General features: G+C 35.7%; 2 protein-coding genes and 1 long non-coding RNA gene across 4 annotated transcripts; 1 reads left to right on the forward strand and 2 right to left on the reverse strand.

The window, feature by feature from the left end:
* The first annotated feature begins 282 nt into the window (after positions 1–282).
* Positions 283–32,430, forward strand: LOC145688037 (uncharacterized). The gene is made up of 6 exons (XM_081761735.1): positions 283–497; positions 8,259–8,491; positions 9,518–9,736; positions 11,069–11,254; positions 14,336–14,708; positions 19,217–32,430. Exons 1-6 carry the CDS (start codon positions 469–471, stop codon positions 19,341–19,343), a joined length of 1,167 nt encoding a protein of 388 aa, XP_081617861.1. The 5' UTR covers positions 283–468; the 3' UTR covers positions 19,344–32,430.
* An 8,532-nt stretch (positions 32,431–40,962) lies between these two features.
* Atg101 (autophagy-related protein 101) lies at positions 40,963–111,345 on the reverse strand. Its single transcript, XM_081761736.1, has 5 exons — positions 111,145–111,345; positions 80,689–80,850; positions 53,360–53,573; positions 49,491–49,657; positions 40,963–41,955 (listed from the first exon to the last, which is right to left on the reverse strand). Exons 1-5 carry the CDS (start codon positions 111,172–111,174, stop codon positions 41,872–41,874), a joined length of 657 nt encoding a protein of 218 aa, XP_081617862.1. The 5' UTR covers positions 111,175–111,345; the 3' UTR covers positions 40,963–41,871.
* Positions 101,351–105,349, reverse strand: LOC145688039 (uncharacterized). 2 transcript variants are annotated; one of them, XR_014131834.1, is made up of 2 exons: positions 105,153–105,349; positions 101,351–102,245 (listed from the first exon to the last, which is right to left on the reverse strand). It is a non-coding gene; the product is annotated as an uncharacterized LOC145688039 (long non-coding RNA). The 2 variants fall into 2 exon arrangements; XR_014131833.1 differs by lacking the exon at positions 105,153–105,349 and adding an exon at positions 103,342–104,090.
* Positions 111,346–144,179: the final 32,834 nt, after the last annotated feature.

Below are 144,179 nucleotides of genomic sequence, written 5' to 3' on the forward strand. Positions count from 1 at the left end.
AATTGACGAAAAAAAAAATAATGTTGGCACATATTTTGAGGAGACAAACGTAAGATCATTGCATGCTTTCATGGGGTGGATGAGCTTATTGTGCTCTCCAAATCATTTCCGTGAAATTTTCCAAATATTTCCTGGCGTCGCTTACATCAGCCAAGGCGCATAGCATGGGAAAGTTTGGTTAACCCCAATAACGAATTTTTTGTTAAGCACGAAATTATAGTGTAATTTCCACTCCAGAATCGCGTATGAGTTTCTGCTGGTTGCTCAAGCTGAACACACTCAAACAGTATAGCAGACTTAACAACAGATGACGAGTGATCTAAACGCTTTGCTCTCCATCTGGTGTTTGCAGGAAGTACTATCTGCGATGAAGCTAATGGTTGTGGGTTCAGTGTGTTAGATTGTAGAGGTGAACTGTAAACTGTTTCCTGTTCGATAAATGTGAGCTGACAGAAAGAAGAGATAATTATGGACAAAGCCAGTAAAGCTATAAGGAGGTAATGTTACTTATATGTATATATTTGAACTTCCTTTATGGTTGAGTTACGTATATATTTCCGTGTCGTTTATATGTGGTTTTGTATATATGTGTATGCAATAAGTAAGTGGTTTATTTACTCTACAACTCGATCTTATCAGGCAGTATGTATTATTGTTAAAGAACATTTTTCTCATGCAATGCAATTACTTGGTGCATGCAACATGAATAAAGAAGTGATTTGTTTTGTAGAAGTACATTGGCTGAGAGCTAAAATTATACGATTACGTATGACAACAAACCGCACTTTTCAATTAACATGATGCAACTATATCAATGTGTGTATGTTTAAAGTAAATTATTAATTGGTTTTAGCAGCAGACCATGAAAAAATAAAACTCCCACATAATTTAACAGAGAATTCAGTTATGAAAATTTGTGGCAGTTTAATTAGCAGTGACAACGACAGTGCTTGGGTGCATCAACCTTACTAAGAGATAAGATTTATTAAATGTAGTGTGAAATTATATTTTCAATTACTTTTACCAAGTAAATCATTCGGAAACTTCTAGCATAAGGTAGTGCTTTCTTTTTATGTTAACTCCAGTACTTTCGGTCATGTTCTGACATGAAAAACATGGTAAAACTTGACTTAAAATTTATTACCCGTTTGTACAGTTAGGAAAAAAGAGAACCTTCACACCACAGCAAGTGTATAGTGCAATTTGGTGAAAATTACCAAAAATTTGGTGCTGCAAATGTCCGACCAGTTTTGTTACATCGTTATATGTGAATTATGTAGAGGATGCATCTATGCATGAGTGTTGAAGATGTTGGTTCACGAAGACATTATTGTTATTTCGAATGGCATTTAGTATCTCCCCCAATTCGTTTCATGGCTACAGAACCGAGTACCTTGTTTTTGCCTAAATTGTGATTTAAAGGTAGAAAATAACGAGCCCTGCAGGGCTTCTAACCGCCTTCGCTCGCTAAGCTATTTTGTGAAGTAACACTGGAGATTTTACATGTACAACATTGAAGGAGATATTCAATATCAGCCCATTATTTCTAACACTACAGTGATACACATATAGAGCTGAATGTTAACACAGGACCATGTGCGATGTAAGGTGATTTGGTATACAAACCACTAAGGCTCAAATAAATGCTTTCCGGTACTCTTTAAATTTACCAGAAGTACTAGAAGTGATAGTGACTATGAATAGCATCCGCTTGTACACCACAATCCTTTGTGCTATTAACTTAGTTATGTTCACTCTGGTGCTCAATGCTTTCTGATGGGTTACAAAAGCAATCTCTGTGTGTTTCCCCGAAAATGAGACCGGGTCATATATTGCCTTTTTGCCCAAGAAGCACATTTGAGATTTTATTTACGCGAATTCAAAATACTTGTATGCATTTATGTGTAAAGCAACCCGTTTGAGTCCTGAACGATTGAAACTTATTTTGGGGGTAGGGCTTATTTTTAGAGAAACTCGGTATGTTCAAACATATCGTCGCATATACAAGTTAATGAGGCATTAACTGACATAATTTGCAAGGTACGTTTATAAGCCATAATGGATAAGGTTCTAGAATGCTGGTACGCATAATAGGTGAAGGTGGGTTAGTAGCCAGGTAGGTTTCTTTCTTAATCAAGGATCAATACTCAATTCACATAGTAATGCCGAGTGAGTGATAGCGAGTGAATGCGGGTTAGTAGCCAGGTTGGTTACTTTCTTTATTACAACTCACTTGATGTGGATTAGTGTTCTAGAACTCTGCCGCCCTTTTGCATTATTGGCGCGGTCAAACTGTGCTCAAGTGGTTTCAAAGGAAGTGGATCACTGTTGAAAACTACAGGTTTGTTACATGAGGGGGATATTGCAACGAGTCTCTCCATTGAAGGTTGTCTTTCGGTTTATCTGAAAACTGTGTTGCAATTTTCACTCTCTTGCTTACTGATTCTTCATTGTAGTCTAGGCCGAAAGACAGTGCGTATGTGCTTTTTCGATTTATGTTATAACTAGCAGCGTTCACCCCGCTTCGCTGCGGTCACCCCGGAACGCAATAAACTTTGTTACTTAGATAATTTTTACTTTTTCGCTTTCAAGTGATATGATAAAAACCATAGAAGATTGCACTAATGTTAACATTATATCGCCTGTCATTTATGTTAACCCGCCCCGCTTCGCTGCGGTCACCCCAACCCGCCCCGCTTCGCTGCGGTCATCCCGGAACGCAATAAACTTTGTTACTTAGATAATTTTTACTTTTTCGCTTTCAAGTGATTTATAGCGCCTGTCATTTATGTTAACCCGCCGAGTCACAGGGTCATGCGGGTTGCATATAAGTACGTTTATTTTTATATGATGAACTAATAACAAAGGATTTGTACGTATGGACACCTGAATGGTCAATTATCTCAAGACACTGGTAATTGAAAATTAAAGTGATATGATAAAAACCATCTAGGGTCCAAATCCTAACAACCCCCCAAAAATGAAAGAAATCGGTTCAACCGTATTAGCGTGATGAGCGAACAAAGGATTTTTTCTACGTATGAACACCTGATTGGTCAATTATCTCAAGACACTGCTAATTGAAAATTAAAGTGATATGATAAAAACCATCTAGGGTCCAAATCCTAACAACCCCCCAAAAATGAAAGAAATCGGTTCAGCCGTATTAACGTGATGAGCGGACAAAGGATTTTGTGCGTTCTCTTTTATATATATAGATTTAGTTTTCTCGTTCCTTTTGTTGCCTTTTTTTTTCATTATTTTTGTTGATAGTTGAACGCTACTTCAGAAAACATGTAGAGACCTTGAGATACAAAGGAAATAATTCCTCCCGCAAATTTTGCTGGGCTCCCGAACAGCCCAGCACCAACATTTCCGGAGAGTCGAACAAAAGAATAACATGAACTTTAAATAAACAGTCAGGCATTTGTGTGTAATTTACATAATTACTTAAGAAAAATGATTCGAGAAGTGGACCAATTTCAGAAACAGTTTAAGTTCTGAAATTAGACAGAAAAACTGTGCGTGAAATAATAGAGAGGTCTAGTCACGCCAAAACAGAAGGGGAACAAATTAGTGAAATATAATTAAGGTTGACTATTTTTCGTGTAATTTAATTAGGAGACAGATTAATCGATTTTATATCAATGGAGAATCATCTGCTGTGGGTGAACTGTTGAAGCATTTGAAAGTAGTATCTAGCTGTCCCTATAAGTAAACAACGATCCGAGATCTCCAAAGGCTAGGATTTTGTTTCCGCCGCCGTAAACAGAGGAATCTGGTAATGGAGTCGGCTAGTATGGTTGCTTGATATTGTTTTCCTCGATGAGACCTGATGTGACACCCATGACGTCGTTCGGAACGGCTGGGACGACGGAACTTGTAATAGTAGGCTATTTTGAAACTTCCGTCGGCGCGAGGGTAACGCATCATGATGCTCCATGCAGAAACTAGTGAGAGGTGGATCCCAAATTGGCTTTATCTATCGGCTAAAAACATTAGTGATTACAAAGCCGATAGCCATGACGAAATGACAGCATAGGTTTTCGAAAATTGTTTATTACAATATCTAAATAAGAATTGTGCTATTGTCATTGGCAACGCCAGCTATCGTTCGTATCTGCTGGTGAAAACTATCAGTTGAGGGCTAATTACAGGATTTCCTTCGTGGAACAAGACAAAATGTCGGTACCGAACCCTGTCCTCACAAAAGCTGTACTATTAGAAGCAATAAAATTGGAAAATAGATTCAAAAGAACTTGCAGCCTCATATGGACATTAAGTGTGACGCCTCCCTCCGCACCACTGTACGTTGAACCCTATTGGACATGTATGGGATTACCTGGACTCTTTTGTGAGAAAGAACAATATGTTCCCTACCTTGAGTCACACTGTGTGTTAATAATTGCGGGACAGAACATAAGTAATGACTCAGCTTTGGTCCTCGCTCGTTACTCATTCAATGAAAATCGAAGAGAAATACGTGAACCAGGATAGAGACAGTAGTCAGGAGAGATTTGTAATTCATGTAGGGAACATTGATGACGTTGAGTAAAGGTACGTCAGTTTATTTCTATGCATATTAGTAGAAGTTTTAAATATACTGCCAGTATTCTTTGAAAATGCATACGTTTCAATTTGCACATAAAATCATGAAAAAAGAAATCAGTCATGATGTGTGCTTATTTTACTCTTAACTATAGCGTATTGTTAATATTGCGTAACTTCCATAAAGATAACGTTGCTACGAACAAAAGTGGTCCTCCCCCCCCCCTAATCCCAGCAGTACAAAAACCAGTATTGCAGGAACCGGATGAGAGAAAAATTGAGCATCTTTTATTTTCACCCCCATCTGAAAGTCTGTCCTTCATTCGTCCCTGTCCATAATACTATATGGAATGCTTTAATGCTTGCTATTATTATTGTTATTGATATATATAAACATAATATATGAGTTTAGTTAATACCAGGTATAAGTTTAGCGATGGCAACAACGCATCTTCTCGACATTACACGCGTGTCGTTTATGGCTTGTTTGTAGTATTATTTATGAGAGCAGTTAAAGAAATTTTCTGCTTGAGTACAAAAGAAGCCGGTTGGGAACCAATTGATTCAGGTTTATTAAGTTCCTGATTTAGTTTACTAAACTATGTTGCACGGCTAATCGATTTTCTTTAGTTGCTGTTAAATCGAATCTGCTTAGTTGCCACAGATGGGAGCCACACAATAGGTTAAAATCAAATGTTTAAGTTTTGCGTTCCATGATTTTGCTGGCTACGCTAAAGGAGACGGTGATGATGACTAATGAATGAAATAGAGGAATGAAGAAAGTAGGAGGAAACGGGAAAACCCCAGGAAAACCCACGAACACGTGTTTCACACTAGCTTAGAAGTACATTATATTAGGTTACTTGTAGGAGAATATTAGGTTAGAAATTCGCCGTAGGGTAGGTTATGGTATGTTAGGTGACCTCAGAATGGCGAGCGGGCACATTTTTTATTCTTACACTTGCCTTTCGTGGTGTCTGGATTTATTTCGTTAGATTTTATTTTTTTATTTATTTATTTATTTATTTATTTTTTGCCTCCATTTTCGGAATCGAACCCATTGAATTCACTAGATCGGATTCAGTTATTGGATTCTACTCAGTTACTTCAACCGAAATTGTTGCCTGTGTAATAGCTCATCTCTGTTTGATTCAAAATCGATCGACAATCTCAGCTATATTCAAGAAGAGAACAAATGCAGAAGTTGTGCGGTATTATAATAAAAATATTTATTTTAGCAACTTTAGGATTATATATTGTCCCGATAGCTTTCAAGTCCATAGTTTGACAATTGACGTTTTTAACTTAATTTGATGTATGATCACTTCTAGTGTGGCTTCTCTATCCGCGATGTTAAGTGTGTTCCATACACAGTTATTTTTCTCATAGCTACAATTCTTGAAATAATATATATCATTTCTTCTAAAGCACTTGTAATCGAAAGTCTCGCTCTACTTTGCACTGCCTCTCCCATCGTAGCATCATAACTTTTCCGGCACATGTATTTTCTCTAGGCGACTTAAGCCGACTGTGCTGGGCTATTAGATTGAATCGACCTAGAAAATAGAACCTTTTCAATTCAGTTGACAGTTGATTCGTCGCGACAGCTGAGCACATATCGACTAAGTGAAAACCCCATTAGTGAGTGGTGTATGAAGTGTAAAGGTGCTAAGTTTTGATGGCATGAACAGTAGACTTCCTGGAGAAAACTTTGTAGTCCTCGTATGTTGGCATTTACTAATTTTTGAATATATTTATTTCACTTTTGGTCAGCTGTCAAAAGTGCAAAATAAGCAATGGTCTCTTACACAGATTAAGTGCAAGGAAATATGGCAGCTGTGAAAGGATTTTTGTTTAGAATTAAAACTTGGAAACTATGCCTTACTATCTACCTACGAATTGACATACAGTCGCAGCATTAGTAAGGAATAATATAGGTATTCACTATTCTATGCTCTATCTTAAATTTTACATGCAAATAACTGGTACCGATAGTCTAATTATCACAATTAAGCTTTATGAACGATATAATATTTTAAACACAAAGATCGTAAAGCATTATTGAAGATATTATTTGAGTTACTTTTCTACATTATTTTAAATTTCTACACTATTTTTGCAATGATTTCGAAGTTTCACTTAAAGAATCACTAGTTAAACACTTTTTAATATTTTATTAGGAAGTCATTTTGACAGTATTATTGCTCCTACTATGAGGAACCACCATTTTAAGTACACAAGTGTACTAACGTAGTGTACATTTTCTCACACTAGGTGACGTCAGTTCGGGAAATAAGCGTACTTCGAATGTGCACATGTAACTTTTGAGCATGCCCTGAGTTTCGAGATTAAATTTATGATGCTACGATGTTAAAATCCACTTTTCAGATTTCCATATTGCCGTATTTCGCTTTCTTTTCTCATTATTGCTCTGTATTCTGGTAGTATTCTCAGGTTAGTGCGTAAAGAGCCATTTAATTTACCAGGAATGCTCTGTATTGAGACTGGAATAATTGAATGTTGAGATTTGACAATATTCAATACCTTTTAGCTGAGATTAAAGTAAATTTCACTTTTTACTTTGTAACAGTGAGACTAAATTCAAGCTGAGCATAATAATAATAATGTGCAATTTTTGTATAATATAAACAGGTAGTGAGTGACTAGATGGAACATGCAAAGTCAAAATATTTTTGTTACTGTGTGGATTTTACGTGTCTTCATGAACGTGGGAAAAAGGGCCCTCTTGACATTTTTGCAAGAGAGCCCATCAATCCATTATCTTTCGTAGGTATATATGGCGATGGAGAATTGAATATACACCATGAGACGATACACAAGTCTCTATTTATGATTTTCTTTAAGAATGGCGTAACATTTTGACAAAAAACACACAAAATAAAGAATCCTATTTGTAGCAAGTATGGATTATTATTTCGCAATTGCAAGTCTGTTCATTAACTTCAAGATTGCGAGTCACAATACACAGAAACTTCAAATTTTCATGAGAAACATATGTGATTGTATTTGGAATTTGCTGTTGCATTTGAACACCAAGTCTATACGAGGCAAGAACTTGCAGCTTCATGTGGAATCCGAACTACATGTACTTTATCGAAGTTTAAAACCTTGCATCTCCCGCATCAAAGGCAAAGTTGTAACCATTAAAGGACTAGCCTGTAACCTCATGGCCAGATCACTTCTCTCATGCACATGTTCGCAGGTTCAATGCTATAAGTTCAACGCTCCACATAGAACCCGAGTAGCGGTTCGAATCTGACTTTGTTACTTCTTTCTTTTTTAATCTCCGTATTGCGTAAGGGAAAACTTTAACACATTTTTGATTATGTAACCACCTATAAGTTACGAAATATGAGGAGCGTGTCGACGTATGCAATTTTTAGCAAATTGACGTACTGAGAATTATTAACTTTGGTGAGAAATAGCAGGATATGAAAGACGATCGGATAATTTTATTTCTGTTAGTACTATTGTTATCTATATCGATTTCTTTTGCTAATAATTTCAGCTGTTTATAGAAACCATTTAAAGTAGTCCACAATGAAATATTGACATGTCGAATTATATATAGTCTTTTCGATATATATTGTCCTCTTTTTAACAAAAATGTACTTTCTGAAACATAGCGAACTAGTTTATATAATCCTAAGTTCTTTTCCTCTTTTCACTCTAAATGTGTTATGTTGCAGGAGTAGCGTTCGATTAAAATCCATGGGAAGTGGTCATGGTGACTTGAATATGGTGATCTCAGAATTGAAAGATGTACGTTCCAGTGCCAAAGCTTTCATGTTGGCCCAAAACACTGCGGCTCAAGACATGCTAAAGTGGTCAGTAAACGATGAAAACCGAGCAATTCAGGATACTTTTACCCAGCTAGCTGAACTGAATTCTCTTTGGACGGAGGTACAGAAGGAGTTTACAGGTAAACAAATTTAGAAGAAAGAAAACAGCTACTGATTTTAATGACTGTTAATAAATCGACTTTGGGATTTTCGTAGTATGTAGGTTTGAGTTTTAGGCGCGATTGATCGTGGAATGACAGTAAATAAGTTCACTATTTTCTCATTTGCTAGTTTGTACAATCCGCAGCAAAGAACCTGCAACATGAGCATGTAAGTTTATGGTGAAACTACGACTAACAGCACAGGGAATCAACATAACGTCTAAGTGGCATGAATGACGCCAGGAGGAACCTCGGCGTCCTCCCCTGCACACTTATTTTGGAGCAAAAGACTTCGTCGTTTCACAATAAACATATATGCTCATGTTGCAGGTTTTTGCTGCGGACTGTACCATTATCATTAGAACAGGGATCGGTCAGTATAAATATAGAAACATGCAATGTAGTGTTGGTTGAATATATCACACTGTGGAAGTCTAGTATTAATAATATAATTCAATAGATTGTACAGTCATGTAACAAATAATATTCCTCTACTACGCGCGTATGCTTGAAAGGAATGAAAAGTATATATATATAAAATATACACCAATGATTTTCAATCCTATTAATTTATGGGTATAGAACTTCTGATTTTTTTTTTTTTTTTTTTTTTTAACGTGACAATAATTAACGATATAGCAGCTCTTTGTAATATTATAGGAAATGTTAAACAACTTGGGAGTAATTTGAGTTGTTGTGTATGGTAATTGGTTTGCTTTCGTTTAATATTCCATGAGACTTAGCTGAGAAACTACTCACATTTGGAGATTTTGAACGTTAATAGTAAATGTTGCTTTTGATTCTAGCTTATTTATTCCCATCATTTAAAGCTGGATACCTTTATGAGATGTAGATGTAATAGTTTTTTACAATTTATTTCATTTTGTATTTATTGAAGACATTTTACGTGGCGGAATAAACAACGCTCTTGCAGCCTTCTCTGAGCACAAGGTCTCTAATTGTTCGTACATATTATGCAAACGATACCTTTTTTATTTATTGTAGAGCACCTGAAAGAATTTAAATATCAATTCGACATGATACTCGAAGGAGAGCGCCACGTCGATCAAGCAAGGAATCATCTTGCTGCATGTGAACAACGTGAAACCAAGATTAAAAAGGAACTGAAAAAGGCTGCGAAGAAGGCAACTGCAGAAGAAGTTCGACAGTTAGAAATACGACTAGCACAAGCAGAAAGATCACGGGATCTAGCGCAATTAGAAGGTACGGATGAATTTACTCTATTTATATGTTGGTGGAACATTTTCTAAATCTTAAAGTTGAGCTGCTTCTCAAATCTAATGTCAATTTTATAGTTTGTTGTTTCATAGGCTTTTTATACAGTGTTAGCAAACAGAGGTAATATTTCTTACTAGCTAATTATATATATATAATTATTATTAAGATATGAATTGATTACTAAAACAGAAAAAACACGACGACTCGTTTATGCTTGCAGAAGTTGTAAATTTGCGAAGAACTTTTGTTTAGTGCATGATCCACCAAACTAGCGGGCTCCTCATTTTGTTTTGCATCATATTTCTTAGATCGTTGATTTAGTATGATTCACTTTATTAGGGCATTCGTTAGAACAGTTTGTTAAGCAACTTCTTATTGTAACATGTGTGGTTATTTTACGAACTTTTAGTTTATTTTATCTGTTTATTGACAAATTTCTTTTACTTTTACTAAAAGCATTTTATATTTTAAACATTATCATTAGAGACCGGGTGTTTACGCATTAAAAACTTGGAAAATAGGCAGGCAAATAGCCACTTAAAATTTAAAAAATAGACACTAAAATGTAACTAGAAATAATGAAGATAAATACTTAATACAATTAAAACAATAGATTAAAGTCATAGATAATGTTCAAAAAACATAGAAATATACATGTTCGTTAATTTCTTCTTTTACTATATATAAAATGTGTGTGTGTGTGTGTGTTATTATATTATATAAATTATATATTTTTCCAATGTATTCTTATTTTGAAGAAAATGCATAGCATACTAAACACTATGCACTAGGCAACATTAGGCACTAAAGCAATTATTTAGGCAGTAAGGGACGAAATAGGCAAAATAAAATTGGCTTAAATTGAAACTATAACCCCTTAATATAAACTTTAAAACGTTGTTTTTGATTGTGTCTTTAATATTAAAGAATAGGCATTTTGTCTAACATCCGGTCTCTAATTATCAGTAAAAGGGTAATTTCTTGGATGGATGTCGAACAGGGATTGTATATTGTAAAGAAACCACCACAGATTCATCTGGTACGACTGTGAAAAACATGGAAAATTCGTTATCATAGGCAGTAGAGGAATCTTAACCTGGAACATCCCAGTTATGAAGTGAGAATCCCAACTATTCATCTCCGCTCACTGCTTTCATTTTAATATTTGTGGCATAGTGAATTACGTGTTAATTATACTGACATTCCAAAATAAGTTTCTTGTTGATGCAAGAGATTATTATTAATGCATACATATTTGAATTTTCTGTTATCTTGTTGTTCTTACGATAGTGACATATACTGTTTCTTGTATTGCAGTTGTAGATCGAATACGTGAAAACGAGGCAGTGAAGCTTATACGTGTAAAGGAAGGTCTTCTGAAACTATCCGAGTCATACTTAGAATTGGCACATAAATGCCACGTCATATATGAAGCCCATAGAGATATCGCATATGAACTTCCCGATGTGCAAGATAAGGACATTCATGAGATCAAATACACAGGTATATGCTTAATAGAAATAAGAGCATACGGATTACTAAATGGTAGACCGCTCATCACTGGTTTGCATCTTCGATTCAAGGTGGCCTATCTCTTAAAAGTACTAGTGTATTTGTCCTATTGTAATAGGTATATGCTATAAAATCATGGCAAATTATAGGTATCAGCATAGGAGTTTAGAAACGACTTTTACTATTTTTCTAGTATTTCTACGTCACAGTATTTTACTGCTTGTAAAAAAAAAAAAAAAAAAAAGTAATTTCGAGAAATAGGCCCAGGCGTTGTGGACTTTGTAGTGAATAAACAGTTCTGCATAGGTAGGGTCTTCCGCGGGTGTTCTAACACATATGGCTTAATGAATTAAGTAGAATGTACTAGGGGTAAATTTCTCTGATGGCTTTCCCACAATTATTAAATCGGCTTTTGAACCCTGGAAATGTAGATTCACTATTAGAAATAATTATAAACTGTTGAACTTATCCCTTACTTGGACCGATGTGAATCCAAAGCAGCACGAATGACTCTTCACCCTCAAAGAAATTAGCTGTCCCGCAGAAATTTGTACTCAAGTTATAGTGTTTTATAAAGAATGGGTTCGTAAGTGTGAAGTTTCCGCAAATTTTGAATCCACCAAATGAGGAAAACAAACTAAGTTTTTTTCTGTTTTGTTTGTTTGTTTATTAAAGTTTAACGTCCCGTTGTAGCACTGAGGCTATAGGAGACGTGAACCTGCAATGTAAGTGAAGTCCCACCCGCCGTAATGTGTTCAGTGCTTACACACCGGAAATCAAGCACGGAACTCCGTGCACGCGTGCTAGCCACTGGAGGGAGGACTTCAAATTTTTCGTAAAATATTGAGAAATTTGAGGGGACAGGTTAATTTATTTTATTTATTCGTATAAGCTTTCTCGCAATGCGTGTTATTTTTAATGAAAGGAAGTTAATTGCGGAGTGCTTTAAATTCTATGTAATCATAATGGGACTTACTGCTCCTAGTCAATAATAATGTAATCTAATGAAGAAAGAGAAATCTTGACTCTTATCAGAATACATACTTAGTATTTTAGACATTCAGTTTACAGCTTATACTGTCCTTAATTGATTTCAAAAGATCTATGACCCGTACATTTTGTTTAATGTGTATCTTAACTAATATAATGGATAAATGTATTAGACACATTAATTTACAGATTAATGTGCAAAGTTGAATGTATATATTTTTGAGGTGCAAGTAAGTACACGTAGAATATATTTTAATGAAGGAATTTGTTTTCTTTCTCTCTTTCTTTCTTGAAACTTGTGCAGCTTTGCTGTGAAATGGACCATCGGAGGGGTCAGAATTTGTTTCCGAGCCTGGCCCCTCCAGGCCATTGTGTATTTTACATTTACCGTAATAAAGATGTGTGTTTGATGTGAACATTGATTCATATAAAACGCCGAAATCCGTGACATTCTGAAAACAAAGAATCCTTTGGTCAATACTGTACGGATGGTGATTAGGATCTTTGTGCTTTTTATGGAGATCTAAACCTAATATTTATTTTTGTTGCAAGTAGATTATTTTTACTCTCTCCTGTATCCTTCCAGATGCAGGTGTTCCATACAATAACAGAAATGTAGATTGTTGCGATATGCTTTACTAGAAGAATAGCAAGAAGACAGATTAAAAAAAAAAAAAAAATAGTTCGTTTTTTATTATTACTACACCGTATGGACTGTAAACCAATTTCTTTCTATAAAAATATATTTCCTCAGGCGGAGTTAAATATAGTAAATACCATAAATCACAATTGAGCGACCTTTTTTAACCGTGAAACAATTTGCTATTAAGACAAAGAACATGCTTTTATCACAAACTGGAGAATTCACATGTGTATTACAATGATCAATATTGTGCGTTCTTTATGAACTGAAAATGCCCTTGTGAATATATTGCGTCTTCCAATCTCCTACCCCCTCCGTGCAGTTTTCTGTGTTATACATATGAAATTAGTGTTCGTGAGAAAAAGATTTGTATTGTCTGTAACAGAATCTCCAAAATATCGAGTTTCGTGCCGTTAGTTCTGGCGGTACCAAAGTTACACCATGCGGTTTGACCTTCCTTTTTCAGCCTTTTGAAAAGGGAACGAATAACCAAGCACCTGCGGGTTAAGATTACAACCTTGTCAAATTTAATATTAGTCTAGTAACGGAATCCAAAGATACAATGATTCAGTGTTCCTGGATTGGTTGGTGCACATGTAATATTGACAATATATATAAATGCAGAACATATAGTTATTAGGAAAAAATACGAAATTTTCAGTACAGAATGTTAAATCAATTAAAGGTTGAATTTTTCATTTCTCATAGACTTTGATAAAAACTTCAGGAAGTATTTTTTTTTCCCCTGAAACTTCACTTTTCGGCGAGCCTTTACAATATTAAAAGAGGGATATTTACCGCCTTATCCCTGACGAATTTCAACCCAAGCAGTAGAGATTATTTGTAAGCGTAAAAGGTAATGCGATGTTTCATGATATTTTATTTCTTCAGTGACAGTTACGGAACAATCAGAGCCGCACAGAAGTACATTTTTCTTGTCTCTCTTCCAGATATTGGCTCCTAATAGACCGACTTTTCTGGAAGCATAAAATGCAATGTCAAATAGAATTGACTTTGTAAATAAGTAAAATGTGTATTATCTGTAGACATGTAGAATGGCGTGGGTGGATTTGTACAAATACAATTCCAATCATATGATGCTCATAGCAAGTGACTGCATCTAATCGAGCTTCTCTGATCATAAGTAAATGGCTATAGCTTTAAAACTGTAAGATTAGATTTATTGTGCTGCACTTCTGATGATTTACACGAAAATGTCGTTTGGTACACGAAGTAATGGGTTTATTGACTCTGTTTTGCAACATCTCAGGTTCTTTTAAGTTGGTGATTTCTCTGAATAGCTTGCAGTAAATATTGAGATTTTACTGTAGGTGAGATTTAAAGTGTTCATTATTAAGATATTTTTTGGAATTTTACCTGGTGTCTAGACTGTGATCATTTAACGAAATTTATAATACATTATTTTTCTTCATTTGTAGGTTCCGGTGCAGCAAAACAAGCAGTCACGAAGGCTAAGGAACGAGTTCGTCAATATCGCCGACGTACACACAACCTAATACCGTGTGCCCCTATTCATGAGGATCCTCCTCCTCCATATTCACCAGGAAGTTACAGCGATAATTCACCCTATAATCCTAATTACTGTGTCCATGATAGTTCTCCATATACACCCCGATATACATCCAACAGTCACCCTTCGAGCAATAATACAAACCCATTCCGCTCAAACTCCTCACGATCCATTAACAGAACCATCAGCCCTGCCAATGGTGGTCTCAGTAATTCTCCACAATATAGGGATCGCAACAGCAGCTATAACTTGAATCCATTCGAAGATGAGCTTGATAATAGGTGAGTGCAAAGGAATTGCTATTGTTGTGTATTCTTACTGGATAATTCTTATTCTGAAACTCAAAATGCTTCCGGTTTTTTTAAGTTTTTATATTGTTGAGCGAAATTAGGAGTGGAGAATTCTGATCGTAAATAATAATAATTTGGGATTTATTGGATTTACAAGTTTCTCGGCATAGAAGCCAATAGCGTCTGCCAATAAATTTAGTATCAATGCTAAATTTTAAATTTAAGGTTTTCAGGGGCTTTCCCAGTGACAATTTCGTAGTTTCGTATCCACCTCATCTTCCCCCCAGGCAACGAGAAGAAGCGTACTACTATTTGTAAGAAAGCAGCTCTAGTAATTTTCTTCATATTTACTTCATTTTTATTGATAATATTTTAACATGTTGTGTTATCGGGAATCAGGTAGTGTTGTATTACAAGAATGAAGCTGATAACTGTATTTGTACCAGAAACATGTGTACAGATTGGAGAACATGATTCTATTTTAGAGGTTATCATTGCTTTATGAGACATGACCAAAGGAGCAAAATATCAAATTTTCATGCATCTGCATGGAAGTCTCAGCATACTCAGTAGAATGTTTTGTACTGATATGTGTAAGATCTGAAAAGGTGAGTTTAGAATCAAAGAAATAACATTGATCCATTTTTGTCAGTTGACCTTTCTTGTTGGAGTGCCTGAAGTGTGAATTGGATTCAAAAAACAAAAAAGGTAGAGTTATTGTGCTATACTTCCGATATTTTACATTTAAATGTTGTTCAGAGCTCAGTGGCTAAGCGGTTAGCGTGCGCGCCTTTGGCGTGGGAGACCCGGGTTCGATTCCCGGCGGGAGCTCATGTGGCTCGGATTCCACGTTAATCAGCAGGTCTACGTCTCATATAGCCTCGCTGCTGAAAGGGACGTTAAACCCAAAATCAACTCAACTCATTAAATGTTGTTTAGTACACTAGGTAATGAGTTTAATGATATCGTTTTGCAACATCTCAGATTCCTGTCAGTTGGCGGCTTCTTTGAATAGTTTGCAGCAGATAATAAGATTCAGCCAGTCATGTTGCTTATAACATCTACGATTTCGGTAATAGTTTATCGATGCGAAAACTTGTCTTACTACGTGGATATTGCTTTAAAAAGATGTGAGTAATAGGCGAACAAAAGGAAATTATTGTCATTTATTAAAGATATCAGAGTTTAGTTAATAGTGACTTATACTCATTTCTTAGGAAAAAAGGACGAGGCAAATTTATGGAAGAATTGGTGAGACTTCTAAATAGTGCAAGAGGAGAAAGACGTGCAAATTAAGAATCGTCCAGATAACAACGAATAGTCATGTTCCTTGGTAAAAAAAACAGTCTGCAAATGCATTCCAAGCTCTACTTATTTCTCCTGTCCACCAAGTGCTTACACATTTGCAATGTGGCTGCAAACATAAAATGAAATAAAAATGATTCCAATTACTTCTGTTCACTTTTAGTAGATGTGCTTGCACAAAGGGGTTTGCTTTGTGACCCACCGGAGAGAGCAGGCAGGGATAAGACGCCAAAGGTCGCAGATACAATCCCACAATCACTCTATAAGTAAGGTTTTCTTCTTCAATTTATTTGCGCACATTTTTACGATCTCCATTCATATTACCATTTCTTGCTGTTAGTGACATGTAGTTGTCGCATATACTCTGTTCGCGCTTTCCTTACTGAGAAGTACATGGACGGAGAATCATTTTCTGATATTGTTTGTAAGTTAATACGTCACTTACATGTTTGAAGTCTACATAAAAAAAAAAAAAAAAATCCTAAATAGGTCTAAATTAAGAACAGGTGTACTAACAGAATATTGTTCCTTTTATATAAAATCAGCACCTAGTACTTTAAAAAATATTATTTATAAGCAATGTCGCGTTCCTCACTGCATGTTTACTTTAGAAGAATATAATTATTACGGCTATAAATTGAGCTTTTTTAACATTTGACTCAAACTGCCTATAAAGCACTAGTTAAATCAATTTGGCGACTCGGTTTACTAGGTCGCCGCAAAGAGTATTGGTCTTTTTATTATATTATTTTCAATTTAATTAATTAAAAGGCAGGCAATAAGAATAGAATTGTGCATCCTTTTGTGGCTTACGAGTTGCAATCTCTTTTGTAGCTCAGCTGTCGACTTGAATGAAGTAGTTTCTCCTTACTTAGCTCCCCAAAAAGTCATTAGCAATGGTTAGAGAATTAAGACACGTAGCTCCTTCAAATTACTTATCTTACATTTCGATAGCCAGCTCATGTAATGACATGCAGAATAAACCGGGTGCTCGCCTTTAGTGATAAGAATATTCCATGAATGTTATTAACTTGTTAAGAGTTACACAGTAGATGAGTATGGGCGATAGCATGGAAAGCTTTTACTATATCTAAATACATTACGTGTAATTGTGTGTTATTGGAGATGATTTGAATGCCTCAGTATGTTGCTGAGTCATGTGACAGGAACTGTTCCATACAAAACTGTTGATAACGAGAGAACTAATTTAAATAGGTTATCCCTGACGATCTTTTCACAGACAAGCGACAAGATAAATAGTAGCGATGTCAGTTTGTATAGAGACCATTTAATCCTTCAGTTCGACTTTGTAAATAGGACCGTGTTGTCTTGAAGAAAATCATCAAAAGAATGAACCCTTTTATTTTCCTTGGCACGTAAATTTGTGTCGCATATTATTGCAGGGTTCCCACCAATGTAGAAAACCTGAAAATATCAGGAAACTTGACTTGCTCATAAAAGACCCTGGAATAATCAGGGAATTTTTCGAAAAACTTTAAAAAAAATTGGAAATTTTCAGTACGGACTTGTATTTCTCAAAACCGATTGTTGAGTTGGGTTGATTGTGAATTTAACGTCCCTTTCAGCAGCGAGGCTATGTGAGACGGGACCTACTGATTAACGTGGAATTCGAACCACATGAACTCCCGCTGGGAATCAAACCCGGGTCCAGACCCATCCCCACGAAATTCTGAGTTTTCTGTAAATTTAGTCTTAATTTTGAGTGGTGTACAAGTTTTAATATAATTCTCGTATTGAACTTAGACACTTCACGAAATAAATTCCTGTGGATGTGCCTTGTGGTGAATGTTGAGCAACTTGATATATGGTTCGAATGAAATAAAAAAAAATCAAGAGGAGTAGTAATGACTACGCTTTATAACCGAATGCAATAGTTTCCCACGGATTTGCTGTTTATCTCCGTGATGTCGTTAATAAGGTAAAATTGAAAATCGATGTATTTGTAAATGTACATCCATAATGAATATGAGATGAAAACCAAAATATAATATATATTTTCGCAAGCATTGTTTATCTAGACAAAACAACAAATTAACGGACCAGCAGCCAGCGAACCTAAGGGACGCTGACCGTAAAATTTACCCCTGCCAGCACTAGTTCAGCTTGCCTTTATACGCATACAGGTGCAGTCACTTTTGTAAGATTTTGTATACTGTGAACTGCGGAATTCTAAGTACAGTCGAAGAAAGACAGGAAGAATTCAAATAACCGATTAATACATTTTTCGACTATTGATCACTGAATTATTTGAATTTTGACAATATTAATATACAGAAGATACAAGCATTTTTCTTTCTTCAAGTAAGACGAGACAAATGTCGGACACCAATATACTTTGTTTATACAGTAGTATCTTTGTGTCACCTTTTATCACTTTTATAAAGCCGACCACGGATGGGGAAAACTTTTCACCACGTTAATATTTATATAGAAAGATAACGACATTTAAGGTAAATGATAATATACTTTTCTGACACCACTATCCATACGTTAAACCATTTGATATAAGCCCAAAATTAACCCACAAATCCCCAGTGTATCACAGTTGTCACATTGATTTCCTGTTGACCTTATAAAGTTAGTTTCAAACGTTTTACACAAATACCCATTGTACTTTATAAGCCACACATAAACCTTTGTAGCGAGCTTTGTTTTGTTCCTTTTCTTCAGGTTTTAGCAATTTTATTCAACTTTTCTTGTTAGTAGCTGCATGTGGCTCATGGAGTTCTCGAGCGCCTTTCAGCTTCCGGATATATGTTATTTATTCCTATGGTCAGCAAGAATTTAAATCCCTAATAATTTATTTTTCCTGTATCTAAAAGGGTCAGTAATTACTCTGGTAAAATAGTAATTGTTCATGTACTAAATTAAAATTGTAAACTACGTCTGTTTCTCGCTGAGTCACATGTGTAACATTGGGTTTCCAATTCATTCAAAACATTTATTTTATTTATTTATTTTTTTATTTTTTTTTTTTTTTTTTTTTTTTTTTTTGGACATTTCTGTTATCTAAGACCCTCATTTAGTGAACCATGAAAGTTTTGTTCAAAAATTCTTACTTGAATAATGTTTGGGTTTTTGTGGGTTAAAGGAAAAATCATGTCAAACATTTCGTTGAATGTAGTATACATTTAGTTTTAATTAATCTTTATTTTTGCGTTCTTTTTCAATAGGTTATTATACAGCAGTGAACAGCGACTCTCTGGAGTAATGAATGATTTCAGGCCAGGAGATGATGTTAGATGGAATCAGGATTATGAAGATGATCTAGCTGGTGCAATGGGAGGTGCAAAAATTTGATTTTGGCCCAGTGTGTAAGGATTTAGTGTTTTCTTTTCCTCAGTCATGTGATTAATGTACTTTAATGTATTGTAAAGAGAGGAAATGTTATGTTGAGTGATTAAATTATAGTTGTATTGTGATTTAAAGAACAGAGGACATGATGTATGTAGAATGTAAAAAGGGACATTTTATATGGGCCCAGCTGTTGCTTTCTTTTTCCTCAACTGCTAATGTGTGTGTGTGCCTTGTACAATCGGAAGCTAAATTGCATACCCACTGCGTACATGTTCATTTGTTAACAATTTCGAAACAAATAAACCAATTTTAATATAGCTTACAATAATATACAGAGAATCATGTTCTCTTCACGTAAAAGAACTGTACTGATCCGTTCGTCGTGAAGATATTGGTTAAAAGAACGTGTATAAAGGTGAATATGCACTTCCGCTGACTACTGTACACACAATGAAATCCCATCATACACCTAACATATGATCTCTAGGCTCTGTTGTTACTGCTAGTCTTCTTTGAGGAGTACGTATACATATATTTCCATCGTCATATTTGATGTCGGAAAGTTGGATTTACGTATGCAGAAGTTCTGTAACCTCAAAAGTAACATTCATTTTAAGAATATAATTTATTTTGAGAATGCACAATCATTTGAGTTTGCTATCACTATGTATTCAAAAATCAATATTATGTGGTATATATATATATATGTATATACGATATGAAAGGATAGGACTGAAAGCAATGAACTGGTGAATAAATTCCATGAATATTCATTCACATCACAGAATACTTGATTTAGCAGCAAAAGAGAAAACGTCGAATAAGTTTACTGTTAATTTTAGAAACTATGTGAATCATGTTCTTCCAGTATTTAGAGAAATACATGTTAGCATAATGGTCATATTGTTTTAATTTTTCATCACACATTTATGCCGAAAGGGGACGATTTCAGCTCTCTTGTTGATCACAGTTTACGAAAGTATGTGTATAGATGTATACATGCAATATTTATTTCAACAATGACCTCGTGCTATGTTTTATAATGATTCAGTTTTTTTTATTTTTTTTTATTTTATTTATTTATTTATTTATTTTTTTTTAACCAACTCGAAAACATCGCTTTTCTTGTCTTCCTCAACTCCAGTACCTGACCTAACGTAATTTTGTGTACTCTTCTCCTATTAGAAGGGCATAACTGAAAATACTGTTGCTATGGTACAGAGATCATTCGTTTAAAGCGTCATGTTTTTCAGACATACTATATAAGTTAATTATATCTTGACATTTCTTAGTTAAGCATGACAATGGTATTAATTCATCTTCCTTATTAGGTTTTCGTATTGGTTTTTGGTTAAGATGTGTCAGTTTGAATCAAGAGTGAAGTGTATGTAAAGTACACATAAAAAATTTACATAGAGAATTTATGTAAATATTTGATAGTATACTTGTGAAATAATATGTTAAAGGGAGTTTCCATTTAGGTTTTCTGTAAACTAAAACCTAATACTGTTTTATATGATCCCAGTGTGTTATACAGAGTGCTTTAAAGGGTTACGGACAAACTATAATAGCTGATTCCCAGTATGGCATTAAAGCTTTTTGAGGCAGGGTAGCCAAAAATTAGATTACAGGGAGTTCCAAAAGTCTGGACAGGCCCATTTAATTGGAAAACTGTAAACACTAGAGATGGTTATATTGTAGAAATCACAGATGTAGATGAGGGAAAATGTTGTTAGAGCATACTGTACACAGTTTGCCAATTTGAAATTAGGGAACAGGCTTGTGATACATGCTTTAGGACTAGAATTTTCAGAGAAAACCATTCATAAAATCAGTTTTGCGAAATATGCTACAAATAACACGTTCTATTTTATATAGCTGTTACTTGTAACTCTTGATTTTTTTATTTTTTAAGAAAAAAGGGAGGGATTCGAAAATAGAGGACGGTGTTGTGTATCCATATTATTTTTCTCCACCCATATCCTACGTCCATTTTTATCGGTTACAGTTTTTAGCAGTTACAAGTGGTTACAGTTACACTTGATCCAGACTTCTGGAACACTTTGTACATTTCATTGCTGTAGCTTTGCCGATCCTAAGTGGCCCGTCTCAATATCTGCAACACAATATATGAATTCTCTCACAAGATTTGTAACTTTTTTTAAAACACCTAGTGTAAGTTTATATACATAATATAATATAAAACTATCTTAGCTTTGGCCAGGAAAACTAATTAATCATCGCAATTTCTCACTCTTATCGCTTAGAAAATAGCCTCCTGAACATTGCATACATTCACCCCACGAGTCCTGCCGTTATTGGAAACTTTCTGAAAGACTTGAATTGAAACAGAGCACAATTTGGCTGTTGTTGCGTTCCGCCGTATGTTTTTTCAGAGCAGTCAAGAATCAGGAGCCTCCTAGCCAAGAGGAATGTTAAGAAAGCCTGAATCAGATACTAAAGATGGAAAGATGCGTTGCCTTTATGTAGCTACCAGGTTTTTAGTTTCCATATACTAGATCGTGTGCATCGCACAGCGTTTCGAAATGAAATTAAATCTTTACGTTTTACGCCCCACAGTTATGCCGGCTAGGCTAAAGAAGACGTTGATGATGAGAAATAAATGAAATGGTGGAATGAAGAAAGTGGAAGGAAACGGGAGAAGCCCGAGAAAACCCACGCACACGGCGTTTGTCCATCACAAAGGTCACTTGGCGCGAGCTGGGATCGAACTATTGACCCCATGCACCAGAGGTGAACGCTCTACCTCCGAGCCAGCACGGCGTTTCGAAAGCGATGTGGGATCTTCAGGTAAAGTTCTGGACTTGTGGTATGTACTTATGATGCAGTATTCCACGTGAGTCAAGGAAAACGATCGTTTTACTCTGGACTTTTTTACTGGAATGTTGAATGTTTCCACAGTAACGACTGCACATTGGTTTCCAGTCTAGTATAAACATGTTCGTTAAAAAAAAAAAAAAAAGCAACGCCTGTGCTCAAATTGTTTCATGTTAATGAAGATCTACCGGATATTTACTCATAGGCTGAATGTGAGCTAATGACGCTAACTGCGGGCGGGTAAAAGTTCATACATGCATACGAAGGGACATCGTCATTTCATTTGTTTCCGAGGAAAAAATAAGAGATAGAAAGATCGGATATTTTTTAAATAGACCGCGTGTAAGATGTGACAGAAGAGAACTCCGGTGCAAGTACACGGAAAATAAAATGCAAGATATTTCGTTGCATTAATATGTTTCGTTAAGATATGTTCTTGGTGGTTTCCCACGTAAGAAACATTTATAAATTGTTATGTTAGGCTTTTCAGTCTTAAAGAGTCCTTAGAAACAAAACAAAACGAAAGAAAGAAAAAAAAGTAAAAATATCGAGGAAACCGTCATGGAGCTTCAGGTTCATGCTTTTGTGCACGTAACAATCAGAAAAACTAACAGGTAAGAGTACATTATGTGTGCATTTCGATGCAGCTGAGAGAGATTTTCTTGCTGATTGATGTAGACCATTGAGGAAGTTCAGTGGTTTGCAGTCTCTCACAGGGGCACCTTCTTTTGTAACGAAAGAGCAAAAGACACGATATCAAAATAATGTCCTTTGATATTAAGAAGCTATACTACCCATAAAAACACAGTAGTTAATACAAATGTTTTTGTAAATTTCAGCACGAGGTCATTTTTATGCATGTGTAAACGACTTTTATTGGTTATAGTGTGTTTTTTTTGTCACGTTTTTGTGTACTATTTTGTGTGTTTGTTTTTTTTGTGTTTTACTGTTTATATTTTTTCTTGCATAAATTACAAACTATTATTAGTTCGCATTCAATGACTTCTTGAGCACAACACACAAGAACTACAGGATTTTAAAAAAAATGAAGAAAATTTTAGGTAAGTATATTATAGAACAGTCGAAATTTGAACATTTAAAATAAAATGTTAGAAAGTACACACGTCTTTCTGTATTTATTCTTGAAACTATAGAAGTGTAACTAAAATTTTTGCTCTCTCAATTGAATGGCATAAGGTAATTAGGTCTTGTGTGTAGTAGTGCGTTTCTAAGCTCTGCAAACTACTCTCTCATGACAAAGTGAAGAAATCGTAATTGTATAAATTTACAATCGAAGTAATACAACTATATGGTACGAAGGATGCATACTTTAGAAACGGAATGATCACATACTTCGATTGTAAATCTCAGTAATATAGCAATTATTTCTTGGTTACTTTCAGTTGTATTTTTATCATTAATTTAAAATCATATATTATGCGTTCTTTCTGAATTTATCAAATCAATAGGTTTGGTATCCGCACGTTGTATGTCTTAAGTAAAAACAAGGAAAGAAAGAAGAATTTAGCGTGTACGGTCACGTTCAAAACTGAAAGCTCTCATGAATTAAATTTCTTTATAATTTTTGTATGAAAGGACCAACTTCAGTGCAGGTTTACATTATTCTAAGAGAAGGTTTAATTTTAAAACGGTTGATCAGTTCATTCATAAGTGAGGAAGGAATTTACTTCAACGTGTTCTGAATTGTAATTTCTAATCATATTAAAGATAATTGTACCAGTAACTTATTCCTTTAACGACCTCTGTTGTAACGATGTTAATAAACTCAAGGAAATGTAATAGCCATTATACCTGTTTACTCTTGGCTGATAATATGTACACTCAATTATATCTGGTTCCTTGATGAGTACAAATCATATTTGTGTTAAATCAGTAAGATGATACGTGATACATTTTTAATAAGTATATAATAAGTGGAATGATTAAATAGAAATGTATAGAGTAATTTTGAACTATAGACTCTGTTGATCCACCGTACATTTGCCTTCAACGAAAACCTATGATTCTCGAACATGCATGATTGTAATTATTTAAATGTTGAGTAGTTGTCTTGGAAATACACTGTACACATTGAAAAGCTACAACATTGGTAATGTGCGTGATCATTATGTAGCGTTTAACGAGATCTTTGAAGTGTTTAAATTGGAAGAATTTGATATTTAACTCAAGCTAAAGATTGAATATATTAGTCTTGGTGATGATTAAGATCTTAGTTATAATGAATTTCATTTTTTGTGTTTCATCTGTATGAATGAAATGAAACTTTAATTTGGAGACACTAATCACGCAATTTTAATTTTGTGTAGTCATTAGCAAAACTTCATTACCTCCTTATTCTCTTGTTAAAAACGTCGGATTAAATTATGGGTTTAAGCCTTTTTTGTATGTTAAAAGTTTCGTTCTCTCCCATTAAGAAAACCGGTCAAATTCAGTAATTTGTTTCGAAATTCTTGACAAGAAAACTTCAACCAGGAGGCAGGCACTTTTGCCGACGTCTGTACTACTTGATTATCCTGTTTCTAAATTTTAATAGTAACACATATTCTGTAACCTTTATTATGTAGTGGCATGATCTCGATATGCCAGTAACTTTTAGAGCGTTTAGAATATTAAAATTTGTTCGTCATAAAACCATTTGATATCTTATCTTTGGAGACAGGAAATGGTATGAAATTGTAATTTGATGTTTATTTTTTAGGAGTTGTAGTATTGTTTAACTTTAAATAGGTATATACACATCTTAGCCAGTTACCGTACAGTGAATAGAGTTTCTAATCGTGTTCTAAAAATGGTGCCCACGGACCACAGAGCATTATTCTACAAGTCAAAATAAAGCTATATATATATAACTTTCGAGTCCTCTCTGCAGACACAAGTTGCACTATGTGGCAACGTCGTAAATAAAGAACCAGAGATTAGATCTACCAATCTATCAAATAGTTATATCTATTCTTTCCAGATCGCAGCTAAAGTCATATTGATTGACACTAGCATCATTTATTAGTGTACCAATCGATTCAACTGCTTATTGTATTCGTAGAGTAATGCTAATGGCTCCAAGTTAATCTGCGACGTTGCCACAGTGAAATTTTGATTTCCCATAGAGGCTGAATAGGCCCTGGAGGGCATACCATTATATAAAATGTTCGCTTTATTTTGGACTATAGAATAGTGCTCTATGGTCCGTGGGCGTCATTTTTAGAACCCCTGATATATATATATTCTTATAAGGATTGACTACATGTTACGATTTGAGATAGTTATTTTCGTCTATTTTGTAAGTTAAAAATTTCAAATGGATTAAATCAATTGGTCGTATCTTGTTCTTACATTTTTGTCTTTATTTTTGATGTTTTACTTTATTTTTCTCTCGTTTTTGAATGTATCCATTTTTATTTATATGTTTGGTATAGTGATAAAATTATTCGAGCAGCAAAACTGGAAATTTTCCTTTGACAGTTAGGATTCCGGAATGAAATTATTTACTCTGATAAAGACGAAAACTTATTATACTACTGCGTTATCTCTATTTCATAAAAGTCGTATTATTTTGCTCTAATTCATAACAAAATGTAGGGGTGTTACATTTTAATAGAAGTATGAATTCCTGTGGAGTGAAAAAGAGTATCTTAAATGTAAGAAATATGTGTTTTATTTCATTTCGCTTTATCGATAATGTTTCATGTATTTTTTTTTTCTTTTTCTTGATTATTGTCTGAATAATATTCCTGATCTTTCTAAATAAATTGTCGCAACTCGGATACTGTGCAGTTGGTGTGCCCAGACTCAACGGGGTGTTTGACTCAATCAAGGATATCAGTAAGAATTTGTATTTACTTATACATAGAGCTAGAACGGGTGAGTTCTGTTGATGTTGAGAAATAACTTATTTCAATAACTGAAAAATATTTTATGTTTGTGACAGAACATAACTTGCTCCCAAGGTTAATCGTATATTGATCAAAGGATAAGACAGCTTAGCTGAGGGTTAGTATTGTGAGCAACACAACAAAACCCCTACCCCATGTTCATTCGTGCACTTGTTACAAGAGGCCTCTCCAACGTTATAACTGATATAATGACTGTCGAATCCGACAAATTAATATTTACTAAAAATGCTTCGATAAATTTTCAGTCATACGGATCATTGAGATCTCTTCTGTAGTTAGACAATTAGATATTATTGTGGTATAAGTTCCAAAAATAACACAAAGTAATCTTAGCATTTTAGTTGTGCAAGATATGGATCAATCTCTAGATTGATCTCATGTCTTAAATTATTTTGATTATTCATACCCTACATAAAAAGGACTTGACACAATATTCGAATGTGAGAAACTGTATGCTAGGTTAAAATTGATTTTAAGATAAAGTGTACCAGTCAACGCCTCCAGCAGGGACAATAACATTCAATACCACATAGCCAGTATTTTATAGAAACTTACTGTTTTGCGCTACTATAATTTACAGTATTAAATAAAAAATCAAATAACTGTGTCGTCATCCAAAACCAATTGAAAACCACTGGTTTTAGTTATTCTGGTACATGTTAACTTGACATTGGACCGTAGCTTCTATTTGATTGCACAGGTAATTCTCCTGCTGTATATTTACATCATTGTCTGATTCAAGTGCATATTCTTAATTGATTTATGTACCTTACCCTGATATTATTGTTAGAAACAATTATTCATTGTTTTGAAATAACTTCAAGTAAATATTTAATTACTTCTAGTTCATATCTATCTCCTCACGTAAGGATGAAATTGTCCTTCCAACAAATCATTTAAGAAAACTATCAGTAACGGTGTTACGCAATGAAATATCGAAAGAAATGAAGTGTATAGAATAAATAATTTTAATAGAGATATTGGAGCTTGATCCAAATAATCGAATAATATCATATAAGTATGTTGTACCTGCAAATATGTATTTGCGATACATTCACTGGTTGTGACAAAGTAAAATTATCTTGTATATATTTAGAAATAAGGAGAGGCCACACATTGATGATGATAGCGTGTGAGACAAATGCGCATTTATATGTAGTATAAAGTGACGTAGAAATTATATATATATATATAGCATTACTATATATACACATAACATATATAATATATTTTTGAATATAAAATGAATTCTGTAATATATTCCTGCATATAGCATTCTAACATGCTGAATCAAGTGTCGTTTATATGAAAAAGCATATATGCATTAATATATCTGCGGACATTAAAGTTGATCTTTCTACTCGATTCAGTGCTTATACGTTGCAATTACATGCACATATGTGTAGTAAATATATATTCATTTAATATGTTCTAGAGTAACGCCTCATATATATATATATATGTGTGTGTGTGTGTGGTATATGTATGTATAGGTAATATCGATTTTTGTTTGTAAAGTATGACATATGAAGAAGAGGGATTTGACAGTATCACACTTTGAGAAAATTAATTAATTATTTTTATGTATTATAGTCATTGTATTTCGTATTAAATGCATTGTGACGTGTAATTTCATGGAAGAATTTGTGCTAACTTCATATGTCAAAAGGAATAGATTTTATTTGTATGTGAAAGAGAAGTATAAGGTGGATGTGTTTACCAGGTTTTAAAGTTATAGTAGTTGTTTGACAAATTCCTCAAATATATATAAAGTATATATATAATGCTGTAAATAATGACAAATTAATTATATAAATTTGAGAGTGAATGACATTTTTTATTTATGATGCATCGACGAGAAATTGTAAGTAAATAATAAAACAAGGGAATGGCTGAAGTGTAAAGAAAAATCCTCTGCGAGGCGTATACTGTATTTATGTTGTATGGAATCCTGATATGTTAAAAGTAACGTTGATATTGAATCAGTAAACTAGATATGGATGCTTTTCAGTAATACCTTTTTATGATTAAATCAGTTCGTTATTAAAAGTTATATTCTACTGATCTAATTACGTAATTATCTTTTTGATGTAATAAGGTACTTCGAATATTATTTTCCTGTTGTCTTCCAGTCCATCATAACATTGAAAATATCTCTCATTACTCGTTTTGTATTACATAGTAAATATTTGTATGAGTATTTGATATTGGTTTCTTGTCATCCAGGTACATTGGATTCGTCAATTATCATAAAAGAACAACTAATATTTGTGTGATCACGAGCAAAGTGTATGCTGACCTCAGACATGTTCTTTTGTGTCAACACCTTCCGAACAAATGGATTAATTTGAGTACAAATTTCGTTAAGTTACAGAGAATTGAGTTCCCTTCACGCCAGAGAAAACTATACTCAAATTGGCTCATTCGTTCCGGAGTTGTACATTGTAAATTTTACATGTGGGTACGCTGATTTTCAGGAAAATTTTTATCTGCGCAATGAAGCACTTAAAAATTCTGTAATTTTAATACTTCTTTCTTAAATGTTGATAACTATACATTTAATCCTTTTCTATTTACAAATGCAAGTCCATTATATCTCATGACCTGCGTTGTAGTCACATTGTCTATTTGGAGCTTGTTTGCTATACCAATAGTATTTTGAGTTTTTCTTTAAAGTGATTTTAGTTTTAAATGTTACGCGTGTCAGTTGACATTTTCTGAACACAAAAAAACAAAGTAATAGAACATGTTAAACAACAAAATCCATTACTAGGTGGCGATGGTATGAATCTGATCTTTTCAATCTTTTGTGATAAATTATGCGTAAATAAAAAAATACTGCAGGCACTTTGTGTGAAACACTGTTTGCTTTTGACAAATACCAAGGACTAATTGCTTGATTTCTTTTAACTTCTAGAAATGCACCTCGATTTTCGAAATTGCTTCCGTGTTAGCGGTTGGGTGATTTTCTTTAATTGCATTACAATATAGAATCTGACAATATTTCCAGTTTTCGGGAAAAATCCGTGTACGCTAAAATACAGTGGTTGGATTATGCAACACACACATAGGAATGTAAACAATAGACCTATGTCTAATTTCTGCTAAGAAAGAAAAATTACAATACATATTCAAAAAGGGATTTAACATGCGTGTCAAAAATCATTTTAGACCAACTACACCTGAATTATATAATACACAGTTACCGACAAATTTAGGACCTCTTTATTTTTATATTTCTGGATACTCAAAATCTGACATCATTTAAACTTATGTTGTGATTTTAAAGTGTCTTGATACAAAATTGAGGTCACAAAGGCTATGGGCTTCTATTAAAGTGGAATCCTAATCACTATTTGAGGTTTTGGCCGACATATTTTACCTACATTAGAGTTTGAACGTGCCAACATGTTTAGACGTTTAAATTCGGTTTAATCAAGTAAAAATTAGGGTTTTTGGGCTGAGGCACAATAGATCTACGGTTCATGGATTAAATTTATTGTCCAGAAAAACAAGTGTAATGGTGATTGGAACTGGTGTCTGACAACACACTCAACTAAAAGCTGTCCATATCTTTTCGTAGGCTGTATCATTAGGAAGTTAGATATATATTGATTAAATTAGGATATCTATTCGATCATGACAATTATCACAAATAAATAAAAATGTAGACAGTTTAATGAAGTAGGTTATCTATCCCGAAAATGGAAGTTTAGAACCGTTTTGATGCAGCGAAAATACATTTTATTATTTATTTTTCCCTTTCATGATGGAAATTAATGGTTTTATATAGAAAGTTGCAGAATAGTTATTCTGAAAAAAAAAAACCAGGAAAATTTTAATACAGTTTACACAGCTTATCAAATGCGATCAGACTTGCTATAACGATAAAAACTTTACAAACTTGATTTGAATATGTTATAAGAACATCATTGAAATACTGTTTTATGAATACACTAATTTCAAATGGTTTGGTGGCACACCGCCTTGTTTTAAGTATATTGATAAACTTTTCTGTTCTTATCCTTTCTGATGTTGGATACATTGAGCAGATTTCATTACCACATAATGAAGATGATGATTTTTGTTCTTCATGGAACCGCGGAACATCTCCGACTGTTCAAAAACACTTAGTTATTTATCTTAATAGCACGTGCAGCTATCCCTGATTGACACCACAAACGGTAGATTTCAGTGTAGCTGATCGATAGTTAGACTTCGTCCCATACGTGCTTATTAAGCCTTAGGTCCGAAGACCTAACAGGCCATGGTAGAAGACGTGTACCGAGTAGAGTATGTTGGGTTACCCTTGAGGTATGGGAACACGTGTTATCTTGTTGGTTTGGCAGTGTCCAGGTAAGGAAGGTTAGAATTGGCAATGTAATGAATGTATGATGTACTCTTCGTGCTACCACAAGTCAACTGCCGAGTCCAGCAGGATGTGTAGCTTATTACCTCTTTTATCAGTGTCTCCTGCACAGCAAGTGTGCGAACACTAGAACTTTTTGCTTATTTCCACACCAATACAACCGTGTCCCCTTCACCTCGCGACTGCAGTCTCTCCTAACACGAGTGAAGACGTTCTCGGCGATAAGCAGGTATCAGGAATAATCGTACTAGAGGGACATCAACAATTGACTTTGTAATGTTTACGCGCTCACATAGGGAGCTATGACTGATTTGATCACAATGGCCGGAACTATCCTGTTTAGGCGTCACGGAACATGTTTTCTGTGGGAACCCTGCGAGTCACGACTCGTACGAACAACAATTCTGGGAAAGAACCACCAAGTTTCACGCAGCTATACTCTAAATCACGTAACAGCCGTTCGCTTGCATGCCCAGGTATTGTAGACACAGATCCACACATGCACAATCACGCAGTTTTCAAGTTACAGCTGGCATGCCTACGCCAATGATGGCCAACCTCTTTAGGCCTACTTTTCATTTCAGAAACCACTTGTGATCTACGACTTAACATTAAGATAAGTAGTTTATATTAGTCTAGTGGCAAGTTTTCCTAGCGCCTTCCGCGAAGTCAAGTTAACTACTTGTGGCACAGCTAATCTACACGTCACTTTTTGTTATCATACATAGTGCAGTGAGTCTAGTCTCCACAGAGATCGCGAAATTTGTCCCCCTCTTGCCATCTGAAAACCATTCTACATCTTGCATTCTTTGATGGGTAATTGTTGGTTCGCTAGAGTGTAACTAGAGGTTGGTTAGTTGCTAACTGAGTTGTGTGTTCACTAGCCCACTTGAGTTAATCATAAAATAAAATAATGATTGATACAGACAGTACGACACAGATCAATGTGGGCTACCTCTTAAACTTGCTGGTCGACTGATAGACCGCGATCCACGCGTTGGCCACCTCTGTCCTATACAGACACATTCTGTTTCTCGAATGGAACGATGTATACAGGTGTGTGTAAATACATTTTCACCAGAACACTTGATATCCATACTGTGTTGAATAGAGAGCACTTGATACATGAGCACATACTTTCATTAACGCATGTTTCTCAATAATGAATAAAATTATCAAAAACTATACGCAGATAATTCTTCGGATTATTGATTCAGTTTCTTACACTTTTATTAGTGGTGGGCGTAGAAAACCAGTTTTTGAAAACTCGAAAGACCGGTTTCGGTGAAAAACCGAGCCGATTTTTCAACTGTTTTTTCTTTTAAAAGAAAACTGATTTGCCCATCCCTAATTTTATACATCCATCTATTATACATACATCCATCTATTAGAATGTATTTTTATACATCCTAATTATTATTAATGCATTGGAGTACAGATTCCATAAATGTATCTTGGAAAAGTAAGGAAAAAGTGTTACCATCTATTACGATTGGTGCTGCACACTTACCTTTTGTTCCATAGGAATATACGAACTTGTGTGTGACCAAATACGTGGGTGTTTCTGCATAGTTCAATGGTATATGGTCAAAATTTAAGCACTTAGTAAAGTTAAAACAAGGACAGCTTATCAGGTTTTACTATATTTGTTTTTGGTTTAATACATGTATTTTTAATAAAAATCATGATTTTCAACACGTCATTGAAACTAAGAGAGTTACAAGCTATTGAATTGTGGTCCGATCAAGTTAATTTCTCTCCTGTGTAGATAATGAAGCACATATACATACATGCATTCATATACAAACATGACAATACATTTTATAACATCAGTTGTATTTGTTAAATTCGGGTTCAATGAAGCTCAAATGTTAGAACAATTTTAAGTATTCCATATTAAAATGATGTATCCTCGTAAGTATAATGAAATGTTTGTTATTACTTGTTTACTAATAAAAAAAAATCAAGAATAGTATGCTTGTTATTATTTGGTGCCTACTTTGTCATGAAACAATTTTTGTCCCTTTATCTGATTTTTTTCACTGAGGAATCCGTCATAGACACTATATCGTATGAGTTCAATCGAACTCTTTCCGATATCAAGCTTGACCTGCTATACAAGCCTTTGAAATAATATTTGTGCAATTTTTAGTTCTACCTAGGTATGTAAAGTGAAAATCAAATGAAGGGCTCCTTTTTTAGGACTATGTAAAAGTTTTACTAGTTACTATAGAGCAGCTTCCAGATCATTGTCGAGTTTCTACCACGTGCGAAGGGGAAAATACAGCCCCAACTTTCATGCTAGGGTTACTAACCAGGGTGTGTCTGTTTTAGGCAGGCATCAAAGAAACTGCCGTTGAAATTCTTTCCTTCCTTTCACAAATGTATGTTATTTTCTTCATAAGCTCTTTGTTTCTATTTCAGTCACATCCATAGTTTTAGTTGTCCGAAAAGGGTTATGACTCTTTAAGGCTTTTGACTAGTGGCGGAGTCCTCTAGCGGATCATTTCGTACAATATATCTCAAACACTTAAAAGACGTACCCCGTCATCTAAAATAAAATAAAATAACGCATATACTGCAACTTCCACGTTTTCATTAATAATAATAATAATAGTCTTTCATTCCCATCTAGAGATGGGCTGGCCTTGGAAGGTTACGCCTTATCTCTGGCCAGAGGATTGACAGGACTGTGAATACTAGATAAAGTAGATGGAAAATCTGGATGCAGTTAAGTCTAGTAACATCGTGATCAGCCACTATGGCTAATTGAGTGGAAAATTTTGTGAATTTATTGAGTCAGTAAGTGTGCGGACTGAGTGTCATCCAATGGATGGTTGAATGGGGTTTACGGTGGATATGCACAGCGAGGTATGGCAGGAGTCTGTTCGAGGAGTTCAGCAATGATGGATGATGGTCTGTTATGTGGTGCATGATGTAGCGAGCTCTGAGGCGATAGATGTGCGCGAACAGTAGGGGCATTGAGGTTTGCTGATAGACGAGTACCGTTGGAGTTCGTGCTGGAAGTGAATAAGCGATGCGTATGGCTCGGCGTTCGAGGACTTGGGAGTCGGTCATAGAATTTTTGATTTGCTGAGAGCTAGGCGAGATGTCCATATGTTATTGCGGGACGGGCGAATACCTTATAGGTGTAGAGCAAAAGTTCAGAATTTAGGCCCCATGTAGTTCTCTTTAAGCGACTCAGCAAATATAGGCGCCGGCGTATGTTTTTCTCAAGAGTCTTTAGATGAGATCTCCAAGCAAGATGACTGTCGAAATGAACGCCGAGCTATTTAATACTATTTCGGAGACGGATGGATGAGCCCAGGACGGTGATATGGAGACGATCAGTTCATGTAGGACTACTGATTTTTATTGGGACCGAAGAGCGTCATTTGTGTTTTAAGTGGGTTTATCTTCAGTTTCCATCGGAGGCACCGGGCTACCACAGTAGTGCAGATTGGAGGTGTGTGTACAACAAAGAAAACTATGTTAATATATTTTTTGCCAAAAAAAAAAAAATCAACAAAGACTTTTATCAATGCCGCAAACAATGGAAATCAACTGCGAATTGCCTTTACACGTAACAATGGAAAACTCAAATTCCTCCACTCTCCGCACATTTCGCTCTGAAGGGTTGTTTGTTTCCTCACTTTGTGTTAAAATTCAGGCAAGACTGGTTGTGCTTATTCCAAAGATGCCAAAATCAAAAGAAAAAAAATGAAATCTTTGAGTTTTACGTCCCACGCTTATGCCGGTTAGGCTAAAGGAGACGGTGATAATGAGAGATGAATGGAATGGTGGAATGAAGAAAGTGGGAGGAAACGGGAGAACCCCGAGAAAACCCACGAGCACGGTGTTTGTCCACCACAAAGTTCACTTGGCGGGGGCTGGGATCGAACCCGGGACCCCAAGCACCAGAGGTGAACGCTCTACCACTGAGCCACCGCGCCCCCCCCAAAATCAAAAGAATATGCATCTCAGAGAGTAAGAGAATCCCAAAACTGATCGTTTCAAAGTAGAAGGCAGTAATCTATTTTGAACTCCTTGTTCTGAATTCACTAAATATGAGAAGTCTAGTGTGAAACTAGAAGATTGTTCTTCGAAACACTGTTAAGGAAAACTGCATAAAATGAGGTTGAAGCAGGAAGCGGCGACAATAGTTTGGCGACCACTTCTCCTCAACTGTTGCAGCGCATGGACACTAATCAAGAAAATATCAAGAATATTTTTGCAGTATTTGTTGCAGCTAGTATCCTCTTCATGTTTTCAGGAATGAAGAGTTCAAAAATTTGATTCAATCATCTAATATTATAACAGCCCCCAGTGATAGTACATAATTGTGCTGGTGATGATCTGGATGAAACTAAATCGAAGTGCGAAGGAAAGGGTGTTTCTGTGGTCGTTGACAAAACTGCTGACATTAAAAACCGTAAAGTTGTAAATGTTCTAGTCCGTTTATTTGGTGAATCTACTGAACGTTTTCGTCCGGTCAGAACAAAAATAATGCAGCAGTGCAACACAGATGTGATAGTAGACACTGAACTTAACTCATTAAGTGATATTGATGTTAATAGAAGGCAGTTTGTAGTTCTACTATCTGATAATGTCCCCTTACATGAAAAGAGCTGCTATACACTTAGCTGCAGTTGCTCCTAGATTAATGCATTCTACTTGCTAGGCACATCTTCTCCACTTATGTGCGGAAGAGATTAGAAATAGTCTGAAAGTAAATAATACTTTTATCGCATCAGTTAAATCAGCTTTGACTAAAACACCAGCCAGGCGGGAAAGGCTGTTGAACCTCTTGTGGGAAGCAGAAAAGATCACTAGTTTGCCTCCTGTGCCAGTGACCCGTTGGGGAGACGGCTCCAGGCAGCAAATTTTTTGAATAGAAGAGGAAGATGAAGAAGGAAATTCTGCTGTGACAGTTCTCAAGGAACTACAGTGAAACCTGTCTATGTTGGCCACCATCGGTTCCATCGAAAAGTGGCCAACTTACAGAAAATAAGTGTGATTTGTGTATTTTTTGAATAGGATTTCTAGTATTACTTGATTGTAAAATTTCAATAAGCAGTGGCACGAGAGCTACTTATAAATAATGTATATAGGGTAATCATAAAAATATACAGTACTAGAAAATATTACTATAGTATGCAAGAGCGCCAATTTCTCTGTAAATTTGGGGGGGGGGGCATTCAGATGCAGAAGGTATATATATGAAGATTTTAAGACAAATTGCACTCAAATTATACCAAATATTGTATACTCATAAATAAAATAGGGGCCACATGAGCTTTGGGGGGCCCGGGCCCCCTAGGATCGGCGCTCTTGATAATATGTTTAATATAAGTATATGCATACCTATCTCTTCCTGAAAACTAGTCTGGCACATTGGATTATTCGGATTGAAAACACAATAACACAAACAACCATGAAGTAGAAGTGTATGTACGCAGTTTATTGAAATTGATATCATAGCACACTGAGTGATTTAGATTGGAAACAAGAAAAGCTAAGTTATAAATTGAGAAATTCATATGCAATTTATGACATCTTTTCAGTTGTTACTGAATGGTGGTTCATTCTAGACATATTTGCTTTATTCTTTTTGGCAGATATGCACATTCTAATATTGTAGTTAACTACCTCTTTTTAATGAGCTAGAAGTGTTTCCCTCGGAGCAAAAGATGTTTTGAGAAATCTCAAAACCTCCGCTACCTTTTGACATGCAGTCAGGTGCCAATAAATGACAATTGAGCTTTAACCTTGAGAATTTTCCGAAATTACTAAAGCTTTCCACTGATGAAAGGAGCCGATAGAGCTAATGGTTTTACCAAAAGAGACAGGGTAAACAAATACGTACAACCATTTCCTGAATCCCTGTACGTGCTTTTTCTTATTCACATCTTCCTTCACCACCCTTTTATGAGGGCAATGTTCTGACCATTGACCTCCAAGAACAAATCGTGCGAATCTATGCTTCTTTGTGTCCAGTCACAAATACAGAACATCTGCCTCTCATATGGGAATTCGAAAGAGTTAAGAAAAATAACAAAACTGTATTTTTCGTGGCCAAGATACGCAGGTAAATCTATCATTATCATCATAGGGTAAACATTGCTTCAGTGTGGCCAACTTATAGAGTAGTACGTAATGAATGTCTTATGGGAAAATGCAGGTTCAAGACGAACTAGGCCAAGATAAGCAGGTGGCCAAGTTGACAGGTTTCACTGTAATTGCAAGTGAAGAACAATGTCTTGTTTCAGCTTAATACCATAGGTAAAATTACAGTTGCCGTCTGTATGCAGATAAAAGTTTTAGAAGCCCATGGTGTGGATGGAGGTCAAGTGTGGCTTATTCTTTCATCAGTTCAAGAAATTCTTCAAATTTCTGGCGTGGAGTACAAAAAGCTTGCAGGTTATATGACGGGGCACCACGTAAGCTACAAATTTTGGAAATATGTTCAGTGTCTGTATCCCACCCGCACAAATACAAATATGTTTGCAGAAGGTCTACCGGCAGAATTGAAGCATTTCTCTCAGAGATTCTCCAATCTAAATTGGATTTTAAAACACACGCAGATCTTCGCTTACAGAAGAAAATCTTGAAGCTCACTTGCGGCTTACTTTTAATAGGGGAAATAAAAGAAACATTGACAGCACGAGCGCTACCGAGGATGATGAAGGCTGAACACAAGAAAATAAAATTTCTGTTTTCAAATATTTGTATTCTCTATTTATGTTGACATTTTACGTGCAATTTGTTTGAATTCTGAAGTTTGTTGCATTGTAATTTTTAGTGGGAAAAATTAATACGAGGGCTATCCAGAAAGTAGATTACATTTTGGAATAAAAAATCAACAAAGTATAGGAAACAAATTTTATTATATACAGATGAAAGCCACACACAAATACTACTTTTCGACAAAGTCACCATTCAAATTAAGGCATTTATCGTAGCGATGTACGAGCTTGGAAATTCCTTCGTCGAAAAATTCGGCCGCCTGCGACTTCAACCACTTCGTTACCTCTTCTTGCAGCTGTTCGTCGTCATCAAAACGCTGCATAGCCAGCCACTTCTTCATTGCTGGGAATAGGTGGAAGTCGCTCGATGCCAGGTCGGGACTGTACGGCGGATGAGGAAACAACTCCCACTGAAAAGATTCAAGAACTTCACGCGTGACATTTGCCGTGTGGGGCCGGGCGTTGTCGTGAATCAACAAGATCTTAGAGCTCAACATTCCTCTGCGCTTGTTTTGAATTGCTCTTCTGAGGTTTTGCAGAGTTTGGCAATACCTTTGAGCGTTCATTGTAGTGCCTCTTTCCAGGAAGTCCACCAAAATCACACCTTTTCTGTCCCAAAAAACAGTCGCCATCATCTTCCTTGCCGACATTGTTTGCATGCATTTCTTGGGTTTTTGGGGAGAACCTGTGTGCCCCCACTGCATTGATTGCAATTTCGTTTCACAGTTCACGTGTTTCACCCATGTTTCGTCACCAGTAACGATGCGATCGAGTAAAGAGTCACCATCCTTATTGTAGGCGTCCAAAAAGTGCAACGCTGCAGCCATTCGCTGATTTTTGTGGTCCTCTGTCAAGATTTTTGGAATCCATCTTGCACAAAACTTGTGGTAACCAAGCTTTTCGCTGATGATTTCGTGCAACAAACTTCGCGAAATTTGTGGAAAACTCAAAGAAAGTTCCGTTATTGTGAACTTTCGATTTTCACGGACTTTAACATCGACTTTTTCGACAAGTTCGGCAGTCACTTTGCTGGGTCTCCCACTTCGATCTTCGTCGTGAACATTGGTTCGGCCATTTTTAAATCTTATGACCCACTGTCGCACTCCACCTTCAGTGATAATGTTGTCCCCATACACTTCACACAGCTGCCGATAGATTTCTATCGGTTTACAGTTTTTTGCTGTCAGAAACCTTATTACTGCACGCACCTCGCAGCTCGCGGGATTTTCAATTAACGCAGACATTTCAAACCGTCACAGTATCTTAACGGAGCACAGCACGAACCTCTCACTAGCACGGCTAGATGCCGACTGAGCTGCGCAACGCTCTGACCCCAAGATGGCCGCGCTAGCCCCGCCCCTAGCGGACACAGACGAAAACGTAATCTACTTTCTGGATAGCCCTCGTACATTCATTTTAATGCTTGTGTAATAAACACGAGTAAAATAAAACAATCATGTAATAGAAATGGTTAAAAATGAAGTATAATTCAAGGAACAGCATATTAAGGCATAATGTAAGGAAAAATAAAGCATAATATACAGCTGTATAAAGCATAAAGTTGGTTGTCCTAGTCATATAGTATAAAAACACCAAAACCGCTTAATTAAAGTCATCTACATCTTTGTGCTATTACTCTGACACAGTCACGGAGAAAGTAGCCAGGCTGTTGCAAAAGAATTGTCACCAGTGAGGTTCACTCTGTTGTTTTCAAGCAGTAAAACCTGTGGTAATCATCTACAATTGTTGTAGCATACCTATCTTCCATTATCCGTGACAACCATATGCGCAAACCGTCCCGGTTTATTGTGACAACAAAAAATCTACATATATACTTGTAGTTGATGTATCTTGTTGATCTGTCCCATTCATGCAGTACTTATGTATCGGAAGTTTTCATCTTGACAGGGTAGTTTCTAAGGTACTCTTGAAGATATCACAGTAGTATAGTATGATGATCACAAAACTTATTGTATAGTGTTGTGTTGCATAGATGGAGTTTAACATATCACCAACATAGTAACAACAGAATTTATTCGGAGACAAGTCTTCCAAAATGTTCATAAAAACTCTGACTTTTTCATGCTCTACTTTAACATAGCACAGCTTTGAGGCCCATGACTGCATATATATTTTCGGAACAGCAGAAAGTTTGAATGGTGAGATCCATCGTTTCAATGTCCGATTGTTCAATGTAATGGAGAGTAAAAGAGGAATCACAAATGTAGTCAAATTAATAAACACTTAGTTGAATGACAATAGAGCGAAATACAAAAACTCACGGGGGTAATTACGAGGTGCACGTAATAAAGACATTTGTTTAGAACAACGAGATAATGATAGAAAAAGAAATTTATTGTAATTGATATACAAGTACATACCTTGAATATTTTTCGACGCAGTCATCATGAACCTCCAGACATTTCTGATAGTGTGGCACAAGCTTCCGTATAACCTGTGTAAAAATCTGCCGCCTGAGAGTGCAGCCAGTCCAGAATTAAGGTCTTGAGCATTTCATTGTCATTTGAAACGCTTCGATGTAAGCCACTTTCTTCAGGTGAAGAAAGAGAAAGAAATTGCTGAGGGCAATAAGATGATGGAATATTTCCCATGAAAATCTTTGAATTGTATCAGCAGTGTGGCCAACTGTGTGGCGGCAGATGTCAGAGATCAGAATAATTCCAGAGTGTAGCATTTTTCTCTGCCAATTTCGGATGTCACGTCGCAGGTTATTCAGTGTTTGGCAATACACATCTGCTGTAATTCTTCGTCCTGGTTCCAAGAATTCCACAAGAATCAAACCCTTGTGGTCCCAGAATATAGTTGCCAGATTGCCATGATTTTGTAAACTGGTGGTGTTTGTTTGAATTTCTTCGCTTTAGAAGAACCGAGTGCCACCATTGCATTAGTTGCTGCTTCGATTCCCCAGTAGCGTACGATATTCAGGTTTCATCCGCAGTTACTATATGAGAAAAGAACTCACCCCCATTCCTCCATTCAGCGGGGAATAAAGAAAAAGCATGTGAAGGTATCATTCTTTGCTCTTTGTGAACGCCTGTCACCATTTTTGGCATACACTTTGCACACAGTTTGTGATAACTCAGCTCATCAGTCACAATTCGATGCACTGTTTACATAGACACTTCTGGAAACTCTTTAGCGAGTTCAGTTAATGTAAACAGGTGGTTGGATCGCACTTTCTCAATAACGCGTTCCACCAAATCATCCATCTGAACACTAGACCTTCCACAATGCTCATCGTCAAGAACATCTGAACGCCCTTCCCTGAATTCTCTGCATCATTGCCTGACCTTCCATTCACTATTCCAGTAAAGACACATAATTCCCGATGGACGTCATTTGCATTATGTTCTTGGACATTCAGAATACGTACGACAGATCTCAAGTTCACATTTGGCAGGAGTTTTTTTTCTATTACGGCAGCCATTTCACCTTACTGTTACTCGCACGTGCTCAACTGCACTCGCACAACTATCTCTGTTGCAGGCACTGAATGCTAGAACATGCTCAACTTTATCAGTGTTGGCAATCCCGTGCAGAAGTTACCGGCCCTTTTTTACATGCGTGTATATATATATATATATATATATATATATATATATATATATATTATATATATATATATATATATATATATATATATATATATATATATATAATATTTAATTTTAAAAAACGCATAACATTCGCCAAGTACAAGATAGTTGGAGGAGTGGTGATTTAAATTAAAAACAATATTTAAATCCTCGGCATTTCTATTTTACTTTCCCGAATTTTGACAAGTTTTAGCCTAAATGTGCTAAGACAGTAATTTCTTTAAAAGAGATCTTTGTATGAGCAATAGGACTCACATCTAATATTATTTTCATAATCAGTCATACATCGTATTATGCGTTAAAACTTTCACAATTTTATGAAAATTAACATACACAATAAATATCAACTTAACCGTTCTGCTACTACAAACTTTAAAAATATTATGCATCACATAGAAAGATTACATTTCAGAACATTTCATTTTAAAAAAGTCACAATCAGTTACTTACAAATACATACAAAATGAAAATAATAATAATAAAAAAAAAGATTTGCTCGTCAGACAGAAAAGTAAAAACATACGATTAAAAGTGTCACTATAATTACAAGCATGTTATCAAAATTTCTTAAAATGTCTACAATGTGAGCAGCATCAAACAATTAGGATTCCCACAAACAACAAACATATGCTATGCACACCCATAAATTTCTATTTGTTTCGTTAAACATGATTCTTGATTTTGTAAATATGTACAAGTTATCTTTGAAACCCCAACTCGTTTAACAAGCTACAGAGTTTGAAATATCCTGGAAATTTTCTTACCAGTTGTCTCATATAATGCAAGACGAGTGATCATTGTTACAAGTGATCATGTAATCAGTTCATTAACAAACAATCTTCACATGTCTCCAACAAACTATATGAAAAACTAACAATGCCGAAGAGTGTCACTCGCTGGTCGTCAACGGTACTTCCTTCTTTTTTTTAAAAAAAAAAATATATAGTTAAGACCATACATACGATTACACACGCACATTCATGCATTCACGTCACACGGCCACACACTGTGTTCACCTGAGAAATCATTAGTTACAATGAATGACAAATTTCAGAGAGACAACGTTTCTTTAATGAGTTTCCTCATTGTTGTACCTACTGATGGGTTGGAAGGTCCACACGTGGAAAACGAAATCTGGAAAAGGAAAGCAAAGCATGTTTCAAAAATTTAATAGAAACAAAATTCAATCTATTCTCCTGCAAATAACATATTTGTAGAAGTCATTGTAAAACGGAAACTCTGAATAACATCGAGATCTATCATAATCCCACACACGACAGCTAAAGTCAATCGTGTGCAAAACGTGAGCTTTGATTTTGAACTAAGAAGTTACGGTATAGAATAATAATGTTAAAAGCGTGCGATGTGTTATTCAAAATCTGTGATGTGATACTGCTGTCTTCCAAATATTTATTTAGAAATGGATGACAAAGATTTAACAATAACTCATTTTCAACAAACTTAAAAAAGTTCGTTACTGAATTCTCTATATCTGTATGTATGTCTGTCTGTGCGTCCGTCTGTTATTTGAGATTTTGTTTTCAAATTTGAACCCTGCATTCGATAGAGCATCAAAAACTATCGGAGCAAGTGTTTAAATTTTACGCGTCACTCTTACCGTTCCCGAGATAATGGCCAAAAAATGGCCGATTTCCTGAGATTTAAGGAGGCATATCTTGGGAACCGTAAGACATAGAGAGATCATATTGGCGTTGATCAATATTTAAAAGGATGGTGGAATTTTAGTACCAAATAGTAACCAGTGGCCATGAATTATTATCGGTACCAAAATGTTTACCATACTCCAATTAACACCAATATCATCTCTCTATGACTTACCATTCCCGTGATATTGGCCAAAACATAGCTCCCATTTCGGGAGATTGAAGGAGCCAAATCTCGGGAACCGTAAGTCTCACAGAGATCATATTGGTGTTGATCAATACCTAAGGGGATGGTGAACATCTTGGTACCAAATAATAACCGGTGGCCACTGATTAACTGTCTACTTTTCAACTGGCCACCGTTCCCCAGATATTGGCCAAAAAAGTTCGAAATTCTAGATATTTAAGCAATCATATCTCGAGAACTGCAAGTCATAGAGAGATGATATTTTGCTATTTTTTGCGAGAAAGAGAAGGTGCGGATAAAAAGACAATGACAGTTATCCTTCACGCTCCATCTCTCCATTCTTTTTAAGTTCGTTCTGGCAATGCTCTTGGAGCATTCTCAACTGTTTTTTTCTCCCTTAAAGTAATGCACTTGGCTTGTAAAAAAATCTATTACTTGAACTGTGCACAATCCTGTCATAAGTACTATCAGTATTTTAAATAAAGTTACAAACATTTGAACGTTCTTTCTCTTTTCACTCCTTTCTTTAATATATATACAGTAGAGTTTCGATAATCCGGACTAGATGAGACCAGTTATGTTCGGATCACCAGAAGTCTGAATTAAACGGAATTTACCTTAAAATGCACGTCATACAAGTTTTAGATCGACAATATTATAATTTTAATTTGAACCTCGTGTAAAACTTCGTTTTTATTTATTTACTTCTTTTACCGTGCTTTTGCTGCCTGAACTGTCTTTGCTAAACATTTTGGCACAAAAATCTTCAATTTCTTTCGAACTGAGGCGTCAGAAATTACGTACTACAGAAGTAAATCCTGGTTTTTTGACCATATATTTCGTAATTCTGTCCAGATTAACCGGATGTCTAGACAAGTGGGATTAGCAGGACTTTACTGTATATATATTCCCTTACTTCAACAGTAGTCTGCTGAAATCAACTTATAACAACTAGCATGGATAGGCCAGTGTCACCAGGATTTTTACCCCTTTCTGACTGTTTTCAGTTACCTCCAAGACAAAGTCATACATTATAACATTAACTAAATCAATTTATATTCTCTCTTTGGTCCCGCTTGCTCTTTCTACACAAAAGTCTGATAGGAAGATAACTCTTCATAAGAAATTATTACTGCTTTGTCAGTTTTCAGTTACTTCAAGAACAAATTTAGATGTTACAACATTAATTAATAATTTTATATTATTTCTTAGGAAATGCACTCACTTTGGGCCTGCTTCTTCTCTACCCCATTCGATAAAAATAATTGTTTTAAGAATTTAAACAGGTTGTCAAGAGGTGACAATGGAGTGACATCATCAGAGGAAATCATTATTTAGCAAATATTTTGTGTAGAGCATAAGCAGAATCAAAGTGAGCATATTTCATTAGATGAAATAAAATGATAATTAATTAATGTCATAATATCTTTACATTTTCTTTGAGGTAATCGAGCACTGGGAAAGTGTAAATTTTTGGATACGAACAGTAGCAGCTCTTGAGGGAAGTCACATCAGTAAAAATTAAAATTTTATTGCTACAAGCTAAAGAGCAAAAACATACCTAGTATCCTATTTGTTGTACAGTAAACGACAAAAGTTCTTTCCGTTTGATGAAATTAGTTTCGTAAATAACTTCAGAATGGAAGGATAATTTGAGTAGTTTTCAGTAAATTAAAAAATAATGTCATTTTCTATACGTTCCAGCCATACCATCGTTATTTCCAAAATAAATTTTACCAAACGGAAAGAACTTTTGTAGCTGACTGTACATCAGGTATTTATTTTAGGTTGTAGATATAAAATTTTATGTTTTAGCGATGTGACTTCTCTCAAGAGCTGTCGAAGGATACGAGATAAACCAAACAAAAGTAAGAACGTCTGTTTAAGATAAAATAATATCCCATTAATTAATTAATATTCTGACTTTTTCTTTGGACTAACCGAGAAACATGAAGCTGGAATAATCTATAACATTTCTGAGCGTAGAAAACAAAAATGAACAGAATAGGGCTTCTTAGAGATTAAATAAAACGATAATATGTATATATATATCATGACATCTGACTATCCTTCAAATAAGCAAAAACCTATTAGAAGGGTTAGAGACTTGGAGAAAACAGGCTTTAAAAAAATGTTTCTTTCACGACAGTTTTTTTGCTTGGATTTTTTTTTTTTTTTTTTTTTTTGAACATTTCATTTTTAATGAGGAAATAATAATGCATTTCACATTTCTTTCCCCACTATAACACGAAAACAATTTAATTACTGTATCAAAAAAAAGTTTGAGAAACTCAATAACCAAGGACATAATCGATCAGTCTATAGGAAAGAAAACGACAAATTACTGTACGCAATAGATTTTCTATCCCGAACGAGTTGTTTGTAGAGCTAGGAAGTTTATGTTCAGTGAAAATTTGATAGTGTTAGTAAGAAATGTTCTGAAAACGTAGTACCTACACTTAGTGGAACAAAATTATCATTTAGAATGCATAAACTTAAGACTTCCGTTAGTAATGGTTTTGGAGCTAAAGACTAATTTTATGTAGGAAAAAGTATATCTGTATCTATATATCTATATACATGACATTTATTGGGAAGAGAAGGTAAAAAGCGCTATAGCCAAGTTTCCTACAACAAATATATTAACACGATAAAAACACTAAAGAAAGAATAAATCCTGTAAACAATGAACTTTCACTATCAATTAATCAATATATATATAATAAAAGTAAGTGTGGTTTGTTCGTGCGTGCCACAAAGGCTTCGAAACCAAAACCCGTAGCCCCATGGGAGTTATATGGTATTGTAGCCCTGTATCCCCCATCCATGAAGAAGGTTTCAGTTTGGATCAGCAGGGGTCCTAGAGGGAGAAAACGCCCTAGCAACGGTGTTACTGTGATAAAAAAAAAAAAAAAAAGTTAAATTTTAACGACAATGCGTGCATTTCTTTATTTTCAATTTCAATGTTGCTTCTCTTTCTACACAGATCATTATTGATCGAATATTCCAAAATGTTCTAGAATTATTAACAATCTTGGAAAATGTTACAGACAGTTATAGAAGTTACCCAAAGGTTCGAGAATGTTCTAGAATTTTCAACATGCTCTAGAACCTTCTAGAATGTTTGAAATTGTTGTAGAATGTGCCAGCATGTTATATTATTTTCCTATAGGTTCGAAAATGTTCTAGAATGTGCACTACTAGGAAGGTACACATTAAGAAATCGGGGTCTCAGCACTGTTTGTACTACTATTTGTTCTACTATTACTACTGCTACTAATATTACTACCGACTACTACTATTATTTCTACTAAAGGCTGCTTCCCATATCTAAACACAATTATCTCTGTGGCGCCCCTAAAATTTACCTGTTCCAGTTGAGTATCGCTAACACAAGAAAAGTCTATATAGAGTAGCGACACTATTTCCACAAAGAAACGCGTTTCAAAGTTACAGTAAGAATTACTTATTCAGAAGCATAATTAACTAAAATTATAGATTACTGAGAAACAACTTTTCTGGGAGGTACATTGACAGAAAGTTAAATACATGTCGGTTTCATCTTCAAATTACTTAATGCTCTCTGGCACCAGTGTGCTCAAATAGCACCAAAGAAAGTTAACAAGCAACGATGAAACGCAGTCTGAGCCATTACATTTATTTACAAGTTTGTTTAAAAGAAGATATAATGTCTACAGACGTCGTTGAAAATACAATGATGGTTTCAGAATAATCACAAAGTACTTAAAATGCCCGTTCTTCGCACAAGGAAAATAAGTTTATAGGAAATTAATTACTCTCTATAAATTGGAAATTAAATATATGCCAGAGAAACTTTTAAAGTATAAGATTGGATCAAGGAAAAGTGAAATTGCCAGACCGTTAATTGTACGCCAGCGATATGTTTAAAACGTAACAAGTGAAAGTAAATTGCTAAAGGTAAAACTTAGTGAACAGTGTATTAAATGGAATTTAAGAGTATTAAGTAATAATAACGTTAAACAGAATGTCGAAGCGTAAAAGAGGAGGGAATCTTGGCATTGGTGTCTCTAAAAGAAGGACGCAGAAAGAACAGAGAAGGAATGAAACAGATGAGGAGCACGAAGCACGTTTAGCGTCACAACGGAAGAGAATGAATGCATTAAGAAAAAGCTTAACATATGCACAACGAAAAGAAATTAAAGATGATGATCGAGTGAGACACGCAGCAAGTAAACACAGAGAAACTGCCGAAGAAACAAGATTACAAAACGAACTAAATAGAATTGCAATGAGTGGAGTTCGTGAAAGACAACAATCGCAGGCGCATAAACAAAACATTAGTGTACGAGACGTGCGAAGCAGAAGAAGTAGAGATTATGGTTTGTCAGGTGAGGCATTCCGTTATGATCCCATTAAGGAGTAAGACAAACACACACACGTTGTCATTGGTAAAATGAATCACTACAATGTTCTTCATTTGAATTTAATAGCCTTATTGTTGCTTTTCTTTTTAAATGAATTTCCGTTCATCAAATTTTCCATTCTTGCATAAAAGTACGAAACTTATTAAATAGTCACAAATCAATTTATAGCGAGTCACCTATCTCCTATAAACATATTTCCTCGTGCGAAGAACAGACATTTCAGCTAGTTAACAATATATCCAAATAACCGTTCATGGCTTCAATTTTGTAAACAACTTAGATTATATATATATATATATATATATAAAGTCTGAAGTTCACAAGAAAGTGTTTTCCGAACGGAATATGAGATGTAAGCGAAATTCTATATCAAAACAAAAATGCGTTTGTATCTGTTTCTTGATTCATGGTACATTTTTTGTCTGCCAGTTTGAATCTGTTATGACTGTTTCCAGTATTTACCGGTGAGTACACTGCTGTTTGTAAAAAATTTCACACAACACAAAAGTGATGACAGATATTCCACATTTTCGTTACATGACTATACAGGGATCAGTATTGCGTGAAGACTCCACGTGATGCAATGGATCCTCTATACGTTGCGACATCAATTCAAACAGGTGTTTCATGTGTTCCCGAGAAAACACTTACAGTGCTGCTGGTATGTAAGTCCACCAGACATCGACATTGTCTGGTGAAGACAGTGATGAACAAGGTGCCGATCAACCATATCTTACATATACCCTACGAGTGACATGTCAGGCGACCGAACAAGCTGGGGAGCAGTGATTCTAAGATATATATATGCCGGGGCACTGTCCTGCTGAAATATGGCGTCCGGGGTTATCGTATGACTTCAACGTATAGAACTTCCCTGATGCAGCGGTTACTGGTAAGGTAGCAAGAGAGATCGAATGATGTACCCAATGCCGACCTGTACTATTACCCTGCCCTTCTGGCTCTACGATGTTTGGCAATGCATGCTGTCAGGCTGTGCTCATAACTAAAGCGTCTATCAGTATCCAGTTATCACTGCAGGAGAGGTTGAAGCAAGGACTTACCGAATACATGACCATATATTACTCAGCACATCAGTGACGGCGTTGACGCCCTTATTCTAGCATGAAATGTTTGTGGTTTTGGGTCAATGGTACAAGATAAAAAAGCATACGTGCTACCACTCTAGCATTTCAACAGACACCGTCGAATTATCGACGCAGATAAGACCACGATCGTTCCCGTGTTCCAATATCAATCTAATATCTGTCATCCTGTGGTATGGTCATACTGTGCGGTCCACTGTCCGATCGTTGATGTGTACGGTTCTTTTCTTTCCATCGCTTCCATACACGCATCACTGTAGAGATGGGATGCACCCTGTACACGCACCAATTTCGCACTATTGTTTAAAAGCATCCGTGTGTCCCTACTGCTCCTTTGGACGTCGATGATTCATAGTGATGCTTTTTATTTGTCTGTACATGCTTTAATATCTGAGTAGTGCGAAATGAATCATCTCATGGATTACTCATATTCTGCCGTACAAATCCTGAGAGTTTGAATGTATCTTCCTCATTTCTTCTTGGTGGTGTATTTTCACAAACAGCAGAGTAATTCATTTTTACTCCTATCGTGATTTCTTTGTTCCAACTGCTAAATATGTATCAGGAATGGATCTCGAATTCCAACATGCCGCTCACTTCAGCGCTTGTGAGCTTTTCTTTCTGCTGTTGAAACTTTTCTCCCGATTTCTTCCCCTTCCTCATTTGATGATGCGATTACCGAAAGTGTTTATAGTCTATCTATTCTCGTGTTGTGATTATGTATTCTCTATTCTCAGGTTAATTAAGTCATTATATGTAACATGAACAATAACACTCTCATTCATCGCCTCCAGATATCTGCAAATAAAAATATTGTCCTCCTCTCATACACAGTGCAGACCGATGTGGCCTACGAACAGTATGAAATAAGATCACACTTGAATGGCTGAAATATAAAAGTGATGATGTGGTCAACACCATCGAGTTACATCCCGTCATCATTGAATTATAGTTAATAATGTAATTAGTCTCGCCTTTATACCTGAGATTCTCTCAGGTACAACTTTGACAAAGGCTGTGTGAAACCCTGAGCCGCATTGTTCCATGGAAAGTACGAAATAAATCACGTTCCCGCCAGAGATCAAATCTCTGCATTTATTTAATGGGTAAATGCCATAATTACTACGTTACCATGGCTCTTCTCCAGATATTTTTTCAAAATGTTAAATACAACACATACACCTCCTAGTCTCCCCCCCCCCAGAAACTTTTGTTTATAAATAAATGACAATTTCAATTATACCCGAAGGAACTTACAAAACACAAATATTACATATTTTTCTAACAATACAGAAATGGAAGATGATACCTTAAATAAGTATGGTTGGACATCTGGATATGTTGTATCAAATACAAGATCCAAGTCTGACTGGTTGGGCATTTTAGGTACATACTCATGCCTATTCATAACCTCTGCTATATACATGATTTTTTCTGTTAACATATCACCTATCTTCTCTCTACAAACTTGTCGTTCTGAAAGAAACAAAACAAAGTACAATTAAAAATCATAAACAGAAAGTTATGAGAAAACAATACTTCCATATTTTCCCGCTTAAATATACACCAGCTTCCATTATATAATCGAACTCCCTTGTAGCTATATGGTTAGCGTATGCGCTTTCAGTGAGAGAGACACACTAGCCTCGGTGCTGAGCGGCCGCAAAACTTCAAATCAATCATCCAATCCACTATAACACATACTAGGTCAATGGTTTAAAATTACCACCATGAATATCTCTAAAACGAGAGCTGCTATTGATGTAGCGTCTCCCACAAGATTAAAGAAAAAAAGAGTTCATAGATTTTGCCTATATGATATGTTCCAAAATTAAAGAAACTGGTACGTTCGACAGAAAGTGATATTTTATATATATATATATATATATATATATATATATATATATATATATATATATATATATATAGAGAGAGAGAGAGAGAGAGAGAGAGAGAGAGAGAGTGTTTCAAGGTTCAGTAGCGTTAATTTAAGTGTATCATGGTTCACACTGAAATTCTGACATTGGTCTTCCCGACTCTTAGTGAATTACTATGACAGAGTAAGTACAATTTCCCTGACCCGAAATACTAGTATTGATGGTTACGTTTAGGAAAAATATACAGCTTTTTAATCGGTTTAACCATACCCATAGCCGTCCCACGCTCTTGGATTCATTTCTTAAATAAAGTGTAAGCTTGTTCTGTTGTTTCAAAAATGTTCTCTATGCAAAATAATAATTAAGAAAAGACTTAGCAGCAAAAGGAGTTATTTAGGAAGACTCCAGAGAAGGTCGAAATCATATAACAAAAAGAAATAATGTTGCTGAAAAAAAAAAAAAAAGGTAGTGCTTATTTTTCACCCTTCATTTGATTTTTCCTTCAAAACTAAAAGACACTGCATATCGTAAGAGTTCAGCCGATCGGGATCAAAATTGATAAGGTGGCAAATCTTAATCTGTTATATAAGCATATGAAATATTAGATTCTGTAGGGTTACGGTTCCTGAGTTATGGGCGGTTGAATTTTGAGGGAAAAAAAATCTCTAAATAGTTTGATTGGGATCAAATTGGTCATGATGGTAGACCTTGAACAGTTATTTAAATGTGTAAAATATTATACTGTAGAGGCTTACTGTTCCCGCATTATGAGCTGTCCAATTTTGCGTCATATTTTGAAACGCAAAAACCAATACACATACCTCAATCCGATCGTGATCAAACTTGCCACAATTGTAGAACTTCACCTGTATAAAATCATGTGAAATATTGTTTTGCAGGTTTACGGTTTCCGAGTATTGTATACGCAATCAAATTTGGCATAATATTTTCAAAATTAGAAACAAACAAATATGTAAATGATCTGATTGGGGTCAGATTTATCATTATAGTAGATCCTGACCTGCTAAATAAGCTTACGAAATATTACGGTTCGCGGGTTATGAGCAGTCGAATTTTGCATCATATTTTCGAAAGCAAAAACCCATCGATACACCGAACTCATTCATTACGGTCAAACTGGTATTGTAATATAACTTGGTCTATTTATTAGCGTGTGAACAATTACATTGTGCAGGATTTGGGTTCCCGAATGAAGCACAATCGAATTTCTAAATCATTGGATATTACAAAAACATAATACCGATTAAATAGTTACTAAAGAGAGCTTTCGACAAAATAAAAGTTTAAAAAAGACGACTCTTTACAATTATGTGTATTTCTATATATTTATGTATTTAATACCTCTGCATTCTAAATATGCTCATACACAAACACGTAAACGTATACCATATGAGTAATTTGCCTTATGTCTTTGATTATCCCCAACCAACAAACCTACCTTTTCTTCTTTCTTTTTTAGCACCAGCATTTTGTATTTAATTTCTTCTTCTTTCAAAGTCTGAAGTTTTAACACCTTTCGGTACTCTTTAAGCTTCTTTATTTCTAAAGATGATCATCATTTCACAACTGTTTTCTCAATTTTTTGAATCAGGTTGATTGTTTGAGGTGTTCATATTTTCTGCGAGTAGCTCTAATGCTTATTAACATTACTTAAGCAATAGACCTTCTGAATTCTTTTATGAAATTTAACTGTATTTTCCATTACTCTTCTGTGAAATACGGCAAATTCCCCAGGCTTTCGGCATATTTCAGGGCATTTTCTTAACTTTTCCTGACTCATTTTAATTTCCCTGCTTTCAAGATCAGTGTGAACCGCGTGTATGTGTTGCATAAATATTAGATATGATTTTCATGAGTTTTAATTATTAACATACTTCGCTTTTAAGATTTCCTATAAATTTTCTATTTAAAAACAATAGTTATGCTTTTACATGAATTTATATGTATTTTTTTTCAATAAGAATTATTTATGTGCAGTCACCAACTAAAGTTCTTACCATTTAAAATAAATTATGTTGGATATTCAGAAAAAATATTTCGTCCCATTCGCTGAGACTTCGTTCAAATCTTGTTGTACTGTCATAAGTACAAGTGGCTTAAAATTCAGCAAAGGAATTCTCAGTTGGGCGAAATCTTTGCTAAATACATTTAGTATTGATTTTTCTTTTAGTTTCCTGTTACACTTAATTGTTGTTATATCTCGTAATTACGCAAGTATGATAACACATTTATATATTAAAATGCTAAGTTTATATGTTTGTCTCCAAAGAAATTGTCCCCAATCTTTCGACAATGAGATCTCGAAAACCACAAGTGCTAGAAACGTGCCGTTTTCGCTGGTCGATTCCAAATTTTATGTAGATTGTCCAGTTCTAATTGAATATTGAAGAAACGTGGCCGTTATTTCTTTCTTACATATTTTAGGGGTACATTGTAAGTGTTGAAATAATAAAAAAAAAAGTAATGCATCATATCCTATGAGTTATACATTCCAACGCAACATAGTTGTATACAGGGGTTGTATATCTCCCATCTGTTTGTTTCATTGCAAAATGATAATGAAAACGAAGGATAACCATTTCCCCAGTCTAAGATGAATGTTTATTGGTTGGAATGTTTTGCCCAACGAACACCATATATCACTGACATTATAATTAATTGTGTATGTAATGTATTTGCTTATTACATACTGCATGCAAGAAGAAAGAAAACACTGATTATACATGAATTAGAAACTCAAACAAGAAGTAGGTTCAATTTCGAAAAAAGTGCTAGATATTGAAAAAATAATCGAAAAAATCTCTCCTTTATGATACCCTTTGCCGATTTTTATCAAAACGTCTTTCACTTGTGTCTGTAAAGGGACATGTACAAATGTTGTGAGGAATGACAAAGAGACTCATGCACATATGTGAATGATGCGTTGTGTAGAGAGCGCAGGTTCAGCTAGTGTATAATTAAGTTTGCGTAATTGCGAAAAAATGTGATTTTTCTTTTTAGTTTAGCATTTCACGGTTGTCCTATAGGCTAAAGAGAATGATTGTGATATTAATTTTTTGTGCTCTCCCACCGAAAATAGAACCCGGGACCACATGCATAATTACGAGACATTATTAAATATGACTTTCACTTGACCGATTTATATATTGCCGCTATACAAACCAATGATAGTTACCACTTAAAGAAGTACTGATATAATTTTAAATTTATTAAATAAATAAATGTTCCTAACTATAGTATACCACATTACTTTCATGTTGTAAACCAATGATATTCCTACCATGTTCGTTTTTCAATTTAATGAGTTCCAGGCGAACAGTCCATACTTCCCAAGGAATACATTCGTGGGGGAAAGGCCACCTCGTTCTTTTCTTCTGAAAAAATTCCAAAGTGATTTGTCCGGATCTCTGACCATCGTGACTTCTAAGGGCTTCGGAAAACGTAGAGATTTCTCTTTTGAGTGTTCTGTCTAAATTCTCAGAGGCACAACAAACCTACAAAAGACAAAATGAAAGTTGTAGAATGTTACTTTCAATAACGGAATGTACATCACGACATAATAGCCCAAGTATAGTAAATTCACTGACCAGAAGATGTGACTTTGTGCGAAACATAGGACAGGAATTTCCAAAAATTAAATCCTTATGAAAAGTTTTCTTTATCTACGCATTAACTTTCAGGCAGATACATAGGTTTCAGGGTAATTTTGTAACTTCAATTGTCTGCAATCTAATGTGATGCTTACATGAACGTTTCATTGCTACCTTACAATTTATGTCGCGAAAGTAAGGGCCGCGGTGGTCCAGTGATAGAGAGCTCACCTCTAATGAGCGAGATCCCTGGTTCGATTCTAGTTTAGGATTTAGATTTCTGGGCTTTCGGCATCTAAGACCATTCAGCCCGTCACGCCCGAGGGATGACGTTCCTCGGCGAGCACACCATCCGGGGAAAGAGAAGGAAGGAAGCGGCCTGGGACCTATAAGTTAGGTACCACCCCGACATTTGCCTGGTGTAAATGAGGAAAACCTCATTCAGGGTGGCTGGCCTGAAAAAGCGTTTTACACTTTTTTGACGGAGTGGCTCCACCGGGATTCGAACTACGCTACGCTTTAGTTACTACGCAATGCGGGGACACGATTCGATTCTAGTTCACATCAACTGAACTTTGAGGTGGACAAACACCGTATGCGTGTGTTTACTCAAGGTTCTCCCGTTTTTCTTCCTTTCTTCATTCGAAAGTTATAGTCCATCTCATCATCTCAGTCTCCTTAGGCTCAACGCATAACTGTAGGACGTAAGAAGTAAACAAAAAAAAGTCGAAAATGCTTTTATCGTTGTGCTAAAATGTAACTTATTAGTATTGTGAGATAGTGAATTATCCACTTTCTGGTCAAATAATTCAATACATTGATATATATGGTATATAGGGTGGACTATTTATCTTGATACGCCTTTGAAACTTTCAAACTAATAGTTACAAAACGTTAAAATTCCGTACCACACAAATATCGACAGGGAGACACTGCAATACGTGATGCCAACTTAACATTGTATTTTTTTCAAATGCCGCTACACCAAGTTATTACATATCTCAAATCTACATATTAAATGCGAACTTACAATAAATAGCACACTTGTTATGCAGTGTTGCAAACTAAGAACGCTACAGTATCACTAACATCAAAAAACAACAACATTTTTGAAGCTTGTACAACAGCAATAACGCAAGTGAGACAGACGGGGCAATGCACATAACGAAGTACCTTAATGTCGAAGTACTAGTCATCATATGACATATTCCGAACAAATAGGAACAAAGTTATATGGAATTGAAAATTTGACTTTTTCATAGGACCTTATTTAGAGAAAGTATTTAGATAAGTATCACAGAATTACGTACATGGTTTTCAATAGACATGAAGACCATAACGCCCTTTACAGCAATTTCTTAAACCATTCCTGAGAAATGAATAAAATGGGGAGGTATATTGTTTAAAATGGCAAATTTTGAAACCGTTGTTACTTTCCTTTGCTTCTAAAATATCCCAGCAATAGTTTTTGGCAAGCGTAATTACAAGTTCTCGCAATTACATAATATTGAGCAATAATGCAAACTTTACCATTGATTGTCATATCTCCAGAACGATTTGCAAGTATTAAATTGCTCTAAACAGCATTATGATCTTAAAATCGATTGAAACACATCTCTGCGATTGGATGAGATACACTCATGTTCAAAATGATTGTCGCATATCTATAACTGTCTTTTTGTAAGAATACGATTTGATAATGATGTTGCAGGGCACTTTTAATACTGATACTATGTGTATAATCGGGAAATGTATATTTGTGATAAATTTCATTGGAAAAGAATTATAAATACGAAAATTAGAATGAGTAAAACAAAATGTTGCTAAATTGACAAGAAAGTTTTATTTTCGTTTTATTGTTCTTATTTACTGCTTTTTTTGACATGAAATTTGCCACATACATGTTTTTACCAATTATACACATACCAACATTATAAGAAATACCGGGCAAATTCGTTATCAAATTATATTCCTAGAACAACATATTTATAGATATGCGACAATAATAATTTTGGACATGAGTGTACATATCGAAGCAGTTTTTCGAAACAAGGACATTTGTAGAAAATCAAGCTTTCAATCTCTTGTAAGTTTGTTCCTATTCATTTAAAATCCATCATTTCGTGATCATACAATTCAACTTTAAGGTACTTTTGATGTGCATTGCCTCGTCATTACTGCTGTACAGGGCATCAAAATTGGGATTTTTGTGATACTGTAACGTCCTTAGTTCGCAACACTGACTAACAAATATGATATTGTAAGTTTTCATTTAACATGTTAATTTGACATAGATAATAACCTAACTTAAAAAAAAATACATAACTTAAAAAAAATACATAACTTTATGTTGAGTTGGCAACACTGTTAATTTTGTGGTGTTACAAAGTATGCAAAACAAAGTTCCCTCTTCGGATATTTGCATGGTACAAAATTTAATGTTTTTTTTTTCTGTTTTATTTAGTTTAAATATTACAAGGGCATACCCAGATAAATAGTCCACCCTCTATATTCAAAATTAAATTAAAAGGTCCTTAGGGATACATGCAGGGGTAGTTTTTAGAAGTAGCCAGTTCGTCGTTTACTACTAAACCAAAAAAGATATGAATATTCTGTTTACGGGAATTATATTGGAGTGTAGGGGAAAGTATCCACCAGCATCTCCACTCTTAAAACCTTAAATAGGAACACGTTTTGTGGCACCTCAAATTAGATTGCATTATAAAAGAAACATTTTGGTAAACGGCTGGTTTCTTAGTAATCACATAAAACACGAATACTGTGGGTAAAAAAGTTTCTCATTTAATTCCCCTATTGGATTATTAAATTACAAATGATGAATACTTCAACGATTTGTTCAAACCATTGATTTTCAGTACAACTAAATATAGCAGTACCCACAGGGATATAGTATATATGAAGCTGCATCAGTTCCCGAAGGAGCAGGACGCTCATACATTTAGGGATTATTCATTAAGTATGTACGAACTTACAAAGGGGGTAACAAAGCGACTTTTATTTACTTATCGACTGATACGAAAATAAAAAAGAACGTACCTGTACTTTATATCTACATGTGTAGTGAACTTGTACTTTATCTATGACTATGTGTGTGTGTGGGGGGGGGGGAATTTAACGCATATCGCATGTCTTGTGCACATGGATACTTCTTACTATTGCACTACGTAGAAAATGTATAATATTTCATGTAGAAGTGGTAATAGAACACAGAAGAAACGCAGATCAGGGGGTTCTCATGTATACTATTACCGTGCACAGCTTCCTCGTGGCTAAGAGGTATCGTAAATGCCTTTAACGTGAGAGAACACGGTTCGATTCCCAGAGGAGCTCATGTAGTTCGGATCTCACGTTAAACTGTAGGTCAACGTCTCATACAGTTTCGCTACTGAATGGGACGCCAAATTCAATCAATCAAATACCATACGTGTTCTCCAACAATTTGTTACCGAGGTAAGAAAAGTACAAATAAAAATATCTTTAGTGCACTATTTAAAGTATGTGGCAATTTGTCGACTCATGAAAAGTTAAACCTTTCAGTATTATGCCCCATATTTATGTCATGTAGACTAAAATATACGGTGATGATGAGAATCAAGAAAGTGAGAGGAAACAAAATAATCTCGAGAAATCCCACTCACACGGCGTCTACCCACCACAATTTCCACTTGGCGCGAGGTGGGGTCGATCCAGAGGTGAATGCTCTAGCACGGAGGCCACATTTGTCTATTTATGAATCACATAGTAAACGAAACGCACTTTAGAAAACTAGAAGCAACGAGTTTTCCTGAAATAATTTATGCTAAAATGGTAATATTAAAATTAAGATACTTAGACAGGAACTAGAAATTAAAGCCAATCGGCCTTATGCAGAGTCGTTCTGATGCATGATTAGTGCCATACTAAAGAGTTCAACTAATATATTTCCTGCAGTAGTCAGACTTTTAGTATGACTCTAATCATACGTCTAAACGACTCTGCATAAAGCCCAAAAAAATTAAAATAATTACGTTTGTCAAATATTTTTTTAAAAAAAGTCTCTGGTGAATGAACGGAAGCTATAGTTGAAAGAACCCAGAAGTATATAAGGATAAGCCTACTAATGAATTTGGTGTAAGTTTATTGTACGGATCCATATAAATTCGTTGCATATAGGCTTCTTTATCACTAAATAGACCATCAATATCTTAAACAATCATTACAATCATTCTGGAGTGTGGACTTGCATTCCTCTAAGCAGATAAACTTTAGGAGGGCTTGAATGTAAGTACACGATAAGAACTACTGTGCGAAAAACACTTACCATCTTGTGCTAAGTGGCCACTACAAAGCGCGAATGCTATTTAACTGAGCCAGGGAAGGAGCGCAAAAGGAAGTGCGTCCGTAAGGAGCTGGTGCATCAGCAATGGATGGTATACACATAAACTAGGATAGCGCAAAACACCGTATATGGCATAAACACACACCGCTAACGTGTTGGATTATATACTGTATTTGTATGTTACTAAGAACTTTACAGATAACATAACGATATGTTTTCATTGCTCGCACATTTGTGTTCAAAAATAACATAACATATTAAGTTAATTACGTAGATTTCACAAATATGTGGATTCCTTAACTCTCGGGCACTTCTACGATTGCGCGTTATCAGTTAGCATACTAACTTCAGATGCTTCACTTCACTATCTTGTATTCCATGGTTAATGGTTAAACTACTTTAATGGGTGAATCCGTGCTTATCGGGTTAGATTTTCATTAATGTACGGTATTTCTATGTAGATACGTAGGCCTACCTCACAGATAAGAATACAACATAACACAATTATTTACACACTAGCAGCGTTCACCCCGCTTCGCTGCGGTCACCCCGGAACGCAATAAACTTTGTTACTTAGATAATTTTTACTTTTTCGCTTTCAAGTGATATGATAAAAACCATAGAAGATTGCACTAATGTTAACATTATATCGCCTGTCATTTATGTTAACCCGCCCCGCTTCGCTGCGGTCACCCCAACCCGCCCCGCTTCGCTGCGGTCATCCCGGAACGCAATAAACTTTGTTACTTAGATAATTTTTACTTTTTCGCTTTCAAGTGATTTATAGCGCCTGTCAGTTATGTTAACCCGCCGAGTCACAGGGTCATGCGGGTTGCATATAAATACGTTTATTTTTATACCTATGATGAACTAATAACAAAGGATTTGTACGTATGGACACCTGAATGTTCAATTATCTCAAGACACTGGTAATTGAAAATTAAAGTGATATGATAAAAAACATCTAGGGTCCACATCCTAACAACCCCCCAAAAATGAAAGAAATCGGTTCAGCCGTATTAGCGTGATGAGCGGACAAAGGATTTTTTGTACGTATTGACACCTGATTGGTCAATTATCTCAAGACACTGGTAATTGAAAATTAAAGTGATATGATAAAAACCATCTAGGGTCCAAATCCTAACAACCCCCCAAAAATGAAAGAAATCGGTTCAGCCGTATTAGCGTGATGAGCGGACAAAGGATTTTGTGCGTTCTCTTTTATATATATAGAAAGATTGGCCTACTAAAATATTATTATAAATTTGTTCTGGAAAATTTACAATTATCTGGATCCCCACAGTAAATCTGCACCATGAATCTTATCCTGGAAAGCGCCAATCAAAGCAGACTTTCTAGAATCCGTCTCCCTGCGATCAATCTGTAGCTATATTGTAGTTTCATTTTGTACTCGATTTACTCAAAGGTATTTATTTTTCAACGTTTTTTTTTTTTACAACAATTCTAGAAAAAGTATATTCTATACTTTCCTGCACCGTTTCGAAGTTTTTTATTTATTTATTTTTACCATGTGCACGCCATAAGCGATAACCTGCCAACACACCAAAAATCATTCTTATCCTCTATATAGTCTGGGTCTAGGATACTTCGTCAATTTTTGTAGTTATGATAAGGTCCACAAACGGATGTAATCTTTTATTTTGAAGTTCATTAAGAATAAAAGCATGCAGGCAGAAATACGAGTAGGTATCCTATTTTCACGTGTGGCTACTTTCAAATAATGCCGTAACACTTTATTGTGTGCTAGTAATCATTCGACAATTATACTTTAAGGAAACGGTTTCCCGACTCAAAACTGAGTTGTGCACAATCATAATTTTTAAATTTAAGATTGCTGATAATGTATTTAGTTATGATGTAAATAACTTTGTGATTGGAATATTTGTTTGCGGCTAAGTAATTTTCACTTTTCAATTACCTTCATAAAGTGTAAAAGAGGGAAATGTGCCTCTCATTGTTCTTAAGTATTATCATATTTCAGCAGGATATTAACGATTGCTGATTTTATTTCTGAAACAAAGAATGCAGAACAAACCATTGTTGTCAGATCTGAATATTAAAACGTAGCGATCTTGTGCTCCAAAAGTAGCGGATTTGCACTATTTGTAGCCCAAACATAAAAATGAATAATTTTGCACTTTTACTAACCATATACATCCTTATCGATTTAATGGAAATACCTGGAGTTGGGAATACGCCAGATGTCTGGGTTGGCAACGGTCATGAGGCGACCATGGTTACGGTCTGTTGCCAGTAGTGTGTTAAGGCAAACTCCATACTACATCAGAATTAGTAGAACTGCCACTAGGCAAACGGTGATAGTATGAAATGGCGAAATCTGTGATTTTCAAGGAGAAGGGTTTGCTGAAGTCAGTTTTGTGGGTTCTGAAATACACTTTACGTTTTCATTATAATTTCCACTGTTATTCCTAACTTCTTTAATGCATTTGCTAAATTCTTCATCTGACAGGGGCGGATCCAAGGGCGATCCCCCCCCCAGAAGAGGAAACTTTTTTTTATGTATAAATAAAACCCATCCCCGATTTTGACGCTCTTAAAAGTAGCTCTAACTACCAGTATTACAACCCACCGCCCCCAGAAGTCCGCCCTGGATCCGCCCCTGTCATCTGGGAGCCACGAATTTTGGAAGTATTTATTTTGACTTTAATTACTCACTATGTTAATATTCAAAATGCAGTAACACAATTAAATTTGAGAAGTTCACGTTTAATCCGCTATGTAGAATTATTAGTAGATATTAGTAGAATAAATGAGAGAGCAAATAGGGAGATGGATTGTGTATATATATACTTCAGTAGTTTTTTGTATCAATCAGTGTACGTCTGATGAGGATCTTGGCTAGAAGATCGAAACGTCACGTGTAAATGTGATTTTATTAAATAAGTGCAGTCTTGTTCAACAGTGTGTTTATTTTTCAGAATTATTAGGCCTAGGCATGAACTGAGGCAGCAATACAGTCGGTGATACTGCAACAGTGCAAACTTAACAGCAGTCTAGTGTTGTCAGATATGGAGATTAAAATGTACTAAAAGAAGAATTGAAATAGTATTGAACTAGTTGGTTTTAGTGGGCCTTATGCAAGTCCTTCTGACCCGTGATTAGGTCATACTAAAGAGTTAGACTAACATATGTTTCCTGCAGTAGTAAGACCTTTAATACGACGCTAGTCATACGTCAAAACGACTTTGTATAAGGCTCAGTAAATCTATCGTTCATTGTGAATAGAATACTCAACAAAAAGAACTTATATTGTTATATAAAACTATTTTGTGATTTCATATATATAAAAAAAATAAGAAAGCAGCTCATTCAAAACATTATAGATTGCAGATAATTAGAAGTAGCGTGTCGCCCAATTTGAAATTTTAAAAATCGCCTAATCTGGCAATACTGGTACAGCACAAAATTAAGGGACCTCATTCTCTAACAGCTTTCGCAATAATTGGGGGAGTAACGCAAAACAACTCGAAGGGATGTCTGCAATTGCTTTGAATCACCCTTTGCTAGTTCGTAGCAGTTCTCGTTATTATATAAAATTAATATACTCCTTGCAAATGCAGGAGTTGAATATAATACTGAATTCATCGAGTTGGTGGAACAGCTAATGCGATAATGAGTGACATATTTTGATGGCAAGAAATTAAAAAAAAAAAAAAAAATGTATACCGATCCTTGAAGAAAGATGGGGGATGTTTTGCTTTCGCTATTATAGATATTAGATATAAGATCAAAGAGCGAACTGATAAATTTTACCTTAAATAAAATAGTCAAGTGCTAGTTGGTTTCACAGCACCGATAGTTCGTATAGTTTTAAGTACGTATTACGGGCACAATTGGCGATTTCAGGGGATGGTCGAGGGAAATTTACCCGGAGCCATGGAATTCCCCTCAGAATCATACATCCTATTATGTTCAATGAAAATTCCCAGTATTTTCATACTACTACTTTTCACCCCCTAGTGTACTGAAATTCCCCTCCTCCGGATAAAATATTCTGAAATGACCACTGCCTTGCAAAAAAAAAAAAAAAAAAAACGTAGTTTTTAGTGACCACCTACCACATTGGCTCGTATTTTTCGTACTAATTTTCGCACCCCACTTTTAGCACTCCATCTTCATCTCGACACATTGGCGGATTAAACCAAACGTCTTGGGGGGCTCTTTGTTGTGGAGTGGAATGTTCAACGAAATTAACCCCCCACCAAAAAAAAGAAAGGTAAAACGAATTTAGGAAAAGAAGGTAAAATATATAATTGCTACGGAATTTTCACCACAATGTCCCCTCCCCCGAAAAAATATTCTGTCTACATGCCTAGTCGTGGCTATTATTTACTAAATATTTTGCTAGAAAAAAAATCATGTTAAACATTTCTTAGAACGCTCATAATGTTTCTGTATTTTAATAAAATTAATTAAACAAAATCGAAGAGAACTTACGGCAAGTTACACCGCAAAACGCGCTTTTCGGCAAATACCACCCAAGGCGTATCTGTCAAGACAATATTGTCGCGATCTACGACAATGTCTATGACATTCAAAAGTGCTAGTCCAATTCAGCTGCTTTTTGTCAGAACGAGATCGCAATCACGTTTTCAGTCAGCGCAATGTGGATTAAGATCGTTCTGCACTGGGCACGCTCGAATGCAGGGTTACAAGTATGTGCAACAGTTTTCAAATAGTCACGTGAAGATCTTCGTCCCTGGTGGCCAAGGCCTCCAACGCAGTCCGTGGTAGAGTTCCACCTTCTTATTTAATTCTCTTCCATTTAGAAGTGCAGATTGCAAATTCAGAACTAAGTTGGGAAAACAGCATTTTTCTTCAGTTCCGATAGTTTTGTAAAATCTTTCTGCTAGAACGCGGAGGTGTTGCTCAGAGTTTTGTCAATTGCGCGTGTTGGCAATAAAATATTGGGTCCGTATACATTTAAAACTTCCGGCGCAAGACGCGTTTTGAGGTCTTCTACAACCTACTCTACCAACGGAATGTAGACAGTTCTTCAGTAGTAAGATGTCGTGCCACCTGCCGGGAAGTTCGTATGGTGTGTTTATCTTTGGGTGAGATGAGGAGTTCGAATCTGCACGTCGACACTGGCAGCCACTCTGGATATTGCTTCCAAAATTGCTTTGAATTCTTCTTTGCTGTTCGAACGCTTCTTGTTTAATGCTGTGGTAGTGTCTTGAATGTCATCTGACGCTGTGTTCATGTCTAAATCTGTCTTCTGCAAAATTCGATTGGGGGGGGGGGGGTGAGAACATCCTGAAGACGCGTAATACTTACGATTAACTCGCTGTCGTGCATAGCAGAAGAAAGTACCCGTGCTTTGGCTGCTGTATCTACCTCGGACCACTTGGAAACATACTGTAGGGCCTCACTAATTTCTTGAAATTTCACGTGAAGTTGTAACAACGCGTCGTGCTGTTCAACCCATCTCGTTTCACGCAATGTCTCCAACTGGCCACCAATCTTAAGCTTAAGGACAGTATTACGTTTTGACGATGCGGTGAAAAATGCAATGATCTCTCTCATTTTTCCGAGACATTTCCTCACGCATTGTACTGACGACGACCTGAATATGGACAAGTTGTGGATGTGACTGCAATATGGACAGTGCAGCGCGTTTGAAGCCTCCTTCTGGATCTCCTGCACTGCCCCGTGACTTTGAGAGGTCATGACGGCGCAACCATTTGTACCAATACCAACGCAGTTTTTCGGCTTGAGTGAGAAGTCTCGTAGCAAAGATAGGACGATTTCTACAATTTTCCCTCCAGTCAGTGAGGGTTTGGGTGGTTCTGCGTCTTCGGATTTCGAGTAGAACCAATGTCCTCACGTTTCAGCTCTGCAATGAAACCGAAGCAGTCTTCTCTTATTTCACCCATGTGTTCGTGCCTTAGAATCAAAAACAGCTGAGATGTGTGCGAAACGTCCGTAGTCTCATCAAACATAATAGAATAAAACTGACCCTCCCACACTCGATAGACAATATTACAGACGTGATTTACCATCCACAACCAACCATTTTGTGTGATTTTATTGGCAAAAATGGTCCTTTAAGCTGGACGAAGACTATTTTTAAATAGAAATTTGAAAAAAAACTCAAGAACGATCCCAAACTTTCGTTCGTGTGGCGATAACTACAAGCAACAGTGTGTGTAATTTTAATATTTTTGAAGGCCCATGGGAAGGGGAACGCCCCCATTTAATCCGCCCCTCTCTCGACATAAAAACCGTAATAGTTCCAAAAATAACTTGTAGTGAGCACCTTGCAAAGTTTGGTGCATTGTTTTGGGACGTGTGGCATTTATTGTATATTGCTAAAGCCCGTCTCACATGGATCTGAAGTAAGGCCTCAACCCAGGCTACAACTTAACCGTGTTGCTTAACTCAAACTTCCATGCAATTTATTTTATCCTGAGGTAATGTAGGGGTCTCAGAAGATCCTTAAAACTAGGTAGGATTTAGCCACAGAGCCTCTCGTGGTCCCTGTATTAAACAGACGAAAAACGTGTTACGTACAGGGCAATCAACTGTCGTAATCGTAAATATTATTGTTTTTCTATTCCACGATATGAGTTCATCCGAAGAGGATGAAATAGCCATAGCAGCGATATCTGCTCTGTTTCTTACACTAAGTCTGCTCTCCCCCCCCCTTAAAAAAAAGAGAGAGAGAGAAAGAGTAAAGAGGAGCTGGCGGACCAGGGAGTGAATTTTTTTCTCCGCAATAATGCACAGGAAAGCACAGTATTTTCAATGGTGAATAATAACTACTTACAGAAGATCCTCGTTCCTACAAGAAAAAAAATCTACAGAATGGATTATTCAGAATTCCATACGCAATTGAAATTAGTAACTCCAAAAATTCATGAGCAAGATACGAGCATGGGGGAGTCTGTATCAGCTGAAAAATGGTCTGTGGATCCACCACATAGTAGAACTGAAAATCAAATGATTTGTCCAAATATGTACATGAGGGCAGTTATCAGGCGCGGAAAGCTAAAATAAAGAAGAAAGAGCAATTTTCTAGTATAGGTACTGAGTGCATCCGCTCAGCTCAGTACCCACAAAAAATGCCTACATAGCCCATAAAGTAAACTTATACCGCGCCGTGAACCCATCTGATGCACTACACCCGGAATTTATGTATTGTGCCAGTATTGTAGAACTGTTCCCTAAAATTTCGCGGAAGCCACATAACACTGATGACAATTAACTCTCATGTTTCTGTTCTCGGCGCATCACATCTGAATTATATGTTTACAAGTGTAGGATTACTAGTCTAAAATTATTACAAGTGCTTTACGACGGATAAAATAAGTGAGTTGATATGAAAGATGCTTGTATAGAAACTATTTTTACCGGCAGTGAATTTCTGAACAGTTTACAGAAGTTGTATTGGTCAATGTCCCGTTAAGGGAGTCCAGTAATTTGTTCCACACGAAATTTGCAATTTCACCACTTCTTTCCATTGATTTTCGTTTGATTACATAATATAACGTTATATTACGTTGGGTTAGATTATGTTAGTTCTGGACCCCCTTAACAGAACATGGACCGTTGTATTTTGTTTACAAGTGGAACGCTACTAGTATGAAACCATGACAAATGCTATTGTAACTCGTATCATTGTCAAAACCCATTCGTTTTCACTACCCTCGCTTATGCGGATACTCACCTACGCTGACGCGCCTGTTCCCTTCAGACTCACTTCCTCGCTGACGCTCGGCCCTACAGCTTCGCTTTGCTATGACTCGGCTAGATACCATTCGTGCTTTTTAGTGGCGATCTAGCGCAAATTCTTTGGTGTTTTTTGGGGCTGTAGTTTTTATGCATGCATCCGGACGCTGTATTTATATGCAAATCATAAAATAATTATATATACTTTTTAACAATTGCTTATGATACCCCCTTGAATTTTAACAATGCCATGTGGATATTTTCATGTTGCCCAGCATAATTAAATCGGCCTATGTTTAGCACAAGGAGCCCAGCTCATTTTTCTAAAAAATGCTACAATTTTGGTAATTTCTCTTTCCATTAGGTCAGGTTAGGTTAGTTTATGTTAGTGTAGGGATCCAGCATAATTTTCCAAAAAATGATAGAATTTCGCTTATTTCTACTATTATTATGATAGTTCAGGTAAGTTAGGTTAGGTTAGATTTAGTTACGTTATGTTACGTCTAAGTACTTACATCACCCATTTCTCCTGTAAATTTTGTGTTTTTTACGTGCTTGTGGACCCCTTCTGCTACACATACTCCATTAAATCATTTAGAAAAGAAGAAGGTAATTAGTGAAAGGATTCTAATTTTTGAACAATTATTTCAAGTGGTGCGCCAAAACTAAACCTGCACGCATTTTTAACATGTTACATTTTTTTTTTTTTTTTGTATACAAATTGCAAAATATCCCTTATTTTTATTCTTTAAAAGATGTAATTACAATTTTTCACATCTGTAGTGTTCGGGTGGATACCTTCACTGCATAGCTTCCCTAAGGCTTAGCAGTGGTGCCCACCCCCCTTATGTCCATGACGCACCCCCCCGCCCCCAATTGTCTATCCGTAGGTGTTCTTCCATGAAAAAAGTCTTTTCGATTAATTTTTACACTCCCTCAAACATATTTATACAGATTTTTAACCCCCCCAAATATTTCAATGACGCACTTTGCGTCATCGCCCCCCTTGTGGGCACCCCTGCCTAAGGTCTTTATTCTTATATTCTTTTAAATAATACAAATCGTGCTTCATGTTATACAAAAAAAATCATATTTTTCGTTATTAATACTATTAATACTTCTCTTGTTCAGGCAGCATTGTTTTGAAATTACAGCAGGAAATAAAGTTGAATGTCGTCAGGCGCTACTCTTTTCTGATTGGTAGTTGTTTGCAAGTCCAGAAGAAAATAGAAACTGCTTCTAATTCTTTCAAGTCAGGATCCAAATAAGGACAGCAAAAAATTTCAACCTGTACTAGGGGCAAGTTACTTCTCACACGATCGTTAAGTAAGGTCGTGAATTTTAGATCATGAATCGCAGCCTTACTTCAGTCCCGTCTGAGACAGGCTTTAGTATGCAATTCTATTATAAAATTGTACACAATCAGTTGATGGCTATAGGAATAGGGAGATAACAGTTATTACGGTGTTTGCATGGAATTTTGCGAAGACAATGTAGCATTTATGGACATAAATTTATGCCCTCCTAGTTTAACCTGCACTAGAAAATGCAATGTTGCCTATAAAATAAAATTATCCGAAATACTATGAATCGATTTTGATTTAAAAAAAAAAAAAAACACTGTATATGTTATTTGTTTCTACTAGAATCCCTATTAATTATAAACAAACCTTAGAGAATTGTTACGCACAAAACTTCCTTATTCCTTTTTGCGAGTTAACGAATCTTATCTAAGGCCTTATGAGGAGTCGTTCTCACTCGATTATTGTCATACTAAAGAGTTTGACTAAAATGTTGGGTTAACTGCTGTATCGCCGGACCAATTTTAGGAAATTTACCAGGTTAATTGGAGAATTTATTTAAGTTTGTGAGGAAGAATGAGTGAATGTCAGGTAAGGAAAATAATAAAAGTTAAAGTAGTTGTATTTGCTGATTGTTTTTGATGTTGTAAGTGGCACTGTATGTGGAGGCGGATGGACTATTTCACAGAGAGGTACACTTGTTTGATTATACGGATCCATAGACTGTAAAATGCACAGAAAAATTTGGGCAAGTCTTTAATTTGCCCATTTCATGTTGAGAACAGAACCCAACGAACCCCTGCGGGACTTCTAACCCGTTCCTACTACTACTACTACTACGTCTTATATTATGGATCTGTATCGTAAAACTACACGCCTAATAACGTAATTTAACGTAACGTAATGTAATCCAACCAAATATAACCGAATGTAGTACATTTTGCTACTTTTTTTCGATTTTCAAATTGGTCCGGCGATACAGCAGTAATGCTATAATATTTCCTACGGTAGTCAGACCTTTAGTAGTATGACACTAATCATACGTCAAAACGACTTGCGTAACGTATTTTATTTCTAATCTACAATGTTTATTTTTCCAATACATTTTTATACTTCAACAGAAATGTGAAAGTTTATTTCGGGTTTTGTACAGCGGTGGACACTTCTAAATGGTACACCTTAGCCGTAAATCTCCATATGGCTGTACCATTTAGAAGTGTCCCCCGCTGTACATGACATCATATCTTTGCAGTTGATGCATTCCATGTTAATGGTTTATATGACATTTTAACTTTGGAGTATTACCTGTAAGTTTTTTGAACAAAATTTTAGCCTCGTTACGAGGTGTAGCTAGACCAAACCAGCACTCAGTGTTAACCGTACCCGAGGGATCATTACGAAAGGTACTGTATGTGCACTGCACAGGTTGATGTATCCCGTAAGAAAGATTCGTCTTGTGGCATAAACTATCCATAAGGCTGTATGAGTACTATAGATTATCACAAATTGAAACACAAATTTTGTTCTGTGTTGACGCAAATCGTTGCGGAATGAGGTCTACTGTTGTTTATCATATAATGTTGGGAACACGTTCATTTCAGCTGCGTAATTCTGTTAAGATTCGTTATTTTGCATGTCACTTAATCCCAATAACCTACTTTCGTGAGTTATATTCCTACTGGTTATTGAATGAGAAGTCTTCAATCGAGTACCATTATTTACGCAATTTTTTACTTTATATTTGACGTTTATAACGAAAATTAAAAGTAATTCTTCGATGGTATTTTGAAGTCAAATATCCTACATTACACTCTATGGCTAAGATAGACTATGATAGTGAGTTGGGTTATAATTGTGAAATCACGAAGAAACGACAAGAGGAGAACAAGCACAAGATGTTTGTCCACAACAGAGTCCTTTTGGCGAAGTTGGGATCGAACCGGGAACCCCAGGCACCAGATCTGAACAAGCACATTTCACCATGTAGTAAATCAATAAACTAAAAATATTTCTATGACTTCAATAGATTATTTGCCTACCAATGTTCGCAAAAGTTGCGTAGCCTAACGCAACCCAAAAAATCGATTATAACTGCTGAGCCTATTATTGCACACACAAGCGGATTTTGCGTTTTGTTGACGCAAACCATTACTTTAACCCAAACCATACTTCCCACCAAGGGAGCCTAGATATACTTTTATTTGCTGCAATGGGAAGCGATATTCCCATTAGTCAAAAGTCTTATCACTATGGAAGTGGGAGTTACACTCGAGAAATGATTATGATTGATTGTTTTGAGGGTGTGCTGGCTGAGCACAGAGTAGGTATCGTCTCCTCCTTTGTAGAAAAATTCGCCCATGAAAGGGTTAATGGGACTCATAGCTTGTATCAAATCGCTCAAGTTTAACCTTCTCCCAAACGCATTATTCTGCTCCCAAAATTTACAATTCTCCACCAATCTCATTGTACCATTTTCAACGAAAGAAATTATATCCCCCTTAATCTTGGGACAACTTTCCTGTAGCTTAGAGTGACAAATAATAAGAAAAATTGTCATGTAGGGTTGAAAAAGGAAGAAACCTTATTATAACGCTGTATTCGATAAATTAAAAAAAAAAAATAGTAACAATGGTTCCAGGCATCTTCGACATGTGTTGCAAAGTTGATAAATTTATTTCAAAGAGCGTGTGAATATCAATAACAAGTAAATAAAGTGCATCGTGTTCCACTTAGCGAACCTTCAAGTCTATTAAGATCCTTCATTCTTTAACTCAATAAACAAAATTGTATTTGGAAATTCCAGTATGTTGTTGAAATGTTTGTACCTCAAGTATAGCAGAACAAGAAATGCAACAAAGAAAGTTGGTAAGAATGCACAAATACCGTTAGATAGCAATAGGAGGTGTCTGTGATATTAGAAAAATGAGGCATTTCGGGTTAACTACCGCAGATGGCAGCCCGAAATTGAAAAATTTACGGGGGAAATGATTAAAATGACACGAAACGTCAGCATAAAGGTAACAAAAAAGGCATTAAAGGTCATCAGTGCAGGTTGAATAATAAGGAGAAAAACTAAGTTAAGTTCTGAACTATATGAGTCTGCGTATTAATGCGATATTAGGTAAACAGGCAAAAGAGCACAATATAGCAGTGCCTCAATCCAACTGTCTTATTAACAAACATAAGACGTGTATGTTGAAGTAATGAAGTGAAATACAAAAATGTAGAGTAATAAGAATGAAGTTGCATCTGAAAAATGTGGTATAATGGGACAAAAATTTATAAAACCCACAGAAGTAATATGTTACTTACATTCACAATATAATTGTACAAGTAATCCGAATACATAAGACATGTGTTTTATGCCATATATTTTTTCACTGTCTTCGTTTACGTATATACCCACTGCCGCTGACGCGCCTGCTCTCTACGAACGAATTTGCTCGTTATCACTCGGGCCGTCCTGTTGCACTCCTACCCTTACTCGGTCAGATAGCATTCATGCTTTTTAGTGGCCACCTGGCACGCACACGCTATAGTTATACTCAGCCCTTCTAAAGTGAGTCTTCACTCATTAATGCAACTCCTCCGTTAAGAAAAGCTTTATACGGCACGAATGCTTTCTAAGACCTGCTAAGAGAAATTCATATTTCATGAATATGTGTATCCCCTTGTGTTGCAATCTAGTACACGGAAGAAGTTGAGTTGATTTTGAGTTTAACGTCGCGTTCAGCAGCGAGGCTGTATGAGACGTGGACCTACTGATTAACGTGGAATCCGAACCACATGAGCTCCCTCCGGGAATCGAACCCGGGTCTCCCACGCCAAAGGCGCGTACGCTAACCACTTATACACGGAAGAAGTATATTTGCATACGTTTTGTAAGTTTCGATGTCCAGGGTGATGCATTTGGTAGGAAGCTGGGTAAATGTTTAGCAGACGGGAGAGTAAAAAATACAAAATTTACGGGAGAAATGGAAGATGCAAGTACTTAGACCTAACCAAATCTAACCTAAAATAAATTAAAGTAACTTAAACTCGAACTAACCTAATATTAATAGAAATAAACGAAATTCTGTCATTTTCTCGAAAATTAAGCCAGGCACCTACACTAATATAATCTAACATAAAATAACATAACCTAACCTGAAATAATCTAAACTAACCTAATGTAAACAGAAACTACCGAAATTGTAACTTTTTTTTTTTTTAAGAAAAAAATAGCTGCAGCCTTTCTGCTAAACATTGACTGGGGCTGCGTTCCCAAACCGTCTTCTAAAAGTTTGTTTACATAATACTGTAGCAGGGTGTTGTTTATAGTGCTGCTTAGAAACATGTGAAGGTACGTTGTTTTCGTTATTCTGAATAGCGCATTGTTTGCACGATACAACACTTACGTAACAGTTGGAAGGTATTAAGGAGCCATTGTGGCTCAGTAGTAGAGCGCTTATCTCTAGTGTGTGGGGTCCATGATTTGATCCCAGGCCAAATAAGCCTGTGGTAAACAACATCGTATCCGTGAGTTTTCTCGGGGTACTCCTGTTTCCTCCCACTTTCTCATTCCACCAATTCTTCCATCATCATTCACTTACCTCAGTCATTCTCTTCCTCAACCTAAAGGACATAAACGTGGGACAAACAAAGATTTTGGAAGGTACTGCTTTCGCACAGTAATACAATACACAATTCACATACACAATCTACAGAAGAGCAAACAAAGCATGAAAATAAGAAATATTTGTAATTAAAAGTTAACAGTGAACGACAGAAATGAAAGAGGAGTAATTCTAGATAAGGTACATTAAAATAATAACAAAGAAAACGTTTAAATCAGGTTCATGTGGATCTAATCCGGGGCCACGACATGCGGAAGATTAGCCGGCATTTCATTCACTTTACGAATCGTTATTACTTGCTTGACCAGTTAACAACGTGGTTGTAAAACCCTTGGCGTCATGCTGGTAAATGAGTTCACAACATCCTTCACTTTGAGTTGATTGAGAAGAATACACTTTCTGAATAGGAGACGGAGGAATAAGCCTGAATGTATGAGAATCCAAACTATAATGTATGGACACATCACATATTCTGAGTTGTGGGCACTGTGATTCAGAAATCGCTTTGTACATAAAGCAAGTTTCTCTACTTGCAAATACGTTTAAAAAGAAATATGACCACCGGATTTTAAAATAGGTTATGTCCTCCGATGTAATAAAAGTTACCTGAAAAAAACACTTTCGTCTAGAATCCACAATAAGCAGCACGTAATCCATCACTGAATAAATGCAATCAAGTTTTGATACTGTTCGTTTAATAACGTCGAAGTGATGGTCGCATATCAGAAAGGAGTGTCCAAGTGCTGGAAAATATTAATAAATATTGCTAAATTCTTTCTTCGCTGTCAAATAGAGTAGAAATCGCACTAGAGAGTGATTATGATTCTGCCCGCCATAGGTATCGTATAACATTAACGGGAAGCTCATTCGCGGCTAAACGGTTAGCGAACGCGCCTTTGGCGTTGGAGACCCGGGTTCGATTCCCGGCGGGAGCTCATGTGGTTCGGATTCCACGTTAATCAGTAGGTTCACGTCTCATATAATCTCGCTGCTGAAAGAGACGTTAAACTAAAAATCAAGTCAACTCAACATTAACGGGGTTCTATCCCTGTCATGGGCAAGCCACTGGTAACGCTATAGAGTTTTAATTAGGCTTTTACGGTCTAGATAATATCTCTGTCCCTGGACGTAATGATACTATAGTCACTGGCCAACTGTAAGGACATCTTTTTGTGCAAGTACAAGCTAATAAATGAGAAGTTAATACCTTGTACCTGTACAATGCTCAATGTAACAATAAAATATTATTGATTAAATATTTAACATAGCAAATATGATTTTCAGGGAGCTTTAAAATATGCAGTAATATTAATAAAAATTTACTGGATATATATGGGTAAACGCGTGTGGCGTGTGCTGCACTATATTCTTGTTTAGTCACAACTTAAATATTTTGGTATACCACAGTTTTGCACTGTAAAGAAACATGTGATTAAATATTTTAAGCAATAAACGTATTTTTGCTGTACTAATATTACATTGATAAAATTAAACTGATTATATAAAGTGCCAATTGAAGGTGCACAAGAAATTCTACATCTTGTTTCTTCAAAAGTCAACACTGCACATCCTTTTTTGTCTTTGACTCCTGAATTGTCAATCTCCCGCCAACTGCACAAAACACATCGGGAGAAAAAGAGTGAGATATTGTATTATTAAAACAGTGAAACCACATTAACTCACTATTCATTATTTTGGGGATACTGATAATTTGGAGTACGATTAATTGTAACCTTTCACATGTTTATCGTAATTTTGGAACATCAATTTGACAGGAAACTTCACTTTTAAGTACTATTTGTCTTGGAACATTCGAAAAGTACCGAATAGTTTTAGGCTCTTTGCTCTGACGAGACTACTAAAAGGATAAAGACATTAATTATTTTTACAATGATATAATTATGCCATTGGTAACTTTTGATTACATACAATCAGTAACGTGGCGTGACAATTTGACGATTGTTACCGGTTGCTGATACTACAAGTAACTCCTGTTTCTCAATATCAGAAAATCTAGTACTCACTTTTTCTTTCAGCGTATCAACCATTTCAAACTATAGGCATTGGTAAAGGGGTCAAATCCCACTTCATTTACTCTTGACCTTTTAGAACAATGTGGCTCTTCATGTTCTTTCATTTTTTATTAAATATAATTGAAACTATCTCTCAATGATCTTAGATATTCTTCAAAGTCATCTATTTTCTTTCTGCAGTAACCTACATCATGAACTTTCTTTTGTAAGATATTGAACAAGATTTCTTATCTTGATGCTATAACAGAAAACAGTTGAAGTAAAAAAAAAAAAAAAAAAAAAAAAAAAAAAAAAAAAAAAAAATGGAGTCAAAACTTTGAAAGGTTTGATAGAATTTTGCTACACAAACTCTGGTTTGAGAATCCTATTCGTCGGTTTTATTCATCATGGATTTAAAGACTCCTAACAGTTCATCTTTAAAGCTATACAGCACATCATTTACCCTACTTCTATAGTTCCATACCTTGTGTTTGAGACTATTGTCAAGGTGACCAGAACTTTTACTTTTAAAAACGGGACGCATACGAATCGGCGACGGGGGGGGGGGGGGGGTGACTTCCACATTGCATTTTGGGACTCAGCAGTGTTTTCAATTTACAAAATAAACAAGTAAGGATGATAACACAGCGTTTCTAACTTAAGTACCACCCCAAAATACTTTTAACTACTTCAACACTCAGAATTACCACTCGATTCCCATTTGAACCACAGGACACTCAATTCTCATTTGAATATTTAGAAGTTCTAGGCACGGCTGAACCGTCCCAATGAGTGTTAGTACAGAAGAGTGTAGAATTAACATTGACCATTTATATTTTGAATAATAATTACGGGACACCTGGGTCATGTTTGCTTAAAAACGGGACATTTAAGCGTCCCGTTTGAGAATCTGAAAAAACGGGACAACAATTGAAAATAAGGGACTGTCCCGGCTAAAACGGGACGTCTGGTCACCTAGACTATTGTGATACTTTTATTGACTACATAATCCAGAGCATTTGTTGTTTTTGAAGACTTTGAGGAATAAGAAGCAAGTCCCAACACACACACACAAAAAAAAGAAAACAACCTTTTCGAGTAGCGTAACTTGAAGCTTCAGTGCCCCCGCAACCTTTAGTTATGCGCCCCTGGAGCTCGTGCGCCCCCCTTCCCGCCGGGAGGGTTGCTATTTACGCCTATGGCATTTTGTATAATCAACGGACTTTTCTAAAACTAAATTAAGTCTATGGGCATAAAAATGAAAATATAATTAACAAGAGCCTGCAGTTCCCTACCTCACCAACCATAACTGGAATTTCATCGTATGTTTGAGCAACAAGTTTTCCGTATTGAAAATTAGTTAGACAGTCAAACTGCGGCACGATGAAGACGATTGCACAGTTCGTTTTCAACACATCAAACTGCATCAAAGTCCAAATTCAACTAGTAGGCTAGCGGCTAGAGTTGGAAATTTGTTGCAACGAAAGTTTTCTATACTAAATTAAAAACAAAATATTTTCAACTTAACTAGCATAAATCCTAAATAATAATAATTACTCGAATTGGAAGGAGTGCGGGCAACATCTCTGCTTCGCTCTAATTATCATTACTATTCCCCATTGCTCTTGAAACAGTTCCCATATAGCACAATGTGTTTCATCAATAGGCATTTCTGTATAATTAATGACACTTCAGGGACTGACAATATCTTTGCTCCTTCAGGCATGAGACAATCATCTAAATTTATATACTGTTTAAACAGAAATAAAATCTCAATTTAAAAAAAATAATGCCCATAAGCTCTTATTAATATTCAATGAGAAACTTTATTTTGAATCAAAGTAAACCTATATTAAATTTTTGTTAGAATATCCTATGGAATATATTCTTCTTATTCCCTGTTGCTGTATTATTCAAATTTAAAGATAACGTATTAACATACAAAAGTCGTGTAAAAATGATAGATTAACATATAAATAATGCATTGGAACATCAGTCTCACAGTAGCACGTGTTAAATGCTATTAGTATGAAAAACCTGCTACTTATATTTGTCCGAAATTGTATGCTAAGACAATGAAATAACCTTATGAATACTGAAATTGCAGCCAAGTTTCTATGCTTAGAATGGGGAAGCAAACGAAACAGTATAGTAGAATTACCGCCCGCGCGATCCTCTACAGCGAGAGGAGAGCGAATAGACTCCTAAGCTGGCGGTGAGTAGTTGATGATATTCTAGATTCTCCTTGTTCCTATTTTTTCCTGTTCCACTCAGCCGAACGGTAACATAAGGGCTATTCCGGAAATCCAAATACGAGCGCGCAGGATGATTCTGGCTGGCACGCTAAAAGGTGCTTCTGGAGTGAACGAACGCTATCGGGGTTCGCGTTACCTCTGAAATCTGCGGTATCAACAACAGCATGCTCCTATTTGATGTTGGCATGTTGCATTCGTTCACAATGTAAATAAAGCATAGGCCATCCAAACTTAAAAAAAAAAAAAAAAAAAAAAGGAAAATGTAAACATCTTCCCATGTCGATAATGAAATTTGAAGATATATGAAAACAACGAAAAACTGTAATATTTTTACCGTTACCGCCGGTAACAGCGGTAATACGCGCTACACGTCCCTGCATACAATCACACGAAGGTTGTTTAAAATGTTAAATTCTTATGTGTATTGATATCTTATGTCACTATCAGAGTATCATAATAACTGAAGACTTACAGTTCTTTGAGTTGGAGGGGCGTCCTTGATATAATATGCAAGAAAACTACGTAGTTCATCTGCAATACGTTTTTGGATGTTTATGGTAACAGTCAACTTTTGCTCTATTAATCCTTTCTCGAGTTTCTGCAACGTCCGATTCTTATGCTCAGAATCAAAGCCGTTGTACAGAAACCACAGACAAAAGTCCATTGAAATATGACACAAAAACGATTGCTATAATATACGATGCATATCGACGTCCATACAGACTTCGCGTCAAAATTACTGTCATTCTTCTATTAATAACATGGTGTCATTCTTTGTAATGAATAGCATTAAAAAAAAAAAAATCCGGAGATTTTTCCTTTTCCCGCTTAGCAGAAACTTTGTCTCTGCTGTCCGTTGTATAGAAAGCCCGGACATTCTTTCTATTTGCACCACATAATACGTTTATTCGTATGCAAAATGGAACGATTTGGTATATCCCAACTCATTTTCGCAAATTTTCTTCTGTTTTCAATTCAGTGATTCAATTATGAGTCACACTTAGGATGCCTCTATTCCTGTCCTCTAAGTGACTTAATGGATTGCACTTACATTATAAAGGTTTTTCTAACAATGAATCCCTATCCTATGGACACTAACTAAACAAAGATCTTTATATACTAAAATCAATTTCTGATGATAAAATTTCAGTTTCGTTTTTCTTTAGCTAGTGGTTAAAAAAAAAAAAACTCCATAACCAAACAAAAGTATTTATTAATGGACTACATTGTTATACAGCATTCAGTACGAACGGCAATACATTTTATGCTATGGGGGGAGTAGGAGGGGTGACATAATCGAAAACGGTCGATATTAATGCTGAGATATGAGATTTATCCTAATTCTAGGGTCGAAGTTGGGTGTTTGCAAGAGGTATAATAATGAAATCTCATAAATAAACTTAAGAGTTGTATTAGAGTTTAGCTTAGTGTGTGAATTTAAGTATCTATTAGTGAATTGTCTTATGTACTGAGAAAAGCTTAACAAAATCAGATTTCTCTGACACATCCCTGGTAGATTCTGATGACAATGAATGTTCCAGTTCCGTGCTTTGGATTGTCATTCAGCTCCAATCCTGATAAGGTCTTGATGGCGGCAGATTGGTATCTCAGAGATGAAGTAAGGATGGCTAATGAACCTTTACTAGTTCTGTAACGATTATGCCGAACACCCTCCGTTTCAGCGGTGTTAAACCTGAATTGAATACTGCTTAAATTGATAAACGAAGAGTATAGAAGTTTAGTTATATCCATGATGCCAACGGACATAAATCTTGCGTCGTCTATTTTTGAGTACCTCTTGGCTCTATCTTTAAAATTACCTAATATTTTATATCAGGATCTTTGCTGAGGTTGATAATCTAAAAGCTCGTGGACGTGACGTAAAGTCACGTGTAGTAATAAAAACTTCCAAGTCCCGGATCCAGAAGTTCCAGAACAAATTTCGGGATTTTGGAAGTAAGAAGTATGTCTGTGCCAGCTTTTCCTAGTGAGTTCTAACTATGTAAGTGAAGCCGTCATCAGCGCATAAGACGAATTCACAGACATGATTGTATAACAGAGTTCACATCATGATTCAATTCTTCACATATAATTGTTTACACGTAAACTTAGTTCTGTATTTTCTGATGTTTCGTAAACTTACATTACTAAAATGAAAATTAGATTTAAATCGAAATAAAATCTAAGATTAGGATTATCACATTAGTATCGAACCCATAGTTTTCGGGATCACCGAAATAAACAGTGATACTCTCGATCCCGTTTAAATCCAAATTCAATTCACATTAGTAATGATTAGAGGTTGGGAATGGTGACATGTACAAATAATTGAAGACGACAGATATTTGTATCGAATAGATAGATTTCAGGGTCCCTAAATTGATTGGTGACAATCCACATGTCCTTTAAGTCCAAGTTCGGCCCTCAGTAAGACTGAGACCCCATATCACACAGAGGAAGAGTGAGATAGGGTGACAAAACATGATTAAAACAACCGATATTGGTATCGAATCCATAGTTTTTGAAGTCGCTGATATTAATAGTGACTCTTCTTATGCCGCTTAAGTCTAAGTTCAATCCCCATTAGCACCCTTGAAGGGGTGGGGGAAGAAATGGTAACGTAAAAATAATAGAAAACGACCAATATTAATGTCGAATCTATACTTTAATGATAGTCACACTCCCCATAGTGTTAAAGTCCAAGTTCAGTTCCCATCAGCATGAAGGGTGAGAAAGGGTGAAAAAATGTTTCAAAAGACCGAGATTAATATAAATTCGATAGTATTGAAGGTCGCTAAGCTATTAGGTGACAACTGCGATGACATTTAATCCCAAATGTAGGCATGGACAGGCATGTCAACTCGATTAGGAATCTCGTACATCAATGTATACTTGGATGTCTGTGTATATATAATCAAAGGGGAAATTTCAATAAAACTTACACTCTTGGTAAATATATAACTCACAATGTAACAAAAAAAAAAAAAAAAAAAAAAAAAAACTGGAAATAAGAGGTGCAATTGGAAGGGGGAATACGTAAAAATAATGCAAAACGATTGACAGTGTGTAATCTACAGTTTTCGGGGTAATTGAATTGAACAGTGACATCTCAAATTTTGTTTAAGTCCAAGTTCAACCCCATCAGCAGAGGGTGGGGAGAGGTGAAAAATAAGGTGTTAAAAATGACTGAGATTTGTGTCGAATTGATAGTTTTCAGGGTGGGGAATAAGGGTGACACATTTGAATAACTTTTGGACGGTAGTTAATAGCCACCTTAAGCTGTTCTTTTTAAAATCATATCAATTTGATTAAGGGTGTCTTCTGTGAAGGTAGGCTCTTTCAATATTTGTGCCAAAAGTAGTATTTTCTATATTTTTATCATGTCAGTTTCATTGAAATAAGTATCCTAAGGCGGAATGGAATTCAAATATTTCCCACAAATCTATTCTCTCCGTGCGAAGAACGGGCATTTCAGCTAGTGTATATGTCTGGATGAGTGTGTGTATGTTCCGACACACTTTTGGAATGCCTAAAGTAATTTTAACCAAATTTGGTACATAAATTACTTACAGTCTGGGAAAAGAGTACTGTGTAGGTAAGACCCCAAGCATATCTAGGAGGGAGTGAGAGGGGGTAGCATATAAAAATAAATAAAAATAACCGACATTAGTGTCGAGTCCATAGTTTTCGGAGTCACTGAGCGATACCTTCGATACCGTAGCACTCTTGGGGGAGGAGGGAGGAGAATGCTGACATGAGAAGATAATCGAGAATGACTAACATAGAGTCGAATTCATAGTTTTCGGTGTTTCTAAGTTAATTCGTAACAGTTCCGATGCTTTTAAAGTTCAACTTCAGTTCCCAACAAAGGGTATGACCCATTTGCACGGTCAGGGAAAAATGGGAGGAGTTGACATACAAAAATGATCGAAAACGACTGAAATTAGTATCTAATTCATAGTTTTCAGGGTCGGAAAATCGGCTTACCTGTTTGAAATAATTATTATAACTTAGTTAGTAGCCACCTCAAGCTGCTTTTTTTTTTCTTTTTTTTTTTAATTTGATTAAAGGTGTATTCTGTGGGGGTAGGGTGTTTTAAAATCTATGCCGAAAGTAGAATATCCTTTGTATCTTTATCATTGCACTTTCATTGAAATACGTGTCCCTACGGGGAAAGGGATTTAAATATTTTCCCCAAAACCATTCTTCACGTACGACAGCTCGTAGCTAGTGCATAAAGGAGTTTTAATAAATCAAACTCCTTAGAAACATTGTAGTCTAATGGTTAGTTTTCTTACCTCTATTATTACTATTATTATTATTATTGAGAGACCCGATGTTTCCATTCTCAGCAGCAATATGTGTCTCGGTGGTTGCTGCTTTCGAGTTCAAGACCCTTTTCAGTACCGAAGCTACAGGAGACGTAGACTTACAGTACACGTGCAATTCGAACCACACCGTGAATCGATTCCAGGTGTCCTGCAGAAAAAATGAGTTCTGCACGATCCTCAGACCTTAAATTACAGATACACTTTCTGTATAGCCTCGTTGGGTTCAAATAGACAAAATTCCAATCAATTGATAAAGAAGTCAAAAGAACTTACCGCAAACTAATTCTTCTAAATTTTTAAACTCTAGGCACCCAGAGATGCATTTTTGACTCCAAAATTCAACATCAAATACGTTTTCGCTATAATAAAAAAGAAATTTATAAGCCACATGAGCCTCTGCGAATATTTACGAAGACATGTCAAAATTAATAATATAGGTATCAGTTACTTACATAGGTAAAATCAATGAAATCACAGTCAACATCTTCGTAACCAACGGTTCCTACTGAATAGCTGCCTTCTTGTTTGTATCGGAACTTTCCTAGGGATCGGTGGAAAAGGACAGTGTGGAATATGCTTGCAACTGCTTCATCAACTTGTCTTCCTTCAAGGGACTGGAAAGGATGAAAGAAAAAGCAGTTATCAAACACTAAAAGATATGAGAGACCATATCTGTAGACTTTCAAACTATGCAAGTTGGTGACATTTAACCTGACTGATTCATTCCTCGAGAAAGCATCTGTTGGTCAATTACGTAGTTTCTGCTAGATTGTGTGTATATATGCTAGTTCCAACATGTATAAGATACCTAAAAGTGTTCCGTCTGATTCCACTACAAGCGCTCCCTATACATTTCATTTCAAGGTGGGAGACGAAAGAAGAACTTATCTTGTTGCTACGTGTTTCCTCTTGTAGTCTTCTGGTTGTTGTAGTTATGTCAATATGAGACGGTCAAACATGGGAACTCCAAACATTACATGAATCTGTATGATTTAGAAGTTCAAAATTGGAAACAGGAAAATTACGGCAGATATTCGCTAGACATTTATAAATGTGCGGACAGTACAACAGTGGCTGAAGAAATTTAAGAACGACGATGAATCCCTCCAGGACACACCACATTAGGGTCTCCACAAGACAGACAACGAAACACTTAAGCCGGCAACTGAGGACGATGATAGCAAAATATATAAAATGATATTTAATTAATCCATTAAAAAATTAACGATTTAAATAATTAGTTAAAAATGTTAATTGTTTATCTTATCAACTAAAGGTTGTAAAAGTTAACTTTTAATTAATAATCATTAAAAAATATAATGATAAAAAATTAAGTTATTTTTTCTCCAAAAACATCTGAAATGAATATTCTGAAAGTTTTCCTTTCTTTTGTTTTTCTTTCTTTTTTGGTGTGTGTGTGTGTATGTGTGTCGCTTATTTCAAAAACTTCAAGGGTTTATCGTCAACAGAACTGGATTAGAGAAGGTACTTTTCCTAACGTAGCCCAACCTTGCCTTAAGGTTTGGGTGGGATAATGAAATCACCATTATTCAAGACAAAAAAATTATATTTTAAAGTGCATAATTTTCATTCAGATTCAACTTTCATAATTTTCATTCAAATTTATGTATTTCCTGAATGCCACTTTTACTTCCGAGCTTTCGACTCTCGTCTGGAGTCTTGGTCACGGAGGAAAAGAAGAGAGAGAAAAAAATAAAAACATCAGGAGAAACAAAAGAAACGACCTTATCAGCGTACAGCAGACTTTGTCAAAACTAAAAATCGTAAGTCAAATAATGGGAACGCGAGTTGCAACATGGCTGGGCTAATTTGCGTATTCTTTTGGTCATTATTGGAAGGTTACCGACTCGTTTAGGTATTTCTATTACGCCAATGTTGTGCAAATTTTGTAATTACTGCTACCTAGTCATTACTTAACCATCCTATGTCAAAATTAAGATTTTTTTTTTATTATTTTAATAAACAAATTTTGAAAAACGAGTCTCTCTACTTCATTTTAGCCCCAATTAAATTTCTTAATATATTATCGTCTGTTGAGTTTCTACAACAAGATATCAAAACTACGTTTCCCAGCTGAAAAAGGAATTATATTTTGAAGGTGGTGAGAGAAGAAATGAAGGATAAAACCAGTGTTGGGTAAGTTACTTGTAAAAATGTAACGCGTTACAAGTTACTTTAGTTTCCCTTAAAATGTAATGCGTGACTAGCCTCCAAAAAGTAACTGTTACCCTACTTCAAAAGTAACTTTTAGGTTCAAAACTTTGAATACGTGAAACAGTCTTATTGCTTCAATTTTCCAATAATAATAATAATAATAATAATAATAATAATAATAATAATAATAATAATAATAATAATAATAATAAAGTCCAGAAGGTATAACACCGTTGCCTTCCCGCGCTTGGACCTGTTCGTCACTGGGGGTGTGGTAGGAGGACAGGAGGACATGTGTGGTAGGAGGACAGCCAATCACCACCCTTCAGATTTGCCAACTTACTCATAGAAAGGTCATTCAGTTTCTATTTTCACGCACAGTGTCAACCAACTCTCAAGTGCCAATGTCCGCTTGTTTTCGTTGGTGCGCTTAAGAGTGATTGATATAGTGCGTGTGTGTGTGTGTTTTAATTCTTGTTCCTTTTTGTTTGTTACATTTGTAGTAAGTGAATTAATAGTTCTTGTTTCTCGGAATGGAAGGTGTCACTATCTTTGTTACAAGAACGTTGTGCAACGTATTTTTGTTGGTTTTGGGGAGAGTATGGCGTGGAAGAACTCTCTGCTCCGACGCACGAGAAATTGTGGTAAAAATTTATAACTTTTTTCAATCTGTTAGACGCTGCTTGGAATAATAGACCATTTCTTTCTGTAAGCTCGGTGATGGACAGAACATCAAGTGCAACAGGTTTGTCCTCCACTTGTATTAGGGCAATTCTTGAACAAAAAAAGAAAGCAGTTGTACGCGGGTCTCCGTTACGCACCCCAGGCAAAAAACTGCTACAAAAACAAATATAGACGCTTTTGATAAAGATGTAATGCGGCGTCTTATTTTGAGAATGTACGATGAAAAAAATGTTCCAAGCATGGAGGAAGTCCATGTGAGGGCAAAAGCTGAAATAAATTTTAGTGGGTCGCATTGGTCTATCCGTAAAATTGTCAAAGACATGAGTTTTCAGTACAAAAAAGCAGATAACGGCAGAAAGTGTTTGATCGAAAGGGAAGACATCATATTCAATCGATATCAATATCTTCGTAAAATGAAACAAGCGAGGAAGGAGGGAATGCATATAGTATACCTCGATGAAACGTGGGTGAACACACACCACACGAAGGGAGAAATGTGGGGTTTCAGACAACGATAAACCTCCCCTAAATGTACCAACAGGGAAAGGTCAACGACTTATTGTTGTCCATGCTGGGGCTTCCACCCGTTTTGTTGACAATGGACTGTTGATTTTCCTTTCGAAATCTACGAAAGACTATCATGAAAAAAGGATGCTGATAGGTTCAGACAATGGTTTGAATATCAATTACTACCGAACATTCCACCGAATTCAGCGATAGTCATGGACAATGCATCTGTACATTCGCGCAAACTAAATACCCCCCCCCCCCCATTTAACGCAAGAAAATCAGAAATGCAAGAGTGGTTAGCACGACACAACATACCATTTGAGAATAATATGTTACGGACAGTTCTGTATAATATGATTAAAGAAAAGAGAAAAATCTGTAAAATATGAAATAGACACTCTTGCAAGTGAGCACGGACACGAGATTCTAAGACTCCTTCCCTACCCCTGCGACTTAAATCCAATTGAACTTATACGGGCTCAGATTAAAGGGTACGTGGCAAAGCACAATACTGTGTTCACAAAATCAGGGGTACAAGATTTATTTCATGAAGTAGTTAAAACTATTACACCCGAGAGGTGCGAAAGCGCGTGTGATAAAAATTGAACAATTCTACTGGCAACATGATGCATTGATAGACCGCATTGTAGAAGAACTCGTCATTCACCTTTCGTCAGATTCCGAGTTGGAACCGGAAGATGTGACGAACGACGGAAGCGAAGACAGTAGTGATTTGGACGGTGTACAGAGTCTGTCATAACAGGTAGGTCTAATTATTATTTTTTATTTTGGCAACGGAGGAGGCTCATTTTACGGCACACATTTCTTGTGAAAAATATCCTAGATTCGACCCCAACTTATCCCTTGTGAATCCCCGGTGAGTAAGCACTGTGCGCGAGGAAATACCTTTTCCTCATATTTCAGCATGATTCTATCATGTACATGTATCATGTCCATCGTCTTCCTTACTCTATACCTACAGAGCACAACTCAGTAAGTTAATAAAATTAACATCGCGAGACACAAAGGCCAATGGGAACATTGGTGGAGTCAGAAAGTACTAAGAAAAGAGAAAACACACTCATTCATTAAAATTTCACAAGGCTTTGCCGGTATATGCAGTTACTACATTATAATAATAATTATTATTACTATTATTTTATTCTACTTTGAACTGATAATTGGAAATTGAGTACTCTTTTAAACATGATTATGGCAAACTAAGCAGTCAACCCTGCAATGTAGTTTTTTAATACCGCATGTAAGATGGGGAGGAAAAGAGAAATGTCGAAACAGTCTGCTGCGCTCAGCGAACCACAATTAACCAAGCTGGCAACTCCGCGTGAACGTCACTACAACTTTTCGCGGGAAGCCAACGACATTATACCTTCCTAGTATAGTAGTAGTATTGCACGTTTTGAATCGCTTTATGTAGATGCGAGAACAAATCCTTACTTGACAGCTATATGAACATTTTCATATAATGTAACACTGACTAAAATGCCATACTGCGTAGGGATGGATGCGAGCGAGTTCCAGTGAGTTTTCTTTGAAACTCGATTCGACTCGAAACAGACATCTTTGAGCTCGACCCGAGAACTCGGCTTGAAACATTTCCTCCAACTCAACTCGAATTCGGTTCGAGTTTCGAGTCGAGCCGAGCTAAATTGAGCCAAGTATTGTGTGTAGTTCCAAGTAATCTCTTCAAGTATCCTACATAGACAATATAATTATCATCAATGATACTACTACTACTACTACATTTTATTAATATTATTTATAACAACACTGTGTATAAACATGAAAAATAAACGGTTTGTATCTGAATACTAAAATATTAGTTGATTGTCAACCTCGGTACTCGTGAAGTCTAGGAGTCAAGGACATTGTTAACGAGCTTCTTAATTTAGGTAGAGTATTCGGGCTCGAGCCAAACACTGTTAAAAGTTATAGGACACTGGCCAAATATCTTCAAAACTGCTCGGCCCGGGCTTAGAATTGTCAACGACTCGAACATCTCGGCTCGCAGCTCATTCACTATCGAGACGAACCGAGAAGTGGGCCGATCCAACAGCTCACCTAACCGAGCCGGCTAGAGCCTTCGGCTCAGTTGAGCCGAACCGAGCAGATGGCTCATCTCCAGCCGATGGTCCACCCCAAGGGAGCCGGCTCGCGCCATCGGCTCAGTTGAGCCGATCTGAACTGAGCTCGTTACAAAAATTTCTTGTGGTCTCGTTATAGAGACGAGACGAGATGCGAGCAGTGTCCCCCTCTCGTGAGCAACACTAAAAGTTTTCCATATTACTGCTCACATTTCTCATGGCTTTCGCTTTCCAGTGTAATCAGGCTATGGTTTGAAAACGAGCTGAACGAACGAGCCATTTATCAAACTCGACTCGATTCGAAAGACGGCGTCAAAAACAGTGAATCGGCTCGAAATTACCTTTGACTCGAGTCGAAACTCGACTTGAATTCGAGTTGAGTTTAGCTCGACTCGTGCCCATCTCTATGCGTTAGAAAGAAAATGGCTGCTTATCATTATTCAGTTAAACTAATTATATAATAATAACAATGTTATGTAAAATTAAAAATACAGAATATAGAGAACTACATCTAATAAAATGAGAACACATGAACTGGGACGGAATCAAAACTTACTAGTAACTCTAAAATCGACACATGTTTTTCAAAGCTAGTTGTTCCAAACCCTATAATAAACAGGACTCTAGGATACGCAAACTGATCTGAAAGAACTCTATTATATATCAGCAGCAAACTATTTTCTAGTAATGTAGTAGCTTGCTCATCAGAACACAGTTTATTCATATTAACCCCTTACTGTATATCGTTAATTGTGACACCCTAGTTGTTGATAAATATTTCCCACCGGGACACTTCGGAGACTTTACTTTTAAATTCTGTCCACCATCATCCTCAGTTTTTAAGAAAAAGTATGTTTCAATTGTTCGAACTGTAAAACATTTTCGTTCTCATCCTTATAAAACAAAACCAATCAAAGTAAATAGACTGCCATTGTATTCGTAGTTCACTCCTTGAATGTATTGATTTGGAGCTATCAAAATCTATGACAAAATCTTCCAGATGCCTGCAATCAGTACACGTGATTTCCCTGAGGCTGTCATCTTCCAAAAACAGCAAGTGGCACTATGATCTTCTGTGTTTCTCTGTGTGTCGGTGACTGTCGGTCACTGACATAGTTCATGCTCCGTTACTCCATTCTGAGAAATTCACTTACAGGAAAGAAACATTTGTTTCCGAATATATATAAATATTAAAAAGTAACGCATTACTTGCGTTACGTTACTTCCCAAGACTGGATAAGACAACAAGGAAGTGAAAGAAAGAAAAGTGATAAAGACCTTAAAACTGATATGGGAGAACAGTGTGTGTATAATAGGGGAGAAGTTAGTGAGAACAAAGAAAGGATCGAGATTAAGCCTAGTATTATTAGAAATTATAATGAAGAAACGAGAAAAGAAGGTGAAAGAAGAGGAAGAAAGATTGGTTATGTTTTGCTAATACTTGGACGATTGTTTAGGTATTTGGAAACGAAGAGGCAGTTTGAACAGTTTGTGAGAAGGATCGAGGATAAAGAAAAACGAATAAGCTTAGAGGTAGGTGAAATCAACTTTTTTGATATGAAAATCAGAAATGTAGAAGGGAGATTTAAAACAACGTGGTACAGGAACGCATGCTCAGCAGTTATTATCACAGGAGGAGAGATGTAAACGAAGGGACTACGAGGAATTTTATTAAAAATATAGGAAAAAAGGATAGAAATGATAGTGAAGAAGAGAAGAAAGAAAAGGAAGGGAGAAGAAAGTGAGAGAAGAAAAGGAAACATGGTTTGAAATAGAAAGTATTGGAGAAAAACAGAATTCCTGAAGAAGTTATTGAAGAAAGGAGGAGTAAGAACATAAAGGCAAAGGTATAGGAAAATATTAATTTATTGAAAAGGAAGAAAATGAGAAAAACTGAGATTCAAGAGTCAAAAAAGTGAAAATGAAATTTTTCGGTTTTACGTCCCATGGTTATGCGGTTAGGCTAAAGGAGACGGTGATGATGGGAAATAAATGAAATGATGGAATGAAGAAAGTAGGAGGAAACGGGAGAACTCCGAGAAAAAACACGATCACGGTGTTTGTCCACCACAAAGTCCACACGGCGCGAGCTGGGATCGAACCAGGGGCCCCAAGCACCGGAGGTGAACGCACTACCACTGAGGCACCGCGCCCCCTCAAGAAAGTGAGGAAGGTGTAGTATATAGAATTAGGTGCAAAGATTGCGAAAAAACAGAAAGTTAGAAGAAAGGATTAATTAATCCAAGGACGATGTTAAATTGAAAAGCGATAATACAACATTATATAAGCGTGTGAGAGAAACAGGACACGAAATAGACTGGAAAAGTGTGGAAGGCCTGGAAAGAGAAATTATTAAAAAAAAAAGAAAAGAAAAGAAAAGAAAAGAAAAATGGAGAGAAGCAGAATGGATACAAAGAGAAGAGAAACGGACGAATTGGAATATCCATGATTTGTGGAGACAGATTTTGGATAAAGCAGAAAAGAGAACACAGGTGTGTTGAGGTATTTGTAGAGTAACGCAAGCGTGCCAATTAAAAGTTTAAATTCTTAAAATACGAAAGTGTTATTATCAAAAGTCGGTTTGTTAAATATGAAAGGAAGGATTTTATTGGTTCTTAGAAATGGCATCTTCTCATTTCTGAGATACATATAAGCTGTAGCATTTAGATTTTATTTCATAACGTGTCTCATGAAGACAATAATATATTGCCGAAACTGTATTATTTCTTAAAAGTGAATTGTTTTGGTCAGATTTTATTTTTATATTAAGGAAACGCAGTTTCGAAGCTAGAATGAACATTTTGACATCTGATTTATCACTGGAATCAGTGTAACAGCTCTTAAATTAGATGATGTTCGTCTCTAAAAAGTTTTAGGGAGCTTCAAAACTGTACAGAAACCATGCTGTGTAAATATCTTCTTCAATGTTGATTTTTTCTCAATTTTATGACATTTTATTTCCTTTTTTATATCAAATATCAGTTTGAAAACAGTATTTTTTTTTTCAAAATAATCGACTAATTTTGCTATGCCTTTAATTTAATCCATTAACTTTGACATTAACATTAATTTCACAACCCAAGACAATTGCAGACTGACTATAAAATCCGTGCTAAGTGCCAAAATGAAAATGTTAAGTAAAAAGCCCAGATTTTACTTCAGAACTGATGGTACATAGGTCCGCATGCATTCTTCTGACGATTGAACTACTTCCACAGCGAATACTAGATAGCACGTTGTTCAGTGAATAGGTTAGGCACATAGCCCACATTTTCACATTAAACCGAGCTTTTCTATTTTTGGCACAGATTTCATTTTCAGTTTACAATTCTTATTTTATAATGATAGCCGAAATTGCAAGTTTTAATTTTAATCGCTTGTTTTTAAGTTAATTTTAATCGTTACTTCTTTCTGACATTAATTTTTACTTTAAACAATTATTTTTCTTTACAGTATTTTTTAAAATTTTGATTTGTTAAATTCTTGAATAATTTTTTCCAACTATGTATGTGAAGCACTGGACGAATTCAGTTGCAGTACAGGAACCATTCCACAACACTTTTTCAGTATCGGTACCCTAATAAACAGTGTGACAGACTCAAGCAAATGCCTGGATTTCTTCGTTGTCTCATGGGGAAAAGCATTCGATTATGGACAGAATGCATCACTGGATCGATTTCCAAGTAACCGAAACCATCACTGCATCAAGTTCTCGTAGACAGCTCGCGGTATCCTGCATCGCATACTGCTGCGACCTGGTCAGACGATAAATGTAACTCTGTACTCACTGCAATTCGTGGAGTCAGTGCTTGTGAATCACTGAGGTGTTATTTTTTACGACAACGTGAAGCCATGTGCTGCTATTGCCAGCCCCATCACGCTATTATCCGACTTACTTGAGAAATTAAAATGCATCTCTCATATTTCCCGGAAATTGCACTGTCCGATTACCATCTTCTCCGTCCGTTAGATAACCATGTGCGTGAAGAAAGGTTCCAAACGCTGGATGAGATCACTCTACAAGATTATTTTGTTCATATTCCGCTCAGCTCTACCACAATGGGATCCATAGACCGCCACAGCATTGGATACAGGTTATTGCTGTTTGATAGGGATTGTTGCTGATTTTCCAGATCCGTATTACTTCATGCTCTCATCTTTCTCTTCATAGGGTCAAAATTCGTCAGTTATTATCTAATATTTGTACGGACAGTTCAAAGAAATCAACAAGTGAGTGATGTTGCGCTGAAATTTGTCTCAATTCTACACGCTCTTCTTATCAGAAGTGAAGTAATGGTACCATAATCGAAGAGAGAAGCACAGTTCCTTGGAGTAACTTTTTAAGTCTTAATGATGTCTACTTGATGCAGCTATTTAATTAACTTTTCGTTGCTTCTTAAAGCTTGCATGTATTTTGGTGTGTGGATAGCAATGCACAGTGAAATAAAGTCACGTGTTCCTTTAAGTCAATAAGGTAATTCTTCAATCAGGTTTCGTTCAGCAGCTTTGTGTGCTTTACAAGTGTACTAGTGTAACAAAGCAACTTACTTTGCGCCTCTGCTTTTCTCTTTCAATTGAATATTACCTTCCTCTTTGGGAACGTCATTAGTATCATTTTTGCTCCATTACTTGATTTTTTTTTTTTTTTCATCGCCTAAGAAAGGATCGGATAATGCACAAAAATGGTGCGGACGACGTTCATCGTAAGGAAATATTCAATTAAATAAAAAAAAAAGGCACAAAGCAAGTTGCTTTATTATGAATATGTGTCCTGTGGCTTCTATTATTAGATATACTACTGTAAAGTTTGTTTAGTTCACTCGGTATTGCATATTTCACCGCAACTAGAGCTAACGTTTCAAGTATTAACAAAGGTTATTCGTTGTTGCAAATACTTAATGACTGAGTTGAAATGGGATGTGCAGTAGACGAATTTCTTAAATACTGGAAAACGAGAGATTAAAAAAAAAAAAAAAAATGTCGGTATTGGTGCCAGAGCTATGCACAAAAACTTCACACGATATATTACTTGATGATAGTGTGTATTAGTATTACTAATTTCTTCATTTAAAAAAAAAAAAAATGCTCGGTGTCACAATAGCAATGTTACACTTGTAGCAGATACTTTGTGAGTGGAGGTAGTTCTGCCTGTTTCTGCACAACGATCCCACATTTCTCGGCCTATATTTGTTCTTGTGCTGCTGCTGTGTAGACAGTTCTTTAAGCCTTTTCGTCATAGCTCCTGGTTCTTTGAGGGGAAAAAAGGACAAAACAACGGGAATTATTTATTCCAAACAATTAGCACAGCCACTAAGAAATAACTAGTACTTCTCTGCCGTATATTTGCCCAATAGTCTTTTTAAAATTTCAACATGGAATAACGTCGATTGTTGTTTTATACCACATGTATGGAAACTTTATATATATATATATATATATCCTTGCGACAGCAATACACATGTAATAACTCTCTTTGTACTTTGTATATAGACACAGTTTTAATTTGAAGCATACAATTTTTACGAGGTTATCCCAAGAGAATGTTTTTAGCAAACATTCCAAACGTTATCGATACTTTTCCTACTACTTCTACCTCCTCTACTTGTAGACAATTCCGTACGCGCTTACCATGCATTTTTACTTTCTTTTTCTTCTTTCTCCTATACTGATTTCGATTTAGCGTTTATTTTTCTATTGATTCTATTTTTATTTTAAGTGTGTTCAATCCATTTCATTTGTTGTTCTATGGATTTCTCTTTTTCAATTTGCCGTAACTGTTAACTTCGTATTGCATCTGCTTGCAACATATAATATTCACAAACACCAATTAATTGTCTATAGTTGGGATCCAATTATCTTCGTACACTCCATATCCAGCCATACACAACCACACACGTCATTTCACGTTGATTTCTGACAAGCATGTTTCTTGGTAGTGATTTTCTTTCTTACCCTATACCTAAAAGTAAAATTTAACCCAAGCAAACGTTTATTACTGCCTTCATCAAATACAGTATCTTGTCTGATAATCTGACTGATGAAGGCAATTCTATATTGCAGAAACTGTTATACAGGTTTGTAATACACGTGATGAGGACAAATAGCCTCGTTGTCGTATTCATTCATTCATTAGAAACACTACGTGCTTTGATTACATTTGATTTTGACTTAAGATATATGTAGTTCCGCAGCTGAAATGAGCAGCATTCGTTATCTTGTATACCTAGGTAAAGAATGTATTTCCTTAACATTTATTTACATTAAGCATTAACCAATAGGACACCGCAGGAAGCTGAAACTCCATACAGCATCAAGCCAAAGGTCTTCAAAAGCCCTTGACTATCCGAAACAAGAATTCGGATATCTTTCTCCACTGCTTTAGTGGCTAGCGCGCGCGCCTTTGGTACACGCAGTTCCGTGTTCGACTCCTGGTGGGAGAGAATTGAACGCATTTCGGTGGTTCGGATTCCACCTTAAAATGTAGATCTACGCTTCATATAGTCACGGTACTGAAAAAGACGCTAAACTTCAACAATGAAACTAGAGTTAGTTATTTTGATTCAAGACAATTCCTGAATCTAGGCTACGTGATATGTGAATCTACAACAAAGCTGGGATTTGGATTTGAATTTAGTGTCCCTTTCAGCACTGAGGCTTATGAGACGTGGACCCACAGCTTAAGTGGAACCCAAATCACATGAACTCTCACTGGGAATTCAATGCAGGTCTTCCGCACCGATGACGCGTATGCTAACCCTATAGCCACGAGGGAGCTCTTCAAATTTGCCGCGTGGAATCCAAACATACATTCTCCCACCAGGAATTGAACCCCAGTATCACACATCATTTGGCTAAGAGGGTGTTCTACACCATGCTAGAAATTCTCGTACATGACAAACTGAAGTCATGATAGTAGGCTCCGACAGCTGAAAACCCAAGATTTTCTAATTACAAGGTTATTATGCTAAATATGCCACTCCACTCACTACGAAAATTCTTGAACATGAACACATTCTTCTCTTCCCAATAATATTGATGAAACACTGAATACAACAGATTGTTAGCTGACTCTTGCGCTAGCTGTTTGAGTGTGAAAGCGAATCTTAATCTCTTGGAATTAATCGAAATGTACTAATGCAGGAACAACAGACCAAATGACTTACAATATGACACCAGAGGATTTGATATGCAAGTTCTACATAAAGTAGAATGGGCGATTCGTCTACGTCCCCGTTACATACGCACTGTTTGTTTTTTCTTCTTAGGTAAGTGCTAATCTATTCTATTATTTTTCCTCCAAATTTTTAGTGTGGTGTAGGCGAGATTAATCTAAACAATATATGGAACAAGTTCAAGATAAGTGAAGTATAATGTATCCCTTGCTTCTATATAATACATGCGTTGGGCAGAATAATGTAAACAATAGTCGGAAATCACATGTAAATTTTTATTGTTATTGTGTAACACGTGTTGCGGTTGACGATCATGTTTTGCTGTCAATGTTTGGCGTGGACCTTGATAGCCTATTATCAGTTAGTTTATACGTGATTGTTGTGGGGTGTTCAAATGGTAGTCTTTAAAAAAGGACAGATTGCTGGTGCCTGGATACTGGAAGCGTCTGTGATGAAGTGGCAAGTGTTGAAGTGCTATCGAGAGCCACTACTTCCAATGCCATGCAAGGATACACAGTGGGAGAACCACATCTGTCGAACCATCGTGTCGTGTTATAAACATAACAGTGGTCGAAAGATAACACTGTCAGATTTGCACGAAACAACATTAAAATGAACTGTGGAAAAAAATCAGAGGACAACTGACACTAAAATTACTATGGAACTCAACTTTCATCGAAGGGACCGATTACCACGAAAACTGAGCAGAGAACCCCATGAAATGGATATTCACAACCGGGCGGCTATCATCATAGCCAAGCCCATAATGATAACAGTGAATGTTAACAAACGACTTCGCTGTTGAAAGGACCACAGGATGTGGACTGCAGAGCTACGGAAAAATGTCACGTAGTCCGATGAAATTGATATTCTCATTGTTCCCACGGTAGGACGTGTGTATATGTGGCGAACACCGTCTGAAATCTACGCTCTGAACTTTTTGCCAATGGTGAAGCATGGTGGAGATTCTGTCTGTTAAGTGATATCGTGCTTTTCTACAGGGTCCATTGTACCTTTGTGTGGAACGATGACTGCCAAGTACTATGAACAAATTTAATGGATCACATTCTCCACATGGAAAACCAGTATTTTCTGCTGGGATGGCATCTATCCACACGATTTGACTTTCTGACACACAGCAAGGGCAGTCATAGCATGGTTTACGAAGCATGAACAACTTTTACACCTCACTATGCTTCCAAAATCGTTAGATCTCAAAATCATCGATCCATTGTGGTCTGCTTTAGAAAAGTATGTGCATTCTCGTTTTTTTCCACCATTAGCACTGAAGGAACAGAAGTGGGTTCAGAAGTTCACTGGCGAAAACACTATACTGCTACATACGAAATTTTTAATTAAGCCATTATAAACATTCTCCTGTATATAGATCTCAGTGTGCCCAATTACCAAAACAAAAAGTCAGAAAATGGACCAAAAAAAGTGACATATATTCCTCTCCCTCGTATAGATTTAATTCATAAGTTGTAATTTGCTTGCCTTAATAAATATACATACCATGTTTTGCCATTCTCCTATAAAATTATACCAGTGGATATGAAGCAGGAGCAGCACAACAGGGTCACCCTCGACGCATAAACGGAAATTTACGACATCTTCAATGAAAAACAATAAATCAGGAAGTGACTGGTACATGTTCCATGCCACTAGTACAGTAATGGAATTTACATAATTATATTCTTTTACCTGACATTTCCTTCTTCAATTATGCACCTTTTGTTATAATTCAGACAAAATTTCGGCTGTCTCTTGCTCCAAAACAACATATTCGAGCACCTACGTATTTTTTTCCTTTCTTTTCATATCAGAAATCATTTGTCAAAGATGGTTGACATTTAGTGTTGTTTCCAAACATTGCATGATATTACGACTTTACTAGTATTTTTTTGAGTTTGTAAATTCGTAAATTTTATAACAAGGATGTCTATGTTCTTTGATCCAAAAACACTTCTTCATCCTAAATACTCGTGACAAATGTTCCCCCAAAAGGCACGAGCCAGTTTTAAACTTTCCAATGGATCTATTTCCAACCACTAAAACAGGTTTCATTAAACTACTTGCAGTACGGTGGGCATATCGCATCCATGGACTTCTCGGAGTTCTGCAATCTCTTATCTTCTTATTCACTTGCATTTTATCATCTGTCTTCTTGTAGTCTAAATAAATAAGTAAAAGGGGCTCTTGAGGCGTTCAACTAAAGATTTCATGATGCACCCTGCATCGTAAATCTTGGCCCTTGTAGACATCATTGCGCATAATGTACATTAGGTGAGTTCGAGAGATCAGCAAGCAAAGACAGCGGGTATGAATTTCTTAGGCACAATATATGTAAAAGACATCTCGAGCGATTTGCGTAGTTATAATTATCTCTTAACTATTCTTTTCTTTCATGAGGGACTGCACTATTATTTTAGTGTACATACCATTTTAGAAAGTACAAAATAATCTATACTATTATATAAAAGAGTACAAGTGGGTAACCCTCATCGCTCAGACCATACTACTATAGGTAGAAACGTGAAATTTGGAAATACTCATTGAAAGGGGGATTCAAAATTTCTCCCGACTATAGTGTATTTCACGAATCCCTGGCGTTAGAGAATTGAAGCTTGGCATATGTACTGTTCATTAAAAATAAAGCAAAATGTGTTTCAGCGTTTTCGAAAAATTCCGCTCCAAAGGGGAAAAGGAGTTCCTGTTTCAATATGATTTTTTTTTTTTTTTTTTAATCATGTTACATTAATTAACGGGCGTATCCTGAGTGAGATGGGGAGTTCAAAATTTAAGCCAAAAATAAAGTATTTTATGGGATTTTATTATTACACTTTCATTGAAATACATACCCTAACGAGAGAAGGGGGTTCAAATATTTTCAATAAATTTATTCTCCTCTGCAAAGAACAGGCATTTCAGCTAGTTATATATCCAAGTAGTTTCCTGAATACGTATTCTCTTTGCGATATATGTAGTTTTAAGAATGTGTACTATTTGATTTGCTTCAGTAGGTTTACTTGGTTCTAGGCGGGCAAGCAATTTTGATACAATTTTTTGAGGAAACGCTTTTTCGGTAAACACAGTCGAGTGGTCGCAAGCACTATACGATCATGCATACAGCTCTCAATCGCAGACTCGAATCACTCCCTAATATTTTAACATTTATTTATTTATTTATTTATTGAACAAATTCCCAGATACAGCATAATTGTGCCATTTTACACAGGGAAATGTCAACAAGCGGGAAAAAACGAAAAAAGAAAAAGAATTTAAAAAAAATAAACAACAACAGTAACATCAATAGTATTAACAAAGAGTGCACAAGTAATATTATTTAGCTAGCACGCGTTTTATTGCTCTTTCAAACACCGGGTAGCTCGAAAAAAAATGTCCACCTCACTTGTTAGATCATTATAATAGTTGGGTACTCGGTGAAAAAGAAACCTCTGTATAATTGTCAACCTAGGGCGTGCAAGATGGAAGAGGTGGGTATTCCGGGTTTTGCGGGAAGGGACATGTAAGGATTGTTGTTGAATTAGGGTTTCTGATCTTAGGTTCCCATTAACAATCTTATGAAGAAACTTCAAATCAGAGTTATTTCTGCGTACTTCCGGCGTCTGGATATTAAGATATCGCAAAATTTCCTCCTTAGGTAATATTCGAAGTGCGGGAACACGAAAACGAACTATTGCAATAAAGAAATTGAGAACAGACGCAAGTCTAGAGAGATGTGTAGGTGCGGCCATGGCCCATATGGGAGAGCAGTATTCGATCTTGGGTGCTATTAGAGTTTTATAGAATGTTGTTAATGATGCCACAGTACGTAGTTCAGTGAATCGGTAAAGAAGCCCCAGCATACGCATTGATTTCTTAACTATTGAGGAGATGTGCTCTGAGAACGAGAGTTTCGAATCAAAGATGACACCAAGATCATTATGACTGGCAGAATGTGTTATAGGGGAACCGTTAATATGGTATTTGGAGGGAACAGGAGACTTTTTCAGAGTAATTGTAATTGTAATATCATAATATACAATTTAGTTCTATATCATAATAAGACACATTAATTATCCGTGGAAATGATACTTTGAAAGAAAGAAATTGTTGAGTTGGTGTAAAAGGATATGGTTGAGATAGCATGGGCAGAACTTGTAGTACTAGCTCTCGTTACTAACGTACTGCTAAATTATGTGTGTAATGATAAAGCTTTGATGCATGTTAGTTTACTGTGTGGAAAAAGCAATTTGCAATATTTGAGAGATAAGAACGTACAATTACCCTGAGTATGGCTGGACATGATAAATGTGATTCACAGTAAATATTTATGTTATTGATTTGTATTTACATCATTTGCCAGTAGTAAGGCAACATCAAACAAGACCTACAGCTTAAAGTGGGGTCTGAACCACTGTAGTGCACGGTGTTTTCAAACAGTGAATCGAGTTGAGTTGAGTTTATCGTCCCGTTCAGCAGCGAGGCTATATGAGACGTGGACCTACTGATTAACGTGGAATCCGAACCACATGAGCTCCCGCCGGGAATCGAACCCGGGTCTCCCCACAGTGAATCGAGCGCGGGACATCGTGTACTAAAAGCACGCACGGTAGCCAGTACACCAGCAATGAGGGTTAGTAAATGTTAGCGTGGAATATACATATAATCGAAGTAACAATATTTATATCTTCCTGACTGAAGAGTAGCTTCTTATTATATTTCTCCTGGATTGCAATACTCTCCAAATAGTAAAACCATTTAGTATCATCTTCCTTCTTTCTTCTGTAGCTTTCATTTTTGCAAACGTACGACCATGTATTTTCTTGTAATAACGCTTATATTATGTATGTATCAGATTTCAAAGCCAGAGAAACATTTAGAAAAGTACTAAGCAAACATTTTTTTAAAAAATCAGGACTATTTTTTTTTACAGAATTTGATAGTATACAACAGTGCGTTACAAAAGTACAGAGCCCTTATTCATAGATTAATGGCTCTCTGCAAACAAACTCAAATCCGGCAATCACATGAATCGACTAGCACACCCTAGTTCTACGAGGCGCTAGGCTGGCAAACAATCGCATCAGACGTATTTTCGCAGCCACGAATCGCACATAAAACACGGTGTTTCCTTTTATCATTTCACCTTGATAATACATTTTGTATAGTCTCCTTTAGGATATAAACGTACACACGTTCAACCTACAACTCAATCAACCTTTTCTTTAAAAAAAAAAAAAAAAAAAAAAAAAAAATTTCTTCTTGTAATGTACAGAATGCTGATTTTGCTTAACACTGCTGCGAAGCACTTTTCCAGAAAACAACTTCACACCGTGGCGGAAACAAGACTCCGGAGTAACTTAATATTAGCTTACTAGTCTATGATACATGTAACTTTGGCTTCAACTGATGTGGAACTGTTGTTGGTAAGAAATGGCTACAAATGTTTTATAAATTCTGTAATGTCATCACGAAGAAGAAAAACAGGATATACTTTATTTAGGTCAACAATATAACTGATTTGAGAATTACCAACTTGAATAATTGTGGATGTCAATGCTTTCGTACAATATTAAACTGTTTACGGTTATCCTTTTCTTTTACTGTGATGGTGTTCTACTATTATTAGGCAAACGTACGGCCAGTGTATTCTTTGTATTAATAATATACGGCGCAGAAAGGGAAAACATCTGCGTTCCCATATAAATTACAAGCACAAAATCTAGGCAGAATCAACCAAAATACCTAAGGTACATGTATAATAGCGCAGCGCACCCATACGGTTTCTGCTGGATACAGGTGCAGCCATTACAGTAATGAGATATAATTTCAAGCTTTTCTTTACAGAAGTATAGAGAAGTGCAAAGCAAGACTGCAAAATGTTGACTCTTTACAAATTGAAGTAATTGGTTTAATTTGGATATTAGTAACAATAGGACAAGAACGTTATAATGTCAGACTATTTCGATCCCTTGGAGCTAAGAAAATATTTCCATTATCGTTGAAACTTCGAGATAGTTGACCGTTGTTTAACATCATAAGGGAAAAGTGGCATTACCAATGACTCTCAGGAAGAAATATTTAAGTTGCTCCATGAACAGCATCTGGAGATTGCCCGCCTAAGACTGACTTCTGAGATTTGGTGGCCTTCGATGATAGAAGATATTAAAGATTCGGTATATGGATGCAATGTCTGCCATTTAGTGACTAATGCTCCTATGAAAAATTGCTTCCGACGTTAGTCTCCGGCTGAAGTTGAATTCCATTTCAACGAATTCACTGAGAATTTTCTTTTCTTTTTTTTCTTTTTTAGATTACCTTCTCGATAATGGTTGATTACTGTCCTAATTAGATCCGTATATAGAATATTGTCTACTAAGGCCTCAGAAAGAATTCACGAACTCCAAGACACTTCCAAATTCTTTGTTATCCTAGTAACTTGGTGACAAACAATGGGTTGCCTTTCCAATCAGTGTGTTTTAGAAAATATTGTGCACAAACGGGAGTAGTGTTAATTCATTCGCCAGTGTATTAATCTGCTAGCAATGGTAAAGCTGAAAACCTGTTCAGTCTATTAAAACATCTTAACTATGTGCAGAATCAAGGTAGAATAACAGGACAACTCGTTTCCAGGACCGAATAACAGGACAACACATTATGTGATTTTACACACGACTGCAAGGGAAGATAAGCGTCCACAATCGTCCTATTTGTTGGCTTGCAAGCCTAACACGTGGTTTAGTAAAAATCTCCCACAGATTTCAAAAGATAACTTGTGCTTCTTACATGCCTTACACACAGGGCCACGAAAAATCTTATGGTCAGGTGATTAGAGGATCTCCAATATGGATGAGAAATTTCGCCGGTGGAATACAAAAGTACCTCAAGTATGCATTAGCTCCTTATATTTTCCAAGTTTTAGTGCAAGGCTGTCTAATAAGAATACACTGAAATCACTCGTTTCAAACGAGGGAAAGATTTTCAATAGCAGTAAGGCAAAATCAGATTCTCAGCAGTTGGTGGGACCTCATCTAAGGATCAGAAGAAATAACGAAGCAAGTGTAACTCAGATGTCGGGGACCGGAGAAAAGCAGTATAGAAGTAGCAACGCAGTTCTTAAGGGAGTTGAAACTACTGTAGGTCTACATGGAATAGAAAGCCTCAAAATCGTTGGGGATAAATTAAAAAGAAAAAGAAGTATCTAATTATGACTTGAGATGCTTACAAAGAAAACTAGGTTCAATCACAGTGGGTGTCACTGCTGTTGGTAAGAAACTTTTTATAAATTTAGCAATGAGGTCAAGAAGGAAAAAAGAATATAGTTTGTTTAGTCAACAATGTGACTAGTTTGAGAATTACGAATTTGATGAATAATTGTGGATGTCAATGTTTTAGTATAATAAATGGTTAAAGGTTACAATTATTTTTTAGTCTCTGATGGTGTCGTATTATTATTATTAGGCAAACGTACGGACAACGTACTTTTTGTATTAGAACTCTAAGAGTCTCTCGAGTTGAAACGAAATCTTACACTTTTGATGCAACAGTCTGTTGTCAGAAGTTGACAAATAAAAGATGTAGTTTAAAATCAACATATCTTTACAGAATTCTAATTATATTTTCAACTATTAGTAGTACTGTAGTTAGTAGTAATAATGTAATTACTATTTATGTACAGTGACCAGCAAAAAGTGCTTCCCTGCATAAAGGTTTTCATTTAGCAATATCCTCGAAATGAATAAGCCAATAGGGATACGGTTTTCAATAAGGAGCTGAAAATTCTGTTACTCCTACGTATATTAATGTTTTCAGATTGATCAAATAGTTAACATGCAGACAGTAGATTGAACTTTAGCTGCTGACTGTGCATTATAGTTAAGACATTGTACGGTAAAATGAAAATTCAAAGATTTCTAGAAAAATAAATCAAGTTCCAAACCATGCATACATTATACCGTAAGTAAAGCTGATATGGATTTGGAAGTAAGATACTATTCTTAAATTACCTTTTGCACACACTACTTGCTTGTAACAAATAACAGATATAGTTTTTTGGAGTCGAATGGTGAAAACAAGATACTTCGCATACATACGTCAAGATTACAATATCGGCGGCGCGGTGGTATAGCGTTCATCTCCGGTGCTTCGAGTCCCTGGTTCGATCCCAGCTCGCGCAGTGTTGACTTTGTGGTGGACAAACAGCGTGCTCGTGGGTTTTCTCAGGATTCTCCCGTTTCCTCCCACTTTCTTCATTCCACCATTTCTCATTATCACCGTCTCCTTTAGCCTAATCGGCATAAGCGTGGGACGTAAAACTTAAAGATTTCATTTCATTTCAAAGATTACAATACCAAGTATCAATAATCTGGTTACGGAAAAGTACATGTACGATAATCCAAACCTAAAAGATAATATAAATGCAAAATAAAATGGGAAAAGTAGAATAAAATTGAACAACATGCACGTCTAATCAAAAAATATACTTGCCAGTCTTTTACCAAATCTTACAAGTACTGGTAAAAAGAACAAGTAATATTTAAAATAGTTACTCAGGTAACATTTTATAATGACTTAATGATTTTTTATTATTATAATTTTAAAGCAAAAAGGATATGAATTTTTCTCAATTTTAGGAGCATATAACAACTTAAAGAAAAATGCTGCAGAATAATTAACTGACAGGCAACATTAATTTCTATGGACTGTCACAACGTTGTCCATACAATTATTCTAAGTGCTCTGTTACATTGTTTGTTGCTCTCGAAATGTAAATCAATCAAATAAATAAAAACTGTCTGAGAAATTATTTTACTTTCAATATAATTACTTATTTTCAATCAAAAAAAAAGAAAAAAAAACATTTATGTCTAAGCCCAAAATCATTTAACAAATTTAAAATGTCACAAAACATTTACAAATATAAATTATAGTAAAACTTAAAAAGAAAAATATCGTTGGGTGAGGGCTAAAATAATTACAATACAAATTTCGCAATATATTTACTTGCAATAAACAATAAAATTTTTCGTTGAAAATTATAATTTGCAACTAATGATTAGGTCTTACACGCATTACAATAAGATAATTATTTTATTTAGCCGAACTTGTTTTAGTATACTATAACAATATAACTAAATGTAATAGTAATAATAATAAATAAAAATAAGTACAGTAAAGTACAAAAAAGTTCACTTGATTCTTTTAACTGCTGGTGCCATTATAAAATTATCATTAGTATTAAAGTGCCAGGATGTATTTTATAATGATGCTTTAGAATCTCATTTGATGTTGATCTATTATCTGGAGGATATATGTGCCTATCAACTTTAGAATGTTAAAAACCTTCTTCAGCTGACACACCTGGAAATGGTAAGAAAAACGCTAAAAAAAATGCATTACATTTGGGTTGTCATTAATAACCTAACAAAAGTTGCACCAACTGGTTTTGATTAGTGGTCGGTCTCTTGAATTTTTGTATTTTATTATTTATGTAAGTGCTTTGAAATACAAAGGACGATGTCACGAAATCTACATTTTAAAATGTAAATCCAACACGAAATGTGAGTGACAAATAGTGACGATTAATGTAATAATGGTAAAAAATAAATAAATAAATATTTTTTTTAAAAAAATCCTCCCTTTCAAAAGCTGTATAAAGCTAGTACTGCAGCAAGTATTATTATTATTCTCCCTTTGAAGCCTCTGTTGCAAGTATACTTTGAAATATGTTATCTTAGAGACTCAAAAATCATGAAGCCTGTCCTCTTTATTTTTCTAGCAAGACTCCATGAACCTATAATGTACAGTAGAAACAGGGCACTCATAATTTCGTTATTTCCTGTTTTAACTATATAGGCTACATGCATATACTTTAAAATTTCGTTCATACTCTATATTTAAAAATAATCAAAACCAACTGACGCATCCTTCTAGGCGCGCGCTGATCTACATACGTCAACTGTTCCTTCTTCAATCTAATTGGTTAAAAGTCAATGTAACATTTATTGCAGAACATATATTTCTTCAAACCAAAGACTTACCTATGGTATATAGGTATGAAACCTCAAACCTTTCCATGATCGTAAATGGAATCTATTTTAGCGTCTACGTAGGCTAATGGAGTCTCTATCTCTACTAAAAAATCAAACTCAAGACTATGTAACAACAGAGAGCGTGCTAAGTAATTTTACTAGTCGAATAATATATAATGATATATTACGGAACACTATAATCAAAATAAAATTTAAAAAAATAATGATGGGAAATTGCCATCGTTACAATGTCGAGATTGCCTAGTTCAGGTTGACCCTAACGCAAACTTCAAGAAAGATAATAATCATGGAATAGCACATTGGTAATTAGATGGAAGAGAAGTAGACCTACAGGTTAACAGGAGATTTTAAGCTACATAAGTTGGCGCCGGGAAGACTCCCGCACCAAAGGCACTTACACTAACCTTATAACGACGAAGTAGCTCTCGATGGATATTTGTGTCGAATCGATAGAATTCGGGGTCGCTAAGCTGTTGGGTGACAGTTCTGATGAGATTAAAGCCCAATTTTAGGCATTGAAGGACATGTCAGCTGGCCGGGAATTAACAGGGGTAATGCTGAAAGAGTTGGTCTTCATTATTATTTATTTCAGTCATACTGACAGATGCAACGCCAAAGGCGTTGCTTTTCCTTATTTCACTCTTTTTTTAACCTTTTTATTGTTATTTTTAGCTTGGGTGATCAAAATGTATACATACAAGAAGATAAATACCCGAGATAACGGATATCTGTATCCAATCCATGTATTCGGGATCGCTAAGATGAATAGTAACATCCCCGACGCCGTTCAGAACCAACTTTAGTCCTTATCGTCATCAGGGGAAGATAGCATGTCCAAAATGACCATATTAATGACCAATTTATAGTTTTCGGGATCGCTAAGCTGTTTGATGACAGTCCTGATAACATTTAAGCCCAAGGTTAAGCAAGAAAGGAAACGTCAGGTGGCCGAGAATTAACAGGGCAATGATGAAGGAATAGCTCTTTCTTACTTATTTATTTCACTAACATTGACAGGGTCAATGACAAAGGCGTTGCTCTTTCTTCCTTATTCACTCATTTCTTTGCCCGTTTTTTTTCTATTTTTGGCTTCAGGGAATAGATGGAGTGGGCTGTGGTGGGGTCAAAATGTATGCATAAAAGAAGATAAATACCCGAGACAATGAATATTAGTGTCAAATCTATACTTTTCGGGGTCCCTGAGATGAGTACTGACACTCCAGACGCCAACAAGTCTACCTATTGCCCTCATCATCATCAGGGGCACGGGGGGGGGGGATATCGAAAATGACTGAGATGAGTGTAGAATCGAGTTTTCGGGCACGCTGAGATAAATAGTAACAGTCCAGTTCCAATGTCGTTAAGTCCAGAAGGGGGCGAAGGGTGCAAACTAACATCCAAAATAACCGATATAGTGTCGAATCTCAAAGCTGACAGTCTTAAGCCCAAGTTTTGGCAAAATGGGACCTGCCAACTGACCCAGGAATTGATAGGAACAACGCGATTGAACAAACCTTATCCTCCATGCACGAAGAACGGATGAGTTTTTTTTTTGTGTGTGTGTGTGGGGGGGGGAGACAATTTGCTCAAAAACTGTTCAGCTGGTATTATTTCATAAATAAATACTAAACTATAAACGTTTCTCTAACAACTACAACACGATATGATTCAATTTAAGACGTGAGAGCGAGAAAGGTTAGTGCGGTGGTCCGTACCCTGTTTCTCTCTCGAAAACAAAGGAGGTAATCAGTGTTACCTATTAGGGGCTCTATCTTTTCATTCGATGGCAGTTCCATTACTCTTCGCTTGGTTTGTTCTCTAGTCTAGGTTCTTTTCAGAATAAATAAATGAAAATTGTTCTCACCCCCTTCTTATAATATATCTAGTCTTCAATTATTAAATAAATCTGTTCCTGTTTTTTCGCATATATCACATCAATATTATATATCCAGTATTATTATTTATTGCTTTCGGGAGGTGTCTATTGTGAGTAGCATAATCGTACCCAAGTTAATCCTCTACTCTACTCTAGTTGTGTAACTTTCAATCATATATATACCAAGTACGGAAGAGATCAGATTTTACTCATCTTTTATTTTTCTTCTTTCTTTCTTTCCTTCGGAAAAAAAGATGTGAATTTACGTAGGGCGGAAATCGCTAGATACTTGTGAGCTTAGTTAACTAGATACTTCATCACCATGAATTCCGAACTTACCGACATACATATATGTTATAATAATAATAAAAAATGTATTCGACTTGAGTCCTTGGTACTGACTTCAGAAGCAAGGATGGCGAATTCTTTAGCGTGGCTGTTAAAAAAAAATATGCAAAAACATATCGAAATATCCAAAAATTTCCATATAACAAATATATCTAACATTTCCCTCACTTTTTCAACAATTTCCGACAACAAATTGAAATTAATATTCAAAACAATAATTCGGAACTATTCGCTTTGAGCATACTAATAGTCTTTTAATCGAAAATAAATTAAATTTATGCTAAAACGATATTTTAATTCATCATCTATACTATTACATAAAAGATTAAAAGTAACCGAAACATCAACGTTCAGGTATACTACTACAAATACAAACGTAAAATTTGGGCAGAGTACGGAACAGCTTTTTCTCACGGAAGCAATGGATAGGAAATACTTTTTTTTTTAAATACGGTCTGAACTTTACTTCTTTATTATTATTATTATTATTATTATTATTATTATTATTATTACAATAGTAAAGAACAAAGCAGCTTACGAATCCCTAAAGTTAGGGAGATGAGTCCGACACGTAAACTCATTAAAAACAACATGTGTTTCTTCAGTGTTTTCAAAAATTTCGCACCTATAGCGCTTTTCAAACGAGAAGTTACATGGTCTTGAGCGGGCTGTGCACTTTCTCCAATCACAGTTACGCAGTGTTGTCAGTTTGGGGCAAGCGACAGCAAATACTGACTTTTCGCACCACTTTGAATGTTGTCAATAACAGACGCGCTACCTAGAAATACTGTATTATTATATTAACTTCTGTCTTTAGCAATAGAAAACTGACTTATGAACACATACGTGCAAACCGCATATTTCTATGTAACCTGGATGTCATGATACAAACTTTTATATGTTCCCATATAAATCAATTGTGAAAATCTTTAAAATCGTTGTAGATTTTGTTTTAAGCTTTGTTCAGTATTTCCCTTTTATATGAAATCGAACCCGTGACCTATCACAGCATAGTGAACAAAATAACTTACTAACACTACTTGGGTTCTTTGTGCTTGGAGATGCATATGTAACTGCGTATTTTTAAACAAACATTTCCATACGTATAATACACATAGTGTAAATAAAGAAAGCTTAAGATTCCATTTCTTTCGAAAACAATTTTAAAACAAACATTTCTTTATCCTGTATAGGCAATGTGATTTTTTCTTTGTGTTTTACCTTTAACTATATTATGATCCCTTTCCCCTTTTCTCTTCCCTTCTACTCAACATAAGGGTTCATGTTTCCTGAACAAATAAGCACGCATCTAAATCGTACCATAATGCACCGAAAATAAACTTGACTACTTCGAGACGCAAAGAGCTGATACCATTGGGCAGAAACTGTTCCTCACTCAGACCAAGCGCAAGGAAATATTGTAGCTTTGAAAGGAATTTGTTTGCTTACAATCAAAATTGGAAAATTAGACCCATCTACCTACGAATTAACATTGAAGTTGTAGCCATAGGATAATAAATAATCTAGGTATTCATTATTCTATCCTAAAGCCCAAAATTTTAATTCATATGCCATTAAAGTTCGTAATTTACGTGCAAATAGCTGCATTACCCATAGTCTAATTATTACAATTAAGCTACATAAACCATGTAATATTTTAAGCACAAATGTATTTATAGCAATAAAGAAATAATTCGATTGTTTTCTCTACACTATTTTAAACTCCATTGTATAATCAGAGAATATAAATACATTTGTTATTTGTGTAACGTTTTTATTTTCCACTTATAAAATCATTAATTTGTATATTTATCAAGTAAATTATTATGAGATCAGTTTACAAAAATATTCACTTCAACAAAAATAGTTAAAATATGCCTTTTAAAATTTTATGTCATTTTGATAATGTTCCTACTACGAGAAACAGCCATGTTAAGCACACAAGTATACTAACGTAGTGTACACTCATGTCCAAAATGATTGTCGCATATCTATAACTGTCTTATAAGAATATAATTTAATAATGATTTTGCAGGGTACTTCTAATAACTGATACTGTGTAAATCGGGAATCGAGAAATGTATATTTGTGGTAAGTTTCATAGGAAAAGAATTATAAATACGAAAATTAGAATGAGTAAAACAAAATATTCCTAAATGAACAAGAAAGTTTTATTTTCGTTTTATTGTTCTTATTTACTGGTCTTTTGACATGAAATTTGCTACGTACATGTCATTGCCGATTATACACATACTAAGATTATAAGAAATACCAGGCGAATTCGTTATCAAATTATATTCCTACAACAAATCTGACATGCGACAATAATTTCGGACATGAGTGTACATCCTCGCACACTACTCACAATGCACTTGCAGACTTGTGAACTTGGACCTTTTGACGCACACTAGGTGACGTTAGTTCACTTGTGCGTACTTCAAATGTGCACTTGTACCTTTTGGACACGGCCTAAGTTAATCAGTGGTATCCTCATAAAAGCTTACATGTACTGTTAGACCACAAATGTGGTTAACTGGTCTGCTTGTCTGTTGACAACTGAAGTGTGAATTTATGTATCCTCCCTTTATTACACTGGACCAAGTTCTCCTTTTCAGAATATGTGGTACTCTTAGAAATATAACTAATGTACAATTTTCAGAAATTTTGGAATTACTGTTTCTGAGACAAAAAAGAAAAAAGAAAAAAAAAACAACAATAAAGACATTAAAACGGAACTTAAAACATGAACACTGTTTATAAAATCCGTTAAACTCAAAGCTGGAAGTTTTCTTTTCAAACAAAACAAAAAATCTTTGGTCTAGAATTTTTTGAATAATAATAATAAAAGTTTTCTAACTTTATCCTTAATTTTAGCATCTATAAAATTCAATAACATCTGACACTATGAAAAGAATTCTCCTGCCTGAATTGATATAGACTATGGCAAATACTCTTTTCATACAATTATTTATCTTTTTTTTTTTTTTTTAATGATTTCTGCTGAAGTTACGCCCTCCCCTCGATAGTATAGAAATATCCCTACTGTACCTGCAGCTCTGAGATCCACGAAATCGAAAAACTCATAGTACAGAAATTGTGCTCTGATATCAATCAAGTAGCTTGACCGTAAGCGAGAAAAAATCGTTCTTCCTTGACTTGACCATATTATACTACAAAAATCTTAACCGAGACAGGCAATTATTGTACGAGTAAAATTCTACTCTTTCCCATCTGGATTTGGTGGACAATCTTTACAAAAAAATGAAGGTTTACTTCAATACAACATGCTTTTTCCCATCGTTTGGGTCGTCTCTGTGCATTCCAGATGTCATATGTTCTAACTGATTCATTAAATGGAGTTGTCAATTATAAAAAAAAAAAAAAAAAAAAAATCACACGCGTATTAACCAGGCCATGGACTACGATAAGTTTAGTAGAAATTGAATGAGTCTCATTGATGGTGTTTTTGTGAAATTTCTTGATTTCACTAAATTGAAAACCTAAATCTGGTATCCAATAACTCGGGAACCAACGGTCAGCACACCAAAAATATTTCAAGGTCGATAATGTCATCAAGGTCTTTTATCATGCCAAGTTTAGTCAGCATTGAATACGTTTAATCGATCGCGTAACGTATACATTACCTTAAAAAATAATAATAAAGTGACACGTTTTAGAACACTGGCTCGCATTTCTATTGGGTTGTAATAAAGAAAGCAATTAACCTGGCTAATTAATCCGCCTTCAGTCGCTATCACTCGCTTGGCATTACTATGTGAATTGAGTAATGAACTTTAATAAAGGATACAACTGGCTACTAACTCACCTTCACCTATATGTGCGGGCCAGGATTATAAAACCTTCCCAAATAAAGGCTGTAAAGAGGGTGGTAACTGTAGTAAATAGCAGTAAATGCACAATTTTTTTAAAAAATAAATAAAACAAAGCGCTGAAATGTGCACCACACAATGCAAAAATAGTCAATAACCAAACTCTTATTTATTTATTTTAATCATAGGTGGGTGGCCATTGGAAGGTTATCCTTTTTCCATTGCGAGTTGGAGATTTCTATTGGGCGTTTCTAAGGTCAATTGGGGGTATGTTTAGTACAAGGGGTCCAGAAGCACGTAAAAAACACAAAATTTACAGGAGAAATAAGTGATGTACGTACTTAGATGTAACATATGAATATATATCATAACCAAATCTAACCTAACCCAACATAAACTAACGTAAGCTAACCTGAACTAACCTAAACTAACGTAATATTAGTAGAAATAAGCGAAATTCTATGATTTTTTCGAAAATTATGCGGGACTCCTACACTAATATAACATAAACTAAACTAACCTAACGTAACCTAAACTAGCCTAACTTAATTAAAGTAACCAACCCTACCCTAAACTAACCGAATGTGAACAGAAATTACCAAAATTGTGACATTTTTTAGAGAAAAGAGCTGGACCCCTTCTGCTAAACATAGGCCGTCAATTGCTTATAAATCACAAATGGTTGAAGATTTAAAAAAAAAAAAAAAAAATGAAACAAGAGGTGAAATAGAAAAATACCAGAGAGTGCAACAAATGGAGTAAATTTGATTGTCCCATAGGGCCCCAGGGTCATCCGAAAATGTAAAATAGCAAAATAACATTTTTTTTTTACATCATTGAAAATATCGATAAATAAACATGTTTTGTAGGGAAAAATATGTTTATGTGGGGCACTAGTCACTATTTGATTGTAAGTTCCTGCACATTTAGATAAAGTGTCAAATGGTTATAGATCACATATGCTGGAGACAAAACGATAAAAAGGAAAGAGGAAGAAAAATGTCAGAAGGCGCCCCGCACTGCTATATGAGACTGGATCTACAGTTTAAAGCAGAATCCAAACCACTAGCTGGGTCAAATATAAATCCTGGTCCTACTTATTATCTTTTTGTCCCAATATCTTAATTTCATAATTTTACCACATTTTATTTTCAAAGAAAGTAAACGCAACTTAAAAAGACAAAGTATAATTATCATTTGCGGATTGAAGCAATAACCTGTGCTTAATAAACCACTCCGGACTTTTGTTACCCAGCCCCTACGATTATATTTCATATCCTCCCACCACCCACGTAAGGTCCTTCAAAATGCGTAGGGCCCACTACTCTTCCCAGGAAAAAAATAATGCTAGGATTAATTTACTTCCGTACGTGGCATCGTTGGCAGACGGTCACACAGGCAGAGTACAGTATAGTAGAATATGCTCGTTTGCGTTATAAGGAAATGTGTATAAAACATACCAACTCTTCTAACATCTTTCTGTATGAATTCCCTTTACATTTCAATACAGGAATTACATTTTAAATTCCTTTAAAAATGAATAATACAACTGATCATCAAGTTTGAAAATATTACAACGGGTCTCTCGTGACTCCAGAATAGCAACGTATTGTTTCACAAAAAAAAAAAAAAAAAAAAAAAACGCAAATTTACATCTGATGAGTTTTCCAGCCTATATTCACGTAAAACTAATTTTGATTTTAACATCACGATTAATAGTAGTAGTTCTATGACGTAAATTCATGCGTTATAAATATATTTTTAAAAAATAATAATAATGAATTCTATTTCTTCAACGTGTCCATGCAAAAATAAAACCCTAACAAAATGCACACAGATTAAAATAAATTTAGGCAGTAGTATGTTAACTAGGATTATGCAAATTAGCGATCTGTAACACAAAGGACTTTACGTGATCACCATTATATTTATTTACCGTATATTTATTATGCGTGAATGGAAAATTATTTTTAAAATGTTAATTTCAACAAAGTTTGTAGCATAATTACGTAAAAATGAAAGGCAACACATACATATCCAATATGTGCAAGGGTACTGCCAGATCCACGAAACTGGATCATTTAACATGCATCAAAAACATGAACTTACGTTCATATAGTGTATTGTAATTTATAGTAAACACACACACTTACCAGTTCAAAAACCTGAGATCTTGCGTTCATTGTCAATGCCTCCCTCCTTTTTATTATATTGGTTACTCATGACTTGCAGTTTTATATTTTATACTACACAAGTCTCGAAAATTGTCTCTCCAAATAGGAGTCAACAATCGCACTTCGCTCCATCTTTGTTTCTTATTTGAGCAGATGGGCAGGTGCAGGGCTGCCAACTCAGTAACTGGCTATTACTGTGCGCGATAATAAAAATGATAGTATTTTGTAGGGTATTATGATACGCTCCAAAAATCGAGTGAGACATACAGTAAGTGTTATCCCCGTTCTGTTCAGTGTCAAATGAAAAGTCACTTATTCTTGAGCGCTATCAGCTTTTTTTCTTTATGTAATAATATGTTGAACGTTGTTTCTTGTACAACGTAAACGAAATAAATTATCTTGCTTGTATACTTGACTAGACCAGATTGTGCACCAAATTATAATAAAGTACTAAAATTCACAGTGACAGAACCATAGATAAAATTCAAATTACTTTATTCGGGACTCAAATACAAGGAAGAAAACTTTTTTTTTTTTTGTAATCAGTTTTGTTTGTGTGTGTGTGTTAGACTGTTTTGTAAGAAAAAAGTACTAGATTCATTACATTCACCATTATATCAGTTTTGCCATTTAAACTAGAAGTACAAATCACAGAACAAAGCTATATTTATTTTAAACTAATAACTGTGTAACAGTTTCGCCAACCAACTGAACATATCAGACAGATTGCATCAGAAGCAGTTTCTGATTAAGCCAATATGGGACAATGTTTAGCAGAAGGGGTCCAGTTATTTTTTTTTCTGAAAAGTGTTACAATTTCGGTAGTTTCTGTTCATTTCAGGTTAGTTCAGGTTAGGTTAGGTTTGGTTAAGTTAGTTTATGCTAGATTATATTAGTGTAGGAGTCCAGCATATTTTTTTTTTTTTTAAAAAATAAGGAATTTCGCTTATTTCTACGTTCGTTCAGATTAGTTTGAGTTATTTTTAGTTTAGTTTAGTTTAGATCTGGTTAGGTTGTGTTAATTCTAAGTACTTGCATCTTCTATTTCTCCCGTAAATTTTGAATTTTTTAGTACTTCTGGACCCCGTCTGCTAAACATTTACCCCAATATGTTCATTTAGTTGGCGAAACTGTTACGCAGTTATTATTTTAAAACAAACGTTACTTTGTTCAGTGATTTGTATATTTAGTTTGTTATTTCTAATAGCAAAGCTAATACGAACCACTTAGTTACCAGTTTTGCCCAAGGACGCCCATGTTGTGGTTTCCAAGGGGGGGCAAGTACAAGCGACGTTTCAAATATAGTTTCAAATTTTGCTGTAACTAATGTAAAAATTCTATTGGGTTTTCGACATTCCCAAGTACAATTTCCTCTTAGGGGGAGCCAAGCGCCACACCTTGCCCCCTGATGGGCGCCCATTTTTATGCCATACTTAGGGTTGCCTGGTATTGTAAACGAAAAACCGGGATACCAATCTCTGGCTATATATAAGGTCAGGGTTCCTACTCATTTGGTCAGAATTAATTAATTATCTGTCTTTTCCAGGTTACTACTCACAATATTCTAGTTCATTCTATACGTAGTTAACACAAATGAAGCCCCACAAGAGATGTATAAAAAAATGTGAAAGCTAACATAAGAATAGCTGCATGACCCTTATTTCGATTTCCAATTTGTTGTGTTTAACACGCCCTAAATATTGCGCCAATTACGACAACCCTGCTCCAATTTATGATTGAAGACATACTTTTTTCCGAGGCTGACGAGAAAGACGTCTTTTCTCGTCAGCCTCGCTTTTTTCTTTGTTGCGTCATTACCTGAGTCAGAAACACCACCTCAAAAGAAATACAAATTTAGAATTTAGCAAGAAAAATACATTTAAGCTAAAGTCAGAACGATACACAAAAAGGGCGGTATTCAGAGAGAATTCTTCAATCGAGGGTTAGTCTCATACTAGTTAGTAAGAATACTCCGCCTCATGCAGAGTCGTTTTGACGTCTGATTAATGACCTACTACGGGTTTGACTAAAGGATGGTTATCAAAAGTGTATTCAGAGTCTCTGATTAGGACGTAGTACTTAACGAAGTTAATCAAATGTGACTAATAAATCTAGAGCAGAGGGTACCCTTTTAGCCACGGTTTAGCTTGTGCGACACATTTTGAATTTCGTATTTCATGTATTTTCATGTTTACAGACTACGCATGCGCACATCTTCTTTTCGGTAGTTGCCACATTTATTTTCTCACCCGATGCATTGAGGTAATATTAGTTAATCATACCCAAATCAATTTTTGTAGTTGTATTCAAAGTAGACTCTGAATACCAAAAAAGTACACCTTCCTTAGTAAAGAGTTAGTGTGCTCACTAACTAGTCTGAGACTAACCCCCCATTAACGAATTCTCTCTGAATATCGCCCACTAAATCTTTACTAAGGAATGTGCACGTTATGGTATTCAGAGTCTACTTTGAGTACAACTAAAATGATGATTTGGGTATGATTAACTTATAAAACTCAAATGCATCGGGTGAGAAAACTAACTGTGGCAACTACGGAAAAGTAGATGAGTTCATGCGTATTGTTTAAAAATGAAAATATATGAAATATGAAATGTTGTGTCGCATGCCGTGGGAAAGAGATTAGCCTCTGCTCTAGATTAATTAGTCACATGCGATTAACTTCGTCAAATACGACATCCTAATCAGAGACTCTGAATACAATTTTTATAACCATCCTTTAGTCAACCCCGTAGTATGGCATTAATCAGACTTCAAAACGAGTTTGCATAAGGCCGAATATCTTTAAAGATTCACGCAGGCTCTCCAAAAGTTTGGCAGGGAAAAAAATCCAATATCAAAATTAAATAATACATACTGTTATGCATTTAACTGTTGCTTCTTGTGCTAGAGTAAGTTGTTATGGAATATTAACCTGAAAATTACTGAAAATTTTATCAAATAAGGGAAAAAATATAAATCCAAAATTATTGAATGCATGCATGCATAGCATCTTTAGAAATATTCATCCACACATGGGAAAGTATATTAGACAACTCAGTTCTGTAATCGTTGAAGTGGGCGGATTTCAAATGAAACCTCAAAAACATTCCGTTTATACTCGTATGTAAGACATACTGGTCGGTATTCAGAGAGAATTCGTTAATCGAAGGTTAGTCGCAGACTAGTTAGTTAGCATACTAAGTCTTTACTAAGGAAGGTGCACTTTTTGGTATTCAGAGTCTACTTTGTGAACAACTAAAATTATTATTTGGGCATGATTAACTTACAGAACCCCAATGCATCGGTGAGTAAAATAAATATGGCAACTGCGGAAAAGTAGATTAGCGCATGCGTAGTCTGTAAAAATGAAAATAAATGAATCACAAAATACGAAATATTGGGCAGTATTCAGAGAGAATTCGTTAATCGATGGTTAGTCACAGTCTACTTAGTAGCATCCTAACTCTTTACTAAGGATGGTACACTTTTTGGTATTCAGACTCTGCTTTGAGTACAACTAAAGAGGTGATTAGGGTATGATTAACTTATATAATTCCAATGCACCGGGTGAGAAAAATCAATGTGGCAACTACGGAATGTAGATGTGCGCATGCGTAGTCTGTAAAAATGAAAAAAACATGAAATACGAAATACGAAATGTTGTGTCGAACGCTAAACCGTGGGTAAGAGATTAGCCTCTGCTCTAGATTAATTAGTCACATGTGATTAACTTCGTTACATACTACGTCCTAATCGGAGACTCTGAATACAATTTTGATAACCATCCTTTAGTCAACGCCGTAGTATGGATTTAATCAGACTTCAAAACGACTCTGCATAAGGCCCATTGTGTCACACGCTAAACCGTGGGTAAAAGATTAGCCTCTGCTCTAGATTAATGGTCACATGTGATTAACTTCGTCCAATACTACGTCCTAATCAGATACTCTGAATACAATTTTGATAACCATCTTTTAGTCAACCCCGTAGTAAGGTGTTAATCAAACGTGAAAACGACTCTGCATAAGGCCCACTAGTTCTTGGGTTGATTTTTTTTTCAATCTGAAGAACGAAAACCAGGAAAAAACAGGCGTCCCGAAAGCCTTATTCGGGACAGATAATTATTTCATTGAAAACCGGGACTGTCCAGCAAAACCGGGACGTATGGCAACCCTAGCCATACTGCATTTTGAGGAAGGTAAAGAAAAAACGCTGAAGTACACTCAGGATTTTTGACTTCACTGCAACATGCAGAGCGACTTGCGCAACTTTATTTGCGATGCATTTCAGCGCATCATGTTCTTGTTTCATGCACAAAATAATATATAACTACACATAACTAACACAACTCGTAACTAACTAACTCGTAACTACACATAACTAACATAACTGCACATAACTAGCACAACTCGTTGCAAAAAATATTATTTTATTCATTATTTATTTATTTATTAACATGGTTTTAGATACAACAACTGAAGGAACATTTTACAATGAAAGACTATTAACAACCAGGGAAGAGAAATTTGAAAGAAAGTCAGCAAAGGCAAAGGCCTATAAACTTAAAGGTACTATCCTAGCATTCAGCTAGTGCAATTCAGGGAAAACCCTAGAAAAATCTCAGTCAGCATGGCTGTCCTCAAGATTTGAGCCCGGAGCCTTCTGATTGCGAAGCGCCCATGCTATCCAATCACTTACGCTTACTCGCTGATATAGATCTGTCCACTTTTTTTTTTTAAAAAAAAGATATCTTCATTATTATCATTTTTACTATCTTTGGTGGTGAAAACTTGAATCTGATTTCCAATGAGATTTCGTGTGCTTCGGGTCCAATTAAATCCCTGTCTTCAGTATTGCCCATGACACAAGGTGAGACAGAATTTTCGCGACGAAACAGACATTGAATGGTCTCTTCCAGTAGAAACATATACGGTTTTCGAGACGAGACAGGAGAATTCGTGTTTGCTTGTCTCAGTGGCAACATTAGATCTTTCTGTGCTGAAAGGAATGTTAAACTCTATACAAACAAACATATAACTAACTTTCTAGAACGTAAGTAAATAAAAACATCCACTACAAAAATAACGTTCTCGAAAGAAAATTTTCTTAAAACCCTTCCATATTTTTATGTACCGGTACCCTATTTATACCTGACATGTTCACTTCATTAGCACTTTTCACAGATTATAATACTTGAAAAAAAAATTATTTTTAAAAATTGTAATAATTAGAGATTGGCACGAGTCGAGCCAAAGGTAATTTTCTCGAGTCGAGTTCCGAGCCGAGTCACTGTTTTTGAGGTCGAGTTTCGAGTCGAGTCGAGTTTGATATATGGCTCGCTCGATCAGCTTATTTTAGCTCGTTTTAAAATAATGGCCTGATTAAGTTATTACTGGAAAGCGAAAGCTATGAGAAATGCCAACACTAATGTGGACTAATTTTAGTGTTCCTCACGAGAGGGGACATTGCTGTCATCTCATCTCGTCTCGATAAAGTTACGACCATAGATTTTTATAACGAGACAGCCTCGAATATCGTTAGTACCAATATAATTTTATACTGTGGTTCTTACCATCATGGCTGAGACCTGCACGGTAGTAGTTTTGAGCCCAAGTAGAAGCCCACTCCGGGTAGTGATGTTAACCGGCTCGACTCGGTTTAACTGAGTAAACATCTCGAGCCGGGTCGGTTGGGATGAGCCAGCGACTTGACTCAACTGAGCCGATAGCTCGAGCCGACTTGATTGGGATCAGCCAGCGACTAAGTTTGACTCGGCTCAGGTGATCCATCGCCTCGAGAGGGCTCGGTTGAAATGAGTCCATCGGCTCAGCTCGATTCGGCTCAACAGCCGATGGCTCCAGTGGGCTCGGTTAGGATATGCCATCAACTCGGTTAGGCTATGCCATCAACTCGGTTCGGTTCCGCTCAGATTAGCCACCGGCTCAAGTCGATTCGATTGGGATGAGCCATCGACTCCAGCCGGCTTGGTTGGGATGAGCTGTTGGGTCGGCTTACTTCTCGGTAGGGATGCGCACGAGTCGAGTCGAATCGATATTTAAGACTGTTTCGACTCGTCTCGAGAAATGCTGCCTCGATTCGAAAATATATTCGTGTGTCGACTCGACAGGACCTCTTTTGACTCGAAATTCGAGACGAGACAAAATGTACGAAGTTATACAGTAAAACCTGTCAACTTGGCCACCTCCTGAAGTTGACCACCTGCTTATCTTGGCCTGGTTCGTTACTAATTACTCTGTAAGTTGGTCACCTGCACTCTAAAAACGGTATTGTTATATTCAATGTAACTATAGAGTATTGTTAATATAGCGCCAGCAAGAATTATGAATCGCAGTACAATATTATATTGTTAAAAAACTAGCTGGGTCAACAAAAATTATGGTTGTCCTTGACATATTTATGATATTAACAACTACGCCAATTATTGTACTTGCAGCTATATAACAGCTATATAGTTGGAAATACCATATAGAATGGTTATCGAGACCATCACAATATTTATTATGTCTGTCCCAACAATATAAGACATGTCCAAAATGTCAAAATTGCTGCTGTAACGTATGCACTTGCTATTATAACGATCTATTTGATGCTGCGCTTACCATAAGCTTAGAACTCAAAAAGTATCTTTAGGCTGGTATTGTCCCTTCTAACACGCTGTAATGATTAATCTGTTTTAATCTTTATTCATTTTCATGGGGAGGATCATCAATAATTAAGGACGAACCTCAGTTGCAGTGGGTGCTGGTCCAGACTAGTTGGATGGCTGGCATACAATTTGTGGTTTTGCTGGACCTGTGGTGCCTGAAATGAATAGAGATATCAAACATATGGTTAGTTGGATGCATAATGAGCTAAGAAGGCATAATGTTTAAACAGCTGAATATACGGCAGTCAATGGAGAGAAAATGATGGATGGTATGAGGGTGAACTGCTACGACACCACAACACATGGGTGATATTAGTAAGACAAATGCTGTTATCTTCTGTTCCTGGGGCAGCGTAGGAACTAATGGAGACAAAGGCAGCCCTGTTAGTGGATGGTTTACTGTGCATGAGATGGATAGATGAGTGGTGAAACTATGCCAGGATGATAAATGTCAAAAACTTCTGGATGAATGTTGTCTTGGCCGATGTTGAGATGATAAAGGGTCATCAGATGCTGAAGAGGTGTGGGTTAATATACAGCGGGAGTGTCAAAGTCTCGGTCATTGCGGAGAATGCTCAGGAATACGGGATGATCAGTTTCAATACGTTTCTGAATATACTTTGAGCGGAGGGCCTCAAGATGTGATAATGGTGGAGGGAAATTGATACGCTCATAAAGAATGCGTGTCGGATGCGGGAGACGGATGCGAAGGGCTAAACGAAACGCATGACGTTCGAGGATTGCTAACTTAAGATAATATTTAGGGGGAGCTGATAACCAGGCTGTGTGGTCATAAGTGAGAACTGGGCACATGAAAACCTTGTAAGTATTGAGAAGGATATTAGAATTTAGACCCCACGTGGTACCTGTTAGGCGTTTTAGTAAATTGAGTCGGTTTTTGGCTTTCTCGATGACAGTAAGAAGATGAGGCATCCAAGTGAGCTTGGAGTCAAATACAACGCCAAGATATTTAAGAGTACTATGGATTGTAACTGGAATGTTGTCAACATGGAGAGGTAGCAAGAGGGGATTTCGATGGACCCGTGATCGTTGTCCAGATGGTAAGAAAACGATCGCTTGCGTTTTCGTAGCATTGATTGCCAATCGCCAGATGTCGCGCCAGTCGGCAAAAGCATCAATGGCCAGTTGAAGGTGAGATTGAATAGTATAGTAATTGTCCGACCGACAGCCAGAAATGCTGCATCGTCAGCAAATTGGAAAAGTTGTACGTTAGGAGTAGTGTAGGTAAGTCAGGTACGTACAGCAGACAGAATAGGGGTGAAAGAGAAGATCCCTGTAGTATGCCAGAATTCAGAAAGACTGGAAAGGACAGGGCATCATTGATGGAGATGTAGGAAAGTCGGGCTGTGAGAAGGGAATGTATAACTCTGATGTAGGAGCGGGGAAATTGAAATGAGTATAACTTGTATATAAGACCCTGATGCCAAATCTTATCGAACGCCTTTTCTAGATCGAACGTAACCAGACTAGGTGGATTGCCTCGATTGAATTGGTTATATATAGAAGTACTGAGGCGTCATAATGGATCTAGAATGCTAAAGTTAGGGCGAAACCCAGCTTGGTGCAGTGAAAGTAACTCGTTATTCTGCAAGTGATCATGGAGTGGGCGAACTAATATACGTTCAAAGATTTTGCTTAGTGTGGATGTTAGTTGTATCGGCCGATAAGACGTAACGTCAGAGGGAGGCTTATTAGGCTTTGGAAAAAGTAAGACTTATGAGAACTTCCAGATTATGGGGGGAAACCAGTATGAAGTATGAATGTGTAAATGATACTTAATATTGCAAAGACAACAGGAGGGGCGTACTTAATCAGAGTATAGGTAAGAGCGTCAAGGCCTGGAGTGGAATTTTGTTTGTTGATGAGTGTAGCCTGGATGTCTATAGGTTGAATCGGTACTGAAAATGGATGGTCTAATTCCAGAGCATGATTGTGATAGGGTTGAAAGTGTGATAAGTTGGGGTCTGATCGTCTATCGACAGCTGCGTTTAGATGTAAGGGAGTATGCTAGCCAGGTAGAGGAGTGAAGATAGTTTGAAAGTGTTCGGCAAATGTGTTGGCTTTGTCTTAATCAGAAGATAATGCTTGCTTATTAACAACTAGTGGGTACGGCGTCCGTTGAAATTTTCCTATGAGCTGATTGATTTGTCGCCAATATTTGGTAGGATCTAGGATGTGTATTTTCGTTGAGTTTGTTACAAGTTCTGGTACATAGAAGGCGTTTGTATGCAACAAGATAATTATGAGTGATGCGCAGATACTGTCTGTGGAGGCGAAGTGCTTCGAAGTTACGACTGCGTGTGTATTCTCTGTAAGCACGCCGAGCTACAGTAATGAGATGTAGGTATTGTGGAGGAAGTTTAGGTTTATGCGGAGTAATATATGTAGTTGGAATATGCTGCCGTGCTGCTGCTTGTAAAGTTTGAATGAGGCGGGTAACGGCGCTGTCAAGATCATTTTGTGATGTTAAGGCGAAATTAGCAGAGAGGGATTGTATGATGGTCTCATGGTAGACTGGCCAGTTGGCCTGGTGATAGAGATACACTTTCTTCTTGCGTATGACACTGTGCGGAGAAATATTGGTAGTTAGTGACAGATTAATTGGAACATGATCGCTCCCCAATGCATCTAAAATGTCAATAGTTATGTGAGTGTTGATCGTTGTGGAACAAATTACGATATCTGGTGTGGTGTTGCTAGAGGGACGAGTTGACTGTGGTTGATCATGAAAGATGCTGGTTGTATAAAGACTGATAAAATCCAAAGATCGCTGTTTCTTATGTTGAGGCCTACTATGAAAATTGATGTCTCCCATGATAATGAATTTACGGTAGGTATTGGAAAGGTATTGAAAAAATTGGTAAGGTATATCGTGCCTCGGCCTGACATAGATGGTTGCGAAGGCTATTGTATGATTTTTGAGATATATTAACACAACATCATATTCTGGCAACTGCAATGTATGTGGTAAGGTAATAGTGCGATGTGGAATGCGATATTGTAAACCGATGGCTGTTCCACCATACAGACGTGCGCCGATGGGTCCATTGTGTCTGTGGAGAATATATTTGGGAATAAAGCAGGAAGTATAAGGAGCAAGAAATGTTTCATTGTGTGCAAATGCGGCTATATTCGCCTCCAAAAGGAGTTCTTGAAACAGCACTTGATGCGTGAGGAGAGACTTTATGTTAAGAAATATTAGGTTATACGCCATAATAGATAAGACAAATAGAATGGTAGTATTATTGAGACGACAGTTCATGTCCAGACAATTGATTCAGTAGGTTGTATTTGGAAATGGACGTTAGATCCACTGTATGTGGCATGTAGCTGGAGGTTATAGAGAAGTTTGGCAGAGTGAATAATTTGATTGAGAACGTGCGGGCGCTGAAATGGCAGGATGTTTTGTAAGATCAGAGTTAAGAATCTTAATAGATCTTTCACTGTAACAGGGTGTGTCAGTCAGTTTGCAGGGGCGGGATCGTCTGAAGTTTTGAAGGGAGCTACTAATTCTCGCTTATCAGGTGTAGGAGCAGGCTTGCCACGACAACGATAAGTATAAGTAGGATGCTTTTCAGGACACGTGGTGCATTGAGGATGTGCACTTGAATTTGGGCAATTTCGTGTTAGATGTCTACCGCTACAATATCCGAATTTGACAGTGTTGGTGCAGTAACGAGTGTAATAGTTATTGTAAGTCTGGCATTTGTCGCAGCGGAGGAGGCGTTCGAGACGGTTCTACCTTGTAACGGCGGCGATATACATAGGCCCCATTAGCTAAGAGACGATCAATAATTTGTTGTTAGTCAGTCAAGACACGAACTAGGTAAGTAGGACCATCGTTGTTACGTATCCTAATACATTTCTTGATTTCTAGACCCTCATAGCGAAGCTCATCAAATATCTCATCGGCGGTGAGTTCAGGTTCAATGCCCCGGATAACAACTAATAGCAATGGTGGACGACTAGGTGGTGCAGGTGATTTCCGCTGGCTCGGAGTTAGAGGCGTCAACACAGTCTGCTGTCCAAAGATTACAAATGTAGCCTTGTTTCGAACATGTATATGGAAATTAGGATTAGGAGATTTCAAGATGATGCCATCCCTAGTAGGAATGATTTGATGAACATCTGCGCGCGGTACATATTTATTGATTTGCATGAAGATTGCGCGTGCAATACGGTACTTAGCGTCGAAGTTCTTTAATATGAAATTATACATTATATCCTGATTAGCTGGCAAAGTGGGAGAGAGTGGAGCATTAGCCCAGTCCATTCCCGTGTTTCTCTCATTCACTGAGGCAGTGGAACCTTCTCCATCAGAGCTGTAGTGCCTTGGTTTGTTAACGTATGATTCCTTGGAGTACCCAATTGGAGATCGTGAGCGAGATCGAGACTCAGCCTGTTTCGATGTATCTGCTTTAGTGGTCTTCGTACCAGCAGAGGAACCTGATTTTGTGACTGTGCCCTTCTTTCCCGTCGGGGAGGGGGCATGATGATGATTTAACCTAACAGGGTATGTAATTCAAATGAAAGTGTACTGAATGAGAAGATGAAGATGAAGAATGATGCAATAATTGGCCTCTCTCGGGTGAAACCCTCTATCTCGTCGCACCACTACACCCGTAGCAATGATTGCCTGGTTGCGTCCACAACTGAGGATCGATCAAAGCATAGACTTGATACGTGTGTACCTCGGCCGGAGAGTTGAGACCCAATTGGGAGTATGTAAAATTGCAATACTCCTTCTATCCATACCAGATATATCTGAAAAGTAACAGTGATAATCTAATTTGGTGGTACCTTTTTGTTATAAACAAAGCTTTATGAAATACATTAAAAAACTTATACAACGGAAGATAAAACGTGCTCACTTTTTGTAATCTTTTATGAAAAAAATGTTATGGAGTGAACTGTTGGACAGCATTTAAAGAGTAACAGTGCTTACATCTCTTGTGCTTATTTGTACTAGAAACATGGCTTATAGTAATATAGACATTTACATGCCAGAAAATGCATAAACTTCCGTAAATAAATTTTCTTTCACATTTCTTTATTAGTTCATGTAGAGTCCATGTTCTTAATAACAGTCTTGCTATTCTTTTGGGCGTACACAATTGGCAAGACTCTTCATTCTTGAAATTGCAAATGGCGTGTTTGTTCGCGTTTCACGTTGGTCAGCGCATGCGCGACACGGAGTGACACACACAACCATGTATATTGTTCTAGCAACTATGTGTATTATGCGTGCAACTATAAAAGCAACAACAATATGGTACGCTTTATGTACCACAAATAATTTCCTAACATGATTCTGGTAACACAGGAAGTAATGTTAATATTGAATATGTAACAAGAAATATGTTAGCCATGCCATGCCATGTTTAACCACATTTTTATTTTTATTTTTTTCATAACCCTACTCGTTTTTAGAGTGTGTCTATCTTAGTAATTGGCCACATTGAAGCAATCTTTACTGTATGATGATAAATTTACCTGCGTATTTTGGCCACGCAAAATACCGTTTTGCTATTTTTCTTAACTCTTTTGCATTCCAATATGAGAGGCAGATGTTCAATATTTATGACTGTTGACAAAGAAGCATGGATTCCAACGATTAGTTCTTTGAGATCAATGGTCAAAATACTGCCCTAATAAAGTGCTGGTGAAGGTAGATTGAATAAGAAAGAGGGGCGTCATTTCAGACCTCGCTTGAGGGGGGAAAGAGCACCACTGACATAAGATTTTCACGTTTTGTAGTAGTATATTAATATACAATCGATTAAAGTATATGTATCCCTCAAACTCTTGGGGGGACAATTGCCCCCTCCTGCCCTCCCTAAATGACGCCCCAGATAAGAAAGCGCAAGTCCAGGAATTGAGCAAATGGTTGTACGTATTTGTTTATCCTGTATGTTTTGGTGAAATCATTAGCTATATCGGCTCCTTTCATCAGTGGGGAGCTTTAGTATTCCGGAAATTATCAAGCTTAAGGCTAACCATCTTAATCATCACCTATTGGCACCTGACGGCTTGTTGAAAAGTAGTGAAGGTTTCGTGGCATAAATTCGCTTAAAATTTTCTCAATACATCTTTTGCTCCCAGGGAAACGCTTGTAGTACATTAGCAACAGAAACTACAAAATTAGAATGTGCATATGTGCCAAAGAGAATTAAAGAAATACGCCTAGAATGAACCACTACGAATAAATTTGTTATTTATAACTGATTCTCCATTTATCGAAAGGTATCTACAGAAAATATTTGTTACTGTTTAATCAGTTCAGATCAAAATTTCTTACTCTACAGACAGCAAAATAGGGTTTTGGATTTCGGTGTGTGTGTTCAGTGACCTCTGTACTAATATATATATATATATATATATATATATATATATATATATATATAAGCATTAGTTTTAGTGGTTTACATTTGTATTCCAACCCATTCCAAATTTGTATCCCAATTTGTAAATTTTTTATCGCATTTTATGCCCTATAATGAGTAATTATATATTAATGACTTTCAATAAACACGAAAGTACTTCACTATTCCATTCATTGCGAATTTAATTGGAAATTACTTTCGTATTTATTGGATTTTTCTATGAATTTATTATTATTATTATTATTATTATTATTATTATTATTATTATTATTATTTTCTCTACTAGAAAGATACAAAGAACAAGAATTCCGTCTCTAGTAACCTAGAAGCGAAAATGACTTCGAATTGGAAATAATAGATTTACGCACTTAATTTCGGAGAGAGGGTATAGGCTTACTGTTGAGTTTACGGCTTTTCTTTGCAATCCACGCTCATTGTTGGATAAGCACTATATAATATTATATTACAAGTTGAATATACCCATGCTTCGCACGGGTTCTGTATTTGGAAGTCAACGCCTGTAGGAGTATCACCATTGATCTCAGCGACCGCAAACTATGGATTTGATAGTAATATCCGTCATTTTGGGCTACTTTTTACATGTTTCAGTATCCCCCGCTGACTCCCGGCCCGCATACAATTGTAACTAAATTTGCAAGTCATCGCTAATGGAAGTGCCACCATTGATTTCAGCGACCGCGAAAACTATGGATTTGACACTAATATCGGTCAGTTTGGATTACTTTTATATGTCTCGATATCTCCACCCCCACCCCAGGCCACATGACAGTTTCTTATGGAGAAGGTGTTACTTTGCTGTTTGTTGGGCGTCAGGAGTACCGATGTGGGCACGTCATTTTGCTGTTTTTAGAGAATAACTAGAGATTAAGAGGCGTGTACTTTATATTTCTCAGAGTTAGTGAATTGTTAAAAAAGAAATAATACAATTTGCACTTTTCTTGGCTTGTTTTTAACAAGTATTAATGAGCAGTGAGAGAGAGACTTTTCTTAAATTGTAGTCAATCTTCTGCGCAGATAAAGTAAGTTAAGTGCAGTCTTTCTGTTTTATTTATATGTCTATTATTTAACTGTAACTAGAAAATAGCTAATTGATCTTTCTTTTATACATTATTTAACTGCTGTTTGAAAATAAGTGATTGGTTTCTTTGTCACACACAATCTTATCTACTATTATTAATCAGTAAGAGAGACTCATTTTTAAATTGTGGTCAATCTTCCGCATACATAAAGTAAGTTGTGTGCTGTCTTTCTGTTTTATTTATATGATTATTATATAACAGAAGTTTAAAAATAACTACTTGATCTTTCCTTTATTATTTAACTGCTGTTTGAAAATAAGTGATTGGTTACTTTCTCACACAATTTTATCCAGTATTATTGATCAGTAAGAGAGACATCTTTTTTAAATTGTAGTCAATTTTCTGCACACATAAAGTAAGTTAACTGCTGTTTTTCTGTTTTACTTATATGATTATTATATAGCTGAAGCCTGAAAATAAGTAATTGATCTTTTCTTTATATATTTAACTGGTGGTTGAAAATAACTGACCAGTTTTTTTACACACAATTTAACTGATATTAAGAAACACTGAGAAACTTTTTAAACATTATTACAAAAGTGTGCTTGATAACTCAAAATCTTTATTTCTCTGTCGTTTATTTCAGGTGGATGTCTTCTGCCCAACAGAAGAATTCAATTTGGTCGATGAGATTTATTTACAAGAAGTGTTATGCGGTCTAAACGAGTACTCGAGGGTTTTCAGTCTTTGGAAAGCCATAATGGAACTACAACGATTGGGACATTGGGGCTAGGAGAGATGCGATGCATTTTTACGCGTTCTTCGTGCCTTTGAAGGTAATGTCGTATTACTGTTGTGTATCCAGTGCTGATGTCTTGGACTTGTTTGTTTACGGATGTTTCCGTAGTAAAGAAGCTTATGATTGCGCTCAGTATAAACTTACGTATTTATTATCTAGTGGGGGTCAGGTAAACAGGAGAAAGGATACAGAATTATCTAACTTTTTTGATGTTGGGAACCGGTTTGTTTTGAATCAACGTGTAATCCCAACTGAAATCCCCATAGTCGTGACCCCTCAAGAAAATTGAAACTTGAGTATTGATAATAAAATAAATCATTTAAATAACGATGATTTAGCATTTCTAGATGGGTTCTTGAAGAAAAAATGAAGAGATTAGGTGAAAATATGGACGAAGCTGTGGTTATCTTCACGCAAGAGTTCCAGGGACCAGGCACAAAATTCTATATACAACCCCTTTCCTGAACATTCTGTACATGATAACCATGACTATGGGAACCAATCTGATCCTCAGCCTGGCCCGTCATACGCTCCTGATGCAGTATTGGTTGGATATGGGAGCAATAACGGTAATAGTACAAGTGGTGCTAGTTGTAGCACTAGTAGCGGAAACACAAGTTGTAGTAATAGTAATAATAATAATGATGGGCAAAATCAGAGCAATAGTAACTTCGAAGTTGTTAGAGAAAGCAGAAAAAGGTTTTATCTTACGGGCCATGAAATCGCGGTTGGACCTGTGGATAATGTGAGGATCATTGAAAATCCGGAGCCATATATTGAAAGTTTAACTAATTTTGCGTTGGAACATGCGATTTCTAACGCGCGCCCCATGGATTATATAGGGCTATACATAGCAATAATAGTAGAAATAACATTTCTGTCTATGTGCCATTTAGAAGAAAGCGCGATTTCTCTGCTAGAACTGACCTTACATAAATTGAACAAGTATTTAATTCAAATGAGGAGTTCCTTTTGGGGCACGAAGTACTGTTCCGGTTCCACTTGTCCGACAGTGTGTATGGAATTGGAAGAAATTCAACAAGTGCTGTTGAGAAATATTCAAAGCACCAAGATTATTTCGAAAAGCGTTTAATATGCATAGAAAATAACAATATTTATTGTGTCCTCATTGAAATAGTTTATTGGATAAAGAAACATACAGGAAGTAGGCAAAGTTTGTGTAATTTAAAAAGAAAAAACAACGTATCATGAGTTGTTAGAGCAGAAGTTCTCTGCGAGAAGGCAGGAGTTAACGTTGAAACGAAGGGAGGTTGTGGCTTCAAAGATGTTGATACTTATTTGAAAGGGGCGTATCAAATTGTAATTTATAAGGAGCATGAAAAGAATGACCGGGAATATATAGAACGTTACCCAGGAGAGTGTGCAGAAAATAAGATCTTCATTTACTATTAGGGGGTGACACTATTGGTCATTTCGAACCGATTCCTAACATTAAAGCATTTCGTAGTAAACAGAAGTATTGTTATTATTGTTTGAAAGTTTATAATGGTCAGTTATATAAACACGAGTGTGATACTCAGTGTTCTCTTTGCGAACACACTAGTAACAAGATTAAATTTGTTGCATGCAATAGAGAGTTTGCTGAGGGAGTGTGTTTTGAGAATCATGTGAAGCTTAATAAAGCCGGTAAATCTGTTTGTGATAATGATAATGTGTGCATTAATTGTGGGTCATCTTTGATAACAGGCGTCGAAAATCCGATCATGTGTGTGGTGAACAATTTTGTTCGACATGCATGCAACACTTCGATATAGACCACACATGCTTTGCCCGAAGACAAAAGCCTGTACATACCAATAGGTTTATGTGCATTGCCTGTGACGTAGAAACAATGTTGAAGGCACCGAATGCGCGCGGTGAAAGGGAACACGAAGTAGTGTTGGTCTCTCGTAAACATGTCTGCCAGGCCTGTATAAATAAAGGTATCGATGAACTCTGTATAACGTGCGGTGATAATGGTGGAAATCGTTCGTTTTCTTTTAAGATGATGATCGCTTTTATTTATTAAGAATTAGTAGAGTCAAGTCTTTAGCCTTATAGTATGCACTGCTCACAACTCTAGTAGATATGATGGTCTAATGCCTTAAAAATCTAATAGAAGAGCAGCATATTATTCCTAATGTCCTTTTCAGGGTCAGAAAATTTTTAATATTAACATTGGAAACCGTATTTTTTAAGTTTTTTATGTTCCTCGGTTGCAAATTATCTAAATTACCGAAGATTTTAGGCCTTAATCAAAATTTAAAGAAGGGAGATTTTCCATATTTGTTCAATACTAAAGAAAATCAAAATTAAGTTGGTCAATATCTCAAGCTTGAATTTTACGAAATTTTTGGGCGAAGCACAGAAGAAAAGCGAGAATTAGAAGCCTGGCACAAAGAACGTGCGCTAAGTGTAGAGGAGTTTAACCTCGAAAAGGATATATTTCTTATTGTTGAGAACGATGTTAGAATTCTAGCAGAAGTGATCATGAAATTAATGATGTTATTGAAGAGAAAACGAAAGGTTTGCATGTTTCATTACTTCATCTACCATTGGAAGTCTTACAATGCACATATGCTATTTTGTACTTACTTGAAAATACTATCGTCGTAAATCCCGCGTTGGGTTTCCATCATAAGACCAAGTATAGTACTAAAGATATTCAATGACTTATGTATATGGAAGAACAATTAGGGATATAAATCCAGCATGCTAGGAGAGGTGGGGAAAAGTGTATTGGTAGATATACTGTCGATGGAAGGACTCAACGCTGCCTTCGACTTCATGGGATGTTCCTAGCATTCATGTAAGCGCTGTTACCCCTTTAACCGCGCCGCTGTTCTGCTTGACGCTCATGACTTAAAATACGATGCAAAAAAGATACTAACAAACAATGTTGCGCCGGATGTACCTGAAAAAGTAAAGGTATAATCCTATAGGAAATCTGGGAATGTTCTTGGGAGAATATAAAGATCGATAAGGATGTACTAAGCTTTATTAAAGAACGTTGTAGTGACCTGCCTGATTTCCTTATTCCCAAGAATTGGTACAACATTGACCGCACTGAAGTGTTCCGATTTTACGTCAATTTTGGGGGTGATGACGTCATCAGATATTTAGATATCACAAACCTTTATCCCTGGGCCAATCCACGTAAATCTATGCCAGTTAATTCACCTAAGATACACACGGAGCCGAAATTTCCAGATGTGAAAACTATTCATGGTGTAGTGAAATGCACCATACTGCCTCCAAAAGACCTCTATTTTCCAATCCTTTTGTATGTTGCGGGAGGACGATTACTTTTCGCTCTCTGTAGTACATGTATGGAGAAGGAAAACATTAATGATTGTACTCGTAGTGACAATGACTGTGCTCTCACAGGAACATTTTGTATACCAGACTTACATCTTGCTCTTCAAAAAGGTTACAAAATAGTCGATATACACGAAATATGGGAATTCGAACTCATGGATACTGAAGAGGGAAATTCAGGTGGTTGGTTTGTTCGGAACTTATGTGAATTCCTTCAGATGAAGCAGGAAGCCTCTGGTTTTCTTGCATATTGTAAAAAGGAAGAATACAAAGATATATCGAGGAATATTATGAAGGCATAGAGTTGAATTATGATAACATTAGGATAAACCCCGGATTGAAGCAATGTGCAAAACTTTACCTCAACTCATTATATGGCAAATAGGGACAGCGCACTGCTATGTCTCATAGTGTAACCGTTAATAAAGAAGTCACGTTTCTTAGGTATTTAACAACGGCGCGGTATTAAATTCGAAGTGTGGTTCCAATTGATGATGATCATTTAATTATCACTTACAGAGACATTGAAACTGAAAACATCTCTTTAGAGTTTTCCAATGCTTAGTAACCGTGTTTATTACTTCATGGGCTAGACTTAAACTATACGAACGACTGATGACTGTAGGACCAGACAGAATAATTTACTGTGACACTGACAGTATCATGTTTATACAGAAAAAATGAGGAACCTTTGTTACCGCTTGGAAACTAATTTGTGATCTAACAGATGAAATTCCAGAAGGCTGGAAGTTTACAACATTTATAGGTTTAGGCGCCAAAAATTACGCTTATAGCCTGATTAATGTCCAAGGGGATGTTCAACATATACTCAAAATTAGGGGATTACACTAAATGGTAGGACCTCAGAAAATTAACTTTGAGAGTTTCAATAAATTAGTGTCTGGACAATTAGAGTCCACAGTAATAGAAAATCCAAATAGTACTGTACGTAGCCCAGGGTTCCGTATCTTTAGCTGTACATAGACAAGGACACACCGTAAGGTTAACAGAAACGTAAACGTATTAACGAACATGACGTAACTGACGATGAACCTATACAAAAACGTGCAAGCGTACATTACGGTTATAGGCCCACGAACGAGTCAATGTGGCTTGTTTGAATGTCTCTTTTTGTTGTATCGTTTCTTATCTTTTAACTATTTCCTTTCACGTGGAAAGTCTTTGTTAGTTATTTATTGGGTCGTTAAAAGTTTTCAACCTTTAATGTTCTTATATTCCCAGTGATTTTTAACTCGAAAGTTTTAATATTCTTATATTCCCAGTGATTTTTAACTCGAAAGCTTTAATATTCTTATATTCCCAGTGTTTTTTCTTCCTCTTTGTGTGTATGTATATAAATCAAAAGTTCTATTTTATGCATTCATTTTACAACACGTTATTTTCCACATCCCTCTATTACTTTAATCCCTGGTCCGTCGAGGGCTGGTAAAACATGTTTTTAAATCGTTTACTTAATGAACGTATCAAATGTTTAGTATAATATTTAATGATATTGTTTGCTGTTATGGTGAAGTAATACCGAACTTAGACGCACATGAAAAAATACGTTTTGCGAGGGGAAACCCGACATGTATAATAACGAGGGGAAACCCGACATAAATTAAAGAAAATTCACTTTTAATGCTTAATGATTTAATGTCAGAAACCAATGGTGATGTTGCTAATTTATTTACAAAGAATTCACATCATAAAAAGTTAACTGTAATATTTATTATTCAAAATTTATTTCCAAAAGGAAAACGTGCAGTGATTTTAGTTTAAATGCACATTATATTATACTATTTAAAAGTCCTCGTGTTAAATTACAAATACAATATTTAGATAGGCAAATAATGCCTCGGAAATTGTGAGTCTGTTAAAGGACTTAACACGTGAGCCTCACACTTATTTATTATTTGACTTAACACAGACAACAAACGATGCAGTGCGAATACGTACAATAATTTTTCCTAATGAAATCATGCATGTGTACGCTAACGTAAAAGACATGCATTCAGAAATTTTTGTTTAGTCTGAGTCTAGATATTCAAGGTGAAACAACACTACAACGTACTTTATCTCAACAGCGTACGGCTTTAAAGAAAAAAGAAGTTGTTAGTACAAAAAGGTGGTACGCTTCTACCATTAATCTTGAGACCACTTCTTGCAGCTGTAGGCAGTAGTATTTTAGTCGATAATCATGTATGAATTACGTAAATTGATTTTAGTTCCTGAAAATGCCCTACATGAAATTTGATCCAAACTTAAATCCATAAATTCAGATCAGTCACGTTTAGATGAAGAAATAAATAATATTTTTACAAGATCATGATCTCAGTGTACAACAAAAGTGGAAATTATATCAACAAGCTTTGCATCGTTATTTACAGTATACTTCATCTTCACATAAACCTATTACGTTACCTGTTATTCAGGAGTAAGGAAAAAGAAAAAATCATCATCATGAACTTTCCAACATGATAGCAATACTTCTATTTTACCATTTGTATGAGACATTTTACAATCAGTACGGTAAACACTACGTACGAAAACAGATCTATTACTAAAATAGTTGACAAATTCTGATAAAATTCAGTGGGATAAGTCGGTTATAGTACATACCCAAAGAAAACAATACCCGGTTCAAATATTATAGACTTACTAAATTATGTTATTCCTACAAGAAAATAATCAAGAAATCCTATAGGTGTTCATGAATATAAATTTTTTTAGAAGATCTTAATGTTCGTAAAGAATTTATTGGCACACCAGCATCAAAACTGAATAGTAATAGTAGTAAAAGACAACGTAGTCGTAAAGTAAGAAAATAATCTAGTCCTGCAGCAGTATATAATTTATTTAACCATTGGAAAGAATATAGTATGTAAAAATGACAAAATTATCAAAAATATGTTATGATTATTAAAATTATGATTTCTTATCGAGTATACAAACATTACATCATAAAGCAAAGTTGTCTAAAAATTAAAAATGGCTGATTTCTTAAGATGTTTATACATTATATGCATCAGTTCGTAAAATTTTTGAACGTAAAAAGTATTATGTTAGTGCACCGAATGAAACATTCCACGGTTTTACGTCCCACGGTTATGCCGGTTAGGCTAAAGGAGACGGTGATGATGAGTAATGAATGAAATGGTGGAATGAAGAAAGTGGGAGGAAACGGGAGAACCCCGAGAAAGCCCACGCACACGGTGTTTGTCCACCACAAAGTTCACTTGGCGAGAGCAGGGTTTGAACCCGAGAGCATTTATGTAAAATGTTGCAAAGTATGATAATTATAAATATGTTATTTTGTATTTTTTCACGTTATGCGTATTGTTTTCCTTTAAAAACAAATAAAGTTCCTGAAATGGCAAAAACAATAACAAAAATTTTAGAAAATTTCAAGTTGTCCGTGTTTAACGTAAAACAGATTTAGGTGGTTAATTCTATGATTGTCATGTAAAACAATTGTTTAAAGCATATGAAATTAATCATTATAGTGTTCATTCCGAAATTAAATGTGCTTTAGCAGAACGATTTATAAGAACATTAAAAGAAAAAAATATCCTTACTTTACTGCAAAGAATATTTTTGATATATTAATGCTTTGGATCAAACTGTAAATAATTATAATCATTCATATCACTCAAGTATTAAAATAGCACCTGCACAAGTAAATGATTTTAATGTCAATCAAGTATGGGAAACATTATACGAAAACACAGTAAATAAAAAGAATATAACTTGTAAATTTAGTCCTGGTGATTATGTCCGTGTTAGTAAGTATAAACATATATTAGAAAAAGGATATTTACGTAAATGGTCACAAGAAATATTTATTGTTGATAAATGTATTAAATAAGATCCGGTCAGTTATAAATTAAAAGATTGGAATGACAAAGAAATTAAAGGGATATTTTATGCACAAGAATTACAAAAAGTAATTATAAATTCAAACAAAACTTATTTAACTGAAAAAGTATTAACACGTCAAAATGGCTGGATGTATGTATAATGGTTGGGATATCCGTCAAATATGAATTCGTGGATTAGATCAGATTATATTCAGTCTACAAGATGAACTAAAACTTTACACACGACTTTTACGTTACTCTCCCTTCAAATGCAAGTAGTAAAATTTTCGATAATAATACTACAGCTTTATTTTTTGTTAAATTAACAAAGCCTATTGATTATGCGTATTGTGTTCCGTTAAAAACAAATAAAGGTCCTGAAATGGCAAAAACAATAACAAAAATTTTAGAAAATTTCAAGTTGCTCGTGTTTAACGTAAAACAGATATAGGTGGTTAATTCTATAATTGTCATGTAAAGCAATTGTTTAAAGCATATGAAATTAATCATTATAGTGTTCATTCCGAAATTAAATGTGCTTTAGCAGAACGATTTATAAGAACATTAAAAGAAAAAAATTCTCCTTACTTTACTGCAAAGAATACTTTTTGATATATTAATGCCTTGGATCAAACTGTAAATAATTATAATCATTCATATCACTCAAGTATTAAAATAGCACCTGAACAAGTAAATGATTTTAATGTCAATCAAGTATGGGAAACATTATACGAAAACACAGTAAATAAAAAGAATATAACTTGTAAATTTAGTCCTGATGATTATGTCCGTGTTAGTAAGTATAAACATATATTAGAAAAAGGATATTTACGTAAATGGTCACAAGAAATATTTATTGTTGATAAATGTATTAAATAAGATCCGGTCAGTTATAAATTAAAAGATTGGAATGACAAAGAAATTAAAGGGATATTTTATGCACAATAATTACAAAAAGTAATTATAAATTCAAACAAAACTTATCTAATCGAAAAAGTATTAATACGTCAAAATGGTTGCATGTATGTATAATGGTTGGGATATCCGTCAAATATGAATTCGTGGATTAGATCAGATTATATTCAGTCTACAAGATGAATTAAAACTTTACACACGACTTTTACGTTACTCTCCCTTCAAATGCAAGTAGTAAAATTTTCGATATTAATACTAAAGATCATTTTTTGTTAAATTAACACAGCCTATTGATTTAAATGATGGGGAATGGGGTGTTGCAGTAACACAAATTAATATTCCGTGGAGTTTTCATAATGTTGGTGAAAATGAAGAAATTATAATTACTACTGTTATTGATGATAAACTTGAACGTCATCATGTTCCAATAACACCAGGATATTATTCATCTATTGAATCTATTCTTCAATTGATTCCTGAGAATGTTCGTATATCACAATATTTACAAAATAAAAATCAAATTGTTATTAAAGATTGTTTAAAATTGGAAGATCAATGTATGATTGGTATTACACCGGGATTACAATATATTTTTTGATTTATTAATGAAAATACACTTGATATTAAAAATGTTATATATACAAAAGTTAGAATGTTTATTTAAGATTAACACGTGGAAAACTTGCAAGTAATTTAGATTATATTCCGAATACAATTAGTGTAGGCGTTGATATTGTAAAACATCAACAAAATGTAGGCCCGATAGTTCGAAAACTTAATTAATGTACAACACATTCATGTAAAATCTTTTGTGTTTCACACATCGCACTATGTTAAAACTGAAAAGAAATATTTTGATACGATAGAAGTAAACTTAAAAGATGAACACCGATTAAAATTACCATTTACTTTTTGGGACTTCAGTCTTGACACTTCACTTTAAACGAAAGAGATTTCTGAAAGTATTGAGGATAGTTTTTACATTACATTACTTTCAAACGCTAGTACCAATGTATATCCCACAAATAGTCCAACATATTTTATTAATCAATTAAAAAATAATATACGATTATCAGAATGTGATGGTATGTTAAGTGAAGTACATATTCCATTAACATGTTATAATATTAATGACGGTGAAAATCTAATATGGTATAAATTTAAAAATGCAGAGCCTATGAAAAGTAAAGTTAATTCTTGGATATTATCTAACCATTCTTCATTTGATAGATGATTTAAACACAGTATCAAGATTCATAAGATTTAGCTTTTCAAATATTGTACAAGTTGAATGTGATGAACGTGTAGAATCAGCTACATTGTCACCTATATTAGCTTTACAATTAGTTTTTTCTGAAAAATCTTATCTTGTAAAAGAACGTCGGGGATTCCAATAACCATACGTAGATATTGCATATCCATATCATTTTTTTTATTTATACAGATATTATACAATATCAATTATTAGGTGATACAAAAGCACTTTTATTACCTATAGCAACAATGTCTGATGTTAAATACGGAAAAGTTCAAACAATTACCTTTGAAGATATTCATTATATGCCACTTGCAAAATTTTGTTTTAACACAATCGAAATACTATTAAAAGATCAGGCAGGGCGAAATTTGCCATTTCGATCTGGAACACTGACCATAACACTATATTTTAAACGGTCTCCTGCATCTGCTAAATAATAAATATGAGATCACGACGTGTTTCTTATCATCGTGGACGTGGAATACCATATTTCTCAGGACCTGTATATCAAGGGGGACGTGGTGTAGGTAGTTTCTTTAAAGGATTATTTTCTTTTGCTTTACCATTTCTTAAACAAGGTGCAGAAACTTAGGCATTACAAACGGTTATACAAGTTGCGGGTGATGTATTGCAAAATCTTCCATTTAAAAATCTGTTCGCGCCCGTGTAAAAATAGTTGGTGATAGTTTAAAGACAAAAGCCATTAATAAAGTTGGAAAGTAGCTAACTGGTAGTGGTAAGAAACGTCCATGCAAAAGGAAGATTCCTGCAATTGTAAAATTTGGACCACCAACAAAACATAAACATATAAACGATATCTTTTCACAATGTCGCTCCTAAATTCAGGTAGTTCTGAATGTTGTACCAATAAATTTGATTTATTTTCTATACCAATGACACAAACAGCTATTGAAGCAACTACAAATGCCGAATATCGTCGTGTTTCTACATTAACCTCAGAAGGACCTATTGAATTTGTTATTCCTGGAGAAACAGGGGAATTTATTCATGCTGCATATTTATATTTTTATATAAGTTCTAAAGTTACAAAGGCTGATGGTACAAATTTAACTGAAGATGTTACTTTTGCACCAGTAAATTATTTCCTACATTCATTATTTAGTCAAATTGATATTTCGTTAAATGATAAATTAATTAGTTTTTCATCAGGATCTTATCCTTATCGTGCATACATTGAAATATTATTAAATTATTCTTATGATGCTTCTGAAACACATTTAGCATGTGCCATATGGCATAAAGATACTCCAAAAGAATTTAATAAATAATAAGGTGAAAAATAGTAAATCTTTTGAAATATAAAGACGTCTTCATACTGACATTGTAAGTTTAGATCGTATGCTTTCCAACAAAGTAAGTTTACGTGTAAAATTACACCGCAGTAAATTTAATTTTTGCTTAATGTCTCCTGAAAATACAAATTATAATACAATCCAATTCTATTAGTTGTCGGCATTCTCTGATTTCTACTCACCGCTGCGCCAAAGCTATTTGCCAATGCGTCTGCGACATTCTTTGGTGTCACGTTGCAATAAGGTCAATACCCTACGTCATCATCTTTCACTTCCACCTACCCATACGGATTCCAAAAGCGCGCGAAAACCTCAGTTAGTGTCTAGACATCACCACACACCAAAAATGAGGTGTTGAAATAACACAAAATGACTACCACTTTAGCGTGTTACTTGTGTGTTAATTCAGCGCCAAGACATCGCTTTCCGAGCATATCAGAAATAACTAGTTACTACCTGAGAGAATTTGCATTGGTATTTATCGTTTAATATGAGCAAAGGTTTGCAAATTATATTTGGCACTTATACCAAGTAACGAATAATGTTTTGTTTTTTGTAATCGGTCACAATAATATTGTTATAAACCTGTGAATCGTCTAACAACAGTTACATAGGCAACAGTTTTGCCATCTTATGTTCATATATGCTGGGACACAAGAATAACAAATAAAGAAAACAGATGGAAGCACAGCTATCTGTGTAAGTATTGTCAGATGATTTACAGGTTTACAACAATATTATTGTGACCGATTACAGAAAGCACAGAACATTATTTTTTACTTGACATAAGTGATAAAAATATTTTGCAAGGCTTTGCCCATTTTAACGATAATTACGAATGCAAATTCTCTCAGGTAGTAATTAGTTATTAATGATATGCTCGGAAAGCGATGTTTTGGTGCTGAATTAACATACAAGTAACACACTAAAGTGGTAGGTAGTTATTTTGTGTTGTTTCAACACCTCATTTTTTACAGTGCAGGGAAAGACGTACGAAAACCACGCTCTGTATATGTACCAGCATAGCCTTCCATGCAAAACCAATATTTAATATGTTCACACTCAAAGAGTCTTCTGAATTTGCTATGCAAATGATCACACAAAAAGTCCCGCGTGAATAAAGTTTATTCCCTCCCATTTATAACGACGAGCTCTTAGTATGATCGCAATCTTAGAATGTTTAACGAGTAAATTATTACGAGAAAATAAAAGATACGAACCAATACATATAATGAGATTGTATAAAAATGAAGTATAAAAAATGGATCACAGAGAGTGTTCGTGTACATCATGAGAGAAAATAATTAATATGATCACAGCATAGATATTCTTTTAGAATAATTAATTGGATCGCAATCAAATTTTTAACAACGAGTTTCCAAAGGAAACGATCCACTTAAGAAATAGTACGATGTAATTAAAAAGCTGGGTTCGAGATTAATTTTATTTTTAGTATAGTTGTTCTGATGAGCTTCATATCGAAGCGAAATAATAAAAGATGCGAACCAATTAAAAAATAATACGATCAAAGCATAGCTGTTCTATTTGAATTAAAAATTGTTACATAAGCAGAGCTTCCTACGGAAGCGAGCGAATAAAAAAATATTACCTATGCAGAGTATGCTCTGCATATTTTATCGAGTATTTTAATTTTATTACATCACAATCAATTTTAATAACAAGTATGCTATTCATACGATCCGTTTAAAAAATCAAGTGATAGAGGTCATTCACCTTACAGGAAAACCCTCACCTACTTTCCCATGTGTGAATTAACGTCAAACACTTTCTAAATCTTGTAAACATGATGAAAAAATTAGAACTGACGGGATTCTGCAATTGTCGGCAATTATTTATCTACAAATCTAAATCATTCTTCTTAAGACCACAACTTGCAGTTCATCATGCCGATTAATCCTACTTTTTACCTGCAATGATATGTCGGACAATACGGTATGTGGAATAAACGAAGGTCAGATAAGCGAGACCATGGCGTATTGGTGTTTCATGCACCTAAACCTGTAAAATATTTGGGCAGAAAACATCTTTCACTCACTAGCTAAATTTGTGGATATGATTGCACATCTTACCTTACAAATTATAGTCTTATAAAGAATATATATATATATATATATATATATATATATATATATTTAGCATGCTGAAATATTTTTAGTGTCAATCATTCTACTTTCGAAATGATGATTCTCGTGTTTTCCTGCTTTGACTTATGCCGCACCATTTCAGATTTATAAAATGGTCATAGACTTTACAATGACGTTTTTGCTGTCATTTTGACCAGCCGCCATTGCTCATGTAATTTTAAAGAGTCGAAACTTGTTTCGTCTTCTTTCATTTCTCAACAGCTTTCCAACGATATGCTACTTGATCCCATCACCATTTGTCATTTTTGAGTTGGACTCCGCATGGGCCCCTCTGAGTGGCCCTGGGACAACAATTTTTGCTGAGATACGTTGTTCTTTTAAAATGATCAAACACATGTTTTCCTGTTTTGGCATCTATCTTACCGTTTGCAATTTCTAGGGGTGGAAGTGAACTTTCTGGACACCCTGTATATTCATATAACTCGCACAGTATATGCATTCGGAATTCTTTTATTACAGTTTCATAATAGGTGTCATTAATGCTTTCGATTGCTGTATAAACCATCTTCCACTTCGATATATAATCTCCCTCTCTTCAATTGTCAGAAATGTATTTCCGAATTCCATTCAGATAAATACGTAATATATCGTACTATCTTTTCCATATATTACGACCTAGATTCTGAATATTTCAACGCTCTCTGTTCCACAGGCTCCCTAAGATATACAACGAAATGTCACATACACCCGTAGTTTTATGTAATTCTGAAGCTGCATGTAACTCTGCACTACGAAGTCATTTTAATGAATTAATTCTAGTCAGTTATTGCCCAACCTTTCTTGTTATTACTTAGATGTTATATTATTATTATTCCGCCGTCCTAAGCGAAAAGACCTTAACTCCACATTTTTCGAAAATCGAGATATTGGTATGGGAATGTTCGTAGTACAATTCTGCATCTATCTAAAGTGAAATTGACGTGTGTTGACCAATAGGTAGGGGGTAATTACGTCATAAGTGTTTACCTTATGTTAAAAACTGTAACTGAAAGTAAGCAAAAAGACCTTCAGTGGCAATTCATAAGCAAAAATATTTAACTGTATTACCATACAAATTTTAGTTCGTGAAAATATAATTAATAAAGTTTTACTGAAATACAACAAATTTGAACGATCAGCCTAAACCAAAACGCGTTTTGCTTATTTTCTCGAAAGTATGTGAAGTGGAGTTAAGGAATTTTCGCTTAGCAAGGCAGTATTATTGCCCTACGTTATCATTTCTTAGATTTGTCTGATATTCCAGTGTAAACTGGCGTTCAACTGTGTTTGGTATTGTTCATAAATAAACATTTTTAAATGAATAAATAAATAGAAATAAAAACCATCCAAGGATGGTAAATGTTTATGGCATTTCGAAAATTGGAGATAAATAATACGAGAAAGTGAAACCAGTAGACATATTCATGACTAGATATTGTATGGGAAAAAGAAAACTAAAAAAAAAAGATCAATATCCGTCGAGTTTTCCAATATTTAAGAGAAGGAAAAATAGACAGCTGCATCTCCTAGATTATGATACTTTTGCGTACCATAAGAAAATACTATGGTGCATGGTGTAGAACTTGAAATTATTTTATGCGCACCATACCTTTGCTATAGTTGGCAGCCCTGCGCACGTGCAATCTTGTTCACATCTGAAAGAACTAAATACACTAAGAAATGAAATAAAATGAAATCTTTGAGTTTTACGTCCCACGGTTATGCCGGTTAGGCTAAAGGAGACGGTCATGATGAGAAATGAATGGAGAAAGTGGGAGGAAACGGGAGAAACCCGAAAAAACCCACCCACACGGTGTTTGTCCACCACAAAGTTCACTTGGCGGGGGCTGGGATCGAACCCGGGACCCCAAGCACCAGAGGTAAACGCTCTACCACTGAGCCACCGCGGCCCCCTAATTACACTAAGAAATTCGTAATGGTCATTACTATTGTTATTCAGCCAGACTATGTATTTTTAAGTGAGAAATAAATTTAATTTATAGAATTAATCTATTTATTAGGAGTTAAAGTATTTAAAGAGAAAAAATCATAATAGAGAAAGTAGAAATGTGCAATCAGTTTAAGAATATTGCAGCATACACAATATGATATAGCCTATATATGAAGTAGAAATATAGTATAACCAGAAGGACCATCCCTACCGAATTCGTCTAAATGGAGTAGCGAGACAAAGAGTGTTCTGTGAGGAGGCAGAAGTTCTCCAGTAGCTAAGTTGGCGGAAGTCATAGTGATTGGTACGGCCCAGTCGTGGTCAGGGTGACTTTAACGGCTGGGATGCTTCGGGGTGAAAAACAACGGGAAACTATCACTCTATTTTGACTAGTTTACTGACAGTAAAAAGTAAACATTTATACAATGATCTTTCGCATGTCAAAATATGGTTCCAGATGTAACATATCCCCGCATTCGGATCTCCAGGGGGAAGATGTCTTGGGAAGGGCAATTTAATGGTGAGTAACTATGTGGGGAAGATAGATAGGGAAAGAAAGCCATGCAAGAGCAAAAGGTTTAGGATGGGGACATGGATTGAAGTACTATGTTACAGTGAGGGAAATTAGAAGGTCTTATAAGTGTGCAGCCCTGTTATAGAAAAAACCCACAATGTTTAAACTTCCTCCCTGTCCGAAATCAGAACATATTCTGGTGAACTACAAGATATTCTGTTTTTTATAATCTGCGGATGGACTTGTGTGAATATATGTATTAGTGTGAGTAGATCTTCCGGTGTCAAATCATTTCCTAATAGGGAAATGGGATTTGCTAAAAAGATGTGGGTGAACTTACAGTGGAAAAAAGACGCACTTTACAAAAAGTAGCTCAGTAAAATCTGTAAACATCGTAGTGTAGCTGTGAATATATAGTCATCTAGTACTTTTTTCTTATATACTGATTCTCCTAGTTTGGAACAAAATGCATAATTAATAAAATAGTGTTATCTTGTTCATTTGACGTATGAGCGAGCAATGTTAGTTGTAGCGGAAGAATACAATACAATGACTTGTTCAATTAATTTGCCTGATGGTGCACTAATAGGAAGGAGGAACATGTCACCGTAGTGCAAAAGTTATGTTAAAATAGTGGAAATTAAACCGAATTCAGAATCAATATAGAAATTGTTTACAACGTTGTGGTAGACAGTGAAAAAGTTTAGCAAATATATAAACTACAAATTAAAAGTGCGCACTTTCGCGTCTGTGACAGCAATCTCGCGTACCTTGTTACGTGGTGAAATTATAAATGGTCTAAAAATAAACAATATAAAGGCTGCAAGTTAAATTAAATAATCTACGGAACAATGTGATTATGTTGTAAAAAGTTCATGTAAATATAAAAAGGGCACTAAAAGAAATGTCTCCATGACAGCCCGAGAAATACACACACACACTATACGAAAATTAGCGTTGTTTGATATAAAATATCCATATATATGTGCATGATTAGTAATAAGTCATATGCGTATTAATGTTGTGAAGTTTGTGCTTTATTGTGAGTCCCTGAACTAAAAATCAAACTGATATTTCGTACAGTTACTCACATGATGATTCATTGTATGTTCGCGCTCTTGAGGAAACTGGTCACGAAATAATTTGTGGTCTTGGTTCGAATCCCAATACGATAATATCAAATAAAGTTGCGAACATTTTATGAGACGTAATCTGGAATAGAACGCGGGTACTATGATTTCTGATCACTAGGAACTGAAGCCTTACCGATTCCTAACCAACCGTTCCATATGTAAAACTAAAAATACCTATTATTATTACAAAATATCGCCTGAGCATGAGACAGAACCCAGGATGTAACGTGAAACCCAACCTTCCACATTACAATCTTAAAGAGGAAATGAAATAAAATAATCTAGGCTGTATAGGAGTTTGTGAAGCTAGATGGAAAGGTAATGGGATGTTGAACAGCGAAGGATATAGAATGTTTTACTCAGGTAATTGAAAGGGCTGACGATGGTGTAGAAATAATTTTTGGAAAACGCTAAAAAAAGGTAATCAAAGTAGAATTTGTTGATGATAGAGTTATGATATTAAGACTGAATAGGAAAAATAAAGATCTAGTAGTGCGATTTCGCATGCGATTGAAGAAGTACAGGAAACTGATCAGAAAATTGAAGGTAGAAGAGAGGTGCATGTGTAATTGTAATGAGGGATTTCAATAAAATGGGAAAACAGGAAGGTAATGTTGTAGGCAAATATGGTTTAAGCGAAAAAAATAAAAAAGAGGAGAAGGATTGCCCAATTTTTGTTGACAGAATTCACTAGTAATTGGGAACACTTGGTTTAATCAACACAAGAGAATATATACAGTACTTGGAAATTTTCAATAGACAGCCACAGACATCAGGTAGATTATGTATAGTTCAGGACAGGTATCAGAATAGCGTGAAGAATGCCCCGGGATCTACGTTTCCTCTGATAATAACATTGTGCCGGCTGAAGTGTATATTCAACTGAAAATGTAAGCAGAAGAAAAGTAGGCAACAAGTTGTTGAGTACTGAAAAGTAGAAAAAACGAGGAAGCAAGAAAATCTTTTTGATGAAACATTCGAAAAAAAAATACTCAAACGAGGAAAAGATAGGTGCAGGTATTAACAGAAGGTGAGAGCATCTTAAACATCGCATACAGCAGGCTGCAAATAAATAGTAAGTTACCACGAACACAAAACGGTTAAGAAACCATGGATTACAAATAGGTGTTGCAGAAAATAAAAAAAGAAGACATGGAAACAGGTTAGTTCAGAAAAGGACAGAAAGATCTACAAAAAGTTAAACAACGAGTTATGAAGGGAAAGAGACAGAGCAAGGGAAGAGTTTTAAAAAAGAAAATGCGAGACGAAAAAGAATTTAAAAGAGTTGGGGAATATGAGGAAATGTACAAGGTGGAGAAATAAATGGAACTTAGGATGAAACAAGGAGTATTACGATGACAGAGAAAATAAGAATGTAGTTAGCGAGAGAAGTGAAGTCTTAAAATAATGGAAAGAATATGTTAGGAGGACTTATATGAGAGTAGTGATAGAACATGTGACCTAGATATTGAAGTAGAAAATGAAGTACGAGAGGCTGATAAAGGGTTTAGTATTCTTTGGGATGAGTTAGAAAAAACTATATCCGAGATTAGAAATGGAAAGGCAACCGGGAAAGATAATATGCCAATTGAATTATTAAGAATATAGGAGACAGGGGCTAAAAAGAATTGTCCCAACTCTGCAATGAAATAAATGAAATAGGAGAATGGCCAAGACTACCTAAAGAAGACCATGAT

Source organism: Thermobia domestica, chromosome 6 (genome assembly GCF_964235325.1).
Source record: "Thermobia domestica chromosome 6, izTheDome1.hap1.1, whole genome shotgun sequence".
Taxonomy (NCBI): Eukaryota; Metazoa; Arthropoda; class Insecta; order Zygentoma; family Lepismatidae; genus Thermobia; species Thermobia domestica.

Coding starts and splice junctions, on each gene's coding strand:
- LOC145688037 (XM_081761735.1), top strand. CDS start 469: ATGGACAAAGCCAGTAAAGCTATAAGGAG. Junction 8,492..9,517: donor GGTACAGAAGGAGTTTACAG/GTAAACAAATTT, acceptor TATTTATTGTAG/AGCACCTGAAAGAATTTAAA. Junction 9,737..11,068: donor GGATCTAGCGCAATTAGAAG/GTACGGATGAAT, acceptor CTTGTATTGCAG/TTGTAGATCGAATACGTGAA.
- Atg101 (XM_081761736.1), bottom strand. CDS start 111,174: ATGAACGCAAGATCTCAGGTTTTTGAACTG. Junction 53,574..80,688: donor ATTTCATTGATTTTACCTAT/GTAAGTAACTGA, acceptor TGTCTTTTGTAG/GTTTGTTGTGCCTCTGAGAA. Junction 41,956..49,490: donor TCCAACCATACTTATTTAAG/GTATCATCTTCC, acceptor TTCCTTTTCCAG/ATTTCGTTTTCCACGTGTGG.